Source organism: Grus americana, chromosome Z (assembly GCF_028858705.1).
Source record: "Grus americana isolate bGruAme1 chromosome Z, bGruAme1.mat, whole genome shotgun sequence".
Classification (NCBI taxonomy): domain Eukaryota; kingdom Metazoa; phylum Chordata; class Aves; order Gruiformes; family Gruidae; genus Grus; species Grus americana.
Window position 1 is genome coordinate 50,241,340 of NC_072891.1, and position 144,179 is coordinate 50,385,518.

At 41.1% G+C, this 144,179-nt stretch overlaps 2 protein-coding genes across 5 annotated transcripts; one reads left to right on the plus strand and one right to left on the minus strand.

The window, feature by feature from the left end:
* The first annotated feature begins 24,973 nt into the window (after positions 1-24,973).
* On the plus strand, positions 24,974-81,920 carry SYK (spleen associated tyrosine kinase). 2 transcript variants are annotated; one of them, XM_054810810.1, is made up of 14 exons: positions 24,974-25,189; positions 47,586-48,038; positions 49,500-49,660; positions 60,298-60,436; positions 61,869-61,950; positions 62,961-63,010; positions 66,702-66,770; positions 73,154-73,244; positions 73,933-74,110; positions 75,407-75,616; positions 76,057-76,246; positions 77,625-77,765; positions 78,003-78,115; positions 79,697-81,920. In XM_054810810.1, the coding sequence occupies exons 2-14, from the start codon at positions 47,625-47,627 to the stop codon at positions 79,767-79,769; spliced, it is 1,911 nt and encodes a 636-aa protein (XP_054666785.1). In that variant the 5' UTR covers positions 24,974-25,189; positions 47,586-47,624; the 3' UTR covers positions 79,770-81,920. The 2 variants fall into 2 exon arrangements, with proteins under 2 accessions (XP_054666785.1, XP_054666786.1); XM_054810811.1 differs by lacking the exon at positions 66,702-66,770.
* A 7,366-nt stretch (positions 81,921-89,286) lies between these two features.
* LOC129199683 (tubulin polymerization-promoting protein family member 2-like) lies at positions 89,287-134,554 on the minus strand. Of its 3 annotated transcripts, XM_054810558.1 has the most exons (7): positions 134,536-134,554; positions 100,630-100,713; positions 95,820-96,045; positions 93,524-93,614; positions 89,999-90,131; positions 89,685-89,838; positions 89,287-89,545 (listed from the first exon to the last, which is right to left on the minus strand). In XM_054810558.1, exons 4-7 carry the CDS (start codon positions 93,567-93,569, stop codon positions 89,363-89,365), a joined length of 516 nt encoding a protein of 171 aa, XP_054666533.1. In that variant the 5' UTR covers positions 93,570-93,614; positions 95,820-96,045; positions 100,630-100,713; positions 134,536-134,554; the 3' UTR covers positions 89,287-89,362. The 3 variants fall into 3 exon arrangements, with proteins under 3 accessions (XP_054666533.1, XP_054666534.1, XP_054666532.1); XM_054810559.1 differs by lacking the exon at positions 134,536-134,554 and having other exon boundaries at positions 89,999-90,175; XM_054810557.1 differs by lacking the exons at positions 93,524-93,614; positions 95,820-96,045; positions 100,630-100,713; positions 134,536-134,554 and adding an exon at positions 91,109-92,357 and having other exon boundaries at positions 89,999-90,175.
* Between the last annotated feature and the right edge of the window lie 9,625 nt (positions 134,555-144,179).

The window sequence follows — 144,179 nt, forward strand, 5'->3', positions numbered from 1 at the left end:
ACTGAAACAAAATGTTTCCCTTCAGATGTATTCAACATGAAATTGTAGTTCTTCACTGCAGTGCACAATGTATAGGGATTATCATCCAGGTTGTTAGAAACTCTCATTTTGTCCTATGTGTTAGCACTCAGATCAGACTATATCCCATATCATATGCCTAAAAACATGGATAAGAAAGGCTTTGCATTGTTGGACGTGTAGTTGAAGAAGAGAACCTAAAAAACAAGCAAGAACTGAATCCAAAATCATTGTGCTGGTACATCAACTGCAGGTTAATGTGGGCAATTAAATTTTTAAGAATTACTTAGAAGCCTGGTTTACCAAACATGATTTCTGCTGTTGTGCATACAACAAGTCTGTTAGCCTTATCAACAGAATACTGGTGCACTGGGACATTTCACAGAACCCAAGCTAATCTCACTGCACAGTATACCAGGAACCAGGATTTCTGGAGGGCAGGATACAGTGCCATCAAGGAATCCCTAGACACATACTTAGGCAGATCAAGCTGAGCTTTCCATGCTGTGTGTCATCAGCAGCATAGCCAAAAGCAGGAGGGGTGAGAAGAATATGTCAGAAGTCTCATAACAGGGAAGAGAAGAGGAAGGAGTAGAAAATTTAAAAATACTGATGAGCTCTACAGCACCAGGAAGAGTCTGCAGGCAGTGAGGTGTGAAGCACTGGCAGTTTTCTCTCTTGAGGCTTGCTTACGTCAAGATTACAAACTACCCGCCTCTCCTTTAATATTGTATTTTTCTAGAGCTAAGTGAGGAACTGAGCTCTGACACCACTTAACGGTGCGGATTGCAATATTCCTGGGAGCTTGGCATGTGAGCTGCCTCCCAGTGCACACACCTGGCCTGGCAGAATGGAGGAAAGGGACCAAATAATCTGCTACCTAACACTCATTCCACCACAGACGTATGCAGACAGCACCTTACTGAGATCCCTGACAATTCCTCTGACGCATCAGAGAAAATGCTTTTCCTGCAAGATGTCAAATGCAGTGACGAATTCTGTAACTATCCTGAAAATCAAAGCATTTGACATGACTTAAATGACATCAAACAGATACACAGGACAGAGAGGAAAAATCTGCCTCTGTGATGCTGCCCAGAAAAGTGCAGATGGAGGAAGAAAAGGGAGGGCTTTCAATGGACTCCTGTGCCTTTTAAGATGAGTGGGGACTTATTGATAACCAATATGACATCTTACTCCTACTAAAGCCTAATAAGGGCCTATCCTGCTACGTTTTGCTCAGTATTGAAATATGATGTGCTAGGAAATGCTGTTTATTTTAAAAGAATTACTTACTGTTTTCCAGACATTATTTTGTACATTATGAAGCTCTGAATGCAGCTCTCGATAGCCAATTAATTAACTTTTGACAAGCCTAGAGTGGTAAGACATGGATTAAGTAAATAGACTGTATTTGCACTGTTCATACTTGATAGCAATATTGATAACAAGTTATTTCAATACGCTGTAACTGGGTAAAAATGCTGCAGGTCATACATCTAAGTTTTTCCAAAGAAATATCAGTATGATGTCTCCTGCTTGAATACTAGCTTATGCTCACCCCCAAAGCAAATTATACAAAGGAACCAAACAAAATTACTTCACGCAGGTGCTTTCCCACTGACGGTGAGGAAGGATGGAGACTCCATGAAGCCCATTAAGTGGTACTTCAGGGATGATAGCACTGTAAAATGCTATGGTTATGTATGAAACTTACAGATTGTGGAAGTACCTTTCAAGCCAGCTGAAAAAAGAAATAACCCTTAGAACTGGTGAATTTTAAGTCCTCACTTCAGCTATTTTTCAGAATAGCAGCCACCACCGTATCTCCCTGAAGGGATGTTACATAAAAGACTGTGTCCTAATGGACACAGCAGAGCATGCTTTATACTCACAAAGGAGATAAATAGTTTATTAAGTACAGGTAACAGTGGACTAATACACGCTCTAAGAAACAACAGTTGTCTTGTATCTGTAAGAGCTGCCTTCTAGATGCCAGTTTGGATATTACCTTAATTTCTTAAAAATGTGAAGTGCTAGTTAAGACACTGCATCAAAAGCAGTGGTTCCCAAAATAAGTCATGATTGAGCTGTGGCATGTAACAATAGAAGGATGAATTGAACAAAAATAAACTTACAGAAGTGAGAATCCTCAAAAGATTTGTAAATTAGGAGGTGAAACTGGAAGTGAGGTCACATTTGGGAACTGATGATCAAGGATATTTTGACTCCTTAACTAGTTCTCCTTCATGGATAATATATACAAGTATTTACTACGATCTCACCGATATCTTACAGGAGCACTGTCCAATGCTGCTTTAGAGCTTACAGCTTACCTGGCACTCTGCTGATTATCTGAAATGGCCTTGGCTACCATGCTGTGTATGATGATACTCTGAATAGGAATCTTCCCCTGTAAACCAGAAACAGCAGTACTCAGTGTCGTGGTTTAACTCCAGCTGGCAGCTAAGCACCACACAGCCGCTTTCTCACTCCTCCCCCTCACCGGGATGGAGGAAGAGAATAGGAAGGGTAACAGTGAGAAAACATGTGGGTTGAGATAAAACCAGTTTAATAATTGAATAATAATAATAATTATAATTACAACAATGATGAAAAGGAAAATAACAAAGAGAGAGAAATAAAACCCAAGAAAGACAAGTGATGCAAATGAAAACAGTTGCTCACCACCAGCCAAACAATGCCCAGCCAGTCCTCCAGCAGTGGACCCCCCGCCAACCTCTCTCCTAGTTTTATTGCTAAGCATGACATCATATGTTATAGAATATCCCTTTGGTCAGTTGGGGTCAGCTGTCCCGGCTGTGTCCCCACCCAAATACTTGTGCACCCCCAGCACACTCACTGGTGGGGCGGTGGGAGAAGCAGAAAAGGCCTCAACTCTGTGTAAGCACTGCTCAGCAGTAACAAACACATCCCTGTGTTATCAACACTGTTTTCAGCACAAATCCACAATGCAGCCCCATACTACTAAGAAGAAAATTAACTCTATCCCAGCCAAAACCAGCACACTCAGTTAAGGCATCTCTGCAAAGATGTTTTGACTAAAGTTAACTCTAAATCCACAACATTTGCTTGCCACTGATGTACCTCTCCCTTCTCTTTATCAGTTCTTCTGTCTTTTGAGGTCAGTGGTAGTTCACTTACTGATGTTTAACAGTGGAGTTTTTTACACATTATTACTTGTTCTGATTAACAGGGTATTAAAATATACTGATATCTTTCTTTCCAAATATTTTGGAAGACAGTATTCTTGACTGATATTCCTATTCATGTTAAAAAATAAACAAATAAAAAAAAGGAGATAGACTAGAAGCTTATCGTGCTGATAACTGCAAAATCGTCAGTACCCACATTTGTTGTTGACACGCCTCCCAGCTCAGACATCAAGACAGATGCAGTGCCAGAATAAACCCTGTAAACCCCATCTGACTTTACACATCATTTGGATTGCAAAAAATGTAGCCTAAAGCAGAAGTTAGTCTTTTGATTTTAGACAATACAAACTAGTTTGGGTGTTGAAGAGATTAATAAGTTCCTTTTTAAAAAAAGAGGTTGCATGCTTGTCTTCACAACTATACCAATATTAAGAAAAATACATTGTACAATATTTAGTATCTGTGCTTAATTTTTAAATAAATTGATAGTGTAATAATTCTTAACTTTAACTAAATATATAAATGTCCATAGTCATTTATAAGAATGCATGTAGTCAACGGAACATGCAGATTTATTTAAGTATTGGTGAATGTTCCCACACCTCACTGAAAGAAATTCTAACATCTGTTAAGCTCAGTAATTCAAGTAAGCTGCAGTCTTGTCACAGTCCCTCTCTAACAGCAATTAAGGAGAAATATCTTGGTTATCCGAAAAAATAATTTCTGAGTTGTTAGGAACTTCATTTACTTTATCAGAGCAAATATTTACCTGCAGTATGTTATTCCCAGAACAAGAAAATAGTTTGCATCTTTTGTTCCTCTATTTTGGTCTCTCTTCTTAACCATTTACAGATAAAAATCTACGTAAATTAGGACATGATTTTAGAAACCTATAAAACAGAAACCCACATGTCAAAACGTATGTCCAGCAACTTTAGTTTGGTAGTCTTCCAACAGTGTGACCTATGGGTATAAGTTGCTAACCCTATAACTGAGATGGCTCCACATGTAAACACATTTAGACTTTCATTCAGCCAGTTGCAATGAAGAAGGAATCACAGCTCTCAGGTGGCATCCCACTCACATAACTTCAGCCATTCAGAAGTTAGACATCTAGATTAAGCTGTCTCCACAGTATAAAGAGAGAAAGTGAGATACGCAGAAGATGAGCTGTTCCACTTACATTAGACGGTTACCTTGCTATATAATTAATCATTTTTCAGCAATGCCTTTCTCCTTTGTTGGTTTCTAAATGACTGACCTATACTAACTATACATACCACTTAGATGATGAAAGATGTCTGAAATTAGATGGGATGACCCTCACTCTTTCTGTGCCTTGTGGATTAACATAGAGTCTTCATGCAGAGTATGAACTGTGTAGTGTAAATTTGCATCCTAACACATCACAAACTATTTTCCTCAAGTAGGCTACCTCCAAGCATTGCACACTCATTCTATCCCCTGGAATTATGTCCCTACAGATTCATCTTTTCACCCAAGCAAGATGGAGTCATGCATTACCTTAATTTAGGCACTTTGCAGGCAATAGAATTCACTCATGTACATAACAGATAATGTAAATATGTCAGGTGTGGGTGAAATTTGGGGAAACTAAATGCCTCATAAATTCATAACAAATGGGTCACCAGAGCATCACCATGCAATCTTTAACCCTGTTCAGCATCAAATTTTTGTCTTACACTGACTTACCAATGCTTCGTGTGAAATGAGGGGGTGTTTTCTGTATGACTGTCAATGGGCAGGTGTCACATCAGGCATCATTGGTGCCTCTAGAATGGCCAAGAAGCGAATGGTGTTAGGCAACAAAGTAATCCTCTTGTTCCTTTCTAAAGTAAGCAGGTTCGTATAGTCTCTTGAATGTACTATTGAAATTCTGTGTAGAATTCACATTTAAATCCATGTTGACCAAACAAGCCATGCATAAATTGTTATCTTTGGACTACTAAACTGCATAACTGGGCAGGAACCAATGCAAAAAATGTCAGTGATATCACAGTGATAAGGGAGACAAAAATTCCAGCAAAGGCTGTGCTAGCTTGCTGAGGAAGGCAAACCCTCAAGAGACAGTCTGAGTCCTAGAGCCAAAGAGCCACACAGTACAACTTGAAATTACCCTTGAAATCCTTTTCAGTGAATTTACCTGTGGATTCTCCCAGAATTACTTTAAACTGATTAGCTGGCCCTTAAGCCTCCTCTTTTTTCTCTATAGTTTTAAAAATACCCTAGTACAGTATTTTTTAATGAAAATTGACCATCAAAGTCCATTACCTGTAGCTTTGGCCTTTAATTTCTTTTTATATGAAACATCCTAATGAGTAAACTAAGGCAAAGTGAAAGCATTTGGTAATATTATGAATAATGCCAGACTATAGCTTAACTGTTGAGAAGCTGTACAAATACAGCTTCATCTTTCAAATCTCTTTTCTTTGCAGAGATTCAGCTAAGGACATCAGAACAACTGTTGCTGGAAAATATGATGGTTATAGAAGAAATCTGCAAAAAGTGACATGTTACCAGTGTACAGTGGTAGAGACCTTTCCAGCTTATTTTATGCAATTTATCGCTTCCTGAATAACAGTTACCAAAATATTATCTTGAGACTATTTTCTATGTTATACCTTGTTAGTGAAACAAGAATTTCATTTGGACTTCTGAACACAGGAGGACCAAAAACTGACCCTATGTGCAATCATGAATCAGCTAAGGATTGTGAACATTTGCCTATGGCTGGGGCTAGGAGTTCCCACGGTGCCACAAGCTGCCTGCTGGAAACACAAAGCAAACTAGCACGGACGTCTATTAATCTCAGATTCACCGTAGAAGTAAAATTCAATGCATTCTTTTGCACAGACTTGCAGAAAAATAGACCTGGAAGGAACAGTAAGAGGACTTCCATGTCAGGCTGCTTTTCCAACACAAGACTGAATGAGGTATATGCCTGAGACTTGTTTCTCAGAAGACGACTTCCAAAGACTGTGATTACACAACCTGCCCACACTATTTATTCCAGTTTCTGACTGCCCTCCTTACTAGAACAACTTCCCTCATTTCTATCCTGGGCATCTTTGGTTGCAGCTTAAGCATATTATTTCTTGTCCTAGTTACTTTTCAGAGACAGAGACAATAGATCATTTCTTTCCTTTTCCATAGCTCTTTTGTTACATGAAGGTCACCATCATGTCTTCTGTTCAGTCTTCTCTTCCTGATGTTAACAGCCCCACAGGGCAAGGTTCCTGGACCTCTCACCAGTCCTATGGACTAGACTGGATTGTCTCTGAATCTCTCTGCTCTAGACAGTTTCCTTACATGTTTCTGGAAATGCATGTGCTGCCCACAACTGAAAATAGCACTCCAACTACAGCTTTAGTAACGCTGCCTAGAGCAGGAGAATTTCATATGCCTTGTTGGCTGTCGTCCACCTCATGAATTCCAGTTTTATAGTATCAGGATATTGTTAATTCACATTGAGCTTGTTATAAAATGTGACCTCTCAATTGCTTTCAGAAGAACCGTTATCTCCAGCTGACTCTTCTTCCTCATTTGTGCCATTGATACTCTTTCCGACATGTAATTCCTTGTATTTTTTCCTCTTAAAATTTGGGTTAATTTTCCCGAACGTTTCCCCAATTTGTTCTCTATTTTGAATTCAAATACTGTTTTCCAACCTGCAATGCCTCTGAGTTTCATTTCACCTGCAATTTTATTAAACACACTTCGTATTCAAGCATAACTGGGTAAATACCTTGTGCGGAAAACTGACAATACCACAAGCTCCTTGTTCCACTTTGTCATTTAAGTAAAAGCCTGCATCTCTGTGTAACTACATACTCAACCACACCTCTCTCAGTGTATGAGGTGAGGACTGTAGAAGTTGTTCCACTGTTGTTAGGGAACTTTGGACCATCCTATGGCTTTGCTTTTTATGTTCTTTTTTGTCCACATTTTAAATATAAACCAGCAGCAGACAGAGATTTACTGTGGTGAATTGCACTGTTGTGTTCTACAGCGCTCTGCCTCACTGGCATTTTCAAGGCAATCTTTTCCTCACAGCAGAGCTTAGTTAAGGAATGTGTGGTGCAGTGAGAAGTTTGCTGTTACTGCCTGTTACTGTGACCAAGTAACACTTATGGTGAGGTCAGAACAACATTCGGGGAGTCCTCCTCATCACAGCAGCTGACTTTTCTTCGTTGATGTTTGCTTTTTCTAAACTAAAAAATATTTGCATAACTAAATATTACATACTGCCATCTCAGATTGATTGAAGTGTGGATTCAAAAAGTAATTTTAGATCCCCAGGTCTAATTAACCCACTATTTTTTGCATTCTACAGCTAAATCTAGCACTGTCATCCATTAAGAAAGAAGAGAGTGTGGATGGACACGGCAGTAGTTACTAGTACTGGACTGGCACTCCAGGGAAAAGATGTTTTTAACTGATTTAGGGAACAGGCCTAGTTTCAGCTTGGTAACACTATCCGAACACTGTGGCTCAGGTAAAACTCAACTCAATTACTTTTAGTGTCCACTGTACTTAGATCCCAGTGCCCATCATTCTCTGTTTTCCCCAAGACTACCAACTGGGCTACCAGTTAAATACCTTTGTGGAGGTAATGATTTTCATTATGCAGATATTTCTTTTTTTTTTTTTTTTCAAATAGACAAAGACTTCTATATAAACCACCAGTCACCAGCCATCCATTTCATGTTACTCATATTTACCTGATGCATACATTGCCTCTCTTCAGTTTGAGCTTCTGGGATGAAACAGTTCAGCTGATCACATGGTTCACAAGTTTTCTTGTAGACCCTTAAATTGACAAGGAGAGCTTTCAAGAACATTTCTAAAACAGGAAAGAACATTTGAATAAAAGCAAATCATATTAAACACTTAATTAGCTTTTCCACTTTCTCACTTTTTAGTCCTGAAATCATCTCTGAATATTTTTAGCCTTTGGGAAAAAGGAATATGAAAAACATATAAACAAACACCCCCCCCGCCAAACCAAGGCCAGTGCTGTAGATAGAGTTGTAGCACTATATAGAGCTGAGGTTCATGACCTTTTCAGAAGTCCCTGATGTCAGTTGCTTATAACTTCATCAGACCATGACCTCTAAGAATGATTTTTTGCACGCTCCATTGTATGCGTAAAATCGAATCTTGCGTAATTTCACATTTACATGTTACCAGAAACAGCCTGTCTTTTCCCCTCAAAATGCTAGAATAAAGATTTTTTTTTTGCCTATGTTAAAAAATATTTTAAGCCATTCACTGTACCTTTGTACAGCAAAAAAATGATTTGATATACGACATGGTGTATTTTGTGAGAAAGATATTTGTTTTCCTATCTTAGCCTGGCTAAGTTCCATATAACAGTTGCAAAGTTAGGCTCCCAAAACTTAAAAGTCAGGACTGAAGTCATGTGTGTAACCATAATATCCTCCACTCTGTGTGTGCTGCACAGTACACAATCGCTAATTGTATAAATACAAACTAATTTTCCACCAGGCCCCTGCTTCATTCAGTTCATACAGGGGTTGGCAGTTATTTAATAAGCGACTCACCAATATTTCATTTTCTTTTAATGCCCATCTACAATCAAAATGTGCAGTGCAGTAAGGTGTAATCCAGGCTGGCAGGGCAACAGCTGTCCTCCCAACCTCCCTGTGCAGGCACTCACAGCCACTCTCCCAGGACGGGGCGGGAGGAGGACAGGGAGATGGAAGGAAGGGCCTTCCTCTCTGAAAGTACGGAAAGGTAACACACGGAAAGGCACTCTCAGCTCTAGGGGAGAGTATCCACAGAGGAGGCTCAGTGCAGAATTACTGTCCTTTAACATCGACGTGTATTGCACTCCTTTCATAGGAAAGCCCTCATTCATCAAATAATGTCCAGTCCAGCTAAAAATAACACAGGAATCCCATCAGCAAAATTCATCTCCACCCAACATGATTCACTGCCAGAGCAAGTCTACCCTGTCTATGCCATGAGTCAAGGTTCCTGGAAAAGATGGCTTAGGGGCCATGTAATTAGTTTCAGAAGGCAGATGCAGTCTAGCAGGATGACTTAAAACTCTGCACATGACCTTAAATTCGAGCATTTCTTAACGCTGATTATTTAACTTTGTGACCTCAGTGGACTTCTATTGTTTATATATATATATATATATATATATATATAAATGAATACCAGATACGTTTTCTTGCATACTATTTCCTTAGGTAAAGTGTCTTGCCTTTTTTCTTTTTAGTTTTTATTTTCATCTTGTTTCTGTCCACACACCTCAACATTATTATATGTTGTGTTTGGTTCTAGACCCACCGGGCTGGGGATTTGCCTTATAAATCCCTTAAATGTCATACACCTCTGTGTTGTTATATAAATAATAAGTAGAAAAAATAAATCAGAAGCTTATTTTGTGCACTCACATAATGATGTTTTGCAGAACTTCTGAACGAGATGTTTATTCATTTGGTACAATAAAAAATAGGTCTGATGCTCTGACATAACATTTTTCTGTACTCTGTTGTATTCAATACAAAATACATTATTTTCCTTAGTTGGTTTAATGCAGCACGTGGTGCTACTAAGGAGATAGAAGTTCAGAAGTAATAACACTTGCAGGATGTATTCATGTAGTGCACAGTTGTTCAAAAACCCATGCTGTCCTTTCACTGACATTTACTCTACTGAAAAAGATTAAAGCCCTTTTATTCATCTTACAAGAGTTACAGATATGACAAATGAAAAATATGTATGTTGTGGCTGTATATATAGACAGAGAGCAGAAGCAAGAGGACAATGCTGGGAACTACAAATGTCCATGTACACGTGTGCGGATGTAGGAAGTCATAGAAGTAAAATAGCTGTCCCTAGAGGCATGGACTCTTATCTCTGCCTTAAAGCAACATAGAGATACAGATGAACTAGTTATGTTCAAAACAACGCTCATCACAGATTTCTAAGTGTTTAAATATGAATGAGCCAAGATGAGTTAATGTAAACTTAGAAAAAGATAATTACAACTATAAAAATGTTGTAAACTAAGGCACTTGCAGTTTTCAAAAATATTAATACAGGGTTAACAACAGCCTCAAAGTTGACTAAAATCTGTCATAAAAAATGCTGACTGCATGCAATTAAAATGACCAGTAAAGTCAGCTGTTTCTTTTAACACATTTTATGAAGAAACCTGGAAGTATCTTTGGGGTGTCCCGAATCCTGATGTCCCATTGTCTCTCCTTATCAGTTGCCTGGTATCTTCCTGAAGTACCCAACTAGTGGTCTCAGCAACCTGTGTGGCTCCTTAGCTCTACAGGCCAACTTGAACCATTTCTCTCAGTTTGCTCATTTTTCAAGCTTTAAAAGGTGCATGAATTAAGTTGAGGAAGCAATAGCCATTTGGCTGTAACTGCTGCAGCTCATGTAGAGAGAAGAATATTCATTAATATAAAATAAAGTGTTATTTTCAAAAAAAAAGTGAAGGAATAAGTAACCAAAATGTTCCTCTAGCTGGATTTCAAAAGGCCTGGAAGTGAGGTCAGTGACGAGTGGCGTCCCTCAGGGGTCAGTACTGGGACTGACGCTGTTTAACATCTTTGTCAGTGACATGGACAGTGGGATCGAGTGCACCCTCAGCAAGTTTGCCAACGACACCAAGCTGTGTGGTGTGGTCGACACGCTGGAAGGAAGGGATGCCATCCACAGGGACCTTGATAAGCTTGAGAGGTGGGCCCGTGCGAACCTCATGAAGTTCAACAAGGCCAAGTGCAAGGTCCTGCACATGGGTTGGCGCAATCCCAAGCACAGCTATAGGCTGGGTGAGGAATGGATTGAAAGCAGCCCTGAGGAGGAGGACTTGGGGGTATTGATTGATTGATGAGAAGCTCAACATGAGCCAGCAATGTGAGCTTGCAGCCCAGAAAGCCAACTGTGTCCTGGGCTGCATCAAAAGAAGTGTGGCCAGCAGGTCGAGGGAGGTGATCCTGCCCCTCTACTTGGCTCTTGTGAGACCCCACCTGGAGTACTGCGTCCAGCTCTGGGGGCCCCAGTACAGGAGAGACATGGAGTTGTTGGAGCGAGTCCAGAGGAGGGCCACAAAGTTGATCCCAACATAAGAAGGGCATGGAGCTGTTGGAGCCAGTTCACAAGAGGGCCATGAAGATAATCAGAGGGATGGAGCACCACTCCTATGAAGAGAGGCTGAGAGAGCTGAGGTTGTTCAGCCTGCAGAAGAGAAGGTTCCAAGGAGATCTTATCGCAGCCTTTCAATACCTAAGGGGGCCCACAAGAAATCTGGAGAGGGACTGTTTACAAGGGCATGGAGTGATAGAACAAGGGGTAATGGCCTCAAGCTGAAGGAGGGTAGATTTAGATTAGATATTAGGAAGAAATTCCTCACTGTGAAGATGGTGAAGCATTGAAACAGGTTGCCCAGAGAAGCTGTGGACGCCCCCTCCCTGGAAGCGTTTAAAGCCAGGTTGGGTGGGCCTTTGGGAACCTGGTCTAGTGGAGGGTGTCCCTGCCTATGCAGGCAGAGTGGAACTAGGTGATCTTTAAGGTTCCTTCCAACCCAAACCATTCTATGATTCTATGATTCTATGAATAAAGGTGCAGTCCCCAGTGAGAATTCAGTAGTACATCTCACAAATGCAACTGAAATACTGCCTCTTTAAACTAGAGTCCAAGGACAGCTGATACAGCATAAATATTTCTCTTACCTGTAGTCTGGCAATCACAATCTTCTTTATCCATCAGCATCTCTTTATGAACCTTTTCTTGTCTGGCTGCTGAGATTGATAAAAAGAGCAACCACCATAGAGCTGCTTTTAATTTCTTTGAAAAACTGCAGAATGGAAGAATAATTGAATACAATCTAGGGCAATGGTATCTGTTTATAGTGTTTTTTTAAAAAGCTGGTGGGATTCATTGATTTCTAGTTTCCATGGTCCATGTCTTCCACCCTTGCAACCACATCGTTTAGAGGTCAGACACAGACGTTGCTTTGGCAACCTGGGGTCTACACTGCTGTATATTTGCAAGAGATGAATCAGACCAGGGACTGGGGACCAAACATCAGCTCTCCAGGTGTTTCAGCAAGACTACAACACCCCAGCCCAGATCTGAGTGTTATTTGAGTATCTGGAGACACCGGAAGTCTTTTGAATGCATCTGCCTTCAAACTTTTTCTGTTACAAAGCTGACTCCAGTCTCAAAGTTTGGTTTCGCCCTTTATAACATGAAGATAATAACTATAGCATTCACACGTGGTCTTTCAAGATTTGCACTTGAAAAATGCTAAATACAAAAAAGTGTTTTTTGCTGAACACTCCATCAAAAATACCCCATCTTGCTACACAGGAGAGGCTGAAGAAACATGGTGCTTTTAAATAACTCCAGATTTCAAACTGTTTGATTTAGATTTTTTTTTTATGCCTGCTGTATCACACATCTAGAACTTAAAAAAAAAAAAAAGAAAAAAAAAGAAGAGACTAACAACAAAAGAACAAGCTTTCGATAACTAGCATATAGCATGCCTTAGTTCTTTACCACTCACATGCTATTAGAAGTGCTGTGGTTATGACACATCTGAAAGGACACTATTCATGTGTGGTTAAGGTTGCTGGACATACTTAAGTGCTTCTGCTTCCACCCCCAACGAGAGCTGCTTGCAGTACAGTGTCTGACTAAGACCCCCCAGTGTTCCTCTTTATATATTATTTTTTCTTTTTGATTCAGGTATCATGTCTACATTTTAAAAATAATCTAGATAAATGTTCCTTTTTCGTATATAGCTTGTTCATTCAGCTTCTCAGTGCAGCTTCTTAAGAGTTTTGTTTCACTATGAACACAGCTAGAAATAACATATGTTATAGGCATAAAGGATAATTTTGACAGCATTAACTAAGACGTCTACTAGACCCAGAAAAGTCATTGTTGTATAAAATCAATGTAAATAAGATCAAAATCAAGCTAACTTCTGCTTTCTGTTTTAAAGCTGAGATCCCCAGCAGTTTCAGTTCTCAAGAAGTTACGAATGTTTTTATATGTGCACTTGCATCACTTTTGACAGAAACTTGCTTGAAAAAAATTTTCCCATGTTCTTTCTGAAAGGAAGATAAAAGAGATCTTTCAGCTGTCCCATATTCATGATTCATTCCAAACATTTTAAAATTGTTTTTCCTTCTGGAGCATCAATTTTAACTTACATTGGATGTTGCTCCTGGGTTGTCCCCTGGAGCTCTAATGGTTTCATATGGTCATGTGCTGCCTCCATTCTTGCACAGACCAGCTGGACCTTATCTGTAGTGTCAGAGGAAAAAAAGCCCTATTATCATGCTGATTTAATTCTTTCTCATGGCTTTGCATAATTCTAAAGCCAACTCTGTTTTTAAAGGCATGTTTTAGTTCAAACTGATTTAGTTCAAGATGTCTTAAAGACATTTAAAATATGTGTGTGTTTGTATACGTGTACACATACAGAGAAAAACATGTTATTAGACCCTACCAAATTTGGGGGTTATTTTGTATCTATCTTACAGTATGGATTAAAGAAAAAGAAGAAAACCAGCCTAAAATTTCTTGGTTAGTAACCTCTGATTGTGAAATCTTTCTGCTTTTTGGCAGAAAATCTGTCTTCTCAATGACACACATTTTTATAGCTGTTAGAACAACAGTTTCTTTCTGGTTAAATCCTATTATATGTCCGAAATTAGAAATGAGTACCAGTATAAATGGCATATTCATCTGAACAGCCAGACTTCTGCTCCTCCTACAAACTGGGAGGCGTGTTAACACTCTCGCAATCCAATGAAAGAGGGATTCCCAAATCAATTTTACCACAGAAAAGGCAGTGATCTTCAAAGTATTTTTTTTTTATTTTAGTGTAGTTTTTATTTAGAGATAGGCTGTGGAAAAGTTAAGTCAGTGCTAAATCAAGTCTCAGAAAACAAAATAAGATGGAAAACTGAAAAGTGCTACTTGTGCAGCTTTAAGATATTCCTTGGGTTACATCATCTAAGGCATACTGCTTCACCGTGAAGGCCCCAGCTACCTTGCAGCAGCAAGCTAAAACTAAATTATACATGAGGAGTCTGATGTTAAAAGTGTTTATTCTGACTATAAAAGCAGGAAAGTAGGTTATGAGAACAATTGGTTAATATTTTGCATTACAAAAAATATCTTATAATATATTATAGCCTGATTAACTTACAGTGAATCCTGAGTTAGAGGTTCCCATGTTGTTTGGTTGGAAGAATATCCATGACTGGTATGCAAGGTCAGCTCAGATCTGACAGGTTAGTTCAGATGCACTGATGTGGAGATGAATCACACCTCTTCAAGGGCTAGCGCTAATCCAGAAATCGTATATCTGCTTTTTGTACATCAGTCAGGATCTGCGGCAATTATAAACTGGCTTCATGAAGAGACAGACTGGGTGTCTCCAGAATCTGTTCTCAGAAAGAGGAGTACTTCTTGCTACTGGGAACACTCTTTCTGCTTCCTCAGGAAGCAATGCGGGTCCAGCTTAGATTATTAGCTCTGAGCACTATGGATGACAGCTAATTCAGTTTCTAGAAGGGTTTAATAGATTAAGCATAAATGCACAGATGCAGACCGTGCCAGCACTGCATCTAAGCAAATACGAGGTCCTAGACCCGAGTGCAAAGATAGCGGATGGCTCTGTGGGAAACGGCTGACAAGTGTTACAGACAGAATAAAACTGCAGCTGGGTCCAAGCTGACTCTTGCAGTCTCTCTCTCGCGCTCTCTCACGTCTTGCTCCCCAGTCTCTGGGATTAGAGAAGGTCTTATTAACAAATACATGACAAGAAACACCCAACTAATAAAAGTCTCTCTGGAGCACGGAATTTGGGAGAAATACTGCAGAAAAGTCCCATAAGCTTGGCTTATACTGAATTAGCTTCACACTATTTGTAAGTATATATATAGATACGTAAATAATACTATTTAAGAACTTTGTAGTATTTACAGGTTATACTAAGTCCAACCATGATTCAGTTGAAAATAAAAAATTAGGAGTTTTGTGTGCCACTAGTAAGCTCACTCTGGGAATATTTTATTATATTTCCATTTCTACATACTTTTAAGGATCTGTAGTTTGTGTCCATTTGTCTCTATTCACAGATGTCCTAGGTTTAGCACAAATGTGGCTGCTTATATTATCCACATGAATATGTAACAGTCTTAGAATGAAATTTTAGATGCTTAAATACTAATGTGTACGGCCAGGAGGCATGACAGCTAATAATACCCCATGTCCCACCCAGTGCAGTCCCCCTTAATAGTATGTTTTCATTCAGTAATGCTCTGCTCTTATATTCCTAGGATGGCCGCAGAGGAGTGCCTATCTAGGCACCAATCACTACAGCATAGAAGAGGTGGAAAGGTGAATTACCCCATCTATTAACTGATCCCCCCAAGCAGGAGGAATCCCAAATGGAACAGGACCAAGAAAATGCGCTCTCCACGCTCTAGCACATCAGTACACAACCAACGATGAAAAAAAGGCTTCCGTAGATGGTATGACTTTATGCCAACGCAATCCTCAGCTCTGACATACTGGCTTCCAGCACTGCTCTTGTGTGCTGACTGAGACAGTCCAAGACAGCTCTCAGAAGGCTACAGGTCCAGCATTTTACAGACTGAAATGCTTCTGGAAATGGTATTGAAACAGAATCTTCCCACATAATTACTCAATTTTCTGACAGTTAAAAGGTGATTATGTATTCTCTATCTCTCCTTTTTTTTTTTTTTTGTTAATCTTTATGCTGGTTCTCATCCAAAGCAGAGTTTATCTATTCTTTTGATAATAAATTCTTCTTAAGGGTTTTGCTCAAGACTTCTTAAAAATCTGATTATCAGGTCCTTGTCACCCTCTGCCTTGGTTATTTTCTGCTGTATTATTAGGCAATTATTTTAAAGAACAATTTACATTTAAAAAAACCTTATTTTTTGTACTATCATAACTTGCTATTGTATATGCTTTTGCTTCTTTCAGTCATTGTTCTCAAACAATGCACCATTCTTTAATACTGGTTTAAACAGACACATCGCTTGTATAAAAACAAAAGCTAGAATTGATAATTAACGTGTGGTATATGAAGTCACAAGGACTGGACTGGTCCAAGCCTACATCTTCACTTTAACGTGACTACGCATTTTGTAAAGTCATCTAAGTTCAGAAAATATCTTTTCTCAGCTAATCTACAATCCTAGCCTGCATTGTCCCACATAAATTTAAAAATGTAGGTATCATACCTCCTCACACCGTGATCTTTCACATGTAATGAATACATCCTGAAACTACTCTTAATCACTAGTGAGCAAAACTATGAACAGTTTTAAAACAGACATACTTAATGAGTGTGATCCATTTTTTGTTTTAAGGTAAAAATAGAGGGGAAAGGTGAAAACTGTGGCTATTGCATGCAAAATTACGGCATTTAAATTGTTATAGCTGTATGAACATAAAATAATGCAGATATCATTACATTTAGTGTGAGTTGATAAAGAAAATACCTTGATGGCCCTGAATTTTCTAATTATTACTTTTAACTTCATATAGCAAAGAATACGGCTACTGACATTTCTAGTCAAAGCAGTAAATTAGTATATAATCAAAATAGTCATCATTTATAGATTCTCACAATGAGCAGGCAGGTCAATTAATTTGCTGCATATCTCCCCCAGTTTATCTGTGTAATTGTATTCAGTTTTCCCTAGGGATTGCCACTGCTGTTTTCCACTTAAATTCATCTATAAGTTAAATACTTACAGAAACAGAAATAGCTGGTGTTTACAGTGTATGAAATACTTTCAGGCTAGGTTCTTATGTAAAATAGGGGTCTTTGCTACTCCTTGGATAACAGAAAGAGGCCAAAGAATATTAGCTTATGGTCCTTACTTTTTGAAGCGTCTGATCCAGTTCAGTTCCTTTTTGACTGTAATACAGGACATTTGCTTTTGTGTCACAACACTGCTTTCAGGCTATTGGCTTTGGATTTTCTCTAAATGTTGTTTACCGCTATTGTGCTAACATTGAATCACTGCTTCAATGAAAATTAAAATGCAGATAATAAATAAATCCCAAATAGCATGTATTTTTGTTCAAACTGTGACTGAATTCAATGAACTGTGCAGAAATTTTATATTCCTTAGGCAAAATGAGTCACTTCTGCATTCTTCTCTTTGTATAGATGTAGAGTCCCATGTTACTGACAGTTATTGTTCTTATCATAGCAATTCTTGACTTATAGCTGTAGGTATGGTCAAGAATTTGAACCTCAAACTAGACTGTCTGTCTGTGGTGGTGTGTATGCTACGTATTTTAGAGAATTCAACATTCAATAAGACAACAAAACATCAGCTTAGCTTACAGCATCACCTACTATAGAAACAGAGATGGCATTTTAAAAATTGCTCAGCTTCAGCCTGTAATTAGCTTGAGAGTAAGTTGCAGTAGTACCCTTTGTGCTGGAGCAGAATTCCACCAGTGCAAACTACATCTGCAAAAGTACATCTGCAAATTCCACTACACCTGTTAGCCACAAATCAACCTAAAAATTCCCTCTGGAGAACGAAATAAGTAATAATGCTTCAGTATGGTAACTTAGCTGAAGAAAGGTCTATTTCAACATACCTACTTGTATTTTCTGTTAAACATCTACTCCCTGTAACAAAGAAGACGGATAGTGGGAAGGCAACAGAATAGACACTTCATAACTCCAAATTTCTGAAGTTTGGAGACACTTGGTTACATAATTACTTTTTATAAATTATATTGATCCTACAGTCAGTATAGTAAAGAAATTAGATTTGGGAATATTCATTTAAATCATTTAATCAACGATATCGTGATTCATAATAGGATAAAAAAATAGATTTGAAACAAACTAGTGGTGTGAATTTCACCATTACCAACAGCAATAATGTGTTAGGTCCTCTGAGTATAAGGGGTCATCCAAATTGCTTTCACTATGCAGAAAAAAGCTGGCAGATCATATGTGGTACCACCAGAGTAGCTGATGATTGTAACAGTGTCATGGTATGTAAGAAATTACTCATTTTTTTTTATATTGGGAGAAATTTGGACTTTGTCTACAGTAGAAGTTAAATCCAACTTCAGGGTTGAAGTTTAACAAGAGACACTGCATTTCATCCAGGCTTCATCTCCCTCCTCTTCTACTAGCATTGATTGGCATGGCACATGGTCATGTAGTCGCAAAGTCTCCCACCACAACAGCTCTACCCTGGCCTTAAGCAAAGTGTCGTGCTTCCTGAAAGCAGAGGTCTTTCAAATCGTATTGCAGTAACAAAAGCATTGAAATTCCCTCAGATGCTCCCCAAAAGTACGGAGAATTACAAAGTTAATTATTGTAATTATTATACAGCACAACTAATGGGAGGCTATGTACAAACTATTGGTTTCTACTGCATGTCTTCATATTGAGTGGGAAATTCCACATATTTATTGAATCTTTCCAGAAACCCCAGATACACTCTGATCAAATTTTGCCAGACAAAAAGAGGAATTATTTTACTTTACCAATTACTGGCCTCCTATAGAGGAGAAAAGCTTTAGAATGATAACATATTAAGCTGAAGGAGGGTCGATTTAGATTAGATGTTAGAAAGAAATTCTTTACTGTGAGAGTGGTGAGGCACTGGAACAGGTTGCCCAGAGAGGTTGTGGATGCCCCCTCCTTGGAAGTGTTCAAGGCCAGGTTGGATGGGGCTTTTGGCAACCTGGTCTAGTGGAGGGTGTCCCTGCCCACGGCAGGGGGGTTGGAACTAGATGATCTTTAAGGTCCCTTCCAACCCAAACCATTCTGTGATTCTATGATTCTATGTTAAGATATGATAATACATAACATTACATGTAACACATTAAATAATATATTCACTGTTGTGAGTCCCTTACCTAAAATCAGTATAGCAGAACTCCATAACACAATTATTTGTATTAAATCTCACATGAAATGAAATAAAAAATAAACTGTGAATGGCATAAAAATATTTACTTCCCTTACTGGATTTCCTCTCTACTGCTGTTATGGGCTGACCCAGACCAACAGCCAAGCACCCACACAGCCAATTGTTCAATTCCCCCTGCCCAGCAAAACTGAGGACAGAATAGTAAGATCAAAGGCAGGAAGAGTCATGTGTCAAGATAAAGACAGTTTAAAAGGTGAAGGAAAGGAAAAAAAAACAAACCCAAATCCCAGTGATGCATAGGTGGTCACTCACCACCTCCCACAAGCACAGTGCTGCCCAGCAAGCTAATGAGCAGTGGCCACCTTGGAAGACATCCCCAGCCCTCCAGCCTTCTTCATCTACCTCCAGTTTTGATTGCTGAGTCAGCTGGGGGCAGCTGTCCTGGCACTGTTCCTTCCCAACTTCTTGTCCACCTCTAGCTTACATGCTGGGGACAGGGGCAAAGTGGGAAACAGAGAAAGCCTCAACATTCTGCAAGCACTGTCCAGGAATAGACAAATTATTAGTGTGTTATAGAATCATAGAATGGTTTGGGTTGGAAGGGACCTCAGAGATCATCTAGTTCCAACCCCCCTGCTGCGGGCAGGGACACCCTCCACTAGAGCAGGTTGCCCAAAGCCTCATCCAACCTGGTCTTAAACACTTCCAGGGAGGGGGCATCCACAACCTCTCTGGGCAACCTGTTCCAGTACCTCACCACTCTCACAGTAAAGAATTTCTTTCTAACATCTAATCTAAATCGACCCTCCTTCAGCTTGAACCCATTACCCCTTGTCCTGTCACTACACTCCCTCATAAACGGTCCCTCACCATCTTTCCTGTAGGCCCCTTCAGGTACTGGAAGGCCGCAATTAGATCTCCCTGGAGCTGCCTTTTCTCCAGGCTGAACAATCCCAACTCTCTCAGCTTGTCCTCATAGGAGAGGTGCTCCAGCCCTCTGATCAACTTCGTGGCCCTTCTCTGGACTTGCTCCAACAACTCCATGTCTTGTACTGGGGCCCCCAGAGCTGGACGCAGTACTCCAGGTGGGGTCTCACAAGAGCAGAGTAGAGGGGCAGGATCACCTCCCTCGACCTGCTGGTCACACCTCTTTTGATGCAGCCCAGGACATGGTTGGCTTTCTGGGTTGCAAGTGCACATTGTTGGCTCATGTTGAGTTTTTCATCAATCAATACCCCCAAGTCCTTCACCTCAGGGCTGCTTTCAATCCATTCTCTGCCCAGCCTGTATTTTCGCTTGAGATTGCCCCAACCTATGTGCAGGACCTTGCATTTGGCCTTGTTGAACTTCATGTGGTTCACACGAGCCCACCTCTCCAGCCTGTCAAGGTCCCTCTGGATGGCATCCCTTCCCTCCAGCGTGTTGACCGCACCAGACAGCTTTGGTGTCATCAGCAAACTTGCTGAGGGTGCACTCGATCCCACTGTCCATGTCACTGACAAAGACGTTAAACAGCGTCAGTCCCAGTACGGACCCCTGAGGAACGCCACTCATCACTGTTCTCCACTCGGACATTGAGCCGTTGACCACAACTCTTTGAGTGAGACCATCCAGCCAATTCCTTATCCACCAAGTGGTCCATCCATCGAATCCATGTCTCTCCAACTTAGAGACAAGGATGTCATGCAGGACAGTGTCAAATGCCTTGCACAAGTCCAGGTAGATGATGTCTGCCGCTCTTCCTTTATCCACCAACGCTGTAACCCCATCATAGAAGGCCACCAAATCGGTCAGGGATGATTTGCCCTTTGTGAAGCCATGTTGGCTGTCACCAATCTCCTCCTGTAGTTCCCTGGGTCTTCCTTTTTACCCTTCTTAAAAATGGGGGTTATGTTTCCCCTTTTCCAGTCAGTGGGAACTTCGCCAGACTGCCAGGACTTCTCAAATATGATGGAGAGTGGCCTGGCCACTTCATCCTCCAGTTCCCTCAGGACCCATGGATGCATCTCATCAGGTCCCATGGACTTGTCCACCTTCAGGTTCCTTAGATATTCTCAAACCTGATCTTCTCCTACAGTGGGAGGTTCTGCATTCTCCCAGTCCCTACCTTTGCCTTCTGTGACCTGGGCAGTGTGGCTCAAGCATTTGCCAGTGAAGACTGAGGCAAAGAAGTCAGTGAGTACCTCAGCCTTCTCCATATCCTGGGTAATCAGGTTGCCTGTTTCATTCTGGAGGGGACCCACATTTTCCCTCGTCCTCCTTTTATCACTAACATACCTATAGAAGCTTTTCTTGTTGTCCTTGACATCCCTGGCCAGATTTAATTCCATCAGGGCTTTGGCTTTTCTAACCTGATTCCTGGCTGCTTGGACAGTTTCTCTGTATTCCTCTCAGGCTACCTGCCCTTGCTTCCACCCTCTGTAGGCTTCCTTTTTGTGTTTGACTTTGCCCAGGAGCTCCTTGTTCATCCAGGGGGGCCTCTTGGTGTTTTTGCTTGACTTCTTCTTTGTTGGGATGCATCGCTCCTGAGCTTGGAGGAGGTGACCCTTGAATATTAGCCAGCTGTCTTGGGCCCTTCTCCCTCCAGGACTCTGTCCCATGGTATTCTACCAAGCAGATCCCTGAAGAGCCTAAAGTCTGCTCTCCTGAAGTCCTGGATAGCGAGCTTGCTGTGCACCCTCCTCGCTGCCCTGAGGATCTTGAACTCCACCATTTTGTGGTCACTGCAGCCAAGGCTGCCCTTGAGCTTCACGTCCCCTACCAGGCTGTCCTTGTTGGTGAGAATAAGGTCCAGCATGGCACCTCTCGTGGGCTCCTCTATCACTTGGAGGAGGAAGTTGTCATCAGCACAATCCAGGACCTTCCTGGACTGCTTGTGCTCTGCTGTGTTGCCCCTCCAACAGATGTCAGGGTGGTTGAAGTCCCCCATAAGGACCAAGGCTTGTGAAAGTAAGGCTGCTCTTATCTGCCTATAGAGGGCCTCATCTGCTTGGTCTCCCTGGTCAAGTGGCCTGTAGCAGACCCCTACTACGATGTCCCCTGCCCCAGCACTCCCTTTAATTCTGATCCATAAGCTCTCAGTCATCTCCTCATCCATCCCCAGGTGGGGCTCCATGCACTCCAGCTGGTCATTGATGTAGAGGGCGACACCCCCTCCTCATCTGCCCTATCTGTCCTTCCTAAAGAGTCTGTACCCTTCCATCCCAACACTCCAGACATAGGAGCTGTCCCACCATGTCTCTGTAATGCCAATAAGGTCACAGCCTTGCAGGCGTGCACACGTCTCCAACTTCTCTTATGTATTCCCCATGCTTTGTGCATTCACGTAGAGGCATTTTAGTTGTGCCCCTGATGAGGCTGACTTACTGGCTGGAGTGGTGCAGTGGCTGGAATTCTTTTGATGCATTCTCCCAGTGTTTCCCTGTTGGTTCCCATTGTGTCTGGAGCCCCTGGCTTGTCTTGTCTAGGCTTCAAGCGTGCTGCAGTGCGTCCAGCACATCTCTGAGCAATAGGCCAAAGGCCCTCACCAGCATCGTGCCCCTCCAACCTGGGCACGTCGTCCCTCAACATGTCACTGGCAAGCCTGATGTTATCCCCCTCCCTCTTTGAGCCTAGTTTAAAGCTCTGTCAATGAGTCCCGCTAGTTCCTGGGCAAAGATCCTCTTTCCCCTTTGAGAGAGGTGAATCCCATCAGAGCTCATCAAGCCTGGTGCTCTGTAGGCCATCCCATTGTCAAAAAACCCAAAGTTGTAGCATTGACATCAGCCACAGGAGCCATGCGTTTATGGACTGTGTCCGCCTGTTCCTCCCAACGTTGATGCCCTCAACTGGAAGGAGGGAGGAAAATATTACCTGTGATCCAGAATCCTTCAGTGACAGTCCCAAGAGCCTGAAGTCCCTTTTGATTGCTTTTGTGTTACGTGACTCTGCTTCATCGCCACCCACATGGAGAAGCAGTAGTGGGTAATAGTCCAAGGGCCGTACCAGGCTGGGTAGTTTCCTAGTGTTGTCCTTAACACGGGCCCCAGGGAGATGGCAGACTTCTCTGACAGGAGAGTCTGCCCTGCCTATCAGACCCTCTGTACCCCTCAGACGGGAGTCACTTACGACTATAACCTGCTTTTTCTTCTTTATGGGGGTGGTCACGACATGAGGTGTGGGCCTTTCTGGCCTAGGCGCTACCTCTGGTGTAGCTTGACTATGATCCATATCCTCTTTTGAGTGGCCTTCCAGAGCCTCCTACATGTTGTACAGCGGTACATGGGAAGGCAAGGTGGGCGAGGAGAAGGCTCGCCTGCCACGCCGAGCGTCAACTTGCTTCCATTATCAATATTGTTTTAGTTAAAATCCAAGAACACAGCACCATATTGGCTGTTATGAAGAAAGTTAATTCCATCCCAGCCAGGTCCAGTAAAATTGCTCATGTATAATTAAAATCACACAATATTGATGATTTTTTTGCCAATTTAAGAAAAGACTTCTCCTTAAAAAACAATTCATAGTCCAATAATGATTTTCCTGCAGACTATGCTCTGTTCACATTTGGACGTTGATAGGAAAAGAACTGTACCATCAAAACACATCCAAGAATTAGATTTTCTATGTTCTTCTCTTTTTTCTGACATGTAGGCAATGCCAATAAGAAACACATGGCCACTACAGCAATTACGAAAAGTTTCACTGAAATGGACCACACCCAGAAACCTAACTGGTACGAAATATGAGAATTTTGTTCTTTGGCGGCTCTATTAACTATAAGGGGTCCATGGTCCATTTTGCAATGAGGAAAGAGAGCCAGTGTTTCGCCATTGAAAACAACGCCTGTATCCCGCGTCAGTGCTAACACTGATTTACTATGGGGAGGAAGGAAGTGGACTTTCCCTCCCACTAGCACTGCCCATCATGGGACACAATGCCGGGTCATGCAGTGCGGTCACAGCTGAAGGAGACCTGCCCACCCGAGCCTCAGCCCGGAGCCCTCGTGCCACTCATCAGCCCTGTATGACCCAGCAGAAGCAGTTCGTCCCTGGCAGTCCCTAGCAAAGGGTAGTTGCCACCTTTGGGCTGTGTGGGAATTCTGCAGCAGGAATTATTTCCCTGTCACACTGGGTGCTGAGGAGGCCTTGAAGGAGTTTCCTTCAGCTCAGTGTCTGGGCACACTGGAGTCACCTCCACACCTGGAGGTGGAACAGAAGTATTTTTGATTGAAATATGGGGAGGGGTTGAGTGAAATGTAACAGGAAGAGGAGACAGTGTGCTATTGTAGGCCCGTGTTGGTCCAAAAGGAAACCCTCTAAAAGCAATTTTATCACTGAAGTACACACGAGTACTGAAAGCCACAGAACTTCAATATTCACCAAAAGTGTGCATACTTCTTTTCTCCCTAAGAGAAACCCACATTCGGTACGCTTTGATCCTCTGTCCCAAGAGTGATGCTGAGCAGCAGTGTGTCCATCTTACAAAACCAGTCGCCTGCGAGGCGACGCCACTGCCACAGGGACCCAAGTCATAGCGCACGAAGCAGACCCACATGATGGGGTCCCGCGGACAGCCACACCACGCGGCATCAAGAGGCCCCACATAACAGGGTCCCGAGCAGCCCCATGCCCCGGGTTCCGAAGGAGACGGACGCTTCCTCGCCCCCGGGAGAAGCGACGCTGGAGGGGCCGGGCGGCTGCAGCGCTCCGTGCCCTGCCCTGCCGCACCGCCGGGTCCGGGCGCCCTCCTTCCAGGGCTGCCGCCCGAAAAAGGGGGCCGGGGGCACGGCGGCTGCGCCCGCTGAGTAGGAGGGAGTGCGCGCCGACACCCCGTTGAGGAAGTGGCCGCGGCTGCGAGAGAAAACGAGGAAGCGGCGGCACCCGCGGCGCTGAGCGCGGGTCCAGCCCCGCTCACGGCCGTACCTCGACCCGCCCGGCCCGGCCCGTCTCGGCGGAGCTGTCCGCTCGACGACTGCCTCCCTGCTGGCTGTCTCCCGGCGGCAGGAGGCGGCGGCGCGGAGCCGAACGACCCGCGGGAGCGGTGAGTAGGGGCGCTAAGCCGCCAGCATCGGCACTCCGCCGGCGGCTTCCCGCCGCCACCGCCCCTTCCCCGCGAACGCTGCGCCGGGCGGCGGCGGGGCCGGGGCCGGGGTTGGGGCCGGGGTCGGGGTCGGGGTCAGGGTCGGGTGGGGCGGGCGGCGCTGCTGCCGGCTCCCGCCGAGTCCGCGGGTGTCGGGGAGTGTGGGGGGACCAGCAAAAACAAGAGGCGGCCGGCCCCGCTGGGTCACTGGCAAGCCGGAGCGCTCAGCAGTTGACCAGAGGGAAGGGCGAAGTGGCGCTGGGGAGCGGGAGCGCCGTCAGGAGCAGTACCGAACCGGCGGCACTCGGGGCGGGGAGGGGGCGGCCGGCTGAAAACGCGCCAGCTTGAAAGCAAGCGTGAAGCCTTCCAGTATTACAGTATTTCTGAAAATAAATACCACTAGCCCAGCCTTTGAGGAACTTTAATACGAAAAAATTAGATTTAATTTTATCTTGATGCGTTTTTGTGGTGGTAGGTTTTAAACGAAGCAAAGTGCGCACAGAAGTAGGGCTTCTGTCGAATGGTGCATAATACGTCAAAGATTTGATGCCTGGCAAAATGCCTTTTAAAATGTGGCTCTTTCTTATCAAACTTCCCTATTTTGTTTCCAAGAAAACAACTGTAGTGTATTACTAAGCAGTGCTGAAAGCAGTTGAATACTACGAGCCTGATGCCAGTCATTGCTCCTCATTTCATGTGTTCTGCCAGCATTATTCAGTTTTCTTCTTTAGCACTGTACTGCATAAACTTTGTGTTGTAGTTGGCTAGATTAGTTTGAAATTATGTTATTTTGGACAAAAATAAGCAATACTTCTGTTAGGTGACACTGACTCCAGTAGAAGAGTGGCAGGTGGAGTCCCAGTCTGGCCACATTACATGATATATTGTAAAGTACTCCCATTTTAAACCAAAATTATTCCTTTTAAGGGAATTAACTGCTCATAATTGTTCTTTTAATGTTGTTTTGTGTTAGGCTTCTTTCATGTTTTTTTTATTCACAGAAGCTTAGATTCCCCGAGCCCTTGGGCTGAATCTGCAACCTAATCCATGGGCGCAGCCATCCGGTACAGAGCTAGTATCAGCATGCAAAGCTGCGTGTTTTTACAGGCTTGGAGGCCGTAAACTCTAGCGGCATAGAGTACATTGAGGCAGTCCACTTAGAGGAACTGTGACTTTTTTTTTTTTTTTTCATTCCTCTGTTAAACATTGAGCGATAAACAGACAAATAAGGAAGTTTGAGTGTTCTTTATATTCTAACAGTTATCCCGTGGGGGAGAAAGACTATAGTGTGGTGAAGACAAGATAATTTGAACTAAAGAGTTTGGAATCAGTTAGGATGCTTAAAAATGGATGAAATAGGTAAAAGTAAATAATTGCTTCAGTTTTCATATTCACGTAAAGTAACTGCAAAATTCGAAGAGAAATGTGGTTGAAGTGTTCTGGCTTTGTTTGTATTAGAAAATACTAATGCTGTCAAAGCAAAAGTGAACTGTGCAGCTCGCCCATTTGCACGGTATTATGATTCTGATAGAAGAGCAGAATTTGATCTGAAGTCGCAGGAAGACAAAAACTGAAATTTATTTTTAGAAGCAGCTAGCGGATTATGTTGAGAACAAAATAACACTTTAGAAGACTGATGGTAAAAATATAAGCTGGACTTAAACACCTTTGAAGATACTGATGACCAAAAAAAAAGATGTAGGGGCATTTCCTTTATCTCCCATCCTTTCTTTTGGATTTGTTATGCCAGAGGCATTGGAAGTGGGAGAATTCACTTGTGAAATCTATGTTGTGTTTAGAGGTCATGGTCTCACAATCATAATTATTATTTGCACATTACACTTCCTTTTTCATTCCTCATGCTTTTCCAATATTCAGTATTTAGCAGAAAGCAATGAGTCTGTTGTCATTGCTGGTTTGAATATCGTGACTGTAAGAAATTGTGTTTGCATCTGAATCCACTGAAGATACTAGATGGTGACATCCTTTTTCCAGCTTTATAGACTTTTGGAGATCTGTTGTGTGCAAATTAGACAGGCTGTGCCAGAACCTACTTTCAGTTGCATGTGTTTAGTTGCAGAATTAAACAGCTGAAAAAGGGAACTTGTCTATTTTTATATCATAATTACAAGGAATACAACACATCTTTGAATGTGAGTAGTAGTTACAGGTTCCAATGAGCTGTTTAAAATTACTTCTTTTTTACTTAACACATGCTTGAGTGAGTTACTCCACAGGGGCAAGACTAAAAGTTGAAGATGAACTTGCAGGTATTTGTGAGCATACTAAGGTTCAGTCTTAAGAATGAAAACTTCTCACCTTGCAAGCATATGCAGGATGAGCTTCTTAATTTCTAATTTAGAAAAAAAAATTAGCATTTTATTACAGGGAAACAGTTTTGTAATCCAATTTAACAGTAGTTTTGCTTGCATTTGACAAAGGAAGAAAATCTTGGAGGAGGAGGTGATGGTATCTCAGCCAGCATTTCTACAAATGGTCTTACAGAGAAACATTCCTAATATTTGCACCACGTTTACAGAGAAACATTATCAATTTCTGCATTTTAATTTAAGCCCTTTGATCACTCTTGTGAGAAAAAGAAGCCCTGGAGTTTGCAGGATCATTCCCTATTCTTGTATGCGGTAGAGGATAGTACAATACACAATTATTAATATCTATTTTGAGCAGAGTAAAAATAATTTGATCACAAAGTTATTGGTTAGTATTTGCATTTTTCTTCTTTCATTTAAAGTTTCAGCAGCAAGGTTATGTAGTTGATGTTGTTTAGCTTTTAAGTTCATGACATGGGGTAATGTGGAGGCATACAATTAAGCAGAAGAAAACCTTTTGCCACTGCCTTCTGCATTGCTTGTCAGGGTGATGGGGAAATATCAGCATTGCAAGTGCAAGAAGTGTGAGGGAGCCTGTATGCTCCTGCATCAAAAAAAAATATTCCAGGATTTGCTGTAGGAAAGGATAATTGATAAATATTCATAATATTTGACACAAAAATACCACCTGCCTCAAATAAATAAAATAAAATTTTGTAGTTTGTCTTTACATTCCAAATTCAAAATTAAGTCATAACTTCCTGTCCTTGTACATACAGTGACTAAATGGCCACTTCTTTAAATGTGATTGTTGTAAAAAGGAAGAAAGGGGAAAAATATTTTTGGGACTCTCAGGGATCGTAATGCTCTAAGGAGACTTCAGTATATGCAAAATGCTGCATGTCTTCCCTTTGTACCAGGGACCAGAGCAACCAATAAAAAATCAATACGTATTAGAACCTAAAATAACCAGTGTACAGGAGTATGATACAGATAGTTCGTGTGGTTCCGTTATCACTCAGTTTGTAACTAGGTGATGTTGGAATGTATTAGTTTGACCAGCTAGGACTACCCTGTCATTTCTCCATCTTTGTCCTAATTTGCTTTGGGACAATGTTCTTCAGAACAGATATGGGATGCCAGGTGTCTTGAATGAATAATATGTCCAACAGTATGTCCAACAACTTCTCTTCCTTTCAAAATGCAAAGAAGCAACACAAGGAATCTTTCAGCACTGACGCTTAGTAGAGGTAAGATGTGAGGTGCTAAAAGCTTTTGAAGAGAAGTAGGACTTGTGGCACTGTAGTGTGTAAACCCAGCAATGTAAATCCATGAGGCAACTCCTAGGCTGGGGATGGAGTTGAAATTGGCAGGAATCACAATTGTGGTTGGAGGTAGCTAGAGAAAACACAGGCAGGGAGTGTTGGAGAAGAATATGTACCAAGGAAGTGGGCATACAATTGCCTAAATATTTTAGCATCATCAAGTAAAAAAAAATAGAGCCTTTTTTTTTTTCAACACTTAAAAATCCTTGTCTTAAGGAACAGGTTCAGTAAAATGAGTAAAAGGATCAAATACATCAGCCACAGCCTACCCCTACCCTCTTGGATAGTATCTTATTTTTTTTCCCCTGTTTGGATAAAATAATGAAGTAAGTGAGAAAAGAAAAAGGAAAAACCCACAAAACTTTTGAGACCACAGCCTCTAGAAGCCAATGTACTGTCTCGGAGCTAAAGCCAGTGTAACTGAGACAATCTGTGGGATGCTGGAGCTAAAATGTTAAAATACATGCCACTACTGACTACTAGTGAGTGTGTACTTCTGCTTTTAAAAATTCTAGTGCCAATTTCAAAATTGGCTGTGCAAATTTCAGAATAATTAAGCTCAGTTTAAAATAATGTCCTAATGTTTTTAGAAACTAGTTTTCTTGATTTTTTGAAGTGTTGCCTGAAAAGTTGATTTCTTAATCAAGATTGGAAAACTGAAATTAGAAACCTGCTATAAAGACAATTTCATCACCCCCCCAAATATTTTAAAATATGGTACAAGAAAACTTTAACTGAAAAATTCTTTTCATCATTTTGTTTGGAGAGAAAAGGAAGCTAGTAAGTGCATTGAGCAGTTGTTTATGGATAAGGTCCTACTCTGGGAAACTCAGCCCAAATTTGATAACTTGAATCAAGAAAACAAGTCCATTCTGTGCAAAAAATAAAACTAAGATTTTAGCAAGGTGAAAATCTCCAATATCTGAAATATGGGGAATGCAAATAAAAGAAGCAGCATTAATGTAGTCATCTTTGACATAAAGTGTTAGATTTTACTGCTGCATTTCAAAGAATATATATGAATTCCACAGTATTTTGCTCAAAAGTTAGTAAAGCAAACAGGATGTTTAAGTAAGGATTATTTTTGTAAATCAGATAATGGGATTAGCTATCTTTTGAATCAGTGGACCATCGTGCAAGTTTCTGAGAATGATGACTTATTTAAAATTAGTATCAAGAGGAAGAGCATCGCTCTGAATAGTTCTGGTCATGCACACAGCAGGACACCATAGAATTGAAGTTGGCATCAAGGGAGGCTTTGAGTGACTGCCGTGTCCTCGGTTATCATGTGCTGTTGGTAAGAAATCTCATGCTGCCTCAGGTGAGCTGAACAGTCTTGGGATAAACACCACTCTGGTTTTACCAGTGGGCAGATCCAAAAGATGTTTGCTTTTTGGTTCCAATAAGTATCTTCATTTAACTTTTTTTAAACTAGTTGTTTAGTTGACACAGGCTGACATTTCCAAAGCTATTATGAGGGTATGAACTCCCCCTCTTTGTGCAGCTTTGTCTGTCTCTACTTAGATCCTGGTCTACAGGCTGCAAATGTAGATAATGATCTCAGTTTCTCAGCATGAATATTAGCAATCACGTATTGTTAAGTGATTGTGTGACAGTCTTCATCCAGTGGATGTAACAAAGATCTGGTCCACAGGTACTCTTATGCACTGAAGTGCAGGAAGAAGTCCACTGAGGGAAGAGTGAATTCAAACCCGCTGGAGCCTGCTTTCTGCAAAGAATGCAGAGCTGTGTTCACTTGGAAGCAGTGGTGTGTTGAGGGAGTGAAATGGAGTTGCCTCTGACTCCTGAGGTACAAGTTTCATTAAATGGAGGCAGCTTTTGGGTATCCTGGTGTAGCAACTATCTATAGCAACGATTACCACCGGACCATTTAGCGTTGTCACCATTGATGCTGTGCAGAGAACAGCACAACATAAGAAAAGAAGCCTGACTGTGACCTATTTTTTTCCAGCCTGGCAATTTGTCATGCAAGAGCTAGGGAAATACTGCCTGTTGGCCCAGAGCACGCTGAGGCCAGGTGCATCCTCTCTCTGCCCAGAGTGATAAACGGGCCTTGTCAAGAGTATTTCACTGGTCCAGGTGCCGCAAGTAGGTTTCCTCTGCGGGAGGGGAGAAGGAGGCTCGTGCCTCTCTCTGCGTAGCTGGTTTTGGCTGGGACAGTGTTAATATTCTTCATAGTGGCTGGGATGGGGCTGTGTTTTGGATTTGTGCTGAAAACGGTGTTTGCAATGCAGGGATGTTTCTGTTATTGCCGAGCAGTGCTTACACAGAGCCAAGGCATTTTCTGCTTCTCACACTACCCCACCAGCGAGTAGGCTGGGGGTGCACACGGAGTTGGGAGGGGACACAGCCAGGACAGCTGACCCCAAATGACCAAAGGGATATTCCGCACCATATGACGTCATGCTCAGCATATACAGCTGGGGGAAGAAGAAGGAAGGGGGTTTGGAGTGATGGCTTTTGTCTCCCCAAGTCACCGTTTCGTGTGATGGAGCCCTGCTTTCCTGGAGATGGCTGAACACCTGCCTGCCAGTGGGAAGTGGGGAAGGAATTCCTTCTCTTGCTTTGCTTGTGTGCGCAGCTTTTGCTACACCAGGGGGATGGTGAGCGAGCGGCTGCTGGCTGGGGTTAAACCACAACAGCAGTGTTTCTGGAACATTCTCACAGTTTATGTGAGAGGTGAGGTTACAGGTAATCCAAGTGGTAGTTTGCTGGCTAAAAGGGATTCCTGCCCGCTAAGGGACTGCCTGGTCCACTCTCTATAGCAATGAGAAGTAAGCTTTAGCAGTGCTGCTTGTTCTGAGGATACAGGGTGGTATGGGGACAGGATGCAGATTTAGTCTTTTCTGGACTGGTGATTTACTGATGCATTAATTGGCATGAGGAGCTCTTTTGCTATGCCGTCTGTCTTTCTGATGTACATGTTCTCACAAAAGCTAGTCAGGAAGAGCTGGCTCCATTGCTGGAGGATGCTATTTTTGGAGAGAAGCCTTCCTTTGATCTGGCTCCTAATTAGAAAACTATTACATAGTTTTTAAGAAACTGATCCTTAATGTTGGCAGTCTGGCTGTGTGAGTTAGTATCACATCTTCTTTTCAAAAAATAAAATTAAAAAAATGCTTGTCCTTTCTTCCGTACCTCTGTGGGTGTGAACTCTTTCTGAGTGTAATTACGAGCAAGAGATGAGACATTGTCAGGTACAGTGCCTCTATAGCAGAACATTAACCTTGCTGTATCCTCCTACTAGGAGCTTTTCAAAGAATAAAGTAACGTGGCACAGTTATTATAGACTGTAGAAAGTGGCACTGAGAAGTCTTGATCAGTTTTGTAGAAATTTGCCTATTCTAGGAGTATGAAAAGCAAGTTATTTTTGTTCCTGTAATAATTTCTCTACGTTATATAAAACAGGATATTGCAGACTGTTGCAGATGACAGATAACCTTGGTCTGAAAGAGGGACCTGCCTAATTTTGCCACTCTAACTCGCAATTAGACCAGTCCATTGAGGCATCCCTTCAGCAACAGGTTTTAGAGATCCTACAGATAGAGCAATACATTTCAGAGAAATGAATGAAGCATAATCGGATCCAAATACTCTTGATTTATTCTTCACTTAACAATACGTGATTGCTAATATTCATGCTGAGAAACTGAGATCATTATCTACATTTGCAGCCTGTAGACCAGGATCTAAGTAGAGACAGACAAAGCTGCACAAAGAGGGGGAGTTCATACCCTCATAATAGCTTTGGAAATGTCAGCCTGTGTCAACTAAACAACTAGTTTAAAAAAAGTTAAATGAAGATACTTATTGGAACCAAAAAGCAAACATCTTTTGGATCTGCCCACTGGTAAAACCAGAGTGGTGTTTATCCCAAATTTTTAATGAAACATGTGGCATTTTGTTTTAGTCCTGTGATGGCTTTCAAACTTTGAGAGCACGGTAATAATGTTCAATTTCTGCTAGTATACCTTTTATTTTCAAGATGGAGGTATCACTTTTCTTCCATCTTCTGTTTGATAGTAGTGTCTTCCTTCTAGAACTGATGATGCTTTAGTTCTGAGAGATGACTTGTGTACCAGAGATTTTGCTGAAAGTACCACAAGGAATTAAAAACAAAGTTAGGGATTGTGCATGTATCCACCCTTGGGGCCTGATCCTTCTGAATGAAGCCAGTCTTTCTCAGTTCTCAATAAAAATCCACAGTATCACCAGCTCTGTGCTTAGGGCTGCAGTTTTCTCTTTTTTGTGTGTTTGGAAATTGGGCAGAAATTCCAGCTTTTGTCTTCCTGGAAAATATTTGGTTCAATGTTGTTGTTGGTACAACATTCTGGTATATCTGCTTCTTCTGGCAACTTCTTTCTGAGTTGTGAAAAAAGAATTGACAGTAGTAAACCTTGAAAAAAAGATTTTGGAGTAATTTTTTGTGAAAGTTTACGATAGTTTGCTGTGTCTTGGTTTTACTGTGCTATCTTGTCCATAACAGTTTTGTTATGGCCCCCTCTGTAAAAAGTCTTCTGTAAATTAAGAATATATTCCACGTGGAAACAGGCTGTGCTGACATACTTAATGTCACTGTATCTTTGAACCCGAAAGTATCCAGGCCATTGGGTAGGAATTTCCATCTATTTTTAGTGCTTCTCCTTGCAAGTAGGCTGATAATATTTTTGTTTTGCTCTTCACATGTTTTCACTAACTTTTAAAGTTCATTTCACAGCTCGATATGTGCAGTCATTTTAGCCTCTGTGGTACACAGAGGAGTTTTACTTTTTGCTGTATTTCTGGAAAGGCACTAAATTTGAAACAAAACCAGAGAGGAACTTTATATATTGTGTAACTCAGTTCAGCAGTTCCTGAAGTATTCAGAGGTACTTCTGGGCTCCCTGAGAAGGACTTTTGTAACTGCACCCCAACCCAGACTTTTTTTTTTTTTTGTTAGCATTGTAAGAAAGAATTATCCCTGTACCCTTCCATAGTCACTGCAGAACCCACAGCTGCTGTTGGTAAAGGTCTGTCTGTGCCCAAAGAAGTTTGTTCACGCCTTGTCACAGTGGGAAAATGGGAGACTAGAGAAGGGTCTTCCTGGAGTATCTGGAATGCTTTCCTTTGGATGTTAGCTGATCCTCAATGGTTCCACTTTTTATATAGTGGTTTAATGGGTACCGATCACAGTAAAGTACTTTGCCTGAAAGGGAGCAGGCTTCCGTACAAATGATGCCGTCTGTTTTAAGGCAGAAATGATAGCTTTGACAAGAGACATCTTTAGCCAGAGGTAATGGTTGCATGTGTGACAGTGTAAGAGTTCCCTGGACAAGGAAGCAAGGGAATGACTGGTAGAACATGGCAAGGATGTGGAAGGAAGTGTTGATATTTTTGTGTTGGTGGGATTTTTTTCTTTTTCTAAAGAAAAAAAAACGAAACCAACCTTTTTTTTTTTCCTTTGCTGTTTTTCTTAAATGTACGTGAAAATCATAGCATTTCTACTGCCCAGGAAAGAATAAGTCTAATCCCTAAATGCCTGGCTTGCCTTTCCCCCCTGCCCCCAGTAGCACTCCGAGCTTTTTTAAAATTGAAAGCAGAAAAACCTTTTCAGAGGAAGACTATGACATGTGAAAAGGTTACCAAAGACAGGAGAGTCACAAAAGGAAGGTGTTGTGAAAGAGTGACAATAGATTCCTAGCATTAGTGAAGAATGGGTTTTCAATGATCAGTGCCCCTCCATGACCTCAGTACAGATGCTTATATAGGAAACCCCTGAATAACATGTGAACCCCATGGTGCTTTTTCTTAGCATCTGCTTGCATTATAATAGGGCATTAATAGTGTTGCCAAGTCAAGTAGTATTTCCTCAGGAAGTATTTCAATAACTAGAATGCCTGGAGTCATCTGATAATATCAGAATGTCAGATGCAATTTAGAATAAACAAAAGCATATTTGGCATGTTTGAGTGGAGATAAAAACATCTAACTGTCTTCAGTATAGATAAAAATCACTCTGGAAGGAAAATCCAAAGAAAAATATTTCTAAAATCACAATATTTTGAAGCTAATAATAATTTTAGGTGTGTTTGTGATTTTTTTCAGTTCTTTGGATGAATAACTCTTTGATACGAGAGGGGAGATAAATGGTATTTTCCCTAAACCTAGTAGATGAAGCACCAATGCCACCTGTTCAGCAGGCAGGTTTTTTTGTTCTCATGTGGCCAAAACGCTGCGGATTTACATGAACATGGGCAAATGTTTTCTCTTAAGCTGAGAAGGGTGCTAGCAAGGACACAAACTTTCAGAATCATGAGAACACACAAAACCTGCCACAGATTGGACAATGCCACACATCACTGATGGTGTAATTAGATCCAGGCTGTGAACTCCACAGCAGAAAAGTCTTCTGGGCCCAAAGCTACCATATTCTGTTATTTGTTCCCAGACAGACTTTAATTAAGTTACAGTTCTGTTAAAGAATACATCTCAATGTTTAAAAACCCTGGCAGGAACACTGTGGTTGTCCTAAAAGCACCACAAGAAATCAGAGATAACTGAAAGAAGGAAGAGGCTTCTTAAACGGAACTGCCACAAAGTTAAATATGGGACTTGACACCCAAGACAGGTATGTCTGATGAAAGTGCTAAGGAGAAAGACCCGTGTTGCAGGAATAGTAAAAGTGAAATTTGCTTAAAAACTAACAGATATGCTTTGGGTATCCATCAGCATTTCCCAGAAGTGTGTGTGGAACAACTGGAAAGCTTTTGGAGGTGAACAAAGGCATGTTTCAGAGTCTGAAGTGCAGGGAAAAAATAGTGCAGCATAATGCTTATATTGTCAGTAAAAGAATGCAGAGATCAGAGACAGGCATTTGATTGCATGAGGAAAACTTCTCATGGAGAAGTTGGAGAAAACGCATGGAGAAAACTGAGTTTTCTTCTGAAGGAGAAGGATCCCTGAGCATGAGTGATGGAAAGGTTGCTGTAGAGTATGAGGTGATTAGAGACGCAGTAGGCAGAGGCTGAAACCTAATGCCTTAGGCATCCATACGCAGCCAGGGCACTTCCCTGAGGAAGATCAGCATACTGGAAGAAACATTTTGGTGATCCCATGTATGTCACTTTTCCTTTCGAGACAGTACTACACACATCTCTTTCAGTATGATGAATGGGACATTGTTTGCAGATGTCACTGTCTACAAAAGTTGTAAAAATCGTCAGTGTTACCAGTTGAATTAAGTAAGATTTCAGATTTTTTTCAGTAGGTCAGAAAATTCACCCTAGTGTCCCAATCAAACTCTAGTTAGTTTGAATGACTTGAGAAAATGGTATTCTGCTTCATTTCCTTCCCTAATGACTTACTTTTAAACATTTACTGTGTTCTTCCTTTATTTCTGCATAATTTTCTCATAAAAATTCCTCTCCCAAGGCCTGGATAGAAATTAAATCTGCATGTTTATGCAGGAAGGTAAAGAAAACATTTAAAGGTAATTTGATGAAACAAATTAAGACGACCATTCAGCAGCCTAGACAGACTGGTGAAGAAATGAGAAAAGAACAATTGTTTAAATACATTTTATTTGTTAAAATACTATAAAAATGTAAATACCTGCTTTAAGAGTGAGGCAGTATCAATGGATTTGTAATGCCTATATGATAATTATGTCAGAATTTACGTCAGTTTGGAGTACACCATTAAGATTATACTAAACTCTGAAAGTACCAAAATACTTAATGTACTGTGTGAAGTCACCATCGAATGTGTATTTCTAATTCTACGCATGCTTAATTCCTTTCAGCTTTTAGGTATGTTACATAAGGTGGAATCACGGAAAAGAATCTTAGAATGAAAAATTGTAGTGCCATTCACAGAGGCACACATTTTGATTCCAAGAATCCCAATTAAACAAGAATTTTAGAAAAAAAATGCATATTCACATTGTTCTTATACTATTATTATTTTTTTCTATGTATGACCAGAGAACTGCTGAAGTTACAAGTTGGGTGCTTAAAATATCACCCTGTGCTAGAACAAATAATTTCAGTCAGTGTATTTCATCATTCTGCACTGTCTAGTGAGCCTTTCTTACGTCTTTTGCATACAAAAGATACTTGCTGTAAACTTTACTTCTTTACTTTGATACTTTGCTCACAGAACAGTACTTTGAAAAACAAGAGAAGGGAAAAAAATAACTGTTCAAATAAAGAGCTTATTTGGAACACTTTTTCACCACTATGTGGCTTTTGATCTTTTGTCCCACTTCAGTCCTTTTACTCATTAAATATTTGGACAAGTAAACTAATCAATCAGCTGTCCCTGAGTCTCCTTCCACATTACTGTTTGGTCTTTGTAGAAATATTTGTACTCCTATTTATAATTTTTTATGTTAGAGTGGAGATCAGCACCTCAGTAACACTATACCCACTGCTATGCAAACCTTTCAATAAAACAATTATTCTACCTTTATCCATGTCTAAATATAAGAGATGAAAGAGAAGCAAGCTAAGGGTAGCCGTATGGTCAGCACAGATTCTTTCTAATGCTTTCCGGGTAAGTTTTACTGCTCTGTTCTGTAAGAATGTTCTGCTTCCTTACATGCAAGAAATACGTGACATACGTCACTCTTGCGTTACATCTGAAGTATCCACTGTCTGCAACATTGATGAGGAAGCTACCTGAGGGGAAGTGGCTACCTAATTTTCCTATGTATTTGCATAATATTATTTTTCTTTCATGTAAGATAACCATGATATTTGCTTGCATTGTAGCTTCCTTAAAAGTCAAATTTAATGGCGTTGGGGAGAGTTGCACTTTAGACCTTTTACTGTTACGCTCAAGTGCATCTCTCAGGTAACCAGCTGCACTTCCTTCAGCCCTCTCAGGGGTAAAGCCTTGCGTTCAGCCTTTTTGGGGCTCAGTCTCCATCTTACAGCCTCACGTTTGTAACTGTGCTGGCTTGACAAGCTCAGCGTTATTTGTCCCCTGGAGGAATTTAGAGGAGGAGAAAAGTGTGAATACAAATACATTTTCTTCTACTCTATTACCGATCCTAGAGGGGGAAGGCGAGACTTTGAAAGTCCAACCAAAGAGAACAGCCATCTCAAACTCAGAAAGTCTTCCAGAATAGATAAGAAATTTTTAACCATTATCTAATGTTTTGTGGGTATATTTTGCTCCTTTCATGTCCATGGGACACTATGTCAGTCCATACATTTCCTAACATTGCTGCACACTCAATATTCTTCATATATTAGACATGGTAGAGAAACCTTGCCTGAAATCACAACATTAACCTGTTGTACAAAAGTAAATCTGAAACACTTATAAATAAACAACTTGTAAAATCTAAGAGATCATGAGGATCCTGCTGCTGTTCTTTCAGTGATAATTGAGAAATCTTGGCCATGTATTATAAACTTTTTATAACAGGCCTTTTTGTTTGAGCTTTGAACTTCTCCATTTTACATTCTGAAGAATAAAGAGATAGTCCCTATCACTGCCACTGCCATTTCATCTGAAGTGCAACCAGTGGACTTTTTTCCTCTTTCTGTTTTAGGGACTACAAACTGGTAAAACGGAACAACAATTTTAAATGAACCCATCACAGGAAGACATTAGGTGTAGTGCAGAAACATCTTTTTAAAAAAGTGAAGAAAATATTTGGTTTTCCTTGACCTTTAGCTAATATCTTGACTAAAAACTCATAGGATTATGAGAAATAAAAATCAGATGTGAGAGTTGTTCTGACTGATCTGTGAAATGCAGGATTTCTGTAGAAGCAACTTTTCATAAATTCAGACTACTGAATTTGTCCTATTGCAGGTAAAACTTTAAGTTGGAGTAGCAGGATGAGAACTGTCAGCAGCTGAAACCATGTAGTGCTTACCCAGCTAGAGTAGACTAATGTTGAGCATTGGCACTGGAAGTTTCTAGTATTCCCCCCCACCCCAATATTGCCTTGATATTTTTCATAATTTAATTACAAACTTTTAATTTATATTTTACAGGAGTAGCTTATGGTAATTTTATATATGGGATAACCTACAAAATGACGTATTTTCATTAAGGAAGTCACTGATGGGCCTTGCCTTTTTGTGTGAAGTGATAATCCTCAAGAAAGAACTTGAAGTTTTATCTATAGTTGTTGCTTGTTTAGCATTGTACATACATATTTGCTCTCTGTGGAAGGCTGTATGGTTTTGGTTTAACTTTTGTAGGAAGTGGAAGGATTACGTCACCTGCATATGAGCTGGCTCACGTTCATGGACTTTCTGATCTGTGTGAACTCAAACTGCAAATAAGTCTTTAACAAATACCAGTTAAATGGAGCAGGTTTTTAGTAGACGATATATCTCAAGATCATCATAAAACAAAAGCCTCTTACAGATTACTTTTAGGACAATAGAACATTTACCTGTACTCTGGGTCTTGTAAATAGCATGCAGCATGCTTAAGAGAGAGTTTTTGTCCTCTTGGGTAGCATCAGATTCCTAAAGCAGCCAGGTGAAGGGAGGAATCCATAGATGGCACTTAGGTTGTTCTCATTACGATGAGATGTGAAAACTCTAATTTAAGGCATAGGCAGCATGACCGAACACATGAACTGTTCTTTTTCTTTCACATTTTGGCCCAAGTGAGAAGCACATAGAACATGTTGATAGGCTTCTAGGAGCTGGGGTGACAGTACTTATATTTGTTTATTCTTGTCTTTTGGGAAGTAGAATGATAAGGTATGATAAGCAAAGTCAAAGAAACCAATCTTGCACCTGGAACAGCCCTTCTTACTGCTCTTTCATTCAATGTGTTGGTCAAAGTTTCTATCAGGAAAACTAATCCCCTTATAGAGGGGTCTTTTGTGCCAAAAGTGCATTATTGCCCACAGTGTTCATATCAGAATTATAAGAAGTCTTTATGATACCCTGAGCTCAGAGCATCCAGCACCTTAAAGAGGAGATGCATTTTAATATTTTGTTGTGACTGAAGTTTACTAAAGAATAATGACTTCTTGAACAAATTTCTGGGCAATTCTGGGATATCATATGCAGTTTGGTCCTGCAACTGTGCAAATTGCTGCAGCCAAGTCATTATCTGTGCTGGAGTGAAGTCACTTCACAAACTGGAGATTGTGGAGTGTATCACCCATGACTGCTGCTAACAGAGGTCATAGTGTCAATAAGAAAGCCAAGATGTCTAAATACAGATTTATCACAGACACCTACGTTTTATCACTCAAGATTCCACTGTATTTACAAAATGTTTTTTTCTGCCCATCTGTGCCATTGTCCTGCTGGAGGCCGAAGTCTACTTTGGCTTTTGTGGCATTTTTTATACTTCTGAGAATTCTGAATTTGATTTGAACTGCTAGATCACATTTCGATCACATTTCAACTATTTTTGCCTGGTTTTCTAAAGAAACTTGCTCATACAGTCACCATCCTGTCAGGTTGTCCTTGACAGCTTCTTACTTTTGGCCAAATTTCTCAGAGACAATCTCACAGATAGCCTGATCATTTGTGGGAATAAATAAACATCCCTAGGGGAGAACAAGCCAACACAGTACCTCCTTTGCACAAAAAGCATGAGCACAACATTTGCCTGTTGTCTAATCCTGCAAACAGTATGTGTTTCCCTGCTATCCAGTAGCTAATGGAGGGTACTTGAGTTGGTGCTTGTGAGAATTTTGGAAAATGAAGCAGATGCAAGTCAGTCTAATACAAGGAGCCTGGCTTCATTGCTTCAAGACTGCGGTGCATAAATTCATAGGAAACTAGGCCTTGTTCACAGAGCAATTTGCAGTTTCAAGCAGAGGTTTACATGTTGTTCATTAGTTGGAACTAAAGATGAAAAGGAAAAGAGGATTGAAAGGAAAAATAATTTTTCCTTTTTTGCAAGCTTGTAGGCAGTATCTGCTTCTAAAAAATGGGTCTGGCAGAGCAGTGACCTGATTCTTCTGATCAGTGAAGAATGGTTGAACCACTTGCCCAGTGTCTCTAACCCGATGTAGGCATGGTACTGAGTCACTCACTGTGCTTCCCCCATTTGCCAACAGGGCTGATACTTTTTCAGGATGAAGGAGTTTGTTTTTATGACAAAGAGTATGAAGAGGAGGACAGAACCTATCTATGTCTTTAAATAACTATACAGAATTCATTTCAATGGCTTCTACAGCAGCCAGTATCTTGGAATTTTAATCAAAACCTTTTTTAAAAATTTTTTTATTTCTATCCCTTTGTTATGTTTAAATACAACTTTCAAAAGAATAAAAGAAAACTAGGTAGCTCAATAAGAAGCAAACAGCCCTTAAAAGAAAGATCTTCAGCAGCAGTTAAATTTGTGTAGTGCTATACCTGTGTAAAACAGTGGCATTTCTGAGAGGCTTGTTTCAGTTAAGAGTAAATTTCTGACTCAAATCCACAGACTCTAATTGCATTAACAAAGCTAATTATTGAATCTAGACATAATATCCATCACTCATATACTAGAAAGGAACATACAAAGATTGAATTTGTCAAAACCAATACTTTTCCACTTGCAGAGTTGAATCTGACTGTTCAGGATAACAGATTACATAATGAGCTTTAAAGGAGAACGAAGAACTGTGTGTAGAACTGCAGCCAGTGGATCGTAAGAGAGTGCAGGCCAACACTATGTCATGTTAGCAGGTCAGACAGTTGAGAGTCACTCAAATTGAAGCTCCAGCAAGAAGTAACAAGGACCGGTTCCCGTCCTACAGTGCGAACGATGAGTGTGCAGGTGAGGAGTCTCCAGGAGCACGCTGTATCTCAGTTCTGACTGGACAGAGTCCAGCTTCAACGTTACTGCCGTCTATCTACAGGTGACCCCAAAGGTGTGGCTACACCTTTTGTAGTTGTACTTGAACTATTTTCAAATCTAATAGTTTGGTAACAGCAGCACTTCCAGAACAGCAGCATGAAGTTCAGCACTCTATTTTTTTGAGCATTTAGTCAGATTTCCAGGTCAACATTTAAACCCCAATGAATGTCCTGATGTGTCACCTTCTCTGCTTTCTATGTCTGAGATGAGTAGATCAGTTTAACTTGGTATGCCTATACATGCTCCCCCTTTGGAGAGTGGTTTGGAACATCTTTTAGAAAGAGTAGAAGAATGTTACTCAGAAGCCATTGGTCCTACTGCTGTGCATACTTATCACTTTCTGATTTGTGTGTGTGCTGTGACTTCTTAATCAATAGATACGAGGTTTTTCAACATTTATTTTAATGATCATAAACATGTTGAATTGTCAGCACTGGAAAAACGTGTCATTACAGATTACACAAAAAGCAGACCACCAAAGAGAACCTGTGTCTGGGCAACTCATCCTGTAGAGTGTATAGTAAATACTGAGACTAATCTGAGACTAAATGATAGTCTGAGGAGTAGCCTTATCTGAAACATATAAAAGTCAAAGTGAATTTTAATTTTAGTAGCTATTGCATCAGGATCTTTTGTAGCCAGGGAATGCAAGTTTTCCCCCTCCCTCTTTTATTTTATTAGCTCTTAACTTCATTCTAAAGTTCTTTATCCTTTTTAGACATGAAGGTCCTAACTTTTTTTTTTTCAAGTCTGAAACTAAAGGTATGAAGAAAAGGAACTTTGATTAAATACTTCCATGAAAATAAATTCCCACAGATAAAGAGTGTGTTGGCATTTTTCTGTTTGAATTTTGTTCACTACAACATTACTGAGGTGTTTTGAACAGGTACTGCAGTGCAGTACCATTCTTGGTATGAGAATTGTATGGGATTATTTTGGCCTTTTCTCCAAATCAGCTGTACAGTGCTGAGGAAGAGCCAGTGTGGATCATTCATCCATCCACGCATCCAATGTATCTGTGTCAGGCTAACCTCCCTACCAATATGTCAGTGGAAACCACCTGTAGACTCAGGATTAACATTTGGCAACTGTGCCCTCTGTGTCCCAGCTGCCACTGCTGTTGAGGACCACAAAGATTCACACTGAATAGAAACTATAGCAATTGTTCTTTTGTTTTAATTGTGGTGGGACATGATTTAAGCTCTTTCCTTACTGAAAACTTAGCAGCAAATCTGTTTTCTTCCACCCTTCCTGAAAGTGAAATTGAAGACTTGGAGCCTGCCTTCAAGGAGCACTTTGCCAGAGGTGGGATGATGTATGGTCATCTCCATCAGTATCTGTGGTGCAGAGTGGAGTGAAAAAGAATGACACGGTGATATGGGGGTGCCTGGGGGAAACAAATAATCAGGAATGAAGGAAGTGGGAACTAGAACATTCAAAGCCTCCATATTTGCATGGACTTTCAGTTTAATAGAATCATAGAATAATTCAGGCTGGAAAAGACCCTTAAGATCACTGAGTCCAACCATAAACCTAACACTACCAAGTCCACCATGAAACCATGTCCCTAAGCTCCATGTCTACGTGTCTTTTAAAAATACCTCCAGGGGTGGTGACTCAGCCACTTCACGGGGCAGCCTGTTGCAGTGCTTGATAACCCTTTTGGTGAAGACTTTTTTCCTAATATCCAACCTAAACCTCCCCGGCACAACTTGAGGCCATTTCCTCTCGTCCTATCACACTTGGGAAGAGACTGACACTGGCCCTGCCTGGGGTGACTGGCTTGTGCTGCTGTCCCTTGCAGCAGAGCTGCTCTCCCCCACGGCTTCCTCGGCGCACAATGCCATGTCCTGCCAAGAGAGACGTGCAAAGTGCTGGAGCTTGTCTGGCACTAGGAGTGAAAAGCCAAGGAAGCCCCAGAAGGCTGTGGGAGATGGAAGGCAAAGGCCTCCCGAGGGCTCTCCTTGCAGGCTGGAAAGCAGCAGCTGCAGCCCTGGTGCAGGGCAGAGAGATGTGGGGCCACACTGGGATGTGCCCCTGCCTCTGCACCCCCTTGGAGGTGGGCTGGAGGGAGGGAGGGATGGAGAGCAGGAGGGGAAGCCCCGATCTCCTCTGTACCTCCCCACTGCTCAAGCTGGGTTGGGTGAGATGCCTGGGGTGGCTCTGGCGAGCTGTTGGGGGGCCCTGGGAGAAGAACTGGTACACCCAAGACCCTTAAGCTCCCGTGCTCTTCCCCAAACACCACCAGGTTAGCACAGGGTGCCTGCAGGAGGTGGTCAGGGAAGATGGAGGAAGTCAAGGGGATCTTCACCGCTGCCTTCATTCCTTGCACCGACGGTCCCAGGATGGGCTTTGATGGGCTCCATAGCACCGCGCAGTTGGGCAATGGGGAGAGGAGTGCTGGAAGGGGATGCCTTTGCACAGCACCCAGACCTGCTCTTCTCTCCCATGCCAAAGCCGGTAGAGCAAGCCTAAGATCCTGCTGGAGTCTGCACAGCTTGTGTGTATGCCTGCAGGAGCCCTGGACAAAATGTACCAGCACAGACTGTGGCTGCTGAGAAGCAGCAAGGTCAGGGGCTGTCACAGCTATTCCCCAGCAACATTGCAGGGATGTCAGGGGCTGCCCCCGACAGCTGCCCAGCCAGGAAGGCAGACGCCCCAAAGGGGGAAAGCCTGCTGTACAGGATGGTTCCCCTTGTTGAGCTTCATTAATCCTCAGCCCAATTCTTCAGCTTTTTCAGATCCCTTTGAATGGCATCACAACCCTATGGTGTTTCAGTCACTACCCCCTATTTTGTATTATCTGTGAACTTGCTGAGGGTGCACTCTCCCCATTGTCCACCTACCTAATGAAGATCTTAAACAGTATTGGCTCCAGTACTGATCCTGGGTTACAACACTATTAACTGGCCTACAACTGAACCTTGTACTGTTGATTACAATCCTCTGGCCCTGCATTATGCTACTGAAATAACACATTCTGTTTAAGGCAAGCTGTCTTTGTCTTCATCTGGTGCAGTCAAAATTGTCATTTTGCACAGTATTTTCTGCAGAATCAATGTTGGTGGTCACTTACTGAGGACTACCTTCTTCTGTCTCTTCAGTTACAGCGTGCTTTTGCAATTAATAAGCTAAAGAAATATTAGTAGATCATTAGGGTTAAGAATACGAATTCTCAGAACTGAGACATTTAAATGGGAAAGTAGAGGGAAATTTTGTCAACGAAAATGCCAGAAAGATTAACTTGAGCATACGATGTGATCTTAAACCAGTAACCTCTGGTTGCAAACCACAAGAGTAATAAATAACATGCTGCACACAGCTCTGTTTTGTAGCGCTGCAGTAGCTCTGCAGCTTTGATGTCTCGCTTCTTTGGGAAGGTGGGAGAAGACCAGAAGATCTGCACAACATGTGGTTTGTCCTGACTGTGTCCTGTCTAGTTTTCTGTACTGTGTGAGCCTTGTTCATTTGACTTTTGTGTTTCTTCTGCCTCCCCCCCCAGCCCCTTCACATATTCACAGAGCAGCACAGGTATCTCTCTACTGTTTCTTGACCCAGGCACAAGAGACAGCAGATCAGCTATGGTCCACTCATGGGCCATACCTACACTGAGCAGCAGGCACACCACAGTTCTGCCTGCTGCAGAGCTGCCAGGAAAGGTGTCAGCCTGAAGCACTGTGTGCCAAAAGGTCCCACATTAAGACACCCATTCCTCAGTTGCAGCTTTGCACTATGCACTCTCCCTTCTTACATGGTCTTTCATATGAAAAGTCCTGTCCACCTGTGCTCGTGTAACTCAGTTGCAAACCGAGAGGTTTATTAACCCTGTTCACATACATCCTGAATTATTTAATGCTGATTCCACAGACTGCTGCATGGCTTACCTAAAACTGTGCCCTTTGTTTAACTCTGAAGGGCACATTGTTTTTACTGCTATATCCTGCACAGCAATAGAAACAGGAACTGAACTGCTGATTCTTTTGTCTGTTTCTAGCCAAGGTAATAGAAGTGGGAAAGAGAGCTGCAATAACCTGAATGAAACAGATAACGGTATTTTGTAGGTTAATGTTCATGGGTTTCATATTCAGTATATATATTTTACTTAGTATATATACATTGGAAAAAAAGAATACAAGGTTTGCAGTGATCTTGTAAATAGAAAGAAGCAACAGTGTTTTTCCTTTGATATACTTGCAATGTTGCCTGGTTTGCCTAAAATCTGCATAATACACTACCGATAACAGAGGCTGTCACCTATTTTGTATATTTGAGAGTATTTCAATATCAAGTTGTCACAACTGAACTTAAAAGATAAAGAAGTAAAAATTTTGGCAATGAAGTTGTGAGATATTTCCTAAGGAAAAGTTTAATCTGACACACGCAGATACCACAATGATAAGCACGTGCTGCTAGTTTTATTCAGCATTTCATGTGTTCTCTGAAAGTAATTTTTCAGATCGTGAAGTCATTTTACAGATGTGCAGGCAATAATACTTAGTGAGATTTTTCTTTTCTTTCTAGACTGAAAGAAGATGTCCAACTGTTCCTAGATGGAACAGTTATTCTTATGCCCCATAAACTGTAGATGTAACAGTCTGGCCAGTCCTGATTAAACAGTGATTGGATTGGGGAAGTGTTTGGAGGAAAAAATATGAAAACCTCGTAATGTTGCAGGAAACAACTAATGACTCAACTGGTAAACTCGTGATTACATAAATAATTGCAGTTGTGGACCTCTTGGTATGACAAAAAAGAGCTTTCAAATATTCTTGCAAGAATACAAGTCTCATTGGTGTCAATAAATTCACTTCCTATCCACTTAAATGTTATTAGCAGGTAGCTGGGTTATTCTTCCCAGTATCCATTAGCTAGTTATTTAAATGTGACTAGTATGAATAATAAACCAAATTCAGCATTTGGGTTCTGATGTCTCCTCTTCAGTAACTTCAAAGAGACAAAAGTAATTCCAGCACAATATTTAGTTGTCCAGGCAGTGTAAATCTGCCATGGGGTTTAATGAAAATAAATTTCTCTGCTGACAATGTAGGTTCAAGGCTGGGATAACTCAGAGAAGACAGGACACAAGAAGAGCAGTATTCCTGTAGCTAGAGTTCTACAGAGTTCTTATGCATTTTTTTTTTTAAAATATAATGTATTAATATATGTAATAGTATAATCTCTTATATATATGAGATTATTTTTATTGTTAAATTGTTAAAGAATAAAAGAATGGAAGCTGTTTATGTTATATTCACTGTTATTCTTCAAAGATGCTGAACTTGATTCTCTTCTGTGTTTTTGTTAGTAGTGTGCCTTCACATTATTTCAATATAAGCTGTTTGAAATGAAAACTGTTCAAAAAAATACAATTTTTTTTTTATACCATTTTAAAAAATTTGATAAATCTCTGTGGAGAAGAATGTTAACTATTTTAATATAAGGTTTTTTTCCATACTCAGTCCACATACTGGTATAAGCTACTCTTAGAAACAAAATTATAATAGCACAAAACTGCAATGAAAAACTGTTCTCACTGAATCTTTCTTACCTAGTTATTTCCTTTTATTGGGAAACACCTCAAGGCTAGTACAAAAGGATGGATAGAAGCATTCAGGCAAGTGAAAATGTCAGGACCTCTATATGGCTAGGCAAAGGAACAAAGAGGGAAAGAGTTAAAGGAAACTTGTGCACTTATAGGAAACTTCTATATTACTATATAACAGGGAAAAACTTTCTATTGGGATTTAGAAAGAGAACTTCTAACAAGATAAAAATGTGGTCTTCATCACAAAATCTTTTAAAAAATGTTACTGGTTCATCCTCTTTTTTCCAACTGATACTCATGTCTCTGTCTTTGCTTTTCAGATACAGAATACTAAGTTTGCACCTTGGAATAGAAAAAGCATGGCTTCCAGCATAGCAAACCCTGCTAACCATTTGCCATACTTCTTTGGCAATATTACACGTGAAGAAGCCGAGGAGTATCTAATGCAAGGAGGAGTCAGTGATGGACTATACTTGCTCCGTCAAAGCCGGAATTACCTGGGGGGCTTTGCCTTATCCTTGGCTCATGGAAGGAAGGTTCATCATTATTCAATTGAGAAGGAGCTGAGTGGCTCATATGCTATTGCAGGAGGCAAGTCACATGCCAGTCCTGCTGAACTTATTAACTACCACTCAGAGGAAGCTGATGGCCTTATCTGTCTGCTGAGAAAACCTCTCAACCGACCACCAGGAGTTGAACCCAAAACAGGACCCTTTGAAGATTTAAAAGAGAACCTCATCAGAGAGTATGTCAAACAAACTTGGAATTTGCAGGTAAATCCAGGCTAATTTTGCCATAAAGTGGTCTTTGAGTTAGGAGTTCTTACAGTTCTTGTTTCCAGCTGTTGCAGCTCCTGTGTAGTATTTTTTTCATAATGGAATCATAGCTGTTAGAGTTTTGAACAGTTTTCAGCAGTGGAGGTTTTTTCCCCCTAATACATGCAGTAACTTGGCTATAAGTGTAGTTTTCCTGAAATTTTTACAAAACTTGGACTTTTATGATGTCTTGGGCTAGCATAGCCTTATCTACCACTGCACTAACCTGTGTCATCAGATTTCCACATGCACCAAAAGTTAATAGATATGATGAACAAGATGCAGAAAGGGTTTGTTTGATTGCTTTTGATTCTAAATTTTTATGTATTGATGTGCAGGGACGCATGGCGACATGGTGACTTGTTTTCCATCCTCCCCTCTTAGCTGGGCTTGTTTCTGTGATGCTTATTTGATTATGTCCAAAACAGAACTTGGTTTCTTAACTGCAGAGCATTACCTATACATCTTTGGTACTGCACGTGTCAAGCAGGAATGTTCCATGCTGAGGAAGACAGGATTTTTTCCTTAGTCTGACTGTAAAGAAGCCAATCTTAACATGGCAATGCTAGTGTAGGAGGCTGCAACAGGAGTATTATTTCACCTTGGGATGCCATGAGTTGCCATTATGAACTCATGGAGTTACGCTAGGTTTTTCATCTCTTTTGGTAGTAACAAGTAACCCTATGTGTTCTGCTCTGTAAAATATGTGGAGCAATGCCCACACTGGAAAAGCATGAAACTCATACTATATTTACTAGAAGTGCTGAGGCTTACGTTTTTTTCTGATGAGTCTGAGCCCAATCTGGAAGGAAGTTGATGAACTCAAGTTGAAAACTGATGAAACTAGGGGTTTTGCCCTCAGATTCTGGGCCAAATTTAGAAGTGATAGATTGTGGATGGGTTTAGAAGTGTCTAGGTTACACCTAAAATATTAGCATAGTTCACTCTAAAATTGGGACTGTCCTGTCTGCTTTTGGGAAATTTGCATTGATACCTTCAACATAGACATGCTGCAACAATGCAAAGCGTGTTCAGCTTATTTCACTAACCTGCCATAGGATATGTAATATGGAGGTATGTTATGACATCTCAGAGTGACACAAAGTATATTTAGCTATGTCTCATTGGCATAAAAATATGTCGTAATTTTCAGTTGAGATACTGACATATTAAGGGCTTAATTTACTCATTATTTTTCCTTCAGAGGTAAAATAAGAATCCCAGCTTTGTGATGTTTAGATTACCATACGTTAATTTCTGTTTTAATACCTTTATAGCAATCAGATCTTTTCTTCACCTACAACAAATATGTGCAGATTTTGGATGTCCCGAAAGCAATCCAGTATTGGGAGTCTACCTGTCCTGTTTTTATTTTAGAAGGCAGGTTGACTGTCCCTCTCTGTTTTTACCACCCTCTAGGGGCATGCTCTTGAACAAGCTATCATTAGTCAAAAGCCTCAGCTGGAGAAGTTGATTGCCACTACAGCTCATGAGAAGATGCCGTGGTTCCATGGGAGGATCTCTCGGGAAGAGTCAGAACACCGTATCCTCACTGGGTCAAGAAACAATGGAAAATTTCTGTGAGTGCTTTTTTCTGTGGTATTGCTGTTTGCCACCAGTGTTACTACACAGTTCCCTTGAATGAATCTCAAATGAGAGTGTGTCCTAAAAGGTGGCTCATTCACAGTGAGAGAGCCCAGTCCAGCATGATCTACATGACGTAATCCTTCTTGTACTAAGTGTCTCCAAGATTAGGTTTCCACTTAACTAAAGATGGCAAACTATGGCAAAAGTGTGGGTCATTGTTTTTTAATAAAATACTAGGTTTAATTCTAAAGGGACTATCAGAGAAACTCAGTACCAAGAAAAATTCACTGAGCTTTGTTTTATAACTGATAAGCAGTACTAAGTGACTGTGGTAGGTTAACCTTGGCTCATCAAGCTGCTGTCACACAACTCCTGCTCAGCAGAACAGGGGGAGAAAACAGGATGGGAAAGCTCGTGAGACAAGGTGAAGACAGGGAGATCGTGTACTGCTAACCCTCATGGGCAAAACAGACTCCACTTGGGGAAAAGTAATTGAATTTATTGTCAGTTAAAATTGAGCTGGACAGTAAGAAACAAAGACAAACACATAAAAAATCAACTTCCCCTCACACCTCCATACCCCTGATTTTCACAGGCTCAACTTCACTCCTTCACTCCCAAGTCCTCTCCCCACCAAGCAGCGTGGGGGAGGATGGGTGCGGGATAGAGGCTGCGGTGAGTCCATAGTGACTTCTCTCTTCTGCTCCTTCATCCTCACACTGTCCCCTGCTGCAACATGGGCTCTCCAGAGGAAATATCGTTCAAGAAATACCCACCTGCTTGGAGGGCTGCAGGGGACTCTCTGCTCAGGTGCCTGGAGCACCTGCTCCCTGCCTCCTCCTCTGCCCTTGGTGTTTCCCTTGCTGTTTCCATCTGTCCTGGTTTCAGCTGAGAGGGTTAATTTTCCTCATAGTAGCTAGTAAGGGGATATGTTTTGGATTTGTGCTGGAAGCAGCGTTGGTAATATAGAGATGTTTTTGTTCTATGGACCTATTGCTGAGCAGTGCTTACACAGAGCCAAGGCCTTTTCTGCTTCTCGCACCGCCCAGCCAGCGGGATGGCTGGGGGTGCACAAGGACTTGTGAGGGGACACAGCCGGGGCAGCTGACCCAAACTGACCAAAGGGATATTCCATACCATGTGACGTCATGCTCAGTTTATAAGGAGCTTGGGGGAAGAGGAAGAGGCGGGGCGGCAGCATTCGGAGTGATGGCACTTGTCTTCCCAAGTCACTGTTACATGTGATGGAGCCCTGCTTTCCTGGAGATGGCTGAACACCTGCCTGCCCATGGGAAGTGGGGAATGAATTCCTTGCTTTGCTTTGCTTGTGCGCATGGCTTTTGCTTTACCTATGAAACTGTCTTATCTCAACCCACGAGTTTTCTCACTTTAACTTTTCCAGTTCTCTCCCCCATCCTGATGGGGGGGAGTGAGCGAGTGGCTACATGGTGCTCAGCTGCCGGCTGGGGCAAAACCACGACACTGTTTTATGCTTGCTTTTTTATTCTCTCCACCACCACCTACCAGGCATTTTTCTGCCCTTTCTTAAGGATGTTTTCACGGAGGTGCCACATACGCAACTGAGGTGCTTGGTGGTGCCCTGCAAGGGTGTCCACTGGGGCCAGCTGGAACCAGCCGTGGCTGGCCCAGAGCAGCCCCTGGCCTCCTCACAGGGACCCTGCAGCCCCCCTGCCAAAGCCTGGCCACCTGCACCCAATACACTGACTTACCAAAGTGGTAAAAGACCAAACAAACCACCTATGTTAACAACTTTTGGGATCCATAACTGGCAGTTTTCCCGGGGACAGTGACGGTGCTTTGTTTTGCAGTTAAGCAACAGAAGGAATTTTACCTTTTACCGTGGTAACGCCATTTTGTGTCTGCCGCTGTCTGCATTTACTCCACCTCATGATCTTTTGTTTTCTGAGTACAAATGTGTCATTTAGGATGGTGACTAAGAGCCATAATCTTGTGATGATTACAGCCAGTCAAAATCTTCTAACAAAAAAGTTTTTCTTTTGGAAAATCCTCATTTGAAAAAAATCAATGTTTTCACTGAGCCATTTTTTGTCCTCCCACTCCCCAAATGGTAGCATTTATGTAATGATAGAAAATGAATCTTAAAGGTCATTGCCAAGGAAGGACCACTTAGAACTGTACAATTCCTGAGAGAAATTTCATCGCCTATCTAAGTAGTCTCCTTCAGCACTCAATTATCTTTGACTTTTTTAAAGCTCGTCCAGAGTAAAACCCCAGGAGTGAGCGTGGGATGGATATGCTTCTTCAGTACCAACTCTTTCACTTTACTGATTGCCATAATTCACTAATTGCTAATCTAGATGCAACCTTCATATGTTTCCATGTTTCAATCTTAATTGTCAGGAACTGGTAACTCTCTAAATCTTTATTTCCAGTAGAGTTAATTCCTATCAAGTCTTACTAATGAATACTTTGTACTGACATCTCATTTCTTTCTTCTTTTTGGTCGCTTTCTTCGTTCATGGTCATTGTCACCTAAGTCGCTATGCGTCTTCGCGTTGTCAGCCTAGTACTCCTTGTTTCTTGGGATCTCATCTAGGAGGTCATTTACCTGGTTGCTTTTGTTGCTATTTGTAACAAAAAAGTCATAAATTTGTTACAAATTTTGTGACATTTGTAGCAAAAAATTGTTACAAAAGTTTGTGGAGCCAAAGACTCCCTTACCAAAGATTTACCTTTTAGGAATGCTGCTTTTCACAGGAGAAGTTTCATTGATTTGATGAACATAGTCGCTGTCATAGATTACCAGCACAGCATTACCATACCACCTCTCCTTTTTGTTGCCCTGTGACTTTGGTAGGGTTTTTTTTCCTGCTTTTTAGATGTAGGGGCAGGTGGATATGTAATCTGAAATAAAGCAGCAACCCTTTCTTTTAAAGACCTGTCTTTTAAAAAACCCCACAACTTTCTATATTAACATCTTACCAAATCAATGTTAGATCAATTGAGTCATGCTGTTGATCATGTATTAAAGCTTGCAGCTTTTCCAGTTTACCTTTTGCACATACTGGTTTCTATGTGGGTCACAGTGCTCCTCTTTAGGGTAAAAAAAAGGAAGCTAATTTTTCTTCAAAGAAATGAATCCCTTAGCTAACATTTCTTAACAAAAGGGATGGGTTTTGGAGTGAGTGTAATTTTTTAGCAGCCTTAACATTTTCAGTCTCTATTATAGACCCTGGTCTCTTTTTAATCTTCTACAAGCATTTGTACAGCTTTAAATAGAAATACTTCCCCAGCATTTTCCTGTTTCCCTTAGAGATGGCCTAGGAGGCGTTTCTGGTGCTGTTTGCAGTGACATGCTCAATGAGCTGTGATGGAGCAGTCAGACGTCCTGTGGGACTGGTTATGTCAGTGGGTGCCTGTCTTATATAGTTCTGCTGGAACTCAGGGGGCTGTTTTCACATCAGGTAGATAGAGGGGAAAATGCTAACTTTAAGGCTCTGTTTAAGCCTTGAGAAGTGCCACTGAAGCTTAAATAATATAAAAATATAACTGATAGTATGTTGAGCTTGCGTTCCTGTTATTAAAGACAACACCGTTTACTTCTGCATCTGTAGGGTGCCTTCCAGTGCATTAATTGTTCTTGCATGGACTGCTTATCTGACAGGGTTAGAGCTCAGTAACCACTTAGCTGCCATTGACTCATGCTCCCAAGGAAGAAGCAGGGTGAGATCTTCATCTGCCCCATAATTCAGCAGCCAGAGCAGCAAGAGAAATACCGTGTCGTTCATTTGTGTCAGAAACTGGTTATTTTTCCTGCCAGAGCCCTTCTAGCTCTCAGGTTGGTAGATCTAGAGGCTCATAGCAAATAACAAAAGAACTGTCTAATTCAGAGGGGTTTTCTGGTTTCTGCAGTGGTTTGCCTAACATGGGCTTGCTCAGCAGGTGTTGAGAAATAAACCACTCATTTGTTAGCTAACTGAAACAGCAGCAGCAAAATCGTTGCATGCTGGAAAGGCGCATAGTTTTACATTTCAGGCATGGGCATCACATACATTTTCCTTACCCAGCAGCAGCACATGTCAGAATCTTCTGTACATCTGTGGACTGAAGACTGTGAATTTATGCTTGTGAATGTGGTTGCTCAGGGACTGTTTTTCTCACATTGGTCAAGACAGTCAAGCCTGGTAGCTGACTGCAAGGTAAAACTTAGAAACATTCAATGTCTAAGATAAGTTCGCTTGTTGAGATAAGAATTGGAGCCTGGGAACAAAGAGGGAGGCTAGCTTTTCAATGAGAAGAGGTACTCTGAAGCTATCCAACAAGTCCACAAGCAGGTGCTGGTATATGACAAAAATCGTCTTGTGTATTTTGTAAAAAATAATAAATTTTAGAGGGCTAGAATATTTCTGTATATTCTTTCACAAGAGTTTCTAGAACTTCATTCCTCCAGAGATCTACTAACTGTTTGACCTACCTGACTTGAAACAAAATCCAGTACAGCAGTCTCTGTGAGAACACGCCTAATGCCTAGATCTCTTTAGCACTGCTTTGCAGCACTACAAGATTATTAAATCTAGGTTTGGGGGTTTTTTATATAATAAATACGGAAATAGTTGCAAAGCTTCCTGATTGCAGTTCAAAATGTCACAAATAGCATAATAAATCTAACACTGAAACTCATCCAAGCTGCTGGAAAAGTTCTGAGCTAACTGTGGGTGTTTTACCAGGGAATTTTCAAAGGCCTTTTTAAAGCTTTTGTGATGACTGAAAAGTCAGTGAAATAAGTATAGATAAGTATAGGGTGCTACAGAGTTTGTTTTCAAAGCCAAATATAGAAACAATATCATGAAATGATGTGAAATAGGAAGCAGTGCCCGTCTCTTCTGGGATGAACACTCATGAAAGATTGCTACTCTAGCCACAAAATTTGGAGAAAAAACTATAGCAGCAGAATGGAAGAAAAATATGATATCTCTAAAATGATCTGAAGAGCAACTGAAAACTTGATTTAAGTCTCAAGCCCCTGTTATCTTCATTAACACTGCTTTTCATGCTGCATAGGCCTCTGGTTCTTACCAGACTTCTGTTAAGCATCAGGTTTTCATTAGACTTTGCCTATTGGGGGCATAATTGTAGCATACGGTGATCAGTATTGTCCAGATGATCATAAATAATATTATTCATATTATTAACAATGTTATTGATATTGCAATAATATTTGTATTTATAATATAATAACATTATTTATAATATTGTTAATATTATTTTTGTGAGGGCATGCATGTGTGGACCTATTAAAAAATAAATGAAAAATTTGCTAACAGTGACAGACTAGCAGTATAATAAATGTTAGTTTTCTCTGCAGTTTCACATAGGAAAGAACTCTGGTAAGTGTGTGGTAGCACTTGGCACATCTTGGTCTATTATCGGTAGCAATCACTTCAGTTACATGAACTTGTGATCTTGTATATGTGTTAAGAATCAGAAATTCTGAAATTGAAGGGAGACAAGCAATATTCAGAAATACAGTTAAACTTAAAAAACCAACATGAAGGAAGCTGTGAGTGAAGGCATTGCATAATTAGCAGTTTAGTCTCTATGAACCTTTTATATGGGTTCATAGCCATATGTAGATTACATAAAATGTGAACAGTTGTGTAAAAGAAAAGTAAAAAATAATTCTAGTATCATAAGAATGATGCCTTGAATACATAACAAGTTATACTAAAGAGGACAAAACTAGTTTAGACTGTTAGAATGACTCACAGCACTACTCATCATGGCATCTCATGACCTCTAGAGACTAAACTGTCTCTTATATGTCACAATAGTTAGCACCATTATATGTCACTAGTAGCACCATTTCAAAATAACAAATTTTGAAGTGCAGTTGTCCATAAGAGTTTTCTTGTCTTTTGTCTGACCAAAAATCTGTGCTTCTGATCCATGGAGCAGTCTATCGTATTGTCTTCCCCTAGGGAATTTACCACTACTGGAGTCCATACTGAGCTAGGTGATTTATCTGACCTTGTAGAGTATTCTTTAAAGAATCCATATTTAATCCATAAATGGAACTGGACATTGTCGATATCAGACAAGGTGAGAACAATCTTACTAAACATGACATTAATTCAGAGATATTAATTGATGATGAAGTTCCTTTTCAAAATGCCAAGCAGTTAGTAGGCTTAGATGACCGTAAAAATTTTCCAAGATGATAGATGATAAAATACAGACAATGAATCATATTTCTGGTGGTGCTCTATTCCTTTCCACAACAGGCTGGATGATGCCCACAGCACTTTGGGAGAGTTGTTTACTGATCTTCAGTTAGGTACATGGTGGGGTGCCACTTGGAGGTCCCTGCAGCAGGACTGTGGCTTCTCAAGACTAGCTCTATGCTGTATGCTTCAGCAAGCAGCAGAGTTGGTCAGAGGTGTGAAGAAAAGATGTGATCCCTGACTGAGATAGCTTTACTGAGAAGATCCCCCGTTGCAGGTGCAGTTTTACAGCAAAGCTAGTTTTAGATTTTTGGTGGAACATAGTGTATTTTGCTGACAGGGCAATGCCAGCATAATAGACTACAGTGATACAATCCCTCTCGCAAAGGTGTTTTGTCACTGTGCATGCACCTCAATACCCTTATCAGGAGGTAAGTTTTAGGTTCCATTGGAGATAGCAGTAGTGTGTAGATGAGCTAGCTCCTGAATTCTGTAGTGTGCTGACTTTTCTGAAACAGCTTTGAATGTGTTACTAAACAGGGGAGAAGAAATTATGTAAATGAAGACTGCAGTCAATCCATTTCTTCCTTTGTATGATCCTGTTACGGATGGCACCATGTTCATTCCTTTTTGCCCTCAAACTTGAAACGTGTGCAGTGAGCTGCAGATTTTTGAGGTGATAATGAATAGCCATGTTGTTAATAACATTACAAGAGAGACGGTCATAGGGGCAGACAAGTAAGGAGTTGCTGGATCTTGATGAGCAGTGGGGAATGTCAGTATCTTTGGCATCAAGGAAGTTGTTATCACTGAGGAAGCAAATCAAGGCCAAGAACAAACTTTAACATGCCCTTGGATTCAGGAGTGAGAATAATTTCACACCATTCCTAAAGCAAGCATTTTACTAGTTTATTTCCTTCATTATTCTCCACTGTAGAATGCTGTGACTTCTTTTTTTCTACACAGTCAATGAGGCATGTTTTAATAGCAATTTATTTGGTTTTTTTACCCTCAGGGATTTTTTCCTTTAGAAATAAAGGGATCATTTGGCTTTTCGCTTGGAAGCAGAAAAAATTGGGACATTGTTCTTTTTGTTTCCAAGCAAAAATGCAGACATTACCAAAGGAAAGAGTGCATAGCTGTTTACAGTCTGTAGTGATACTCACAACAGTTATTGGTTGCTATTTGGGTTACAGTCACAAAAACATAAGAAATACTCAAGCATAGATTGCATGAAAATTAAAATCAATAACTAAACCTTCTTTGCATTGCATCATGTAACAATTTGAGTTTCTCAGTTCCTTCTAAAATTGCTGGTTTAAAATGTGTGTAATAGAAAATATAGCTACCTTGATGTTTCTCTAATATATCTATGAATTGCTCTCAGAGAAGTTGTTCATGTTTCTGATGAATCTCAGTGGGTGAAAGGACAATATTGTTTATTTACAGGTGTTTATTATCTTTATGTTTTTCTTCTGTAGATCTGTAATTCTTTACAATAGCATGAAATGGAAGACCAAGTGATATTTCACTGCTGGCTTCCTTCCTTGCCAAAATGGTTTTTAAAAAGACAGCTTTTTTAAATGAAGTTTTTTTGTTATCATTTTGTATTGAAGAATAGTAAATACTGTGTATAATTTTAGAGTATATTAAAGCAGATATTGCAGTTGGAATTTTGGAATTTTTTCTCAACATTCTCAAAATTAATACTTTTCATAGAAGGAAAGTTCCATATATGGGGAGAGCCCCCAAATCTGATGTCATGACCCTGAGTAGTACAGGCAGTGCCATCAAGAAGATGTGAAAACTTTGATTTCCACTTCAGGAGGTTTCAGTTTACGACCTTTCAGTTTGAGCAGCCTTTTTCTTTTGATTCCATTTTTTGCTGTAACTGTAAGGTACTGGATACTGTGTACCCAGCTGGCATTCTGGAGGCTTAGCCTAACCTAGACAGCCATTATCGCAGTCTACAAAACCAAAATGAAATAGTGAAATGTAGCCTGTGACTATCCTTGTCACCAGAGGCAGTAAAAGTTTTTGGTTTCGTCTGTGATGGTAAGCTCTGTGAGGGTGCTTTTTGGACCAGTAAGGGATGTGGTTGACAAAACTGAGACTTAGGCCATTATTTGGCTCTCACTTCAATGCTCTTGATACTTCTGCTCTTCAGACATGTTTTGGAAAGGAGCAGTACCTCCTGTTGTGTTTTGTAGGGATCCAAATTGATTGGCTACAGTTAAAAAAACCCACTTGAACCATAACCCCAAAAGAATGAGGCTCCCTCTGGACCCTGATCAATCATAAGTGTTAGAATGGAGATTTTTTGCATGAGTGGTGATAGAGCTTGTCTTGACAGAAGTTGCCATGACTGTGAACTGCAGATGTCTTCAGAGTTACATAGCTGTTGGGTTGGGGGAAGGAGGAGCACAGAAATGCAACAACAGCCTTACATACCTGAACTCTGCCTAAATCCTGCACTGGAAACTGATGGGGCTGTTTGGATCTGTGCCATGGTCCTTAGGAATCAGGACTCTCTTCTCCCATTTGATGCCCATGGTCTCAAGAAATGTTTATGATGCCTCTTGTCATAGTAACAACTCTTGCAAATGAGAATCAGTTTCAGTAGAGCTAATTGTATTGGAGCCACCATTTCCTCAAGTGAAGCATGAAGGACATTTCTAACTGGGAAACAATCCATTTGCATTTTTATAGTCTTACATGTGCTATATTCTGAATTGAAGTCTGAATACAATGAAATGCCATTCATTTGTGTTTTAGAAACAATGCCCTCTATTCTGAAAATATTTTTCCAAGCATTATTTGCTAAGAGCAAGTCACAGGAAGACAAGTAAAAGTCATTCTTCATTTTAGCAGAGCCTGTTGCTCTCCACTGGTCAGTCAGCACAGGAAATCAGCATACTGAGAAAATACCTGCATGTCATAAAAAAACCACAATGTGTTTCAAGTTGCTTTAGAGACACTAGGCAAATTACTTTGGTTTCAGAAAAAAAACTGACCCTACTTCCCTTTTCCTTTAGCCACTGTCCTGTTCACATCTTAGGCAACAAGAATCACTCTGCTTGAAAAAATAGTTGCATGAGTAGTTCAGATAAAGCACAGTTTTAGTTCAGCCTTGTGTGAGTCAGCTGACAAGCAGAATTTCATGCTTGCCTCTGGGATGTGATAGCAAGTTCTGGTGTTGCACCAGTGAAGGTTCCCAACACCATAGTGAGCATATCATTCTATATTTATTTTCAGGAGTTTTGAAGAATTCAAGGGAGAGTGAGTAGATTTCAGTGCACACTGGAACAAGAAATGTTTCAGTGTTGCTCAAAACTTACGAAAAACCCATTATTCCAGAAAATTCTAATCTAGCTCTATTGCTGTCTCACTGTCAGCAGCAAGTGAACGCAGGCAACTCAAACTAAAATAAAAAGCCTACTCTCTAAACCCAGAAATGCTATGCCAGCTATGATGGAGCTAGTAGCAAATTCCTATTTCCATCCAGTCACCAGAAGAGGCTGGTCTTGGTGTGAGCTAGCCTTGAGTACACATGAAACAGCTCTGCAACACTTTACAGGCATCTCAGATGTTGCTTGCAGATGTCCTGGAAGAAGATCACCTGGCTACCTATGAATTCTAGACAATGTTTTTATTCTGTGATGTTTCCCTGGTGAAGTTTAGAACAGATCTATATCCCAATACCATGTGAAATTTCATGTGAATTTTATGTGAAATCTGCAACAAAACATTAATATCTTTACAGAAATTGTAAGAATTGATGATTACAGAAATGTATGATTTACTTCAAGCTCCCAGCGAAACAACAAGCTGTTTCAGTACACAAAGATTTTCCCTTTATTTGTATTTCACATTATATTCTTTTAGTATTTTATCTTCTGCACTTACTGTCATCTATTTATTTCAAAATAAAAGATATAAGCAAGAAATCTTGCTCTAATGAAGGCACTTATCTGTTCTTTTTAATTTTAGGTGAGCTGTGGAGGAGATGGAAGTGTAACTGTTTGTATATGTTGGATCCTGGCCTCAAACTTTCATGGGCTTTGTAGGCCTGCAGTGCACAAGCCTTCAAATGCTTCCTTGCTCAGAGAGCACTTTGTGCACTGCACAGTGTTTTGTAGCTGCCTAGCAAAGAGCTCCACATCGTGGATTTTCTGTTGTCATCTGTTGCCTTTTGAGGGGGGGAAAAAAAGAAAAAAGCAAAGGAACTTTAGGGAATTCTATCTAAAAACAAGTGGCACTAAGAAATAAATGAAAGACTTAACAAAATGTCTTCAGAAGTTGCAGTGCTGGTTTTGCTTTGCTTTTAATTCAAAAGCTTAAAGAAAAGGATGATTTAAAAAAGAATTTCAACCTAAAGACTCATTCCTAGTAAAGAGGAACCCTGAAAATCTCTCTTATTCCTACAGTATCCGAGAAAGGGACAGCAATGGTTCCTATGCCCTGTGTCTGCTGAATGATGGAAAAGTACTGCATTACCGTATTGACAGAGATAAGACAGGAAAGCTCTCCATACCGGATGGAAAAAGATTTGACACCCTCTGGCAGGTCTGTTAAATTTGAATCACTTGGATATCTGTCATCATGTTTCCATATAACTGACTAAGGCAGCTTGGTTTACTTTGCTGTGCATCAACAGTCTTTAAGCTAAACAGCAACATCCTTTGGCAAGTTATTTGTCGTATGTTGCCAACTTTATGTGGTTTCTATACATGAAGAAAATATATGTTAATGTAGAAAGCTATGTAAGTGTAGAGAGTTTAATCATTTTTAAATGTGATATTGCAGCTAGGCTGAGTTCAAATTTGCTGTAATTATTATTCAGTTAGCTGAACATTCTCTAAAATGGAAGACCGTTTGCATTTGCAAATGACCATATTCAATAATAGCTATGCTAGGTATAGTCTTTGCTAATGTCCTTTATGACAGCAATAAACAGGATTCTGGGAAGCCCAAAGGGGATGGTTTGGGATGCTGTACACATACTGCATTCTTTAGCTTTGAAATTCTTTACCTTCAAGGCTGAAAAAGCATTGTTTGCTGAGGGTTACCACCAAAATATGTCTGAAACCTGGTAAAGATTAAGCAATTAAGGAATGTATAGTTGCTTATGCCATAGTTGATCATAAAACTGAATATTGGAGAAATGACTGCATAAATTGAAAATGCTATGGGAATTGAAACACCTGCAGAAATCTCTTATGTCTTCTTGCTTGAAATTCTACTAAAATGAGTAAAACAAGTCACAAATCTATAATATAAGTCTTTGGTTGCATATGTAAATTCTTAGCCTTTCCTAGTAAATGTTCTGCATATTTCTTTCCTGGAGTCACTGGAAATTTAAAAGCAGCTATGCTATCTTACAAGATTTTTTTTAATATGTCTGTCTCACTCACAGACCCCCTCCTTTCTAATCAATGCACCAAAGCATAAATAGCGGTAACAAACCTGTAATAAAATGGCATGGAGAAGACAATCCAGGAACACAAATGGCCACAATTATTACTGCTATACATTTATTAACTGCTTACATCCCATTGCAACTTTGAGGTCCAAATAAAGCATTGCATATTAGGACATTTCCTGCACTGTAGTTATAACCATCTTGGAAAAAAAAATCTTGAAAAGAGGGGGAGAACTGAGTGGTAGAAAAATAAGTGATTTGCTAAGAGTTACGAAGCTGGTTAGTAGCAGAACCAAGTGTAGAATGCTGAGTCATACAAATCCAGTTCCTGGATCACGTTCCAGATTCATCCACAGGGTTACTTCAGAAACATGCATCCCTGCTAAAGAGAAGTAAAGATGAGGTAAGAACATGTGCAGATCTGCTGTATGCCCAGTTCATTTGCTGTAATATATACCAATTATTGTACATATACACAATTTTAAAGACACAGTTTATTTAATTATACCTCCCTTACATTTTCATATCTTTTTTTCTCCTTCTCTCTTTTTTTCCCCCCCCCTCTTATTCTGGTAGTTAGTTGAGCATTACTCATACAAACCAGACGGATTATTAAGGGTTCTTACCATTCCTTGTCCACAACTTGGCTCAGAAAATGGTGAGTTATTCCTATTATTTTGATATGTGTGAGTAGCTGTGCTAATGATGATAAAGATGTGTGTATTTTTTCCACATTCAATGTAGGTTAGGTGAGTGCAGATTACAGTAGATTAAAGTTGGATAAAGAAATTTTAAATGTTAAATTTCCAACTTTTCAAATGAGTTATGGTCTTCCAGACCATGCAGGATGGAGGCAGATCCTGTAGCTTAAGGGAGGCTACCAACTCCAGTTACTGCTGCCTCTAAATTCATGTCAGATCCAAAACGTGCTTTGCTGCTGGAAGTGGCAGTGTGTGTTACCTGGCCCACACACACTAACAAGGTAGTCGTCCCAGCACTCCCCCAACGGTGCTTACTCCAAGCTGAGGCCAGCATGTCAGCCATGCTGCTGTAGGCATTCAGGTTGGGTGCACACCCAATGGGTGAATTCCTAGTAGATGAGGAGTTACTTCCCATGTTGGGGAGGGCAGGGCAGAACAAGGGATTGGCTGCACCTGATGCTGAAAATGAGGGTCAGAGAGGCATTCCTTGATGATTTGGGAGGTGTGTGGAGAAGGGACAGTGGGGAGTTTTGTGAGGTATGCTTTTTGGCCTGTTTCTTCTGTAATGTCATGCTAAATACCGATAAGAACCTGTCTTCCCTCTTGCCCTGACTGCCAGGGGAAAAAAGATGCTTCTGCCTATTCCTTGTCTAACTAATGCTATTCTAGAAGTGGTGTTCTCAGACCTTCTTCTGTCATGCTGGCTGAATACTAGTGCCATGGTGAGAGGGTATGCCCGTACTTTTTCCCCTCCTTTGAATCATTTGGGCACTGCACGTACTTTTGTCTCTATGGCAGCAAGTACCAGAGTCTGCTGCACATTAGAGACAAAGGCAAAGAAGATGGTCCCCGGGAGAAACACTGTAATGTGATTTAAAAACTAGATGGTTCCCTATGTAAAATTTTGTATTCTTACAGTACTTTTGTCACCTTGCTCAGTATCCTTCTACATTTGATTCCTTTTCAGATAATGTTGTTTTTAACACTCGTCCTCCTCTTCCTGGAACCCCTTCTAAGGTAAGAGTGATAGAGCAGTAGCATTCATCTGAGAAGGCTTACAGTCACATACTCTAGGAATCCTAACGTTTGGATATTATTGCAGCAGTGAATTTGTTTTTCTAGGGATATAAGCAGTAAGTTGAAAAGAATAAGCTTAACATATTCTAGCATGGTTAATACTTTCATCAGTGTTTTGCTTGAGCTATTAATCATTTAATTTTGTGAACTTCTTTTATACATATAATGTACGTGAAAATCAGTATTTTTCATATGCAAAATGCCTCATTGATGGTCATGTTCTATAGAGTCTATATCAACACTAGGAGGAGAGATACTGCTTTGTTTACATTGTCCATTTTGAGAATCTGCTGACTGAAGCAGAAATGGAGATTCAACTTATTTTCATATTTAGTGTGAGCAGTTAAAATCAGACCTTGTACAAGGGTTTGACTCCTTGTGCAGTGAAATTAGGGGAAGTTCCTTCATCAACTCCATGAAGAGTGAGCAAGCGTATCTGTGGTTATAATTGCCTAAGTTCTTAGAGTCCATTGATTAGAGGAGCCACATGCGGTGTGATACATAACACCATCTTATTCAGCTGTAGATGATCTCATCTGAAATAGAGAGTTTAATTTAGTTGTTTCACCACTCCCTGGAGAGCCTAATCATCTGTGTCATTATCTTAATGCATTCCCACATTACAGAAAAAAAATATTTTTGTGCAAATAGGCAATTACATTTATTTCAGTACTGTTGAGTCCCTGTGGGCCCATGAACAACCGTTCTCATACGACCACTTTCTGAAACTCAGGTGCCCTTTTAAATCATTGGAAATTATGTAACCAAAATCAGTGCCTTTTTTTTTTTTTAAATGTCCCAAGGTTTGGATCTGTGCCATTTACAAGGACAACCATGAAGTTTAAGCACATGAGACCACATGTGTATCGTCTGGTATACACACAGTTATAGTGGTGGAGCAAGCACATTCGGTGTGGGAATATTATGTAGGTTTTAGATTATCCATAGAAAATGTTGCGGTTTAAGTGTGAATGAAAGTAAATTCAAGAAATCTTACTTTACTTATTTAACTGATCAAAGAAGTAGTAACAAAAAAAAAGTGTATCTGACTAAGCTGACTGATGTTTAGGACTGTGCAATGCAAGTAAATGGGCCAATCTCTTCTCTTTTCATTGGTGCATGCAGTAATACTGCCCCAGTTTTTCATGATGCTTTATAGGTGAATGACTCAGTCATGGTAATGGGGTATGATTAATCTTGCCTAACATTAGTGAACTCAAATGAAGAGCAAATTACAAAGGCCCACTTTTGAGGAATTCTGAAGCGAGAGAGAGACACATATGCATCTGCATGTCAGTTCAGCCTAAAAGTGGTGCAATGGCTTTCCACCAATATGTGCCTGTCTTTCCACTCAAAAGGAGCCTAGGTGGTTAGTCAAGACTAAATGCCTTGCTTTTAGGTAGCCATAGTTAGGTGAGATTAATTCCACCCTGGAACATGACTTGTGAGAAAAGATTGATTAGAATAAAGAAGCAAAAGAGAGAGAGTAGAGGAACAGAACATGATTAACAGCTGAAGAATGAGAGGAATGGCCCATTCTGAGGGACAATCTAATACTGGTGTTCCCATCCAGACCAATTTTTCAATGATTTTTTTTTTATTTTTATATATATTAATGCCTGAAATACACTGGTGAGATTCCAAAACCTTAGTAGAGAGCATGCCCAAATCTGTAGTTGCTTTGAAGCTAAGAGAGTATATGACCACTGTAGAAAGATCTGCTGGATGATATGCAAAGCAGGCTGTCCAAATAATTCAACTGCAAACTATTTGTGTATAAGGGCTTGGAGTAAAATTCACAACATCTGGCAAGGGATTTTTGAGTATTTGCTAATGCTCCACGAACACACTTAGAGTAACAAAACATTACTGTTGCCTGTCCCCTTTTCTGTAATCTGGACATCTTTTTAGTGATAGTAATATACTTCCTCTGCAAAAGGAAGGACTTTCTGCTGAAAGTCTGTGTTGGAAATAATTACTCCATGCAGAATATGGAGGCTTACTCCTTCTTACTTCTCTCAGCACGTGTATGGACTAGGCCTTTTCTTTCCTTTCACGAGAGGCTCTGTAACTGGATTTAAGGTGATTTTGATCCCCTTTGACTTTGTAAATTACTTTTTTCTCCCTGCACATCATCCCAATATGTATTTACACCTGCAGAGGAGCTTTTGATGTGAGCCTAAAATCAGTTGTTGACATTACAGTGAAGCTGCCAACTTCTGGCCACTTCCGAAATTCTCCATGTAACCTTTTTCAGTATTGTATTTATTTAGCCACCATTTATCAGCTAGTAATAGTAGACCTAAACCTTGTAAGTACAGCCTAACTTTAGACTAGTATTGTTGCTGTCATTGATTAAGTACTCCTCTTAGCCTGCATTTGTATGTCTAATACAAACATTTGAGTTAAGCAGTGTTACCATCAAGGCAATACAGGTGGATGCGTGGTCAAATGCTGGGAGCTACTCTTGTCGGTAAAGTATCATGAACCATGCTCACCATGTGTAAAAGAGCCCTTAAACTCTTAGAGAACTTATCTGTTGCAAAACTATGGCTAATAAGTGCTTCAGGTTTCATTTATTCCCAATATAGAAGGAGAGTTTTGTGAGGTAACAGAAAATAATGGATTCAGTAAGCTTTTTCAATATGCAGTAACTGAATTTTTATGTATCACAGCTATGATGATTGTCAAGCATCAAAAAAGTTTCTGTTCTTCCAGCAGGAATAGGGACTGCATGGCTATCCTTGGTGTTTTGAAACAAAAGATTTGTTTTTTATGTGAAATCAAATATTTTTTTTAAAAAAGAAAGCTAGGAAAAATACCAATTCTATCCATTAGAAAAGCTATCTTTTCAGAAAAAAAAAATTCCAAATGGGTTTTTAAAAGTTCAAAACATCTGTCTCTAAGTTAGTTCAAAGGCTGTTTAACGTTGCTGAGAATGTGTCTCAGTTTATTATTTCAACCTCAGCATCAGCCTAAATGCTTGGTCAATAAGTACTGCATTGCAGTTTTAATTAGGCAGGTATGATCTCTCAGTGACCTCTAGAAATATTAATTAGTCACATTAAATTAATGTTTTATTGTAAAAAATATTTACATTTCATTTTAAAGTATCTTTATGCAGAACATAAGTGCACATGTAAAATCTAAAGCCTGTTCATTTTTGTTTGGAATTAATATCAGTTTGTGTGCTTTTTGCTTCAGTAGCAACATTGTTTGTTGTAAGACCAAGGTGTGCTTCAAATCTTGCTTAATATCTTAGTCATACTTCAAGACATAAAGTTATCAACTGATTTACATTGCTAAATATGTTGGAGGGGGTTAAGATTCAATAACAGAATCAGAACAACTGTACTGTGTAAAAGATCTGGGTAAAGGACAATGCGCTTGAATTTAAAAACTGCCTTAAGGTATATCTTCCAGATGGTTTGAGAGTTATATAGTTGAAAGAAAATTTACTGCTAAGATTTCCTTTATTACATTTGTTTGATGCATTATATGTGTACTTGCAGGCACACAAAACAGAAAGGTTGGGAGTGTTATGTTCTTGTATGCTACGTCTGTTTTGTAAAATACCTTAAGCTATTTTCCTGACACATTTACTGTTCCTCTTTGACCTTGTGGTTTCTAGAGTTGGGCAGGAGGTGGAATTATCTCAAGACTCAAATCGTACACCTTTCCAAAGGCTGGCAGCAAAAAGGTGCCTCATATAGTCTTTTTAGGTTTTTGACTGATTTAAAAGGACTTACACTTGACTAATTTCACTCTTTTTTCCCCCTCTTTTGGCCTGCTGTTACTAAATGTGTGTCTTGCCTACTAACAGATTGTGAAGGTTTTGTAAACTTTCTGCTTCTTTCCTAATCATCTGCATAATTACGGCCTTGATTTTATAACTAAAGCAATGGTTCTGAAGTTTTAAAAATTGAGGGACTATTTTTAAGTAATTTCTCACATCCCAAAATATTAGTGCAGATCTCAATATGTCTACAAATATAATGTGATAGAATCTTTTTCAAAAACAGTCACTTATAGCAGAACAAAATGATATTTCTCCTCTGAACTATCATTCCTACTCAGAAAATTGGCTTGTTTACACAATGCTATTACTGAGCACATTTAGGGAACAATTTGTTAATAATAGCCACAAAATACATTCTTACAGAACCTGTGTGCACAAATCTTGTTATGCATTGACGTTAATTGCATTTGGGCAAGGGTAAGATGCCACAAGACCAAGCAGAATGGGAAAGGTGATGTCTGTGAGTCAAGGGTAATCTAGCCCTGTACTAATCAAAATGCTGTTGCATGGCCAGAAAATTGTGCTGTCCAGTAATCGATGTAGTTGTGAAGCATGTAGTTATCAGCTTTGTTTGCATGTTGAGAATAACATGTGTCCCTGTTCCACCCATGAGTCTCTTTCTGTTTATTTATTTATTTACGGTTACTCTTCAACAAAAATGAGCAGGCATAAAAAGCCCATGCTGCTGTTCAGAGTGAAAAACTGTTTGACATATACTATATTTGATAATCCTGGTAAATAACAATTATTCTTTTTTTATAACTTCAGTTCACTTTTATACTGAAGTACCAATAGCTGTTGTCATCTGTATACCCTTACAGGACTCACATCTCATTTTTAATGTGCTGACATATTGTACAAATACATATACAGTGTCAGCATGTGTTCTAAAGCCATCCGAAAAAATTGCCATACACATTAGACAAGAGAAATATTTTGGTTTTGTTCAGAAAAATGAACATGGGGTCTGAATTCTCTAGACATGACTTTGGTGACTCAGCTGTCTCTTCACCTGGTAAAACCTGTTCACCTGTGCTTCTCTCTGGTTGCTTTCTGCAGTCAAATACCTATTTCTTGACTTCTGGGGAACATGCACAGAGTACAGACTGAAGCATATTGGCAGACCAATCATTTCAGAAAATAATTTCAGAAATCTGATATAATCACAATTTATGTATATAACCCTGAATACTCAAACCCACAAATTTCATCATACTTCCAAATTTTAGATTCTAAATAAAAGTCCTGCGCTGAACATTTCCAAGATTTACTATCCATTAACCCCAACATGCAGAGCTGAGTTTAGACCTGGTTAATTAGGCAGTTACTTCTTTTAAGTCAAAAACTTTCAGACAGTAAAATGGAAAATTTACCCTGTTATATTTATTCAGTCTTGGAAATTATGAGGGTTTTTAAATTTCACAAACTGGCTATTTATATAATTTTAGCATTCAAATCAAAATTTTTCAAGCTGTTTTACTGACTAATGTGAAATTGGCAATTTAGATGACAATTTAAATGAACTTGTGCCACCTAGTGGCGACTAAGATGTCTGAGCCAAAGCTTATTGAGTATTTGGCTAATAAGGTCTTTATCATGTAGTATTTTGCTATTCAGTTTGGTTTAGCAAAATAAGACGACTCTGTAGTCCTACATATACATTTGCAGTTTTTCAAATCAGAATTATTAACCTGAAAAGAAATCGCACTTGCTGTACTGATTGCCTTCATTAGTATATTCTTTAATATAAAATGATAATCTTTACTATGAAAATCAGATTTAGAGTAGTTAGAGCCATTTCATTCATATTTTAAAGCAAACAGTAAGTGGGTCATGTTCTCATTGCATCGACTAAATACTGTGAAACCTGCTTAGGGGTTATCCTACTAAGGCCTTACACATGCATAGAAAGTGGTATTCCTTTTGCGAGAACTCTATCTTTGAGTCAATGCAAACTCTCTGCCTCCTGCTTTCTTTTCATTGTGGATGTGGCTATATTACTATAAAAGTGCTATTCTAGTATAGCCAATCCCTTATAAAGGGAAGAATGGCACATTTAGATTAGCTTAAATATGGGTACCTAAGAAGTTTAACTAACGAAAACCCAGCTGAAGAAAAAAAAACCAACACGTTGATGTGAAAACAGGACAAGCTCACAACAGCTTTCTAGCATGAGGGCATAAAATGACAGAGTGCCCCATAGTTTACAAGTGTATGTACAAGGTGTCACATGGTACGTACCATTTTTGAAAGGCTCCTCTAGTCGATTCTGTTCTTGTATTCCTTTTCACTGGATAAGGAAATCTGTGGTCATTTTGCCCATTGTCTGCTTCTTGTAAGAGTACAAGGAGTAATCTCCTACCCTATACCTTGGTTGTATTAAGACAAAGGTCCCTTTGCCAGAAAATGATCTGCAGTACTAAACTTGCTGGTTTTAACGTGTAGGGCAGAAAGGACTCTGAATTTAAATGAGTTAAATAAAAAGGAAATTTTATTGTACTATTACCCAGACCACTGTACATGCAATGATACATACCTCTTGCACCATTTCTAGTCAGTCTCGCTTGACTTCGAGAGGAAAATTCCAACCTTCCTGCTAGGAAGTCCTATTCAAAAGCGTGCAGGGTGCTACATGCCACGAATACATAACTGGCAGAACTAAAGAAAAATGTTTGAGGTTTTTCTGAGTGCTGCGTAATATTCTGAAGTTATTAATATGAGCTGAAAAGGTGTCTGTGAAACATCGAACTGCAGTTCAACCAGAAATATTAATGAAAAAGCCATTGTTAAGCTGTTTAATCAAAGTGCAACAATGGGGAATATCATTCCACACATACATATATATTAGTTAACTAAGCTAACACTAGTGATATGTAAGACATTATCACTCATCTTTAACATTAGCAGCTCGTTGAGAAAGACAACCCGCTTTGTTAGATTTGGTGTCACTGTGTCATTTCCAATTTACAGCTGCAGAGTTTTATTCACAATCACAGGAGTGATGCACTTTTTTTTTTTTAATGCAGTTCCTAACAATAGCATCCAATCCTTTCTGATTCTTTTATTTTGTTCTTTAATTGCAAAAAGCATAAACATGTCTATACATCCCATTTGAGGACTCAGCTATGTCATGGCCAGATCTATATTTTTACCAGCTGTTCTGCACTGGTGAATGGATTCTGGAGATGTATGAATTTGGTGTACATGAATTCTGTTTGGCCAGTCCAAAGTATGTGAGTTCATACGCTGACACCTAGGTTCAGGGCTATGTAACCACCTCTCTAGTCTGCAACTAATACTAATCACATAACATCTTATGCCCTCCAAGTTTTTTAAAATTTGTGGGGTTATCAAATACTGGCTGAGTACTTCTTAAGTGTTTCTGCCCTGTTTTTCAGCAACAATCGGATGAAGCTTACTTATCAGACCTATACAATTGGTAATTTCCATCATTATGATTCAGACTGCAGGTTTATATTGCCATCAGCAAAGCATCACTTTTTGAAACAATGAGTTCAAGTCCATTTGAAATCCTGAGCTTATCTTTTTCAAAGGCTTTTCCCAAAGTGCTTGTATCTCATTTATTGTAAGCTTGGGTTATGATGAGGAAAAGTGGTACACAGTCTTCTTACTCATCTAAAAACAAGAAAGATCTGCTGAAGTTGCACCCTTCTGCGGGCTGAATTTGTAGTCATCCTTATGTAACAGCAGCTACACAAAATCTATCCAGCGCTTGACTGTGGAAAGAAAGAAAGAAAGAAAACGGAGCTGCCCTGCTTCATGGGTTAGCATAGGTTCAGGTGTTCCCATTGCACTGTTTGGTGCACAGTCGAGGTACTCCCCACAGTGAAGAGAGGACAATTGATAGCCCTATCAAAGCTTTCAAAAAACAAAGGAATCCCAGAGTGATGCAGTCTCTTCTAGATGTCATTTTCTGAACACTTTGCATTTATATCAGACAGATTATTTTAAGGATAAAGAAAGCAAAAGTTATCCTTTGAAACTGTGATTCTATCACTCCGAAGTATTTCAGAACTTTCCTTCCAGTATCCTGGAAACTGCCACTGAAGACTTAGCAGCATCTCAGTCCCTTTCTTAGCTAGTCATCATATTTTATCCTTTTTTTCCCCACTCTACTTTTGGACTCCTTGGGCAAGAAGTGTTAACCAGAGGCTTCCATGAAATCCATGAAATGTGGCAATTTGCACCTGCTTCTTTTGTATTTGTATGTGCCTAGCAACAGGTATTAATGCCAGTCCATATTGCTTTGTATGCACTCAGTTAATTGATTCCAATTACCTTTTGGAATGTAAAATGATCTCCCTTTTAAAGTACAAGTATAGTTAACATAGGAAGCAAGAATACATCCAGGAAGCTCTCCAGTGGAACTATGATCACTTCTTAGTAGTGAGATAAAAAACTTGAGGTATTCTTGATGTGTTCTGAAAGCAATATAGGATATATGAAATGCACAAACTAAAATCACTGTGGTCTCAGTAAGTATAATTTCATCTGATTTGGCTTTGCTTTGCAAAAGATGATTAATATTTTTGACTGAACATAAGCATTTCCCTATACATCCTGACGTAGTGTAGGGAAAGACTGTCCTAAGTGTTCACAGTGAAACGGCCAGCCCATCACTTCAGAGGTTTAGGATTGACTTCCAATCTTAGTGGGTTTTTGGGGATTAGTGAATGGCCTGTGCATGAAATAGTGATACAGGTCTTGGAAATACAGTTCTTAACTTGCAGGTCTGGCAAGGTGTACCAGGCTAGAAAAACAAAACTAGAGCTGAGAATCTTGTTTTATACCATTCATTTGCCTCCTTGTTCTTCTTCCTGATCTATCTCAGAACCGTCTCAGGCTCTTGCAGCTTGCCTTGACAGCAAATGTCCTTTCAACACTGTTCCACAAGACTGAGCGATTCAAGTCAGAAACATTACCCTTACCATCCCTGATGCCACCATGCTTATCCCACTAGGCCGGAATCTTGCCAGGTGTTGGCCTTCTACTTGGGGTTTGCTGTAAAATCTATGTAGTGAAACCTTTTCTGCTTTATCCAACTCGGCAGATCACTTCATTATGATTTAAAGGTCTGTACCACCCAGGTCAGGTGTTTTCCCTACAAAATGCAGTTTCCAAGTGATAAAATTTCTGTTGCACCAAATAATTCACTCCTGGACATTTCTCAATCTCTGTTTCTCTTTACTTGAAAACCTCAGCTGTTTCAGGCAGGAACTTATGCCACTGAAAGTTCCAGTTTCTAAAAAGAAAAATTATATACTCATTTGCAAAATAGCCCTATCCAGTGTTTTGCAAGTACAATATACCTTTGTTTCCTATTCAAGCTGAAGAAACTTGGTTTTGTGTTTGAATTTTTGGTTTTAAAACACTCTCTTAGGAGGGTGAAGTCCCTCATGAGTAGAGTAAAATTTCTACACTGAGAAAGACAAGGGACTAAACTGCAGAAATAAGATTTGTAATTCCCTGATCCTGACAGTTTACAGATGGAAGAGAGCAGATTATAAGTTTCTTTCATCTATACTTTATTGTGGCAGACTCATCCTTCAGCCAAGGAACTCCAGAACACACCGTTTCTGCTGTGGTGGTTTGTGTGCTCCATAGTATTCCTCTGACAAAGAATAAAGGCAGAGTGATTGTGTTTGAAACAGGTGTTCAAATACAGTAAGAATTAGATAGTTTTCTCCCTCCTCAGAGCAGACTGGCCTAGTATCTGGTCCATGATGTTTGTCCATGATGTTACACAAGCCTATTAAAATAACTACTTTTTACCCCAGTTACCCACCCCAAGTGGAGTCACTCTATCGCATCTACAAGAGAAACAAGGAAGTATTTTTTGGTTTCATTTGTGCTAGGAATTTCTCTACGGCCTAGATATGGAGAGAGATAACTTGGAGAGGGAGGAGGGACAGATTAGAAAGAAGTCCTTATGACTTGTTACAAGGTAGATTTGAAAAGAGCATGTAAATTTAATATCTGCAGAATAAGATTTGTGCATGACCCATTTCAGTTAATTCTCTCAAATCAAATGCTCTGAAGTATTTGCAATAACTTTTTACGCTTTAGCAGTGTATGTTTCATTTGGCCTGCATATTTACTCAAGCAATAACCTCCAGAATGAAATAAACTTTGGATCCCTTTCTTACTTTCTGATTCTCACCTATGTGTCTCTTGCAATCATTATGCCATAATCCTCAGGGGAAAAAATGCTTTTAACTTACCTATTCATTGCTAAATGTAAAAACTCTATTTGTGTGATACAGTTTCAGCCAACTTTTGGCCACCCACCTGATGAAGCACCTTTTAATCCTTACGTGATGCAAAGGAAGAGAGGTCTTACAGGAGCAGAAACAGGTAGGCAGAGTAATTTATGTCATTAATACGATTTCCTTCTTTATGCCAGAGATCTCTCCTCAACCCATATTTCCTTTTTTCTTGCATATATTTCACACCATGTTGTGTATTGGTATAGCTACTATCATAGCTCAAGCCTGGTAGCTGAAACTGCCAGATGTGACCATGTGTAATAAAAGTCATTTAGCAGAAATCCCTCTTTCCATGTTGAACTGGAAGATTATTACTTCCTTGACTCTAAAAGCTGCATCCTTGCACTTCATCAAAAGACTTGTGCCCTGTTGCATTCAGAGTGCCAAACTGGTGCTCAGGCTTTCTGTAAAATGCAATTAAAGATGGGTGCCTAAGAATGAACTACATATAAGGCAGCATTCTGAGTGAAGAAGTGTCTGAGGTAATTAATGGGAAGTACTAAGGAGAAGGGCCAGTCTTTAACCCTCCTGCTGTCAAGGAACCTCCTGGTTTCACATTACACGGATGCTCAAGAGTTAGACCACATCACCAGGTGGAGGTCGCTATCTTTTCGAGTGATCTAAAGTGCCTGTAGCTGGACTCTGTGTGGTTTCCTTACAATGCCCTCATAAGTCAAACACACTGATGATCCTGAACATAGAAAGGGTGAATACAGTAGCTGTGGCAGCAAAAATGTCTCATATAATGTTTAATTTTTTCATTGATTGAACTGCAGGTGATCAGAGAGAGGCGTTACCCATGGATACTGAGGTCTATGAAAGTCCATATGCTGATCCAGATGAAATGAAACCAAAAAATGTCACTCTTGACAGGAAATTGTTAACCTTGGAGGAAGGAGAACTTGGATCTGGCAACTTTGGTACTGTAAAGAAAGGGTTCTATAAGATGAAAAAGTAAGTGTTTCCTTCTGTTTTCATGGAGTCTAATATGTAACACCTCTAGCCTTTATTTTTCAGAGCAGCAGTAATCTTTGCGTGTCATTTGGGGTGACAGACCGTACCTATATAATCTGAGCTAACATTCATTGGTTTTGTACACTCTCTTTGTGCATACACTCATACACTCATTTTCTATACACTCATTTTCTTTTCCTCTGTTAGCAGACACCTCTTTGCCTGCAGCATAGTCACCTCCCAGCCATTATTTTTGTCTGTGAAGTGAGGAAGCACCCCTTATGACTATTTTCTTTCCTATCAGGGATAGTAGAGTGGGAAGTCCACTGCCTTCCTCCGTAGTTTGTATGGGCAGTCATGCTACTCAGTATTTCCCATCTGCACAACCTCACTTTGAGAAATGGAATGCCATGGACAACTTACCTGTAGCAAAGAGATTTTCACCTAAAATAAGTATGATAAATACCTGTTTTATGAAGCTGGAACGTTGATTTTCAAGAAGACAGAACATGTTGTGACCTCTTTTATCATGTAATTGGAATAGGAATGGACCCTGTTTATACTGGCAAAAGTGGGAGCACCTGACTTTTCATGCATTTTCATAGTAAAATGTTATCAGTATGTTGTTTAAGTGCATGTGCTGAGTATGTATACACTTTCACCACTTGAATCTGGGGGCATGTCTTTAACCAAGGTTTTCAGAGCCAGGAAGGATTTTTCCTTTTCCAGTACAGTCTGAGGGGATTTGAAGGGCTCTGATCCCAGCTTGTGTATTTGCCAATCTCATTTCACACTTGAGGTCTGTCGGTCTTATCATTCACTCTTTCACTTAGTCGTATAAGCTGAAGGTTGCAGGAGTAGGCTTAGTTTCTTAGGATTTCAGAGCGCTGCCATGGGGCCTGGCGATGCTGCATGTTCTAGTCTCACCCTCAAAACATCTCAGTGCTTATAAAGGCCTTTATAGCTTTTCTGGTAAGAAAAGCTTTATGGCGTTCTTGCCAGAATGGGCAGGAAAATTTTGTCCAGTACATTTGTTTTCAGGCTTGTTAAGACATTTGTATGACTATTTATAATTTTCTCAGGTTCTTTCCATTCACTGTCTTTTGCTTAGCTGTCTTCTAAGCATTTGATAGAGGTGATGTTCCTGTTACAGTCAGTTTTTTTTCGCCTCTGAATGTCACTTCTGTCTTTTGTCACAGTTTGTACTATGCGTACGGAAACATCAAGTAAAGATCGTGTGCATTTGCACATGGATTTTTCAGCAACTAATCCCAGAATTGGATTCTTCTTTTGTAGGGGTGCCAAGCCAGTGGCTGTAAAAATTCTTAAGAATGAGAGTAATGATCCAGCTGTAAAGGATGAATTACTGAGAGAAGCAAATGTAATGCAGCAACTGGATAACCCATATATTGTCCGAATGATAGGGATATGTGAAGCTGAGGCCTGGATGTTAGTAATGGAAATGGCTGAACTTGGGCCATTGAACAAATTTTTGCAAAAAAATAGGTATGTAACCTTTCATTCCATTTCGTAGAATTTATCCAAAGGGGAAAAAAAGATACAGGTATTTTTTTTTTTTTCCAAGGGCAATTTTAAATTGGCATGTTGTTAATGTAATAATTAATAATTGTAATTACTCTTCAGTGGGACATGATTATCTTGTACATGTCTCCTAACTGTCAAATATTTCTGGTAAAATAGTGCATTTTGAATAAATGAAAGAATTTTCACATGTCCTTCAGTTGCTCATTTATTGATAGGATCACACATCATCTTGTTCAGGACATTCTTATGCTGCCTGTTCTAATTAAAGCTTAGCTAAACATAAGTGGATTAGGTTCCTAGTATGATGTGGGGAAGTTCATAGTAAAGATTTCTATTTGAACTCAATGAAAAGTCATGAAAATGAACTCCTGACCTCTTAAAAATTCAATTATGATTTTCAGACATGTCACGGAGAAGAATATAACAGAGCTGGTACATCAGGTTTCCATGGGGATGAAATACCTGGAGGAGAATAACTTTGTTCATAGGGATCTGGCTGCAAGGAACGTGCTATTAGTCACCCAACATTATGCCAAAATTAGTGACTTTGGACTTTCTAAAGCTCTTAGTGCTGATGAAAATTATTACAAGGTAAGGTTTGCACAAGACATGAAAGCTCTATAGTAGCCTAGCTTAATAAGGTTATTTTCAGCTGAAGTGCAGTTGGTTTTAAAAGTTGAAAATGAGAAATAATATACATCAGCCACTATTTTTTAGCCTGATAGTAGGTCACTGATTTTCAAAATGTGTGATCAACATTAAGAGATGTGTAGCGAGGAAAAAGCTAGTCTCTTCCTTTATTTTGCTTACTTCTTTCATTTACTTTTGGTAAGCTTGTCATTAGCAGGTTGAAATTTGTGATGGAAATGAGATACCTCATTATATAAAAGGGGGAAAATGTCTTCGTTGTAGATATGAACCTTTGGGCACTTACGGTTTTCACCATGTCTAAGGAAAATTTAGGCTAGCATACTGTATTATTGACTAACAGAACTGAATTTGGGGACTTTGTGAAAGAATACCATTGGTAAATAATCATTTGATCTAAGCAGAATTTGTTTAGATTGGTTTTAAATTCATTGGATCTCTGTACAGCTAAAGGGAGTTAAACAACTGCTGCTTTTAATAAGGTAAAAACATCTGTGGGAGACAAAGGCTCTAATCATGTCTTCATCTTTTTTCTGATATATTGCTCTTGCAGTTCAAATTATTTCTTCCTTCTGCCTATTCCCTTTCATCAGCTGTTTAAAACTAATAAGCCAGACCATGAAACGCTGCAGAGGAGGAGCAAGCACATACTAATTTCTGATGACATTCCTATGGGAATAATAGCTGCTGCCAGAAAAGGCAGTAACACCTTAAATCGCTGCCACTAGCCTAGCTAGAGCTGGTCATCAGAGTTTTGAGAACTGGTATCAAAGGCCCATTCCCTTTACAACTGCACACTAGATCTTTCACTAGATCTAGCACTGTGCTGGGATAGCTTGACACTTGCATTGTCGCAACACAGTGTTATGGCATAATTTAATCAAACTGCAGTTTGCCACAAGGCAGTCGCTGTGCTTTGAAACGGAGCATCAACTTCAAGTGATAATGAGATTCACTGTAGCTGGCTGTGTATCTCTTAGCCTCTATGGAGAGCCTAGATGAAAAATCTTACTTGTAAAGAGCAACTCAAAATTAAATGCCACTAAAAGCATGACTCCGGGTAATTTTGCTAAGCTTTGTTTTACCATAGATTTCATTTCAGTGCATTATTTTGAAAGTGGAAGGTCAGGAACAATTTTGTAATACTTCTGAAGAAGCTGCATCCCATTCTGTCTAATGCCAACTGCATTAGAAATGTTATGATACTTAGTACAAATGTGTGCAGATCTAAGTTAACATGGCTTGTATGAATTCTGATGTGGTTTACTACTTACCTCTGTCTCTAGCCTGGTTTTTTACTTTCTGTTATGACTTATTTTAGGCACAAAGTCATGGAAAATGGCCAGTCAAGTGGTATGCTCCAGAATGCATGAATTTCTACAAATTTTCTAGCAAAAGCGATGTCTGGAGCTTTGGGGTTTTAATGTGGGAAGCTTTCTCTTATGGGCAAAAACCATATAAGGTGAGTAGTTCTATCTGGCAATTTTTTTTCTGTAAAAATTCAGAGACAATTTGAACCAATGGCTTTTGCTACCTAAAAAGGGTTATTGCAGGTCAAAGCATTCCTCAGTGCCCCATCTGTTACAACAAATGAGTCAAAGGATAGCCCAAAAATCAACTCCAGACCTCTATTTGTTTTATAGTAGCATATGTGCTGTAATCATTTGCGACTCAGACTGTTCTGGTCACCGTGTTCCAGGGAATGAAAGGTGGTGAAGTTGCACAGATGATTGAGAGAGGCGAACGAATGGAACGTCCTGAAGTCTGTCCAACAGAAGTCTATGATCTAATGAAATTGTGTTGGACATACAAGTGAGTGTGATGTGATGCTCTCTTTCTTAATTTACTAGTTAATAGCCAGAAAGAGGGGTGGGGAGGGAAGGGTATTTCAAAATACATCGTTTCAGCTGGTGTTTAGCTTACAGACAACCTCCAAACTAAAGAGCCAGTTGCACTTAAAAGTAACAATTATTTGAGTTACTGAGTGTACTACAAGAAACTGATTTTGCACAGCTGATTTTGCTCTGGAACAGTTATGTACAAAAAATAGGGTATCATAAAAAACAAATAATTCCACGAAAAGGCCAGTCAGATGTATATTGAAAAGAAAGTTTGAAATTAAGCAAATAATTTTGGTTCATTTTGGATTGTATCTGGTTTAATTTTCATTTCCAGGACTTTTTCTTTACTGAAATGTCAAAGTCATATTGCCAAATCATTCATTCCATTCCTCAATAAGTAATTGTTTTGACCTATTTTTCTCTTCTCTCATTTCTGAATGTGCTCAGATTGGATCTGACATTGACTTCCTATTAGCGAGGGGCAAAACATCTTTTCAGATCATACCTGCTATGTCAGAAACATTTTCTCTGGTCGATAACAATTCAGAAATTAGAATTATGAAATACAGAGAAGAAGAAAAAGGAAGCCTACCTGATATTCTTTTTTAATTAGTATATTGCAAAAATGTATTAAAAATGTTTTGTGATTTATCATTTTCACCTATTTTGTTAAAGTTACTTTTAGCTGCAGGAAGGTCTCCATAAAGCCCCAAAGTCTACTGTCATGTCACTTATTCTTCCAGTGCACCACCTGGAGAATATGTGTGTCCAGCAAAGGTCTCTGGGTTCCATTTAAGGTGCTGTGGTACTTCAGTTTTGCTTCTTTATTAGTTTTATTACACCTAGTACTCTAGAAGGAATGTGGAGCCATAAAATAATTTCTGCCTTTTGGTTAGACTCAAAGGATGCTGTAACGGTTCTAGAGTGAAAGGGATCATTTTTTGTGATGATTAATAAGCATATCAAAAAGCATGCTGCTTTTTATTTGATTTATTTGATTTATTTAATATTGGAAAGAAAAAAAAATAAAAAGAAGGCTCAAGTCAGGCAGTGTAACTATCTCATTATGTTATGGTAATGGCTTGTTGTTGGTTTGTATTCTCCCAAATCAATGAAGAGTTGCAGATATAGAGGAAAGAAAGCCAGTACAGCCATATAGTGTATGCGTAGGCTCCTCTCAGTGGTGCTAAGCCACTCTGTATGACTGTAGTACCCATTATAACACAGATATTGCGCTGTGAATATTATTTTCTCTAGGTTATTACTGAAGTAAATGAAGTAGAAAATGAAATGGTGCTGATTTACCATTTCTTTCTTGTAGTACCTTCACCAGCCACAAAGAAGCAGGCATGATAGTAAATCCACTGACTGGATGGTCTGTAGTGACATTTGCCACTTGGTACTCATTTTGTAGCATTATTTTCGTAGCCTTAAAATATTGTGAGCAGCTTTAAATGAGCTGTCACTGAGGAAGAGTCCTAAACATTACAAGGCCCATGCACCTTTACAGGTTTCTCCTTCCTATGCAGTGATACTTGTCGTCTTTCCACAGTGTTGATGACCGACCAGGATTTGTTGCGGTCGAGCTGAGATTACGTAACTACTACTACGACATTTCCCACTAAGAGCACGAAGAACAGCAGCTTTCCTGCCTCCAGCCAGCACCCTCTGAGAAGCAGTTCAGTTTCCAAAACCAAGTGACTTTGATATTTGTACTGCTGCTTTCACCCTGCAAAGCTCAGAGCTAAGCCCTGTGTCTGTAGGGTTGCCTTTTCTTGCCTTCTACACCTTCCAGCCCCAAAATAGAGTGTTGAAAATGGAGAGGCCCCAGAGCGAGTAGCAAGGACATCAGAGCAGATGCTCATACTTTTGCTACATTCCATTTCATTTTATTTACAGCTTTATTCACATTACTTTTTTTGGTCATGTAAAACCTATGTAATGTCTTTCACCCCTCTTCCTCTCTTGTATTTGAATGGGGATTGGAATTTAGATTATTGGTATGAATGTTCTTAGCCCTCAGATGCATTAAGAGTTGTTCCAGCCTTCCCCCTCCCCAAGGAAGAATAGCATAAACATTTCTCACGGTGAAGGAAATTCACTGTGAAAGTGTGTCAGTCGCTTTGAATGACAGCATGTTTGATTTTTACCTCAAAGTCCCTTTAAAACCAAATCACATTCTTCTCAGTAGCAATGGGAGATGTGAACTTCCAACATCAGCATCTCCTTTAAACGTGACCAACTTGTGTCGTTCCTCTTCTCAAGTAGAAACACAGCTGTCCCTCAGGGATTTATTTTTTCCTGATGAAACCTGGGAACTCAGGGGCTTGCTCTCGTCTTGCAACAAAACGTATGAGCACCTAACACAATGGTTCTGGGTTTTAAGAGAAACTCTGTCACTGCATTCCTGAAAAGATAGCTGTACAGTGAAAGGTGATGGAGCAGCACCTTTCTTTCTCTGTGCTGTTTCAGCCTTCTCCAGAGATATCTTTTCCATCTGTCTCTTGGGGTATACCACAGCTCCTTGTGTTGTATTTTGAGCAGCAATCATTTCTATCTTTTTTTCAAACCTTTCTTGAAAAGCATTTGTGAAAATTCACCACACCTTACCGCCTCTAAAGCTAAATTTCACCCCTAGCTCAAATATTTTAAAACAGGCATATGGACGTCAAGTTTACTTTTGTCCACTCCTAAATGTTAGTATTTGTCCTGTTATTAATCCCTGTGAGCATCTCAGGAAAAGGTGTTTATCTTACCACTCTTGTAATGTACCATGCATCTCCATTAATGTGCAAGTATAGCCATGGTAATAACAAATAATGTAATTGTTTCTGATTCTATTTTTACCCTTATGTTTTGTTTGTCCAATCTCATTTTAAATATTATAGATATCAAAATTTCTGTCGCTTATTCCTCACAAGCAGCTACTTTGCTGGCATTTACATATATCTCAGGAGTCTACATACATTGCATCTACTAGATGCACAGATTTTAGAAGAATATATAGAATAAGATTTAGAGTTAGATATATTTATTGCATATGGCTGGTTAGAACATACGCATTTAATTGTTGTGTGAACAGGGTATTTTTAGAGATGCAGTGATATTTTTTTCTCGAGCAAAGAAACTGTGTGGGCAATTACAGTGAGAAAGTGTGAAATAATTTTCATAAAAGAGATGACTATAAACAAATATAGGAGTTACTGTATTTTTTTTCTTTTTACTAAATTTATGGTCTATTTTTCAAAAAATACCTGGTGATTTTTGGTAGTTTAAAGCATATGCTACTGAAAGATACTGAGTGCAATAGACCATGTTTCAAATGTGACCAAATTTGACTTATATTGAAGATGATTTATTTTTTGTTTTTAAGAAACATTTTTCTACAAAAACAGCTTGTGTGGAACTTAGCTATAGTTATATGTAAGTGTTTTGTTGCTTTAATCCTGTTGCAGAGAAATCGTTAGCTCTACATGTGCAATTAGTACATTCATGGGGATATTAGTTATAACCAAATTGCACAAATCTCTACTAGCCAGTGAGTGACAGTACTCAGTTTCTCTGAGATAGATATATATATCTATATATGTATCTCTTTAAAAGTGTTATCTGATACAACAAAACCAGAGGAATATTTCTTCCCCTCTCTTCTGAGTGAATGACACTTTCTGATGTTACTTGATTGTTTTTAACTTCACTATTATGTAATAAAAGTTTACAATGAGAATATAAAGTATGGCAAAATAAATGGATTAGGTTTTAAAATTGAAATTAAAGACACTGTTTTACAAAATATGTTGTTTTAACAAGAATCCTTTAATATTTAAGTGCTTTCTAAAAAATGCTGATGCTGTGCAGAGTGTGTATATTCACTGAATTACTGTGATTGTTGTGGAAGGTTGAGATTTCCCCTAATGAGACTGAAAGGTAGCTGACATGACAGATAAGCCCACTGAAGCCTGGGCTGCTTTTGGAGTGATTCAGAACTAGCAGGAAAATCTCCCAAAATATGCATGTTGTTATTAGACCTGAGCCTTTCCAAGATACTGTTTTTCAACAATACTGTGCTGGATCTGGAGGGTTAGAGGTTTCAGGAGCCAGTGCAGCATATGAGCTGTCCAAGGATTTCTGCATTACCGATGTCAGCTATGCCGGATTTAAGTAATGTTGTACCATGTGGAACCTCCCTCAAAGGTGCAGGTAACTGTTCTAGGTCTTCTGAAATAACACCGGAGATTTTAGGCTTTCATTTAGCTTTTGCTGCAAGCTCAAGTCCTCAGGAAAGCAAAGGCTGGATGGGACTGAATGTGAATCTGAATAATAAGCAACAAAGACCAAAAAGTAGACAACTCTTCCATCAGGTACTTACCTTTTGGGGGGATCAGTCAGTGGCTGACTCACAGCGTACTGCTGTGGCTGTTTTCCATGTGCACCATCAACTGATATGATGAGGTTTTTCTCTTTTGGTTGTCTGGATTTGGTCATCTTTATTTTTAGATTGACTCGTTTCAGAAATGCTATTTGGCAGCGTAGCCCCACGGGTAATTGTCACAGCAGAGTGAAGGGGTAGCAAACTGCACCATGGAGAAAGGGAGGCTGGTGTGAGTGACTCAGAGAAGAAGGAGCAGCTGAGAACATGTTAAATGGGTTTTTCAGTGAAAGAAAACATTATAGCTTTGGTTAGGGCTCAAATCTACAAAATGATGGAGTTTCTTCAGAGCATGTTTTCCCCTAAAGACCCACACAAAGCTTCTTAAAAACCCTGGCGCTATCTCTACCTGCTTCCAACAGTATGAAGAAAGGGGACTTTTAATCAGACAACGAAAAATACCCGTCATTTTCACACCCAAAACCATCAGAGTCAGAGCTGCAGGTTTTAAAAAGAGCGCATCTGAGCCCGGCCGGTGCCGGGCAGCTCTATGGCCCGGCCTGCCGGGAGGTGGCGATACCTGAACGGTGTGAGAGTGATGCACCGGCCCTGGACCCTGCCTTCCGCCGCGGCTGCTGCCGTGCGGAGGAGCTCGGCCGTCCGTTTGCTGCCTGCCGTGAAGCAAAGTTTCGTGTGAGGATGAATCGTCAATGATTTATACCGTGAACGGTTAGCTGTGGATGATTAATGAAGACTTCTGAGACTCTGCGTCCCCTTTTAAGCGATGCCAGCAGCGGGGGATTGCAGTCGGAAAGATACGGAATATGTCCCTCACGTGCATAGAAGGGAGTGAGGGCGGCATCTGGGTCGAATAGGACAGGGGAACATTAAGTCAGCAATTGTAATTACCGGCCCGAAGTTTAGTGAAGACAGAAAGCCTGTAAGTCATGCACAAAAAGAAGGAAAAAAAGACGGGGGAGGGGGGCGGGGGGTGGAAGTACCGATTCTTGACAGTGAAGAAAAACAGCAATGAAGAAAAACAACGTTGGACTTAAAGTGATCCCAGGCTCAGATGGAAAAGAGGCACTTCAAGAGTCAGTGTCACCATTCCCCAGCAGCATGCCCCAGTGCTACACACCATGGTGTGACACAAGGCAGTGGCACAACTACATTTGGACCCCAGCTCTCCCTGCCAGGGCAGCTTGCGGGGCCGGTAGTAGTAGGGAATGGTTGTAGGGCTGATAGGCAGGACTCAACAGCCAAATGCCTCCTGCTGTAACTACAGGCAGCTGGGAGCTGAGATGCACACACCTTTACTGGGGCAGCCAGTAACCTGTGAAGGTTTGCGGCTGGAAAAGGAGGGGAGGAATAAGGGTGGGGCGCGCAGCAACTATCAGAAAGAAAAGTGCATAGGGAAAGAAATTGTCTCCTGTTTGACTAATAGTGCTGGAAAAAAGAAACAAGCCTATCACATACATGTCTTCCTTCAGGCTTGCATTACACCGTGGATTCCTGAGGAACAACAATCAGACAGATGTAGCGTAAACCCAACTGAAAACAACTACCTCCAACTACCTAGAGCTCTCTGAAGCCAGGGTAATACTGTGCATCAATCTCCAAATGGATATTTTTTCTTTTCTGTCGTATAGTGTTAATTGAGGTGAATACCTACTGGGTTTCTTGGCATATAATTAACTCCGTACTGAGTATAACCACTGCTTCCTTGAGGCAGTGGAGATGTGCACATTTCTTGATAACCTGAGAAGCAGAGAAAACAAGAGGCAGCTGGGGAAAGCATTATGCTGCTCTCCATTAAAATTCATAACTTTGAATGTAAATAGCACCTGAATGACCAGTCGAGTAGAAACATGCACAGATCATTAACTCCCCACAATCTGTCTACCATCGCAAATGCCTTAAATTGTCAAGGTAAGAGCCTGTTAGGTCCCAGCCTTGCTTGACTGTAACAAAATGCTGGTGGAGGAGTCCCACTGCCACGCGGGTGCAGCTGCAGCTGCCCTCCTGGCATGCCCCGTGCGACAGCGGGTCGGTAAGCTGAGTGCCGGGCTCCCTGTGCCTCTGTCATGTTACGAATGCAACCTACAACAACAAAAACAACTTTGCAAAGAAGGGGCTCAATACCACAGAAAATAGTGTGTGAACCATCAGCCCACGCTGCAGTGCAAGTGCTACTTTGCATGGATACTCACTTGTCTGTCCTGCCACGTTGCCACCAGCCAGTGGCAGCGTTGACACCAACAGACATTCTTTCTTCTTCCTGCTTTGTTAAAGTGAGATTGTGTTGGTTTCAGCAAGAGTGCCAAGACTGTAACTGCATGCCTGAGCAGTGGCCTTTTCTCTGTCTCCTGCACAGTTTGAGGATTTTGCTTTAAAAACATTACATACATGTGCACACCCGCGCATGTAGTTTCGTCATTCTTTCCTACCCGCATTCAATAATGCCCTGTCCTACTGTCTCAGTTCTTACTACACAGCCACTGTAGCTGTATCTTCAGATCTTGTTCTGATTTGTGTGCAGATTTCATCAATGTTATCAAAGGATTTCTATCTGACTGGTGTATGGGGTCCCACACCTCCAGTACCCTGAAGCAATGACCAGCTGGGGAAGAATTGTTATGTTGATCTGGGGTCATATTTCTAGAAAACAGATAGCAAGGAAGGATGGAGGGAAATGGCTGGGTGGTTGGGGCAGGGATACATCAAGAAATGCACCAGAGAAACAAGCTTACTGAGCTTACCAAAGGGCAGGACTTAGGGGTATTTTTTCCACTGTACTTTGGAGCAGCTGTAAATTGACTGTTCGGCTTGGTTTGATGTTTCTTTTTCCAACAGAGGTGTAATTTGGAGCCAATGGTTCCTTGTTTTTCCACGGTAATGACGCGTTATCCATAGCTGGGTATAAACACCTAGATTGCCAATGTTACTGTGTTTCAGCAAGATTTCTTCTGCTGCCAGTAAATCCCCCAAACTGGGCAGTTTATATATGTGCAGCTGCATTTCTCTTCTAGCAGCTTCCATGGGCCTCATTCTTCTGACAACTATGCAAACACTTGCTTAAATTACAACAGGCGCGCCAGTAGCCAGCTCTCTCCCCATGCCCTCATGCTCCCTCTGGTACAGAGAAGTGATGCACAATAAACTTCAGTCACCACCAAGAGAAAGGCTTCTAACTTCTTTTCTCTGAGCATGGCTGATTTTCTAGATAATATGGCCTCTTTAAGAGAGCAAATACAAAATGGTACAGATATTTAGTATCAGGTGGTGGTGGTGTAACTAACTGGACCCCACACGCACCTTGTACTGAGGAGCTGCCTCAATTTTTGCAGGCTCCCAATGCACTAGAGCATAAACCTTTTTTTTTCTTTTTCTTTTGCAAATGTATTGTTGATTCTGTCTTTGATATATACATGTCTTTGGCTATTTTAAAATCTTATATCTACTGGTATTACAGCTTCCCCAGGGGCATGCAGTAATCAGGTACTATTTTTAAACTCTTCAGTCAACCATGACTTCCTTTTTATCTGTCCACTCTGTAGCTGCCATAGGGAGTGAGTATGGCATTCCTCATCTTTTTGTGGTTTCTACTTATAAGGAATAGCCAGGACAAGTAGCGATTCTTGTTGGTGCTGGAGTACTACATAAGTTAGATTACAGGATGAAGTACAGATTGAATCATGTCTCAGAAATTCACCCTCCAGTGTCACATTGTACATGAGTTAATGCAAACCAGAACTAACAATACACAAGCATGAGTACAAAGCTCTCAGTTTGTTCCCAAATCTCCCACAGCTTTTTCCATGTCAGCTATATATATATATAAAAAAAACCCCAAACAACCCAATAATGCGACGCATTCCTGTGTTTGTTTGCAGAACTGTATGCGAGCAATTTCTTCAGTCATTTAATTACAAGGCAGCTGAGGCCTGCACAAAGAAATACACTCAAGGTTTGCTTGGTTATTGAGGGCAGTCCTTCTCTTCCTTTCTCCCAAAATAAAAAGGTCCCAAGGTGTTTGAAGTGCAGGTAGCGGGAATGGAGACGTCAGATGCCACACCTGGGCACTGATACAGCTGTGAGACTGCCGGTACCTACATCTTTTGCTTGAAAACTGCGTTATGTGGTGGTAGTACGTTGCTGGGCCCATGAAGCCAGTACGCCTTTCTGCTTGGCCACCAAGCGTCAGCAGGGCCCTGCTGATTACTACCCATCATGCGTTAATAAGTGTTCGGGGTGAGGGGGTGTGGAAAATACTGGGAGAACCTCAAAACCATATATTTGATTACACTGTAACGCACAGCGGCTATGCTCCCCACGTAGTTCAATGTTGTGGGGAAGAAATCAATCAGCCCTTCATCCTGGGAAGACCAGGGGACTATGACTTACACACCAAAGCACAGAAAACAGTTAGAGCTGTGTCCAGGTCCGGGGCACCATCATACAGTCCTGCAGCCTCTCAGACATGTTTTTGCAGGAGCATCTTGAGCAACAGGGTGAGTAGAGCCACTTCAGGAACTAATAAGAGAAAGTGCCAGGAATAGCAATCATAGCTCTGAAATATTAATATTTGTTGCAATTACTTGCTGACAGTATTTAAATAAGGAAAGCTATGCCACCAAAAGCAGAGCTATGTGAGAATGTTCTGTCATTGTTTCATTGAGTGCATTAGCTTTTTTTTGTACAACATCCTGTTATCTCTTAATTTACAGTTACTTTGCTTAAATTGTTGTACAGGACATGATGTACTAAGACAGCACTGCTGAGCACAACCACCTTCAGTATGTGTTTTATAAAGATCTGAGTTATACAAAAAAATAAAAAGCAGGAACAAGGCATATTTTTTTAACATACGTTCCAGTGCTATTCTTTCCATTTTACAATATCCCATTCCTACTGTCTTGGGCAAAGAAGCCGTCTTGAGTCTGAATTTCACAGTCTATTTTATTGCCAATTAACATAAACTTTAAATTATCAATTCTGGTATTGAGAAATAAAGACAAGCAATTAATCAAACTCTTAGGGGAAATACATCAGCTAGCCCCAGACACCTCTCCTGGCCTCTTCATGGTCTCTCATTCCCTCGGTGCCTTCACGGAGGCCATGGACAGCACAGGAGATTGGGATCAGCTACTGTGGTGCCTCTTCTTTTGCTGGTCCTTGTTTCTCACTGCACTGCTCTGGCGTGTTGTGGTCTTCACCAGCCGTGGTCCCTCTAGAGTCACACCTCCTCCAGCGTCTTCTGTGTGCCTGCCCCGGCTTAGGGGGTTTCTTTTCTCCAGCACTTGCTGGTGGCAACTCTTTGCTCCAGTTGTGCTTAGGCTGTCGGCCAGTACAGGGCGGTCTGTGACCTCCTCCTCCCAGATCAGCCCTGCAGTCCCAAGCTACCAAGCCCCTGCCAGTTATGCCCAGTGCACCTGTTCACTTTTCTGTGGGAATTTCTGCCTGTTGCGGTTTAACCTGGCAGGCAGCTAAAACAACCACACAGCTTTTTGCTCATTCCCCCCCTGCAGTGTGATGGGGGAGAGACTTGAAAAAAGTAAAACTTGTGGGTTGAGATAAATAGAGATTAACAGGAGAGAAAAGGAAGATTATGATAATAATAATAATAATAATAATAATAATAATAATAATAATAAGAAGAAGAAGAAGAAGAAGAAGAAGAAGAAGATACAGAACAAGTGATGCACAGCACAATTGCTTACCGCTGCTGACTGATGCCCACCTAGTTCCCAAGCCATGGCCCACCCCGGCCAAGTTGCCCAAGCTTATATACTGAGCATGACGTCATATGATATGAAATATCCCTTTGGCTAGTTTGGGTCAGCTGTCCTGGCTGTGTCCCCTCCCAATGTCTTGCGTATCTCCTGCAGAAGTCTCTTGCCTCCTCACTGGCAGGACCTGGGAAGCTGAAAAGTCCTTAATTATAAACACTGCCTAGCAACAACTAAAACATCAGTGTGTTATCAATATTATTTTCATACCAAATCCAAAACACAGCACTATATCAGCTGCTAGGGAGAAAGAGAGAGGAGGTGGGGAAAGGATTTGGGTGCTGGCAGAGACTGCAAGTAGTCTCCCAAGTACAGAGGGCCTGCTGTGCTCCACACAGGCCTTCCCTGCTTCCTGATCCCCCCACCACAGCTCTTCATTTGCTTTCCATGGGCTCACAAACTCTTTCCTAGCTGCCAGAGTCCTGAAGCCTGGCGAAATAGTAATGAGTGCCCATGCCAAGTGCAAAGAATGGGTGAGAAGGTTTAACCTGGGGGAAGGAGAAAGCAAAAAGCAGGAACTGGTACCCCTTCCCTCTCCACAGTGTTGTAGACATTGCAACCTGTCCCCTGTAAGAGGGCTCTTCAAGGTGTGGTCGGGCACCACTGGTGGGCTGTCTGCCACCAGAAGCCATCCTCTCAAATGTAAGCCTGCATAGCTATGCAAAAAACATGCACACACTGCTCCCCAAGCCAAAAATCACAGCAAAAAGTATAGTGTGTTGGGAGGGGAGCATAAAAATAGAGTGACAATTCAGAGACTACCCTACTGTTCACTTGATTGGAAATGCAAAGCAGTGTGATGGCAGTGGATTAGCTGGCCTGTAGAATTGCTGCCAGGTGGCTAGCTTGTGCTTGGATTTAACCCCACCACATAGCAGTCAAAGCGTGGTCAGATGGGGAACCTGCACCAGTCTTTGGACTCATCCAGTGCCCACCCCACGCATTCCCACCCTGTCAGACAGGGTGTACGGACACAGAAGGCTGGTTGCATGAGATGTTTATTTGCTGCTCCTCCCATGTTACAGGGGAAAAGTCCTTGTTTCCTTAAGCAGTTTCAGTCCTAGTGCGTTTGGTCGTACGTGCCAGCTCCCTTGTAGGCTCCAACATAGCCCCTGTTGTCTGTCAGATCCTGGCGGCCAGCAAGACCTTTCCCTTTGCCACTCTCATCAAAACGCTCTTTGTGGCTGCCGGTGTATTTGCTAGTGTCCGTCAGCCTCTCGACCCCACCAACTTTGGTGGCTTTCTGCAAGAAAGGAGGCAAGCAAGAGGCAGTCAGAATTAGAAAACAGCTCACAAACAAGCTCTTCCCTACATGCAAGGACAGCACACGTCTTTACAGCAGGGATGAATGGTCCCATGGCAGCTCAAGGTGGCATACTCACTGTGGCGCCCACGCTGCCGGGCTCCTTCCCCTCGATGAGGCCATACATAGCCTGCAGCGCTTCCTCCGGTGATTTGCCCTTGAAGCGCTTGCCGCAGAGCTCCTTCATGGCCTGCTGGAACTCAGCAAAGGTGATGGTGCGGGCACCCTTGGTCCTATGGCAAGGGCAGACCAAGAGGAAAGTTACCTCTCCACTGGGTGGCAGTGGGATGGGAAACCCCCAGGGCTGACCCTAGCAAAGGAGCCTGCATGCCTCCTGCCGTTCCTTCCTCCTGCCCGGCTGTGCTGCCCACTGTGCCTCCCTGCGACACTCACTTGACTTTGTTGAATACGATGTCAACGTCAGTGCTGGTCACGGCTTTCCCATCCATCACCCCACACTCTTTGCACATCTTGGAGAAGTTTTTCCCCGTCATCTCATTGCCACTGGCAGATGTGTCACCATACACTGCAAATTTACGGAAAGCATTTTCTACCTCCGACATCTTGCTGCTACGGAGACAATAAGTTGTTAGGGAAGAAGCTGAGGACCATCTTCAGCTGCTGGACACACATGTCCCACACATCTCATCTCCAGCATAGCAATGGGCACCACCCACAGGTATCTCTCCACCATGGACAACCATGACGACCACACAGGTATTTACACAGAACCCTTGGGATGCAGGCAGGATTGGGGGAGGGATGGGTTGGGACATGAGGCAAGGCAAAGGAGAGGTGGAGGTGGGGCTCTGAGGGTGAATTAATGACTGCTGCATGTGAAGGAATGAGGCAGCCAAAGCTTCTGAACCTTTTTGAAATACAAGTTTCAGTTAGACTGTCTCAATAACAAATGCTTGCATTTGTAAGCTGATTTATGCTTTGCCTCTTATTTGATGATAAAGAGTCCAGATTTGTCTTCCAGGCTCCAGATAAGTGCCTAAATCTCACAGAACTTCTTGCAAGTAGTCACCAAAGAGTTGTCCCCATCTTTCCCACCACACGTCATCCCCTGAACTGCTCCCTGAATTAGGTTGTCCTCCCAACACCAGTAAATTTTCCACTACTGTCAACTTAGACCACTGTGACCAGGTATCAGGGATCTCTGAGAACACAGAAGCTATTGCTCAGATTGTAAATCAGTCCACCATGACCTGAGCAGGCGATTTCTGCTGCTTGTGAGACACCTTCGAACCCTTTTGAAATACCCAGCCCGTCCTACAGCCTTGTGCTTCACCCAGGTGCTCTGGGTCTCAAGGTTTTTTGTGGGCTGCCATTTAACATAACTCTTGTGTGGGTCTGCATGTCTCTAGATCAAAAATCAGTCAGGCTTGTACCAGGGAGGCTGTGTGCTGCGAGCACGAAGGGGGCAGTGGGGGGGCTCTGAGTGTCCTTGCCCTCTCAGGACCCTTCCCTCCCTCCCTGGGAGGTGTGGACCCATCTCACCTGCATGAGCTGGCAGTGATGGTGATGCTGCTGGCACTTTCCCTGCTGTCCCAGAGGCAGTGGGCACTCAGAATCACTCCTCGCTGGCCAATTGTTACCTCAGCACCCATGTATGTCATAGTCCTTTGAAGGCTCACCACAGGGCAGGGGGTGGGGGGTGGGGGTGGGAGGAGGGGGGACAACCCTGTGCCACCAGAGACATGGTGGTCCAAACCCCTTGGGGGGGTTATTGGACCTTCAGCCCACTGTGAGACAAAAAACCAAATACTGCATACTTTTCAGCTAGCATAAGCATCACACACTGGAAACGTCATCTGTACTGGGATATTTACTCCAAAGGGAAAGGGTGTTTATCCCTATAATCAATAAAATGCAGCCAGTCCTTGCTCCTCCTTCCTCGAGGAGCTGCTCTGCTGCCAGCGTGCTCGTGACCTGGCTAGGGGATGTGCCCGCACGCTTTTGGGGGGTCACCAGGAAATCAATAACTCCAAAAAGCAGGGTGGGGTTAGAAGGGGGAGAGACATAACACACATCACCTGTGGAAAAACTTTGAGAAACAGAGTTTTGCCTTCATAAGCTAATAAAGTAGCTGGAAACAGGATCTGGGAAGTTCAGGCCATCAGTAAGGCTCAGCTTGCACCCCAGCAGTTGTACCATGTTTGTAGGATCACTGTGATAGTGCACTGTTAAAAAAAGCATTTCATCTTTGTGGCCCATGTAAGACTAAATTAATGTGCTTTCATTGGTTGATTTATTTATTTTCCTTAAGCTGTGCTTAGCAACGTGGAATCACGTATAAATACACCTTATTTCAGAAATATTTTGTTCTCACCACTAATTAACAGGCATGTACTTTGCAGTCTTGCTGTTGATCACAGCAAGCCCATGGCAGCAGGGTGAGCTTGGCCAAGCTCTATCCATTCCAGGAGGAAAACCTTGCAGATATTCCTGCATGCTCACTACCTCTGCACTTCTGCATGGCCTTTGGTCTTCCTGTTGCACTGACCGTAATTCTTCACCAATTACGTTGCCACCCAGAGAAACTCGTTTGCCCCTTGGCGTGTCTTGCACGAAGGGCGATGGCCAGCTCTCGGCCTTGACAGGCTTCTGTGGGAGGGTGGTCCAGGCAAGGGTGAAATCACAGGAATGATGATGTGCAGGGCAGATGTACATGTTGTTGTTGCTGGGGATTTTTCTCATTTTGGAAAGGTGTCTGTTTTCTGTTGCAGAGTGTATTTTTGGAACTGAACTTCCCCCCCCCCGCCCTTTTAGTTATAGCATATGACTTTTTAAAAATTGAAAAAAAACCCCAAAATGGTTAGTCTCATCCAACCCCTGTCTGACCCTAAGGACAAAGCCCCTTTTCCATCTGTGCACCTCACGGGTAGAGTGAGCATGCAAGAAGCTCACCAGAGGTCACCGACGTTTAACGAAAAAGAGAACTATGTTATTTCAATCCTTCACACACACACACACACACACGTATGGTCAGGGATTCTTATTAGCTAACATGTCTTATTAAGAAAAAGGCAAATGGCCAGATCGCTGTTCTTCTGAAACTTCCTGCCTTCTCTATACTCAGATTTCTCTAGGAGATCTCTGTTCCTGTTGTCATCTGCAAATTTTATTAACAGCAATTTTTCCTATATTTTCAGCTCCCCAGTAAAACATGAAAAGGCATTGGGCCTACCACCACAAGCTGCAGATTCCCCCCACAGCCACCTCTATGGAAAAGCATCTCCTGTAATCTGTCAGTTTGCTGTCGCTGAATTCATTTAACCTGGAGGACAGGGCTTTAAAGAGCCACTGTTTAGAGTGATAGCACGTAACTGACAGATCACACAGCAAAATTGTTTTAATATGTTCCAGACATATTGCTGCAGTGACGTTAATGCAGAGATTAATCTGAATCACTGTGCCTATGGTCTTCGCTCTTCAATTCTCTCATGGCTACATGCCAAATTTTGTCTGCTTTCAACTGCAAGGCTTTCAACAACATCAGGACAAAGGAGTACACAATTTGGTCCCAAGTAACTAGTTAAGTATTTGGAGCTGTTGCCAGCCTTTTATGAGCTTGGTTTAAAATTACATTTAGGGAGGTTTGAAGCATCTTAGATATGACAGACGCTGAAGAAATAGAGGAGGATCGTCAGAAAAAAAAAAAAAGAAGAAAAAAAAAGAAAAAAGCAATATTCTACTGAATATAAGTAAAATATATAAACAGACATGCACACACACTATTCCCTGGTTCCTGAAGCAAATGCACCATTAACAAGAAATTCTCAAATTATGAAAGGATAAGCTAAGTTTCTTAAATCTTAAATATTCATTTGTTGGGAAGTGATTTATTCTGTATCAGTAAAATGCCTAGCTGTAAAACAGAGACCAAATTCAGTGTGCTGTTTGAATACTTACATAAATCTGCAGGAAAGTTGGAAGACAGCTTTGATACCATCTTCATAGAATCAGCGTTATTTATTTAAGGAAAAACAGTATTTCGAAGAGACTAAAAGGATAAAAAAAGAAGTTAGGGCATCTGTAATACCGAAGCAATCCAAGCTAGCTCTGCAGAATAGCAGAAATACAGGAGAAAAGATTAATGTCTGAAACTCTTTTGTAGACAAGAAGAATATTAACTTCTGCTGTTATGAATAAATGAATTCTAAATTATTCTTTCACTGCTAGATTTTATGAACTATTACCATAATCACATAAACCTCCTTTTTCACATAAAGCTATGTATAGCATACGACTTCCCTTTCAGTGCCATGATCAGAGAAACCATTTGAATGAAGACATTAAAGCAGTGAGATTCCAATTACCGTATGAAACACTCTAAATCTGTCAAAACGAGCTGCTCAGATTACTGCTAGACCCAGAAAAGCCCAAACGATGGAGGATGAAGGTGAATTGAAGCTCAGATGTGGAGCTGTACCCAATCCACGAGCCCCCACATTTGTCCCAGAGCATGTCCTTTTTCAGCCAAATTGTCCCTTTCCTGGTCTCGGAGTAGATGAAGAACAAAGTTTGATTTAAAATAAGAGTCAAGTAGGAGAATGGAATGCATAGCACAAGTTTGAAAGGCAGTGACTTTAGCTGTCTTGCTGAATGAATGTAATCTGTCTGATGCAGATGTATGGGGATAGAGGAGAAAAGACAGCAATTTGTTGGTGCCTGGCCTTAAAAGAGAAGTTTTACAGAATAGCTGAAAGAACAAGAATCTTGCAGTGAGAAACTTGAAGCTACTTGTCAGAAATTAAAGCTAAATAGACCAGACATGCAGCTGTTCTGTGTAAAAATATTTTATGGGATTTCTTTTCTATATCTTCAGTTCTTCAGTGCAGCTTTTATTTATGTCAGGCACGCACACACACATATACAATCAGGAAACCTTTTATGGACATGTAGATCAAACTGTTGTTCAAAGGAGTAAGTTAGGACAAGTTTAATAATCCTGCGCTGAAGTAACCTTCTGTATGCCTCAGTCTAGCCCATGTGAGCTCAAGGGACTCGCCCTTTACTTGAAAACCAACATGTGGAAAACTGTATTTCTGCATTGTCCTGGGGTCTCTGGTGAGATCCCACAGTGAGCCCACAGAAATAAACCACAAAATTATCCACCCTTACCCCTGGCCTTACTGAGCATATCCCTCTAGTAAAAATGGATGATTACCAAAAACCAGATTCCCTCTCTATGGAAATCACCTGCCTCTCATTTCAGAGGCTGAGCACAGCAAGAGCTGATGATTTCTTTTTTTAACCTGTGGTCAGTCTGAATCTACATCTGTCCAGGAAATACATGCTTTAGAGGGACACCCATGGGCCAGTCCTCTTCATGGGAACTTGTCTACAGTGGGTGACGCTTTCTGGTCGTTGCAATGGGAGATGCCCGCTCCTGTCTGAGCCAGGCTCCCCGCAGGGCAGACTGCGCTGGTGCAGGAGGAGCCGGTATCTCCCCCAGCAGAGACGGGGCGGATGATGGAGGACAGGCACCGAAGCCCACAGCACTGATGCCCAGGAACCACGTGGGAAAATGCCTGCTGCACAGACAGCTGGGGCAGGGTGCCCCCATGGCTGCTGACCCCCGCCTCCCTTGGCTGCCCCGGATGCGACGCTCTGCAGTTCCTGTGGCCACTTTGGCCACAGCAAGGCTGAGGAGGAGGTAAACTGAGCCCAAAAGCTGGGCTGCGTTACAGGAATATTGGCAGAATAACTATCCTCTCTCAAATTAATTCACCTAGAACAAATATGTGTACCTCTTGGCCAGAAGTCCTGCTTTCTTATTACACTGGGGTTTCTTGGCATACGTGAGAGCTGACTATGGCCGTGGGATTGCATGAAAATGCTGGAGTACTAAGCAGGTGTCCCACTTCGCCGAACCTCTCCCAAGACTTTTAAAAAAAAAATCCCAGCTAAATGCTTTTACAACACTCTGGCTAACTCATTAGGAAATACGGCATTTAATAATTGCATTATTAAAAGTGATTACTAACATATTAAAAAAGGTAATTTTCATAAAGATTGAAAAGGTCATATTCATATATATATATATCATTTCTATATGATAATGTGAGTCATATTCATTGCCAGTGTAACATCTACTGATTCCACTGAAGCTATATTAGGAACTAATTTTGATCCTGAAGTCTGTTTTCCTATTCTATATTAGCTACATTATATTATCTCCCTCCACAGGCAAAATTGCATTTACCTCAAACTTGATTTGATGCAATTATCTAGGAATAAATGATCTTGTTTTGGCTTGTTTCAACAAGTTGAGCCATTTGCACACTGTTCCAACAACATTGTTCAGCCTGCAGAAGTCTCTTGGTAGTTCTTCAACTCTGATCTAGAAGTTTGTCTGAAGAGGTACAGATCCTTACTGTACAAACACAGTTTTTGCTGCTTATTTTTCTTCCAAAACATGTCAAAGCATTCTGTAGGGGTGGAGGTACAAGAAATATTAAGTTAAAGCATTTTTTTTAGGGCTAAAATATTTTCATACAAAAAGCAAGTGTACCATATGCTTTTTTTTAAAAAAAAAGTCAGATCACATTTTAGATGCTTGTGAGAAACATACATCTAGATATCTGTTGTAACTTAAGCTCCTTAAATTGCTTTGATACTTAGATCCTTATAGAAAGGTATTTGCAAGCCATCCGTTGTGTGCTGTCATTCAGACCAACAGAAAACTCAGATGCTGGCATGCATCAAGTACAAATAGGACAAGCAGACTGCCTCATCCTTATCGCTTAGCACCTTTATGAACAAATTCAGTGACCTTCTTGAGATATTCTCATTTATACCATAGCTGATGGTGGTCTGTCATTTTGCTACGATAGCTCAAGTCGTCTGTTCTTTTCTGACCAGCTGCACAGGCCTGTTTCAACCAAAGAATTCTATTACAAGCTTTTAAAAGTGAGTTTCAAGCAGAAGAAGAAGAAAATATTAATAACTACTTACCAGAATTATTTTTGTGCCTTATTTTATGAAGGTCATAGCTTAACTAATATTTAAAAGCACATACTTGACCTTATGTGCTGAGATACTAAGCAATTCAATGGCCAATTTCACAAACTGCAGTCTTAGCACTGGCCTTGCACTATACTTTTAGCTTCTATTATATGTTGCCTTCCATAAAAGTAAATAAATTGCTCACACAACATAGTCCAGCTACAAGCACTGAGCACAACCTGCCCTAAACAACTCAAGAAGATTTACATTATGTTTTAGAACTTCCTGTGTGATTGCTTAATTTTTCTGCATACTGTTTAGTAAATAAAGTTGTTGTGTTAACAGCAGGCTGTAAAGTCCCAAAGCAGATGTAAGGATGGTCTAGAACACCAGATTTTAAAGCTACAGACTTGTTCCTGTTCTGATCTATGAATGAATGAATGAAAAAAATAAAATAGGGATTATGTTTTTATCACTACTAAGGAAATTGACAGCCTATTTCAAAACACGCTGCAGCTTTCGGAGGAAGAGGGTGTCTTTTCTTCACCGTCAGGCCATAGTTCAGACTTCAAACATCTTGGTGAAGGCAAAGTGCAAAGACAGGGAGCAGGGCACCCTTCCCTTTAAACATGTCCACAGGGAAGCGCTGTGTTGGCTAACATGGACTTACACACTTCTGTGGCCTTTTTGAGTGGCTAGTGTTGGCAAGAAGAGAGTTTCAGTTTTGACTGAACTAACACCTTCCAGGCTTGTCAAGAGCAGGGATGAATTTCATGGACGTGTCAGATACGGCCCTGCGCTCTGTTCCGGGGCAGAGGGTGCACCTTAAAGAGCATTGTATGGAGCCGAGAAACCAACCAGGCCTTCTCATTTTTCTGGTTATGGTCTGAAAAGGTGTTCCCAAAACCTGCACTGTCTAGTGCCAACTCAGGCATCCAGCAAATCTAGAAATGGCAAAAGAAAGGTAGTGTCTATCTACAGCCTTCTGCACGCACTTGATTGAATCCTCCCGCTCTTGCTTGCTAAATATGTCAGTGGCCAGTTCTTGGGAGATGGGCTTTTTGCTGCATGTTTACAGCATCTTGAAAATGCTGATCAGTTTCAAGTTAGGACCTTTAGGTACTTCTGCAATAAAACTGATCAATAGTACTGATATCCTAGCAGTCAGGGACTCACCTAGCTAGACCAGGACCTGGCACTGGCCGTCTGTACCACTCTAACCTGGATGGAGGCTGGGGAGAAGATTTATTTAGTATGAGATATTGCTGCTCCATGGCACAGAGAAATCCCACTCCACCTGGCATCTTGGATTTTCACATCAGTGCTGGGTGCTGACACGGTCCTGTGATGAAAACAGGTTTCTGTTTTCCAGTGCTTCCTGTGCTTCCGTGCTCTTGCAGCAGGCTGAGAAATGACAGCCCCGCACTCTGTCCTCATAGTGTGAGATGGTGAAACTCACCACCATGAGACGCTTTATGTAACAGAAATATAAAGAAGTTCAAAAAGCAATTAGGAAAGCCCAGGGAGGGAAGGTCCTTAAAAGGGCCACTGAAGATAGAGAGGCAACAACCTCCAGCATGGCAAGTCTCTGAGCCTGACTGGTAGACAGGAACTTTCATACTGGAGGATGCTCTAGGAGCATGTGCTTGTTCTAGTTTAAGCACACACTAGAGACAGGACATGTGAGTGGATGAACTTTTCTTCCAACCCTATATGACAGTCAATTTAGTTTTCTTGCTTTCCAGACCTAGGGAGACATTAACCTGTTATATTTTCTCCCAGTTGTCATTCTTCCACTTTTGGCCTACAGTGCTTCTCCTAGAAAATGGGAAAAATCTGCTGTGGTTGGAGATTCTTCTAAAACAAATAAGCAAACAGCCAGCGCACCACAAAATACTCTTTCTTTTAGGCTGGGAAGGTTGTAAAAGCCATGCACTGCTGCAGGTGGGAGTCAGAGCAGCTCACACTTGCAACTACACTGAAGAGGATTACCAGAGCCCTGGACACCAGAAACTGAGAGAGGACAGCTCATGAACAGCAGGAGAGTGCAACTGCTCATTTTCCATGGTTTTACAGCTTGCAAAATAACTTACATTTGACTTAAGCAACAGTGACATTTTCCAGCCTGCGTCAGAAGAGCTGACACCTGTTTGGCACACTCTGCATTACTCAAGCGGTACAAGTCAATGGAGGCAAGGACTTGGGTCAGCACGTGTGGCTGCAACATGTTTGAACTTCCCAAGGGGGATTAACTTAGTTCAACTCTGCCTGCAGGTCAGGCAGCACAGGCTTTCTCACGTGCAATGACCCAGGAGAAGTATTGAGGTTGCTGGGCTGCGCTGCCGTCACTTCGCTGATGACAGCACCAGCTTATTGCTCCTCTGGGCGCGGTGCCTGGCCCACTTTCACGGCTCAGATTGACAGTACGCATCCCATAAAACCAGGAGGAAGGACAAGGAGGGCAGAGACAGTTTTCAGACAGGTCTGAAACCCACTGAACTAAACAGAAGGCGTCTTCTGGCTAAGAATATTTTGTTCTCAAAAGAAGCATTGTTGCATGATTTCACTGACCGATCCACATGGGACTATTTTGTGGAATTGGTATAATTTGTGGCATGATTTTTATGGTATGATTTTCTGAAAAATACATGCATGCAGCAGTCAGTAGCGGTTACCAGCTTTAAATTCTGCAACAGCATATCTCTGCTCCTGGCAAGGCTGGGAAAGGCCATGGGTGGGAAGCGCACGACACTGGGAAGGGAAAGCAGCGTTAAGAAGACCAACAGCAGTCTCGACACTGATGACACTCCTGAGTGTGCGGGCTCCTCACCATCTCGTGTTGTGCAATGCAAAACATGCTGCTTCCTTCATGTTTAGCACTCTGCTTCCTTCACGCTTCTTCTCTGGGGCCAGATCCCCAGCAGGTGTAAACCGGCTTCGTGGCGCCACGGTCACCGGTCTCTGCCGGTTGACACCAGCTGAGGGTTTGGCTGTAGGTCCTTATTTTCCTGAAGGCACAGCAAGACTCCTGAAATGTGTCAGAAGCCTTAAGCCCTGCTGTGTTCCCTTTCCCATCCCTCCTGGCAGCAAACCTAGGTGCCAGCAGCTGGTTAGGAAAACGCACGTCGGTTTGTAAAAGCACGACTGTAAAAGTGAAGGGAAAACTCCCCCATATCTCTTCCCTTTGTTGCTCTTGCACAGAGGCACCTCGCTGCCCCATGAAGGGAGAAGGCTCGCTGGACACAAGCCACAGCCCCAGCGGGATGTTTCCACCCGCCCAGCGAAGCGGAACAGTCCCATCGCTGTCAGGCCAGAGCCAACGCACAATATTTTACGCAACTATTTTTGTGGTGGGATCGAATGGCTTGGTATCTGGGACATCTGCCGGAAGCAAGACACCCTTTGTGGGAGTCTACACAACTCAGCTGGCCTCACGCTGCCGGTTGCTGAAGCCACAGCCTGGGACTGCTTTTCAGGTCTGGTTAAGGGCAGAAAAAAAACCAACAAAAAAAAAAAAAACCCAGCTTGCTTCAAACTGATACCAATCATGCTCGGTGTTACCATGTTAGGTGCGCCTTGTGCAAAAACCAAGAACCTGTGACATCCCCCTGCACGCCTCCCCGCTTCCCCAAATCCTATTTTTGAGTGAGGAGCCAGAGCAAACGCATGGTTGTGGCAGAACCTCACCACCTGCCACCTCTAATTATAGAGGAGTCCTGGTCCTGGTCTGTATTAGCAGAACCTCCCCCCCGCTCCGTGCCACACACACAGTCAAGCTCACTCTCTGCAAATACAACCGTTCAACCGCCAATTTCAGGCACTGGTTCCTTCATGGCAACAAGATATAAATATAGACCTTGATGGCCCCAAAGTCTTTTCATGTTAACCCTTATATTATTTCCATAGCTGATTCTTAAAGTTAATTTTGTGATATGAAATCCAATACTTAGGGCCATCTGCTGTCTTAAACCCAGGTACCCATATGTTAAAGCAGTATCCAGCAGCATCAATGGGTGCTCCAGGCACAAGGGTGGGTGATTAAGTAGTAGAAGATTTTTTAGACTGACCAACTCAACCTTTGCCAAGAGAAGAAATCCTTGTCACGGTCTAATCACTCTTCTGCTCGCAGCAAAGTCACTTGTCACTTGTGCCTGCAGTGAGATAAAACACACAGATGTTTTGTATTCAGAGGTAACGCTGTTCGAGGCTGTGAGAAGGTAGCATGGGGTCAAGATTTATAACTCCTCCTGAGGCCTTTTTGCTTTATCTGTGGCAAATATTCAAAACAAAGTCAGAGGACTACCTCGTAAGAGCCGAGCACCCAGCCCTGGCCTGTAGGCTTACTCACCCATGGGCATATTCCCATACAGGTATGTATATACCCATTAAAGAGAGAATAACCCTCAAATTCTACTCTGGAGGTTTTGTAAAATTCTTCAGGAAAAGGCATCCTAATGTTTCCATGCAAAACATTTTTTTTTTTTGGAGAACAGGTCTCACCTTTTTAATGTCACAGGGGAACACAGCAATCCCTTTGGCTTCAGGACTCAACAGAAGCTTGGCTTCAAGCAACATGATTGAAGGGCAGAGTCAAATGTGTGGTATACCTACCAAGGAAAGTACTCTTCCATCTTTTCCCTTGCTCATCTGCTGAGTGAGGATTTGCGTAGTCTGCAAATCAGCCAGGCTGAGGGATGAAGACCACCCAGATGATCCTATGGTTCACACCCTCCCTATGATCCAACACATATACTTTGTGGCTGAGGAGATGGCTCACTCAACTCTGAGTGGCCTCTGAGGACCTTCACCTCAAGTGCACCACGTCTTTCTTTGGCAGAACAGTAGCATGAGATTGGTTTGTTCTTTGCTGAACTCCAAATCCAAAACTGCATTCTTTGTTCTGAACTATGGTTTACCGAAGTGTGGTTTAACAAGGTCATATGCTATTTCAGATATGTAACAAACAAAATGTATTTGGAAAATCAAAGAAGATGAAAAACAGCTTATTACACTCAAATACCCAACAATTATATGCAAGTCCTCCATAATATGCAGTTAAGAAAATAGGAGATGGCAGACAGAAACCTCAAGGAAGCATAAATCGCAGGGAAAGGAAAGAGGAGGATCGCAGGAACCTGGAAGAGACTTCAAGAGGCCATCCACTCTTTTTCTTAGGGCAAGATCACAATCTCTGTCATTTCCCACAAATGCTTCTCTTATCTTAGACAAGAAAAACATCAAACTAGTACACACACTAGTAATGGGCATTCCACAGCCTCTCCAGGCAATCTGTCTCAGCACTTCACTATCTCTGCTTGTAATGCCTTGCCTAAATCTTTCTTCCCTTTCTTTGAGTCTGTTTCTTCATGTCATATCCACCAGGGACAAGAAAATGAGTAGGAACCAATTTAGAGAAATTACACTGTGTTTTGAAGAAGGGATGGCAAATGGTTTTTCTTTACAATTTCATCATAAGTTGTTCTGCCTTACAACTATGGATTTTTTCTTCTTTTCTTTTTTTTCTTTTAGGGCCAAATTCATTTCCATGCACACACTGCTGGCAAAATGATCTGCTGCAGAAAACCCACAAGTAACAGTAAATACCTGCAAAGATGCAGAGATGGGGTCTTCAGTCCTGACACCTAGAAAGGTAGGAGCAGATTTGATATTCTTACCTGTAAGAATATACACCGAAGTTTTTAGATGTATTCTGATTTGGCCAGATAGTTCCTCTCAGGCAATAGGAGTTTTACCACTGATGTAATCTGAGAGCTTTTAATAATTGGTAAGACACAGTGTCTGTCTGAGTGCAGGCTGTAGCATCATTGTATTGCTTTGCCAGAAAGAAACCAGTTCCTACGCAGCACGCAGTTTGCAAAAGTAATGTTTTTGAGAGTAGTGTCCTATTCCCATGGAAGGACATTAGTCAGTGTGGATGGCCACATCCAGCTTGTCCCACATTACCCACACAAACACGCATTTGCAGAAGCCAAAGGGCAGATCTGCCGCAGGGAATGAGCTGTCATAGCTTCAGTGACTTCCGCTGGGTAGCAGTGATTTCCATAAATTAAGAACCTTGTCCTCAAACATCTACATGTTTGGTTTCCTTCTGTTTTTACAGAAATATTCTCCACTGGCTACACATTAAAGGGAAAGTCAACCGTCCATATGCAGGCTGATCTCAGCTCCTTTTGGATGTGTTCATGAATGTATTATGGTTGTGAAATCAGGCCTTCAGCTCAGCATGATTATAAACACTTCTCTACTTGCTAGTAGGTACGGAACAGCCAGATTTTTAAAAACTGATTGGAGAAAAATATGCTTTACAATTGTGTTAGTTCTGCATTGAAAAGAATGTATTTAAGATGCCATTACTGCAATTTATGTGGGACAGTTATTACAAGTAAATATTCAGTGTGCTATAAGTTTTGCCACAGAAATGGGTTTGATAGCATAGTGGGCAAAACCTTTTCAGACATTAATACTTATATTGCATATCCAACAAATGGTAATAATGCTTATAAAAAGGTTTGACATTTGTCTTTTATTTGTCTACTCACAAGATTTAAACTATGGCATAAAGATAAGACTGCAAGCTGGTCTAATCATGGGGAAGAAAAAAACCCAGTCATACCCAGACATAAACTCATTTCAATGCCTTAAATGAAAATAAGTCAGGTAAACTGTTTTAAGCCTTTTCTGAAAAGACAAATAGCTTTTTCTTCTGCATTGAGAGAGCAAACAAAAATACTTCTGTCAGCAAGGCAATAAAAAGCAGAATTTCAGCATCAGAATTTTCAGATTTTGGTGAGAAAGGGCATGGAAACTCCAGGTGGACGCAGTCTGTGTGCAAACCTGCATTTTGTAGATCAACAGTCTATCTGTCAGAAACATTCAGGCTGATGCTACAAGGCACAGAGCAGCTGGGCACTCTGCTTTCCAAAGCCTCCCGGCAGAAATTGTCTCACACCACCTAACTCTACTAATGGTGTGCAAGTTCAATGGGGCAGGATGCATTCTGCTACAAACTCCTGATCTATAAAAACACAGAAGCATATGTACAACTTTCCATTCATGATCAGATCGTGTGCAGTGCCAGCTCTGTTCTCTTACACAACCCATCTTGAGTTTGAGTTTTGCAAGAATTGACTTTTCATCTTTTGATTTTGTAAATGCAACACATCCACCACCTGCATCATGCAATATTTTCCCTGGACTGAAAGGGGAAAAAACCAGAGACGTAATAGGCCATTTTTCAGAATAGTATGTATCTTCCTTTCTCTTCTCCATGACTTAATGCTATTAATTTCCAAAAGAATAGGGGCACATATCCAACATCCCACAGCCCTGAGAGACTTTCCTAAGCAAACTGCTTCACTTTATTGTTCTTCAGCATCTCTGCATAGCTGGAGCAGAACGTGGCCTCGAGTCTCTTACTCATCTCCCATCTCTGTGTGTGATCGTAGGCATTCCTCATCAGCGTTGAAAGGTACTGTCAGCACAGCTGTGATTTCTTTTTCATTCCCTGCCTGACACGCTTACAATGGCAAAAGCTCTAGAGGCAAGATCCATTTGGCAAAAAGGTTGTAATACCAACACAGCCAAAAGGAACTACTTTACACAAAAATTTCCCCTGTTCTTTTAACAGAGGTCCTTTGGAAATCTGTGCTAGCAAACCCTCTCCAGTGTGGGCAAGATCTCATCTTCATTTTTCCTTCCTTTCATTACAGGGCCCCTGTATGACCATGTGAGGCAGCTAGAAGCTCACATACAACCTCACAGTCACATGGGGAGTCCCAGACCTTCTGCCCACCGCCCTGCTGTGTGCCCCAGAGGCGTGGAGGCTCTGCTCTCCCCCCCTGTGCTACCAGAACCCAGACCAGGCTTGGCGGCTCGGGGGAGGAACGCCCCAAATGCCTCAGTGGGACTTGCCAGCATTGGCAAATCCCTGGGAAGCTCTGCCAGCCTCCTAGTCACTCTTAGCAACAGGCTGTAGCAAGCCAGATGTAATAGTATATTTATTATGTCAACATGCAAGGTTTAATACATGTGTTATAAGGAAGGAGGTACGATAAAATAAAAGGCATGTATTTAGCTCAAGAGGGCTTCTCTGCTACATTCAGCCAGTAGTTCCAAATCCAGACTAACCTTTGGGACAATTACCACAGCTCTGAGCAATACGAAAGATAAAGACTTTATATTGCTCTTTTCCTTGGTGGTTTTACATGCCTGTACATGCATCCCTAAGATTTTCTGTAACCCTCAGCTCCAATAACCGATTCAACCAGGATGTCAGCTTGTATCTATCTGCTTTACTAATGAAATCCCATCCATCACCAACTCAGCAGCTGGTGGGAAAATGGCTTTTGAGATACATCTTCACAAAGGGCAGGTGTAGAGGGATGGCTGAAAGCCACATTAACTTTGAATTTATGTAAGCCTGTGTGAATAATATCTTTGACAATAACTATTTATTTATAAACCCATAGAGAGAATAAAGAATGCATTCCATTAGTACTATGCAGTAGAGTTTAAACATAGAGCAAGCAAGTAATCTTTGACAAATAGTATCCTTGTGAAGGTGATCTCCAGACATAATTTTCTTAGTGGAAATGGAGAACAACCAGTAAGTCTCCTTCCATGGCAACATCCTCTTTTACTCCCTGAAATTGCTAGGATTTCCTCCCAAGAAACCAAAACAAGGCACATTCTGCCCCGTGGATATTCTGTGCTGTTCTCTCCTCCCAGGTCTTTGTCATTACTCTTACTCAAAAGTCAGCAAAATGCACTATTGCCATGTAACCATAAATTTGACTGGTCTGGTATCAAATTACCCATAATTTGCTATTGGGGTTACATTTTCCAGATGTAATCAGGACTCTCTTCTAAAGTAATGATATTAATTAGATTCACCAATAATGTGAGAAGTTTCCTAATTAACCTCCTCCATAGCACGACAAAACACCTTTCTCGTTCTGTCCCGTTAACTCCTGCCCAATAGGGCTTCAGCAGCATCCTCAGCTGGTACACCCAGGGAGAGACATCAAGCACCTTATTATAATTAGTATTTTATGACACTTAAATTGGAGATCTCTGACTAATGGCACTAACTGCCGTGAGCTAAATGTTATGAAGAGCTAGAGGAAAGCTAAATTTTGGCCCAGGGAATATTGTTTACTTCTGCTGAGCAGCAGGGAGAAGGGGAGGCCTTGCTTATCAGGAAGAGAAATCAGAAAAGCAGCCATCTAATTTCTTGTCATTTGTCAATTTACAAAACACACTTGGATGCTGATCCTTTGTATAAGTCAGAAACAAACAACAAATGTGCAAGACAGTGTAGGAAAAAACAGCTAACGGTGCCCTAGCGCTGGATACAGGTGGCTTGTGCCACCATCTCTCCCTGTCCGTCAGGCTCACTCCCAAGTGAATCACCACCTGGTTTTGATCCAGCCTCTGGTTTGGAAATCCTTACTTCAAGGAGGAGGGGCCCAGAATGGGGAGCACAGGCATATCCCCCCTGCTGTGAAGCTGTTTCATGATGTGAGGGAACCGCCAGGCTCTGTCTCTTGGTTTGATAGACGGGAGAGGTTAAGAGTCTGGTGGATGCCCAAGTGTGGCTGCTACACAGCTGCTCCAGGTACATCTACCATGCCAACTGCATCTAGTCATTGGCACCCAGGCATATGAATTCATGTTTACATCCTCACACTTCGCATTACAGGAAAATCTGTTGTTACTTTTGTCCTCACTGGTCTTTGCATTCAGCCAGCTGTCACTATGGGATATATGATTCCTTCAAAGCCCCTTGCAGAAGACCTTGCCTGCCTCAGGTCCTATATGGAAAGCCCTATACGTCCTACCAGATGCCAGGTACCAACTCTCCTTGGATTGTGTCAGTTTGCATGTAAGCAAAACCAGGCCTCAACACCATATCCCCGCCAGGCTAAACTTGCCCAAGCTTAAAGCATCTCCAACCTTTAAGCAGGGGCAGCTCATGGAGCCTTTTATCTAACAGATGCACAAGTCCCCACATTAATATGAGAATGAAGGCAGGGACCTTGCTCTGCCACAGCTATCACCCAAAAGATTTCTATGCCATGAGTCATTAGCAACGTAGCTGTAATCCTAACTCTGAAATAAACTCATCTTCTGAATTATTGTGAGAGGGTTTCCCACACACACACCTTACCTGTAAGGCCAAAGTAAGCTAGCTTTTAAGAAATACTGTTAGTACTTCACTATAAACAGAGGCACAACTTTTCAAGCAAGTAATGGCAGTTTGCCCTGGGCTAAATAAAAAAATAATGTTACTTGCCTAGTGAACAGCCTGGAAAGAACGAATGTCTTACATGTAAAGATGAAAAAATATTGTGTAAGAAGCAGCTGTTCATTCAAACCCTCATAAAGTTTAATGATATTGTGTAGGGTGTGGCTGCTAATGTAAACTGTAAATAATTCATTGGAAGTAATTTATGGGAAGCAACTTTCCAAAGGTCTTGTGTGTTTTTCTCCCCCAGTCAGTCACACTTAAACAATAACAGCTGTGCAGAGGCTTGGGGGTTATTGGGCTGAGTAAGTTAGGCCCAGCAAGAGCAATACTCCTGATCTGAACTAGTTTTAAGGATGGGGTTATTGGTGCATTGCAATGTACGACACCTTTTCGTGTCAGTAAGTAATTTTGATTTTTAATTTTTTTCCCCTTCCCCTTTGCTTTGGAGAAAAGTGCTGGAAGTCCTGCCAATTTCTGCAGCGCCTTGGCCAGCTGCTCCACACACATACATGCAGCAGTGATATCCTCCATCCATCCACCTGTTCTCAGTGGCAAAGCCAAGCTCCGGCCCCGTCGGCGGCATGGCTGGCCCCAAGGATGCACTGCGGTCAGTGTGCGGTTGCTCCAGTTTAGAATTCCTCCTCACTATTATTTACAAATACCTTTTTCTCTCTCAAATCTTCCGTTTGTGGCTATACTTGCCCTCCATCACCAACACGAGAAACTGTGTGCCGGTTTTAGTTCTCCTTCCTGCCGTGGTATTTGTAACTGACGGCAATTAACGCCTCTCTGGAGCACGCTTTATTCATATTCCTGTAACTGTAAATATCACCCAGCATGCACGCAGGGCAGCTCTCGCCTCCTCGTTGCCTTTGGGCCTGTTAGGGTTTGCATTTTGTGGTCAGAACAGAAACAGAAGGTGGGATTAGTTGTCAGTGCTACAATGGTTAGCCTAAAGCTTTCCTGTGGTCACCATTAAAGCCCCATTCCTAAAACTGGAGGTTTTAACAGGAAAAAGAGGTATATTTCTAACAGAAGTGGATATTTAAACTTCCTCTCCTCTCTGAAGCAATATGGCTTTAAGATCTACCTTTTCCCTCCCCTCCTTTTTTAACCAACAGAAGTAATATATAGCAGAAGTCAGCATACCTGGATTATTTATCTCTGACACCGCCTTTGCCTTGTGGGGAGACACCTCATTTTTCCTTGGTGCCTCGGTCTCCCCGTAACGGCTGTTCAGTTTTCTCAAAGACTTTCATGGGAAAGCCCCCTCTGCGTGTTGAAGGCTACTGTAAAGCCCCTCCGGTCGCGTTCACTGGAGAGTGAGCTAAGCGGGCTCATCTTGCAGACAGTGCTGTTGATCTGCCTTGACCTTAGTGACCCTCCTCCATCTTCGGTCCTAAGCCTGAGCCCTTTTCCTTTTACAGGAGGCCTCATTTCATATGCAGGCTTTATTTCTCAAGTGTTGTCATGACCAAAGTCTCAAGCATACCAAGGAAAATAATGACATTTTGAAAGCAAAAATACTGATTTTCCCCTCCCCATTTTAAGCTTCCTGCCTGCAAATAATGCACAGGTTTGTTTTTTTTTTCCTTTCCAAAAATAGCAGATGGATATTTCACCCATTTTCAGCCTGGTGAAACTCCACACACACACACCCCACACACACACACCCCAAAAGCCCCTTTTCACTCTGACCTAAGGTCCACCAACCAGACCTACAATTTTGGCAGGGCTGTACCAGATCTTCCCTAAAGGTTAAGCTGCATATCCCACCTGCCTCTGAGCTGCCTTGTTTACAGGGTGCAAGTCTCTCTGCAGTGCCCTCATTCCTCCCCTGCTACGTCCTCCTGCTCCACTGGTCTCCATCCCTGCCTCTGCCTGGAAAGCGGCTGCTCAGAGCCCGCAGGCTGGGGGTGCAGCCAGGTTACCCCCCCAGCTGCCCAGGCTGTGCCAGCACCTCTGCAGCAGGAGTGCAGGGGGCAGCTTGGGGCAGGGGGGGTAACCTCATTTAGTCGACAAGTGTGGTCACTCAGGAGCTGCAGACAGTGGAATAAGAAAAAAAAAAAAAAAAATTATATGTCTACTGAAAGTAACATAAGGAGGAGCCTGGCTGGAGGATTAGGTAGGGAGAGGCAGGATGGGAATGGCCAGGAAGAAACAGAGGGAACCTGCAGAGAGGCAGGAGAGTAAGGACTTTTCCATTCACTGTTATGGGCATCCTCAATGCTTTTTTGTCTATGTCTTTATTTCTAAAGCTAGAATTGTGAGAGGAATAGTAATAGTCTATTCCTGTTGGTTTACATGTAACTGTTTAAACTTTATCATTAATGTATGCAGGAAATATGTAAAAACAAGGTGGAGGTATATGTACATAGTCTCGTGTGATGAGACTCAAACCATCAGCTTGTCCTCAAAATTTAAATATTTTTTGGTATATCAACATGGCTGAGCTATGTCACAGACTGAATATTTCTACTGGAGGAAAATTTAATCCTTTTAATTAGTTAGGGGGCATATTGAGAGAGCTTCAACTACAAATTTCTGGCATCTCAGCTTGTATGAGATCTTTATTCACTCCCAAGCCCAGAAAAAGCAATAATAATTTGAACTTGTATTACCCTGCTATATTATAATACTTAACATACTATGTGTGGTGCTGATATTGCTGAAAGAAAATAACTAGTGTGAGCCTAGTTGTTGCACTCCATACAGGCACCCTTTCTATGCTTTTCAGCAGTTTTAAGACTGTGACTCAGCTTACCTAAGTACTAATGAAGTTCAGTGCAGACTGGATTACATATTGCCTACAGGTTTGAAAGCATAAAGTGAATTGCACTCAGAGAAGGAGTACTGAATCCACAGTGAGGAGAGGATGAAAATGAAGAGCTGGAGAAGGAGGGACGCTTACAGCCTTCAGACACAGAGGAGTTTGCAAGGAGAAATGAATGCTCTCCATATGCCTGCCCGGAAAGCTGCCGGCTGTCCTGCAGCAAGAGGTTGATGTGAGGATGGGAAGCAGCAGGCAAGTCCAGAGAATGGGTCTAGAACTGGACATCTGTCACAGTGCATGACTCACTAACCACCAGCAACACTGGCCTCACCAGGGTCAGGCAACACATACGAGAAGCAGTACCAAGCATTGCCCTTCTCCTGTTTCCTTCACAGATAGCTCTGTTCCTCCCTGCGCCAGTACGAGGTTGCTTCTTTGCCAGCATGGCTATCTCCCGAAACGCTGGCACTTACTGGGGCAGGAAGCTCAGTGAAGAATAGCAAGAGCTAACGCCAGCACACCACAGGGCTGGGGAGGCAGCAGAAATCAGAGCACCAGCAAAGAAAAAAGGCTGGGAGGTACAGCATTTACAAAGAAAAAAACCAGTCTAATTACAAGTGTAGACAAGGGACTAATTGCAAAAGCTAAACAATTAGACATGTATAAATTAATACTTAATTCACACCACTAGTGATAGTGATTAGCAATGCCTGTAAGAACTAAAGATTTAGAAATAGACTCTTGTTCACATAGAGAAATATCTTTCTGCATGGGGAGCCCAATTAATTATTACCAATGCAATTGGCTCAGTAGTTCAGATTTGACCCCAGTGGCCAAGGACTAACAGTCATTGCTATCTAGGATGTATGTCAGTTGCAGTCAGTCATCCACCAAACTGTTGCAATGAGCTCAAAGTCTCTAGCAGACCCAGAAACAAAAGAAAAAGAGGGTGCTTTTTTTTACACAAATGCAGAAATCCAGCTTCCACTTCAGGATGCCTGTGAGACGCCCTGGGGGTGTGACCCTTACTGTGTGTGCCCTGCACGGAGCCCAGTGGGGCTCCCTTGCCAGGTGACCATGCAGTGGAGAAGGAGCTGGATGTGAGATTTGAGTAACTGCCTGCTTGGCCACCAGCTGAACCCTTGTTATCAATGGCCAAGCAAAACTCCTAGCTCTGTGAGCTGCCTTTGACTATAGCACGGTTTCCAACCAGGGGCAATACAGCAGCTACGAAGCATGAATGCAGTCCAGGGCTGCCTCTACTCACAGCCTTGCACTGCCCTTTTTCTTGCACTTACATGACCAATAGCAGCAGTGCATAGAAACGTGCCTAGAGTGCACGTGGAGACGCTGGCACTCCCTAGTTTGATTGTCTATGCTGCTTAAAAGAAACAAACACACACAAACACATTCACAAAATTCTTATTTTTCCCAAATACTGTATTCAAATTAAATATTCATCTCTCTTAAAAAAGCAATTAAATTTTACTGTCTAGTAATTTGCAAATCTAAACAGCAAATGTAGAAAAATAATTAGCATAGTAAGAAATCAGTTATTTCTCTGATAAGCTCATAAACCCTTTTAATTAAAATCACAATATTTTTAATTGCTAAAGGGAATATTTTGTTTATAATAGCAAACAGTTCTAAGTTTTAATTTAAGTTCCAATCTAATATTGTGATAATTGAGAAATGGCCTCCAGGGGGCAACAGTATCCACCAAACAAAATAATGTGCATCTCAACTCTACCAAAGGATTTTCTTCCATGAAAATGTATCTTCTTGGGACACAGGTAAGGTAAGTTAGCCTATATGAACTCTGACAAATCTCCTGTGAGCGCACATCAAGGGAGACAATTGCCATTCATTTAAACCCACAGTTATTTAAAAAGTTATTATTAACCAAGGTACAAGACTAAACTTCCAGTAACGGTATGCATGCAAACTGAAATATAATTTCTAAGCAACCGTATAAAAAAAAAGTGATTTCCTTTTTAAGCTTTCAGACATGCTATTTTGAAAACATCTGAAATACCTTGGAACTGTCTTATTGCATCACTTTCCCGGTCAACAGCAACCTAATGATGTGTAAAAAGTCAGGGGTTGACAAACCTCATGGCCTGATAGAGGTCAGGCTGACACCACGCCGTGTTCCCTGGTCCAGCCAGTAGCGAGGCTGAGCGTAGGTATATGTCCACACAGCCAAGCACACACAGAGGCACGCTCAGCCCTCATGCAAACGCAAGCACTATCAACAGCCTCTTCCTGTTCCCTCACCGGCTGGTCAGGATGATGGTCTGTTAGTGGGAAGTGCATCCAAATATATGGACTGTATGGACCCACCCAGCAGCTGGCTGCCAGAGCAGCCCAGGGGAGATGGGGCAGGGGCTTGGGGGTTGTTGGGGCTCCCTACCCTTCCAGCAGCATGCTGGGCTCCTCTGTCAGGCCGAGGGGCTGCACATAATCACATAATTAGTCACATAACCTAACAACGAGCACACCCAAGTCATACATGATGGATGGTAAGAAGCACGTGCCTCAGTGCTAGGCCATTAGCATTCATCAGCCAGAAGAAAGCTTTTACAGAAACCATTGTGTTTCTGCCCTGGTTGCCTTTGAAACTGCCATCCCCTGGGGACAGTGATCACAAGGTGTTACCACCAGACAGCTACTTACTGGTAGCTGCCTGATAGAGTAACTTTCTCAAATATTGTCGTCCCTGCTTTAGGTAATCATCATCAGCGAAATTCACCTTTGCTACTGTAGAAAAAAAGCTATTCATTATTTATTGTGCCATTACGTTTAACAACCCAGTCAAGATCCTGTTGCCTAACTTTCTGGGAAAGGAATTATCCCAGAGAGCCTATAGTCCAAAACTACAAGGACACACATGGGACTGAAGGAGAGGAAAGATAATGAATTATACAAGTGTGGTCACTATAAATTGATTCCATTTATACATGTAAATGCAGGTACTTGCCTTGTGAAGGAGTGTGAGATATGAAGTTAGTAGCTGAAAAACCCCCACATCTAAAGGAAGAAGAATATGGTCGTATTTCCAGATGCTGTTTCTTAAAAATTAAAGGAAAAGATAATTAAAGCAGAAGACAATTGAAGGTAGGAGGAAATCACAGCAGTTGAGAACTTGATATTCAAGGAGACAGAAGTCCCTCCTTCTGGACAGTGTCCCCAAAGATCTGGACTGAGGTAGATGGAAAGAGAAGAGTCAGAGTGCAGAAATGTGGTCAGATATTGTCACTCGTCTTTTTGTTTTCAAAGATATTTGAGTGACGTTGAGATCCAAAAGGGTCAGTTGCTCCTTTGTGTAATAAAGAGTGTAATGTTGTCCACTTGGCAATCTCTTGTTTCTGTTTGACTTTTTGATGTCTACGTGGCAGTTGGAGTATAACCTTAAATTAAACTTTGTCGTATTTAACTTGGTAGTCTTATCCTGGATTTGAGATCCCAGTGGAATGCTTTCCTTCATTTTGATCATAAAGAAGGAACTATATTTTGAAACACATTTTAGCTTCCATTCATCATGTTGCTTTTGTAGTTTACCATGTCCAGGCTTGACTAAGTGTTGATCAATCATCCATTGAGCACATGACTCAGATAGCATAAAGCACAATGAAAGCTGTGTTTCTCTGACTGCAGAAGATTTTAATAGAAGGAAACTGCTCTTTAAAGAATGCCAACTTTTTTCACCCTACAGTCAAAGGGAGGTCCAATCAGCCTTAGAATAAAAAGAAGTCAAAATAACTATCTTCCTACATGTGATCCAGTATTTCAGAATCCATTCCAAATGCCTTTAACTGAAATTCTTCAAAAGAAGTTGGTTTATGCATCAATTAGCATGGTGTTAGTAAAGTTGTCATCAACCAAATAAACATCATACGTAATTTTTGGTTGTTGCTATTACTTAAAAATGGAAAAATTTTAATTGTTGGAAGAGGGAAACTCTGTGTCACACAATTATTTAAAATTATTTTTACATTTTTATGTAATTCTGTGTAATAAAAAATATATACTACATGGTTTTGTAAAAAAAACCCAAAAGATTTGACAATGACAAAGACGTTTAAAGGTATAATTACATTAAGAAGAACATGGGAGAATAGAGTCACGATATCAACCTATTCCTGTGTTACTTAATTAAGTAAAAACTAAAGTAACCATAGTTTGTTCTAGGACCAAAAACATACTGGCCATTTCATTTTCAGAGGCATCCATGGCTTTCTACTCCGTTAAATTGTGCCCAATGATCTGCTTTTTGGTTCATGTACTTGTTCGTAGGTAATGTTTCTTGCAGCAAGTTGTGATGAGTGCCAGATCTCATATTACAAAAAAAAAAAAAAAAAAGGGGGGGGGGCTTACTTGGGCATCAGCTATTAATGGATGTATCATTTCTGACCTTTTGTAGCCAGATATTAAGATATATTAAAATAGCCCTTTATACCCTGGATGAGAAAACCCACATTGTTAAAAGTATAAGAAACAAAGGAAAACCAGACCATCAATAAAACCAAACCTAAACAGCCAGCTAACCAGCTAAGCTGAGTAGAAACACAAAGAAATGCTGGTAGGTAACAAAGAAAACCAAACACCTGTTTGGTGTGTGCATTAAGGAAGACCGTATCTGGGACCAGCTACAGCTGTGAGGTTGTTGTCTTATACCTATTTAATAGCTGGAAAGTGGAAGCTGAGAACATCTTTTGCTACGGATAACTGATTGGGAGTGTGGGACCACCTTGCAGGGCATGTCTGCACGTATCACACACATCAGTTGTCATGACAGCATGAACTCTCCTTGCATGAAAGTAGACCATTACTGTGGGTTTTCCACCTGATGGTCACCAATGCAACATGTCCAATCAACTGTGCAACTTGCTTAAGTGATTCTCCACCTAGGTGATTAAAGTGGAAACTTTACTGGAAGTTCAGGCCCTGTACAAAGCTTTTCCTCAGGAGAGCCTACCCATTCGTGTTTATTAATTATACTGCGTCCCAAAGTCTCATTTCCTTATTATTTCCTTATTTAGTAAACTAGTATTGTTTGCTAATAGCAGAATAGCTATCTGATCATTTCCTTTTGGAAATTATTAGTCTGGGTTTGTGGGTGTGTCCTTTTTTTCATAAAATCTGCAAGCATCTGAAATCGTTTCTTAGCAACACTTTTCAGTTTGCCATTTCCTTCTATTCAGTTCCCCAAAGAGTGCTTCTAAAGCTGTAGTAAGTTTGGCCATTTCAGAGAAGAAGCTGTTATACTTCCTGTTGTATGAATGGTGAGATTGTGCCCAGATAAAACAGCCTGATAGGAATATTCTCCAGTATATTAAAAACTGTCCTTGAAACAATAAAATACTTTTAAACTGAGATAATAGGTGAATTACTGGCAAGAATACTGATAACTCTGTCTATTGTGCTTGGCAAGGGCACAAGAGGAAAAGGACAGCTACTTCCTTATTGTTCTGTGTAGAAGGTTAATTTTGTCTAAACCAGGCTTAGACATTTATCGGAGTCTACAAAGGTACTTCTCACCTTCCTCATATGCTTCTAGCACCTTGCCTTACCTGCCCACACACAGAGGGCAGCTTAGTTATCTATCACACTGCACAGTGGTGCTTAGAAAGCCCTACATGTTGGTAGATACCAAATCAATACCATGTATTTTACATGTTGTGAGACCAAATGGTTTGAGCGTTGCCCGCTTTGGATACTGTAGGTCCCACAAAATATATCTCACCTGTACAAAAAATAGAAGTCCTTCCAAATAGCTAAAGGCCACTACATTGACTCCTGTTTCTGTACCTTCCAGTTCTACCCTTCATCGTTCAAAGAAGAGTTACACACTGTTTCAAAAGTGAGGTTTTTCACAGCATGCTCAGACAGTGGTAAACCTGACTCTTTTAAGTTAATTTATAGCGAAATAGTAAAACAGAGCAGAACAGAGAGTTCTACAACAGAAAATGTGTGCCAGCAGAAATCTGTTCACCCATTAACCCCTGTGGAAAGGCCCTGAGACGTACAATGGGCTGCTCATTAAACAGAGAGAGGCTGCTGCTTACTCACTGCCCAGAGTCCATGCCAGGTATGGTGCTCCCTTTTGTTCACAAGCACTCCTCCGAGTTTGATAGGTGCCACGTACCATGGCACTGATCAGTTTATCTATATATAAATATATTCCAGTAAAAAAATGTCAAAATTCTGCATGCAGGCTTCAGCATATTTTGCGACCTAAAATAGTTCTGTCAACTCCCAATACGTACATTTCCAGACCCTGCAATGAACAGTCTCTTTGGCTAGGCACTTCTTCTAGTCTACTCCCCAGCTGCTGTTTCACCAGTACAAAAGGCACTTCACATTGCTGAGGAGAGGTAACAAGTTTGCCATCCACCACAGGAAGAAATCTCCTTCGTACTCTTTGTGTAGCTGCTTTAGACATGGTCTCTGGCTGCAGTGTGGAAATTCAGGCAATGAACTCCAGCATGACAAGAAGTAGTTATTATTGTGTGCAACAAAAATGGCTTTTTGGCACCTCTGTTTTACCCCAGCTTCCAGCATAGAGAAACACAACTGGAGTTTTGGCACACTTGGGCATCTGTTGATTGAAGCATCTGAATTTCAGCAAGTTGTAAGACTAAAGATATATTAATATAAATCCTCCTTCTTTAATCACACTCACGTCTATGAACTGAAAATCTGAAGGTCCATCAGAACTTTTTAGTCTACAAAGAAGCCAAGATGAAACCATCTTGGAGGGCATTTGGTAACGCTTACCTTGTTTTGTTGGTTGAAACTCTGCTGTTCGTACACACCCAACCTCGGCCTTGCCCTCACTGCATCTATTGATAAGGTTGGCATTGACATCAATGTGGCAGAAGGAGGGCCAAAATGGAGTTGTTAATTACCAGACCTGTGTCTTATGCCACCTGTTAGGAACTCCTGTGACACCTACCAGCCCTGCTAAAGGAAGATTGGGTGTGTCATACCATCATCTGACATAATGCAGCACAGCCACAGACAGCGCAGTGTCAACATTGAGCAGCACCACTCACTCAAATGAAACATCAAAAGAACAGATAGACAAACTGCATGGATAATCAGGGTTATAACTGTATTTCTGCCCCTACCACAGACATTTCACCTTTACCAGATCTCCAGAGATAGCTGTTGCACTTCAATGAGATGTTAATTATAACTCATCTCGCTTGAACAGAATTTGCTGTCTCTCTGATGTCCCTCAAAGTTAGGAAACTTTGTGGTGTGATGTTGTGTTTTTCCCACTGAAAACCTGGGCTTTCGTATACAGCAGGAGGACACTTGGTGGCACTCATTCAACATCATTTTTACTTCCCATACCACAGATTCTGTAGGTTTACCTAAACATGTGAAAAATTCCTCTTAATAAGATTATCCCATGAACTTTGTCACTAGACCAACTCCTGCAGTCATTACTCAGTTTTAACTATATCATTAATGAAGTAAAAAATAATTTGTTTTGTGTAAAAGGAAACTAAAGATCAATTTATGATAGTAAACTGATCACTACATTCGAGCTTAGATGCTTTTGCATACCAAGTATTTTGCAAAATCTTCACTTTTCTTCTTGGATGGGTACCTAAAATTTACTCCCTGTGTAACATGCAAATTCTTTGTCTCTGCACATTACTGTTCACTGTAATTTGCATACCACTTTTTGAAAACAAACAAACAAACAAAAAGAAAGAAATAAACCCTGACTGAACCATCTGGTAACCAAGACAGCTACTGAGAAAGAGACAACTGCAAAGGAGGTAGCGAGTTGCACTTGGCTATACCCAGCAGTCTAATTTGTACTTCTGGGTGACTGCCATCTGCAACCCAATATTAATACTGTGTTTTGAGAAAGACACATGGGAAGCAGCAGCACCCTAACCCACTTAGATGAACTAATATCTGTAACCCCTCAATAAAATCCTTCTTTTCCAGGAATTACCCCAGTATCTCATGGACAATACCCTAAAGTCCTGCCAAGGACCATGGCCTTATTGCTGATACCTGGCAGTTATTCCTGTCAAAGCTGCTGAAAGATCTGACAATCAGTAGAGGATTTGTTTATTACCCCTAACAGCAGGGCGCTATTACATTAGCTAAGGATAATCCAACGCCGTTAGATAGCCCAAAGCTTGACTGAAGGTGCCTCCTTTGTGGGAGGGAGAAGATCAAGCCCAGATGTCCCTGCAACTCTCCACTTACCGCACTCAAAATAAAACTTCTGCGAAACGCAGGTTACAAATAGGTCAGTAGCTAGCAGCCGCCAACACATCCTCAGTGGGAAATGTCTTAACGCAATGGAGCACAGCCAAGCGCACAAGACAGTCTGTCCTCTCAAAGCACAGAAGCACCTGCCTTCCTCTAGGACAGAAACAGGGCCCATCCCCACCATCCTTCAACAGCTCCATGGCCAAAAGAGTGATCCACAGCTGTTTCTCCAGAGTCACCGTGCCCACAGAGCTTGATTGCTCCATGGACGCCCATTGGCCCTGAACCTACAAAATCTGTGCTCCCAGGAAACTCCTTTCCTAGCAGTTTTGCTTTTGTTCCAGGTTTTACCAGCTGCATCAGGGAAGCTTTAACTTCTTTGGACAAAGTGCTTATTTCATTATCTGCGTGTACTTGCATGCACTTTGTTTGTATACTCAGTGGTGTTTATATACTTCAGAAAATGCTTTGCTAACAAGTTCTGTACACTTTTCCAATAATCCAATAATCTTTATTAAAACCCAGCATGTACTTTTCAAACCAAGCAAAGATGATTGTACTCTAAAAGGTGTGCTCCCAGCCCAAATTTTTAATTTCAGAACATTTTACTTCTGGTCTGTTTAAGAAGGGCTTTAGGTTTTAAAATGATAGAGTATTATCTTCCCCCTTTCCAAACTTCTATGCAACCAAAGGGCTACAAAGCATCTGCATGTGCTCTTCACACCAGTATTCAGTGTAGGCTGCGCCGGACGCGGTTTGTCACAATAATCGCACAATAATCGCACACCCTTTCCCAGACAAAGCGCCGGAGCATGAGTCGCGAAGGGCAGAGCCTTTCCAAATCGCTTTGATGACCTGTCCCCTTGCAGGAAGGTGGGGCTGCATCGTACAGAAATGCCATCAGCAACATTTCTGCGCATACTGGGAATTTTAGTTACGTCATATTTTTATTATGGATATTATTTGCTTTGTTAAAGATTAATTACCGGGAGATAATGGCCGGGTCGGACACCAATCCCGGGGAAGCTTAGGGCAATGACCAAATAAATAAAAAGGGTGCTTCAGATCAAGGCAACCGGCTGGTACTGGGCCATAAACTCTCCAATAGATGGTGCTGTGGGGACGGGTTGGTTTACGGCCCAGCCCGACCAGCCAGCGCCCCGCTCCGCGGCCGCCGCCTTCCCCCTGCGCCTCTGCCTGCGCGGGCGCGCAGCGGGCGCCCACCTCGGGGCGAGCAGCGCAAGATGCTGCTGCTGCTGCTGCTGCTGCTGCTCTCCCAAGGGTTAAAAGTCTTTGAGCCCCGGAGCTTGGGAGGGGTCCGGGCAGTATGGGGAGAAATGCAAAAAAAGTAGGTCAGCTGCGCCCAGCGGCGTATCGGGACGGGACGGGGCGGGCAGCGGGGTCGGGGGGGGCTCTCCCTCGCCGGAGGTTGCAGGCGCTTAGACCCCCGACTCCGGGCGTCTGCTGACAATTTGCTCTCAGCCATTAGCAGGTACTCTCATCGTATTTACAATCCGATAGATCTCCCGCTCGATACACGTTTGTATTTTCGTAAATAACGCGGACACATTCAAGGAATTTCGGAGGGGAAGGGGAGGAGGGGAAGGCGCTTAAAATTAAAAGTGAAGCATAATTTGAAACTCTACCTACACCACAGTTTTTATAATCAGCTTGTGACATGCTTGGCACCAGACACTGTTTATGTCCGCAATTAATGGAGTTAATACTAGGTTAGTAAGTGTGGCAGTCAGCCACGTGCGTCGCCTGGCACATGGGTGCCTTCTCATAACTGGAGAGCGACACTTTGCTCTTCTGTGCGCACGGGCAGGCCAGTTTGAACACATGTGGAACCAGATTAACTGGGGCATCACTCCGATGCAGCACTCAGCATTGCCAGTGTATTCTTTCGATCAAAATGCTATAAAAAGGGGAGAAGGAATTAGGATAAAAACAGGAGTGGGAGACGATGAAGAAACACGGGAGTGCAAGGCTCTTTCCAAATGAAGACACCCTGCTGCAGCAAGTTTCATAGCCTGCCTGAACAAGACCCAGCATCAGGGAGCCCCTAACTGGGCCTCTATAACCAGTTTGGTCAGTTCTTGTTTTTCCTAACCCTCCATGCAGTTGGACATTTCAGCGTGCATTACCCACCTGCGGCTGCTGCTCAGCGTCTGTTGTCCCCACCTAATAAGGGACAGTGGCAATGCTGTTCTCAACAGAAGGTGGTCCACCTCAAGAGGACTGCGTTGTATGCTCACCAAGCATAAGCGTGCAAGCTCAAGTAACTCACGGATGTTTTAAAAAAAAAAAAAGCTTTCTTAAGACAGAGACACCATGTTGCAATGGGAAGATGGGCATCTCACGAGCTGGTTGCAAAACCTTATTTGCACTTTTGGGGCAGGAGGTGAATTTTGAAACTGCATTTTTACAAAGTTCAAAAGCTCTAGCAAGACTTCTGCAGGCAAGTTCAAGGCTTCCTTGGGAAATCAAGCATCCTCAAGCATTGTGCTAGGTCTAGGCATATGCCTATGTATCTGCTCACTAATGCGCCAGGCACGCTGGTGTCATAACATGTCCTGTTTTTCTTCTGTGGCCACTTACAACTTCAGTGAGAGCAGAATAAAAGTGTAAATCAGTCATTCATTAAGTAACATCACTATCATCTATCACATGTTTGTTCACTTATCCTTTCCCCAAGGTGAAGAGCATTTGTTTGGGGTTTTTACACGCCCCTAAACATTTATGCCAGAAATGTCAAGGTCAAAGAAAGGTGCTCTTCACTTGCAGTAGGAGCTGGTGAAATCTGAGATAAGCTCTCAGAGGAAAGGAAGCCTACTTCACAGTCCTGGCTTGGCCATCGAAAACAAAAGCCTTCTGCACAGATACACATCATCCTTCATCTGGAAGGCTACCTCGTGCCAGAAGAACATCCCTGTCAATCCTCATCCTTTAACCCAATTCTTCAGATAGTCTGAGATGATCTGTCATATCAATTCCTGCTTCCCTTGGCATGGTTACATTAGAGGCAACCTCCATATCTCATTTCTGTTCAAGCCCAGTCCACAAAATACTAGAGAAGTAGATTCTTCAATAATATTTTAATCAAAATTATTAGTATTCTCTTACTTTGCACTGACCAAATGGGAAAACTGGGTTTGGTCTTTTTAATTAAGTTACAAATTCATTAAAGGGAATTAAGACTTCATAGGGTACAAAAGACCACATGTGTCTGCTGTTAACTTTTCTTGACATTTCTTTCTTTAGTTGTATGCTGGGTCACCCATTGCTGCTTTTCACCTGCTGTAAGCTATAAACAAGAGGGTAGCAAATACATTGCAACATATGCTTGAAAGGGTGTTATTCTTTCCTGTTTTGAAATTTTAGAAGTAACTTAAATCCACAAGCCTCCAAAATACACAAAAACAAAATAAGTGGCTTTTTACCAAAAAAAAAAGGAAATCAATCACTCATCTCCACTGAGAACGGAGCCTTCAGCTGAGGCTGTTTTCATTTTGACATGCTTAAATACCACAGAATTAATACTGCATACAGATGACAAAAGGGTCACACACCAGCAATTAAAAAAAAAAATCATCTAGCAATTGAAAAATGCAAGTGTATGGAAAAGGATTGTGGCCAAACAATGCAAGGATTATGAGGAAATAAACCTCTACTCTTGTTAAAGGGAAATGGCATCCTACCCAGGGTGCAGTCAGGGAGTATATTAGAGTGACATTTTATCTCCTAAATAATAAAGAAGGGGGATTAGGTGCAGTTCCTGTTCATTGTGAGTAAAGCTGCCCACCTTCTTTCCATCATCACAAACTCGTATTTAGGAAGGCAGGATAGTGTAGAAGGACAGACCCCACCTCTTCCTGCTGTTTTGCTCCTTGCTATACTATTCAGCAAGGGAGATTTCCCTCTGTTTAAAATGTCTTTTCTAACCATTTGCCCATTGAGGAGAATCAGAGTGTTTCAGCATTGTGCTTGGCCTCACCGTCCCTGATTCCTTGGGGCAGGGATGGGCTGACCAAAGCCAATGGAGATACACATTATTTGGCAGGTTTATAAGTAGTTTTCCTTGGACTCGCTGCTATCCATTATATAATATTTTAAGACTTTAAAGATTATGCACAAAGGAAATGCACAAAGCCGAGAATGGACATGGAATACATATGCTTTTATCATTCAAATCATCGAGTGTCAATTATCATCACTACACTAATAAGGTCAGTCAGCCATGCTCTTCTACCTGCAGCTGGAGGGCACTGATTGTAGATGTAGTTCACTTGGATGACTCCTTGTGGGAAGAAACATGTGGGAAGCCCTGGTTTCAATATGGTGGTGAAGATTATGGAAATCATTACAATCAACTGACAGAAATGTTATTTTAATTTATAATGAAACCTAAGAGTAAATTTCATGCATTTATGTGTTCATAGGGAGCATTTCTCTCTGCTCAGATGGATGCAGCATGCTTCATTTCTTAGCAGTGTGTTCAGTAAGAATCAATGAATAGGAGAGTGAGCTGAAGGACACCTAGGTAATCGTCAGTGGTGAAATGTGGAAGGCAAACAATGCCACCACTTGCAGCCAGATTACCAGAGTCGTGGCATGCCTCAGAGCAAGCACAGCCTGTGGAGGTCAGTGAAGAGTCAAACCATATCTGAGCAGAAGAAAGAGGGAGAAAGGGGAATTTTAGTCCCTTTCTACTTCTTCACCCTCTGTTTCCTCAGATAAGCAGGAGTTATGAGAGCTAAGCATTGTTATAAGATAGTCTTTGACCCACAGTATAGAATGATTGCCCTGTTAGCTACAGTTGTGTTAACTGGATTCTGCTACACATCGTGGGGGGTAGAGCTGACTAAAATGTATGCCTGTAATCATTTGTTGACTAACACAATCTTTTATGGCCAACTTATGCACGTTCCACTGCAAATGCTTTTGATAACACTGTTATAAAGACTTGTGAATGTCAGTGTAGGAGGGCAAAATATTTTGAGCTCCTCAGCTTCACTTTATAAATATTTTTGGAAGCCACCAATGTGAAATGCTTCATTCACATTCAGTACAGAAAAAAATAATGGCTTTTTCTAAAACAAAGACACATCTGTCAGTGCAGTAGAGTATATGAATTTACGCAATCTACAGCACAGAAAAAGTACTTTCTCAAACAAATTAAGTCAAAGTAGGCAGAGAAAGAACAGCATGAAGCTCTCTATGCAATGTCAACAATAATTAACAGAGCACTTTATAGTCTGCCAGTGCTTCCCGTGAGTAAGGTACTCTCAGACATTTGGTATGAACAGGCTGCCCTCCTGTTCCTCTGCTCCTGGAACCCAAAGCTGCAAGTATTAGCTTTTAGCAGCTAGCCTATGATTAACTTTTTAAATGTTGTATGCCACCCAACACTTCCCCTTAGAAGGACAGAGGGCAAAGGGCAAGAAGACACTGTGGCAACTGCTGCAGAGATTCATGGGCTTTGCCGTGCCATACTGGGAAATTTGGGGGATTTTCTTCTTTCTCAGGTGCATCAAAATGAAAAAACCAGCACATTGCACCACACACAGAGCCTGTTAATCTCTTTATTCCCAAGTTTCCTTGTTGATAACTTAGGAAAAGGCAGCTTCCCTGTTTCCCTCACAGATGCATGCAACATTTGGAAGTTTTCTTCAACTCCTACTGATTCTCCGGGGATGCAGACTGCAGACATTTTGCAGCAGGGAATCTATTCTCTTATGCTGCCCATTTACAAAATGCAGAACTGATGTGAGCCTACTTTTGCCACAGCATTATATTGCTCTCGTACTTCTGATTTAATCATGTTGCCTTTGCATGTACTTACAGATTAAACTTCAAGTATTGCCACAGAATGGGTCACTCCTGCCATCTTTCTCTCTTTACAGATGGCAGAACTACAGCCTTGTCTAGAGTAAAGGGATTTCCACAAGTTTTTTCCTTCTAGACTGATTGTGACTGATTTCTTCCACATATAAGAGTGCTCACATGGTTGTCAGGGAGACAACTGTTGGCACAACTTTGCCCTGGTATTTGGAGGGCTTGGCCAGCCGATTGCTTTTCAGCGGATTGTGCATTCGTGCAGATGCAGCACGCTGGCAGACTGACAGACCTGACTTTTTCATTTGCCAGTTCAAGCTCATAAGCATGCACTACCTCCAAACTACAGCCGCGAGAGACGGCCAGCATACCTCAGCTAGTGTTACTTGAACCAGTTTGAGCAGCAGCACAGTAAAAACCTGGTGACCAATAGTCAAGTGCAGCCAATGTGAAACACAGGACTTATTTGGGAGGTTGTCTTGAACTGTGTATATTGCTGCTGGTAGCTCAGCTGGTTGTTTAAACTAATCCAGGCCAAGATAAAATGCTGTAATATGCTTCTCTGATGCCGGCATCCTTCGTACAGTACAGCCCTGAGCCCGGAAATTCCCATCAGCCTACAGTCTGTGCCATTGCCTGCATCTCCTCTGCAGACCTCAGTACTTTCTTCCTTCCCCTCCTGCAAGCTGTGACCAAACCTAAATCAAATCCAGCCCTCACATCCCCTGATTTGGTGTAAAGGTTGAAAACAAGGATAATGAACTTTGCACCAGCTGAGGCTAATTAGCGTGCAGGCAGTCATTTATGATTAAGCCATGCAAAACATTTGCTAGTAGTGCAAGAGCTGAATCCTATAGTACACAGCGAAGGCCCAAGGCACAGAGAAGTTAAGTGACTTGCCCAGTTTGACACAGCAATTCAGTGACAGAGGTAGAAAAAGGCTGCTCAGTTCTCTCTCTCAAAACAGGTCTAATCTCTAGATCATACTTTGATCTCCCTTTAGCAGCAGAAAATAAAACCCCCTCTGTTCATGTTATAAGTCATTACAGAAATTACTTTCAAGTTACAGACTCACCATTATCACATCACTGCAAGATCAAACAAAAAAGAGGGCAGTAGGAGAGGAAAAGAAGGGTTACTTTGTGTCATTTACTTCTACTGTCTGCTCAACAAAGCCAAAGAGGAAAAACATATTTTTTTTTAGACAGATGCTTTTTGCAACACATCAAACACTTCTCATGGGCGTATGTCAGAGACATTTTACTACAAAGGCTTTGTCCTTTGCATTCACGACAGCCCGGATGTTTATCAGGATTTTCCATTCCCTAAATTCAAGATTAAATTGGGATCTGCGTTAAGATAGCAGCACAAGTACATCAACAAAGTCCCAAAATACAAATTCATTAGTGAAAAGAAAGCATTAAATCAACATGTTCCTATGCTAAGGCTGCGGTGGGGGGATTTTCTGTCATCTCAAAAGTAATGTCTGCAGAAGGAAGCAGCCTATTTTTCAATGTGCTGGCTTTGGAGGAAGCCAATATGAGGAAACAATTGCCTTTCTTAATGGATTTTACTGCTAGTAAATGATTAAGTCTTCCATGCAAAGCATGTGGCCCCGATATGACGAAGACAATATCGTACTATTTGCTACGTAACATCACATGCATATAGTGTCCTCTCCGCATGCCCGCAGCAACGCTCCCATTTGTTTATTCATAAGTGCAGTTTGTAATTCTCTAAATTATCAAGCACAACAAAGAACATTACACGCAGAGACAGACTACATTTAACATTGCTACATACTCTTCCACTCTCAAGCCAACACTCAACAGCATCTTGCATTTCCCCCCGCCCTCTGTCCCCGAAATACTATGGGGCCTTCCAAAAGCTCTTCTCTCCTTCCTGGGCGAGGTGTTTTCCTTTCTAGGAACAAAGCAGGTCCCTGGCTGTTATGCTAAGACAGTACTCCCAGCCTCTCTGCATGCATCAGGGGACAGCAGAGGACGGCACGTGCCACCCCATCAGGCTGATCTGCTCCACTCCCTGGGAATGGCCAGGCCTGAAGGTTTTCCAGTCTCCAAAACCCATCAGCAACAGTAGAAGCACCGAACACCTGTCCCGAAAGTGAACACCTCCACTCTTTTCACTTAGGGTGACACTGAGCTCCCACAAGATATTCTATCCCCTGAGACCACTGCAGATTGAGATGCTTCACTAGAGAGGAAATTTCATTGTGGGCCAGAAGAAGGACAGCATGCTCCTCGTACACTTACATAGGAAAAAGACTGTAAAAGAGCAGGTGGGAATTTCACCTGTTTTCACATCACTCTTTAGCTGGGTCTCAGCCTCTTCCATAGAAGGAATTAAAATAAGACAGATGTGTCAGCAGCAGCATCAACCCAAGGCTGATACTGACCAGAGATATATTAATATATGAAGATGGAACAAGATGAGGGTGAGTCAACAGGAGATGTTAGTCTTCTATGCAGTATCCTAAAATTTGGCTCTCTACTACAGGAAATTACACTAATATTGAATCACTGTTCTGTACACATCATCATTCTGTACAGAAGTTTTCTATGATGAGGAAGTCATTGTTAAGTTTTACAATTTTATGATACACTTTTATTTCAAAACATGTCCCAGAGCATCCAGCTGACTCCATGCAGGAAAGTATTTGAAGTTCATGTGACTTCTATTTTCTCTAGTAAAAACTCTGACCAAGACTCTCCAGGAATACACGAAGCAACCCTTCCATATTCTACCTGGAAAAGGTAAAATATTTTGAGACTGTTCTCTAAAAAAACATTACAGAAAAGAAGACAAAAAGAATTGGAAAGGATTAGTGGAACACTCATAAAATGGAGCTTTATCTCATGACAAATGCACTAAGATTGCCTGGAATTTTTCTGAGATATTTTTAATTTTTCCACATAATTTGTTTGTTAGTGGACATATTTTCAGAAGGAATATTCTCATTTGAAAATGCTTACATTATGATTACGATGGCTAAGCTTGCTCTGCCTTGAAAACTTCAAAAAAAGTTTTCTTAAATTACGGTAAAAAAAGTCCCCAAGATTTTAGAGGCTGAGGGGGAACTAATGCAAACTCATCTGTAGCAAAACATGTTTAAAATTTATTTTTCTTAACAGCTATTAAATATTAAAAGTGTAGTACAGGAGATATGCTGATAATAGAAAATCCTCCCTTTTTGCAAATAGGAAGAGTAATGAGGCATTATTGCACAAGGGGAAAAAGAAGATAAGCATTTCACCCTGAATATTCTCCCCCTTGGACAATAGGGCCTTTGGCAAACTGTAATGTTACCCAGGTCTTTAAATAGTGACGTTTCCAAACAAAAGGTTGTGAAAAAATATTTGAAGAAAATATGTTTATAATTAACGATGAAGCTTGGAAGAAGCCCAACAATGAAAGCAATTCTTGTTTTCTAATCTGGAGAACAAGCTTTCTATAAACACTTGCAGTGAAGGAGATTACCACAGTAATGAAGCAAAGCAATGAAGTGAAACAGGGTACACATACTATACTTGAAAAGGTTTCAGAGTTTCAGCTATTCTCAGCCAAGACGCAAGCTATCTAGCACAGATAGATTTGGGATGTAACGTCAGTGGAAGTCTGTGGAGGCAGCCTCGCTATTACATCAATACAGCTCCATGCTCCCAAAACGATCCTGCTGCCTTCCACAACTGCTCCTGGGTGGAAACATTTCTGCGATCTTTCCAGTATCCCGTAAGTCAGCACTGCATTGAGCAAGGTAGCTGAATTGCAGTTGTTCTTTTTAGTGTGTGCTGGTTTTACACATTCACTGCTAGCTCTCTGATTGAGGCTTTAGCCTAGCTATGGGGGGGAAAAAATATGATGGTTTGGGTTTTGCAAAAGCCAAACCAAAGTTGTTTCAGTTCCAGGTCCCATTTTTTTCTGAACCCTGAAAGTTAAAGCCTGGGTGGTTTGGATAAGTGCTTCTAATTCTAGCATACCCCTATTTAAAATAAGAGGGAGGTTTTGTTTTTAAAAAGCTAAAACTAGGATGGTCTGGAACGAAGTCTCTGAAGACATTCAGGGAGGATTCAGATAAACAATTCCATTCCTTCTCCCACCCCTTATATCTCTCATGAATTTTTATCCTATCCCTTCCTTGCTTTCTATCTCTCAGATATTGTTTGCTTCCCCTGAATTTCCAATGGAGCTTGAAATTAGATTTCTCTTACTTCCTTGTTCACAAACAAAGCTCTGAACCACACATCTTGGCGTAAGTTAACTCCCAGATTGACTCACTGAGTTACCTTCCACCTCTGTACCTGAATTGGTTGAAACCGTGCAACAGAAATTGCCATGTATGCCTTTTCCCATCTCACACCATCATTATTTGATTTTTTTTTTAAGGAAAATTCCTATTTTAGTTGGACAGAAATAGAATCATCTAATTGTAATGGTTTTAGTCTCAATTTATGACAGCAGAAATTGGCCCACAGTGTGACTCAGGATAAAAACAGTATTCATTGTCACAATTTATAACTTCATCAAGAGTTAACTTGGGAACTGCAAGCTGGCAGCAATAATTCGTACATTGCTGCAAACTGTGTTTTCATCATTTCTGTTGATACTGGCAAAACACTTGTTTTGGCTTTCTGCATGTTGCAGTCATTAGTATAATATAGTATAGCCACTCAGATATATTTAGGGGAAGGTCATTTTTATTCAACTGATTATCTACTGGGAAGTTAAATAAACAAGCAAGTTAAAGACATCAGCAATCCCACTCCTTGATCCATGCCAAAGTGAATTCTAAAAGCTGGTCAGTTGAATTAGAGGAAAAGTCAAGCAGTGATTATGTCAGTTGGAGGAAAGAGGACATTACATTTCCTTTTACTTGAGTATTACCTGGAACGCTACTACTTGGTAGTGGCTAAATACTTCCATAAAGCTGGAGGTGTTCAAAGACAAGCTAGAACATATTTGGTAACTATGGCATTAGCAAAATTACTCATCCTGTTCATAACAATGAAAATTTCCAACTGAGATTTCACTGAGCAGAAAGTACAGAATCAGACTATTTATTTGCAGCTGTTTAGAATGTCTTTCCAAGACATGAAAGGACACTGTCCTTGAAAATTCTGTTGGGGGGGAAGTAAATGTCCATGTTTTTCATTTTGTAAGTTTGTAACCGTAAAAGTTACAAAACAAGTCACTTTTGAGAAGTACTCATCTTTTACGCTCATTAGATTGCAACCCAACGATGACTGAACATGATATTTAAACAGTAGTGTTTTTGCCAATGAGTTACATGATCAACACGAACTGCTAATGTTTTCTATTCTAAACCTTCTCAAAATGTCAAGTGTTCTTGTCAGCTGAGTGGAAGTGGCATAAAAGTAACTTTTGAAGTTGCTGTTGATGAGATACCCTTGGGGAACTTAGTATATATACTGAAATCATATTCACAATATGCTCTAATCTCCCCTGCTGCAAAAGGATTAGACTCTTAACTCTCATTTCCATTAATGGCAATGTAGCACAGCCTGGGTCTTCCTTCCAAAAAAGACACTGGGCATTCTTAAATAACACAAGTCTTATTTCCTGAATTTTCTCAAGCTGCAAGAAAATAAAAACATAAAATAAACTAAGGAAATTGCTTTTGAAAACATAGGCTTGGTAACTAACTCTGTTACAATGATCATAATCGGAGCGCTGTGAATTTTTTTTCTCTTTTTTTTTTTTTTTTCACACAGCAGATCACCAAAACAGCAAAGAAATTCATAGTTGTCTGAGTCACACTGGCCATAGCAGACTCACTTTCTTCAGTGCCAGTTTCTTCTGTGAGTTAAAACAGAAAAAGTAAGAAAGACAGTGCATTACCTGAGGTCCTTGCCAAGGATGTAGAGGACCTGGGTTCATTCCCTGCTCAGCCATGGTTATCACATGTGATCATGGACAAGTCGTACGGAGATTTTTCCAATAGTGTTCTGAGGCAAAACTTCAGCGTGCCTGCCCTGAGGTCTCGCAGCCTTGCTCCCAGGCCTCCAGAGCTCTGTTGGCATTTGCTGGGCATAGCTGCCCCTCACTGATTTTACCCTACTGCCCCAGGGAGGACCATGAGCTTCCAGGCTTTTGCCCAAAACCAGTGCTGATGGTGGCTCTTAGACTATTTACAGCAAAAGCCATGAACTGGTTTGCTTCTGAAGTTTCAAGGAAGTGAGATCACCCCGACACTGTATTTCCAGCACCGTGGGTCTTACCTGTTGATGCATATCAAGATAAGGTATTTTTTGGAGTCTCTTTCCAGACTAACGAACACATTTTTTTACGGAAAGTATCTTCCAAAAGTCTAGTTAGACGGGTAGATCTTTATGGACTACTGCGTGCTTGTGAACAAAGTTTGGTACTTTAATCACACAATATCTTTTCCTCAGAAAGTGCCAAAAAAAATGTCCCAAGGTCTCTGTGCACTCGTTGAAAGGCAAAATTGGTATTTTACGCTGTTCTTCCATGCACAAATGTCTGATTTTAGAAACAAATAATAGTATTTTGGGCAGGGAAAAATTCATTTTTCAGATTTAGCACTGTCAATCCAGAGTAACCACAGTGGCATGTAATTTGGCACAAAGCATAAGTGTTCATGAAGATGAGTTTTTATACCTGGCACTTCATGGATAAAGTGCAAATAAGCATAAAAATCAGAAAACAGGATAGAATTTGGTATGTATTTTATTATATCTGATTTTGTATCCACAATTTTTTCACTTGACCTGTAGCAAACATTAGTTAGGATATTGGTTCCATTAGATAAATATTTCAGAATTTGAGTGCTTTCAAATTGCTAACTGCTCATTTGTGATCATTTAGCAACACTCAGTGCTAATGTCTCTGTAACAAGTAATTCATGTCTAAACCGGTTTTCACACTGCTGAAAAGTAAAAGTTCAAGGATGCTGGAAAAACAAGTAGGCCTCCAAAAACATTTCAGGGTCATTTCACATGTTTCATCACATCTGCTCTCTTAAGTATGTTACGCATTACTGGATTTAAAAGCCTGTCTTCACGCAGGTAGTATCATACCTGACAGCACTGTAGCTTCATTTGCATTGCGTTCACAAACATAGCAAGTGTGTTGAAAAACACACGGGGATACTCAGCAACTACGTTAACTCACATCCAGCATGTGGGTGAAGTACAGGTAGAAGAGTACAGCTGCCACATCCGGGTCAATGAGATGCATCTGGGTTCCCAGCCCATCCTTGCCTCAGCTGGCTTCCTCTGTAAACCAAGCAACTGGGCCGGCTGGCGATGCTGCTTAGCAGCTCACTTTCACTCCTAGTGTTAGCCCTAACTACTTAATACAGTCTTGACAGTCGTAATGCCTGGCATTTTGCAATAGCGACTCACTGGCCACGTAATATGAAATTAATCTTCAGAATATCACGTAAGGTAGGAGCGTTCTTCATTGGTAACAAGGATCACAAAACCCTCAATGAAGTACAGAGCAGTAAACACAGCAAAAAACCATCCCACCAGTATGAAATTTTAACTGAAACGTCAGAAGCCAGGGGATTGACTAGAAGCTAGAGACTCCTAATGATTGCACAAAATAATAACAACTTTAATGCTTGTAATTTTCAGGTGATTTATTTAATCTTCACACACACCCACAACAGAGGAAGGCAAAACAATTCTGTTTGTGCTGCATGGGGACTATGAGGCAGCAAGAATACAGGATCTGCCCAGGGCCAGCACGAGGAGTCTGGAATGCCTGGCTGCCAGCCCCATTCTCAAAATATATCGCTCCGTTCTAGAGGCAGCAGCTGTTTGTTTGTTCTCTGACACTTATAGAACATGTAAGATTATTTCCATTGAAGATAATAATCTGTCCAGTCCAGTGGGAACAAAATTGTGTCATAAATGTTTAAGCTGGTCCGGTTTCACTGAAGAGTCCTGGTAAGCTCATGTACTTACACAACACTGTAATTATCAAGTTCAATTTGGGAAGCTGACTGGCTCACTGGGAAGGCTGGGGCAATAGCACAAGAGCTGTGGGCTCAGCTCTTTGTTCTGCCACAAGAGTGGCCAATCTTCTGGCCGGGGCAATTCCTGTAGCCTGAAACAGAGCCGAGGGTTGTACACACACTGTGAATTCTCCCGTGCCATCACTAGAGGTGTGTACCTCATGCAAGGGAAAGGCAAGCATTTCCCCAGCCCATGGCTGATGCATGTGCCAGAGACATGTCAAAGCACAAGGTCTTGGGAGTAAAGGCTTCCTCTGGGGTGTATGGACATCCCTCTGCATTTCAGCTGTGCGATGGGCTTGACCACCCCCTGAGAAAGGGGACATTGTGGAGTCCCAGGGAAAGTGGCAAAGAAGGGGGCGTGGACAGGAGGAATTGTCCCAGCAAGCAGGATCCAGATTTGAAGCCCCCAGTAGGATGTCCTTGTTATGCTCTGGTCTTTTTATGAGACTTCGGGCAAAACATAAGCATTTAAATTTTTCTACAACAAGGCTACTGAAAAGAATTATTTTTGTTTTTTAACTGGGATATTCACCAAAATGTGATCGTCTGCTGTAGCAGAACAGCAATGAAGCTGGTGGGCAGTATCCTGTGCAAGAAAGACCCTCAGTGCTTCTGACTTCCAGCAAGTTCCTACACACGCAGGACACAGGAGCCAGGAGACACTGACATTTTTGTATCAAGAACAGTAGCATTTAAATGATCACCATTATTTCTATTGAATAAATTTGTTCTTATTACTGGGAGGTTTTCTGAGCAGAGGTAGGCAGAGTGAAAACAGACATCAATCTGACTGCTTATTACAAATGTTTTCTTTCTCCTGCCTTTTGTACCAGATCTGGCCCTTTCTACATGTCCATAGGGCACAACGAAATGCCTATACTGAGGTAGTATTAGCAATCTTGAGTTGCAGGCTGGCCACTTTGGACACCCTTACTGTCACTGAAGAAATACAGGTACCATGAAAGGATAATCAAGCCCACCTAAGAATCCGCAGGTGTGTTAAACAGCTAACACTGGGTCATGTAATAACCTACAATTAGCATGTAAAGCCCACGGCATCTGCACATTGACAACATGCTTTAATCTAGAAATAAAGTAGGCTACAATGAGTACTATAGCTAATCGTATATTTAACAGAAGTGAAACTATAGAAAAGAAGCTATACAAACATATTGATTTCAGCTGTGCCTCCCTGACAAGTCTGTATAGATTTTGTTATTTATGGCCCATTTTTCCAAAAAGAACCTAAGGCTTACAAATGTAGAAATCCCTGGTTGTATGAAATGGATGATTGTGCATCAAAATGAGGGATTTGCATGTTTAACTGCCCATATTTGTATCCTTCTACCCAGTTTGCATAGGCAAAGGTGAAGAGTGTTATATTTATCAGTGCATAAATGAAAGGAGGAGAGATAAATGACCTGGTTTGCAGAGGTGCTGAGCACATGCAGTTCCCATTTATTTCAACTGGAGTGTGAAAAACAGGCCCTAAGTGACTGGCCCAAGCTCACACAATGCATGATTGTCAGTGCCAGGAAGAAAACCCAGAAATCCTTCCAGTCTAATCCTCCCAGTCTAAATCCTCCCCAGTCTAAACACTAGATGCAGGCTCTCCCAGAAAAAAAAAAAAAAATTTAAAAAAAAATTAAAAAGCTGTACAATAGCCTGACCACTCTCTTATTCCTACCTTAGCTTGCTAAGAGAATAAAAAAAAAATGGGACATAAAAAACTCCTGCATAATCTTTAATGACTAGCAAATAATGCCAAGTAGGGCAAGTAAATATGTGTGAAGCACTGCTCACACACCCAGCAACTTGCATGTGTGTCACAGATGGTTTTTGTGAAGAGCCAAAAAGAGAAAGAGAGAAGGGAAAAGGAAAACAAGTTACGGTCCAGATAAAGAGTAAGATAGAAAGAGAGACCAAGACATTTTCTAATATTAAAAAAAAAAAATCCCTTAAAAATGCTACAAAAACTAATGATAAAAAAAACATAGAACCATTCCCTCTCCTTGATAACGTGTAGGCTAATCTCTACATAAATAGAAATAACAGCCCTTTGAAATGGCAATGATTTGCTTGGAAAACATTCATTAAAAACGTCCTGCAATTATTGACTCTATCATTATTTCTTGGCAGCAGCTGAGTCTCACTGCATCTTGTGTTGTTTTTCCAATGAAAAGCAAAGCATTGTTTGGGGGGGGGGGGGGGAGATGAAAAAAACATACAAGGACATTGTATTTGAAATATGTGCTTGGTGACATGGAGCTGATTGCCCAAAGGAATCAGGATACATATATTTGTGTTATTGTACACGTGAGTAGCTTGAATCATATACTGCTCGCTCTCTTTGTTTGGATTATGCAGCTTGGCTGGGCAGCCATCCAAAAGATTCACATTAAATTCTAGCTATATTCAGCACAAAAGTCATCTAGCATCAGAGGATCAAAGTTACATCAACCAACAAGCACTAAGGAATTGATAAGCCACTAAAATTAGGTCATCTCCTAGCAGCTGCTTTTGATGGATGAAGTAGAATTTAGCCTCAGGTTTTCTATTTAAAGATCTGTTACAGCATCTTTTCCTGCAGCTACAATGAGAACACAACAAAGTATAATGCTTCTGATTAAATGTTTAATCATTACTCTTTACCCTTCTGATTGTTTCTGCTATGGCACAGATTTACTGCACACACTATTTGCAGCTTTCCTAGCCCTCTTTAAGCTGACATTAAAATAGTCAAGATTTTGAATCCCTTAGTTGTAAAACCTAAGAGATGATTTTTAAAAAACAGGGATAAAAATCTTGCAAAGTTGTTTACTTACCACACTTAGAGAGAGGGAGACTGTCACTTACTGGAACTGAAAATGAATCTATGCAATTATCCCACTACGGTGTCCACTGGAAGAATCACTGCATCACTAGGAACTGTATGAATACGAAAGTACATATCCATGCGTAAATACATGTGGGGCTAAAGAATTTTTTTATGTAGTTATGATTTTATTTGCAGCTACTTTTTGGGAAATTATCTAATCTAACACATACTTTTAAAGGTACTTGCTGTTGCACTAGGCTGTCTTTGGTCATTAGTGACTAGCATTATGATCGCCAGACAGAGTGCAATATAAGCGCTATCAAGACATGCTTGTGGTATCAGGATAATACAAATGGTGTCATCGCTAGCAGCTTTAGAAGAGAGCTCAAAATGAAATAATCAAAAAACCTGTATTAGTTTCATATGCATAGAATCTGCCCTTGACCTGCTCAGAATATGCCCAAGGTCTGCTGGCTGCAGCCGGTGTACAACACTGTTGTGTCATCATCTGCGTAAATGAAACTAACACAGGACTTTGTTGTCAGGGTTCTCAGTATGATATCTCTCATGTCTGCTAAAATCGCTAAAATCTAATTGAAATAATCTTGAGAAACACGTGAGGGGAAAAGAAAGAACATCTGCCCGATGGAAAAGATTAGGTCAACAGATATCTGCCTTTTCAAGTCAAAAAGTGATGAGGGAGAAAGACTGAAAAATACAGTACATGACAATGTCACATAAGACACATAACTAACTTTCTACAAGTGATGGACACGTATATGCCGCTCTATAGCAGTCACACTCTGTGCTTCCTTCTGCCAGCCTACTAAGTGGGCTGTTGCTGGGTAAGTTTTGTACAGGGTGGAAACTCCCTGTGTGTTTCTGTTCCAAATTTGGTGTGCCCAGTCTTTATTACGTGAGAAAGCAGCATTATGCACTGTAGTTCAAAGTCTAGATCTAGCTTTTTCCAGCTATGTACCTCTTTTCCAATTAAAAATGTAAAATGGGGGGGGGGGGAGGGGGAAAGAGTACGTAGTACGTCTGGAGTAGACAGCACATCTGAAACTTTTTCTTTTCAAGGAAGAAACTTTATGAGCAGAATGTAAATTAGTTAATTTATCAGTGGTGCTTAGTACTGCAGTCTGCTTGGATCTCAAGCTAATCAGCTTTCTCTTTTGCTCAGGGCCTCAGAGAAAAAGCCAGCCAGGGAGCCAGCTTGTAGGTGCCTATCTGGCTCACGGAGAAGGACATCTGGCGAGATGGGGATGCTTTGATGCCACATAAATTTCTGACAAACTCAGCTGAAGGCTGTCTGTCATAACATCTGCTGTCTTACTGTGCTGTGATCGTGCTTTTTTCCTATGCATTGAGCATATCTGATATTACACCATGTAAATCTTGGGATTTCAGTTTTGACTGGCCTAACAAGAAGTGCTCTAGCTGCTCTCCTGGGCTCATCTTAGCATGAACATCCTTTCATTTGTTCATTTGTTTACTAACCGAATTACCTCATCATCTCCTAATAACTCTGTGCTCAAGGCAAAACGGGCCAAAGACGCCAGAACATAACAAAAGTTTGCTTACTTTGTGACACGGCATCTCTACATCAATCTAAGGAAATAAACACAACGCCCTCTATTGTTAAACAAAATACAACAGAAAAGAAGAATAATATTTGCAGGAGAAAATTATATGTATTATCCTGGTCACTTTTTCTGGCAGTGGCTGTGATTTAAAGTTAAACCTGTTACAGAATATTTTCTTCTTTACCGTGATGCTTATTCTTGACAGTGACGAACACTCACAAATGAGAGTGGGAGTTTAGTGTACGTATTATACTCAGTCTGATACTAATCTCAACACAATGAAACATTCCTTAATCCATGACCATAAACAAAACCTTGATTGTTCAAGAACTGATCTGAGGCACTTTTAAAAAAATCCAATTGGCCAATCTATCATTTGACAATTTGAAGAATTATTTTTTCCTGCTTTTTCTTTGCAAAATTTTTAGTTTCAGAAATTTCTTTTTTTCTCCTCTTTTTTTTCTATGGTCATTTGATGCAACAAGTTGTGTGATGATCAGAGTTTTGGGGTAATCTAAAGAAGGAAGAATATCTGCCCTTCTCTTTTGTGCTGCTACCAGCTTTATCAAGTGTCCTCAAAAAGTTAAATGGGGAAAGAAATTAAACACCAAAAAAAAAAAAATCATATATAAAAAAGAATTCAGTGCAGTCGTTTCTCCTTTTTTTCCAGTTAGTGATTAAAAGGGGGAAAGGAAATAACCTTTCCCCTTTCCTCCCCATATTTAGGACATTTGTTTGGCATACATACAATTTCTAGTTTTGATAAAATGCTGTGACTGTAAATATGATGGTTCTCATTGTTATATTGTTAACTTGTATTTTGTTACTAAATAAAGTGAGGAATAATTGGAAACAGATCAAATAACATTTTTACGAGCTCTAGTCCTATTCACCAGGTACGAAAGCACTAGTAGTTGTATATCATCTCGCTTGCCCACACATGGTTGCTATGCATTATGTTCCAAAACACAAACACACAAACCTACTGACAAGAGTCACTAAGAAGAGGAAAATTGCGGTTAGTTGTCTTCTTAGATCAGAGGACCTGCTTCTTTTAGGTCTCCTTGACTATGTCAGGAGAGTTGCAGCGTCCTATCCATATCTTCTTGGAAGGGCAATGTGTCCTATTTCCACTTAAAGGTTGAGGGTTTGGCAAGGAATGTTCTGATCTTCTAAGAATGAACAGATGTTGTGCAAGATCTCATTACAGAGATCCCTGCTTGCTAGCCTAAAAGTCTTCACCAGAGAATCACTGTTTCTTGGGTATGCTTATGAACTGAGAGGAGCTTGTTACTTACGCAGCGTGCAGTACACTGTCCAGATATAAAAATCAGCTACAAGAGGGGAAAAGTGTTTACAGAAGAAAGGGTCATTATGCACCGCCAAATTTTGATGGATCACTAAACTAAGCAAGCCATAGCAAAGATTAACGTAGGCTGACAGTACGAGGTTTGGTTTGTGGTCATGTGCTCTGAGGAATCAGCTGTGCCAGCTGTCTTTCAGAAAGTGCTGTCGTTGTTTTCCATACCCATGAACAGCACTGGAGAAGAAAACTGTGAAAAGAATAATAAGACTCACAAAATCAAGCCCTTGAACATGAGCAAATTAAGCAGCAGGATTAAGGTTTTCCACTGCCTCTTAATTGAGTGCCCCCCCTGCTCCCCAAGCTCAGTTCCTGTGGCCGCGTTCAGTTACACATCTCATACCCACAGGCGGGTACATAATATAAAATGTGGTCAGACATTCTTCTACTGGAGCCTTGCCTTATTCCAGTGAATGGGCAGTTACTCGATATTTATGTTTATCCTACTCATTCAGCATGGGATCTCAGGTGTCATTTGCTGTATGTCTTTCAAACACTATAAGCAAAAGAGAATTTTCTTTTTCTTGGGCTTTTATCTGGCTTTTGCATTGTAATATGTTCATATTGTTTTCTCTTTGTTTGTTGGGTTTTTTTAAATAAACCTGAATACAATTCCTAAAAGTAAGAAGTCATTATTACCATTTTTAGATGTACAAGAAGCTGTGTTTCAGTGAGAATAAAGTAAATTTTTTCCACAATGTAAGCTAATTCGGGGGGCCAGTTTGAGATGCCAACTACAATTCTCAGTACTTGATAGCACTCTGTATTTGCTCAATATGGTTCTCACAGCCATCAGTTTCTGCTGTGAGGCTTTAGCATTTCTGCAAATCAGATCAACACCTCTAAACATGGCTATTCCTAAATCAAGAACCTGCTGTGCTTCCCCACCCATCCAGGATCCTTCTCTCTCACCCTTTCAGTGACTGTACCGCACCAAAGCTGCCATCTTCCTCCTCCTACTGGGGCAGTAAGATTTGTATTGCGGGAAGGACAGCATCTCTACTTCTGGGTCTAGTTTTGAGCTCCAGATAACTGCTGAGGGCAGCAATTTCAGGGGAAATTTGCAACTAAAAGTGTCTCCTTCGCATTTTGTGTATGTGCATGCATGTGTGTGTAGCAGAGGTGACTGAAGTAGAAAACTACCATTTTCCCTTGCCTTTACCTAGTATCTTGTCTATAACCCTCTCATCCTGTCTCCTTTTGTATCCTGCAACTTGTTGCTGAAGGTATAGAGCCCATCCTGGTGTGCTCTGACCTCTTTAACTTTTCCCCCCACCTCTTCCACAGAGGTTTGGGTTGAGGTTGCCCGGCTAGGGCCAAGACCCATAATTGTGAGTGGTTTAGAAAGGTATAGTGAGACTAATGTGAATGAAACCAAGAAAAAAAAAAGTGTTCACTGAATAAAAAGGAAAAAATTATCACTGTCAAGAATTTATTAAAATCTGGACCAGACACAGAAGTGCAATGGTGGAAGATCCACATTTGCAACTCAAGCGGACAAACCATCCATTCTGCGTGTGCTCCCAGAGGATCATTTGTACACATCTTACCAGACCTTTTCCAGCTAAGATTTCTAGGATTGAAGCTTACTCTTGTAATGCTGCCAGCAGCCTGTATATGCTTTGCCTAGCTGCAGTGGTCAAGAAAGGTACATTCACAGCTACATCAAGGCCTTTCCCACTTACTCGCAATAGAAGTAATGAGTATACGAAATATTTTACATCCCTTTTCCTTGCAATATATAGCAATTATTCTGTCATTCATCAAATGTACACAAATTCCTTTTCATATGTAAATACACCATTTGCTTCACAGCTCTAGCCAAACAGTTGTGCAGTTCTTTGTCAAGAACATAATATATTTAATCATGGAGTGCCTTGTTTCCATTGTATCGAACAGGTGTTGTTTAATGGCACAGCCATTGTAACATTATATTCATTTATTAATGTGAGTGTAACGAACATATTGTAGAGACATGAATGCACTGGCCGCATGGTTAGGGTTCGTGGTTTCTTATGATGTGGTATGTGTAGGAGAGTGGCATAGATTCAGACTGCAGAGAAGCAGGAGTTCATTATAGCAAGTCCAAGTGATGTGGCTGGTTTTGGCCCTTGTTCACTTTTGAAAAGCAGAGAATACATGAAAGACTTCATTGAAAATGTGCAAGTTATTCAGTGTGGTTAATTCTACGTTGGCTTCACTCCCACCTTCTTTCAAGACTGTGTATGTGACCGTGCTTTCTGAAACAACAAAACCAATCTGCAATAGATTCATGTTGCTTTTGATTACACACGCAATCCCTAGTATCCTATTTCATGAAGTGACCAGTCTTCAAACATGACGGAGGAAGTCGGTAGGTAAGCACCTAAAACTATGAAACAATGCTTGCCTGATTAGTGTAGCTAGGGAAGGTCTGACCCTTCATTTACTCACTTTTACACGCACTGCCACATTTTTAACAGTTACTGCTCCAAGTGTTCCCTACCTAGAACTGCAGCTCATCCAGCTGGTGAGGTAGCTACAGTTGCATTGGCAAATCAGGTAAGTGGAACGACTTAAGCACCCAATTTTTCTTATTGTGTGAAATCACCCATTTAGCATCAGCCCTCAGGGGGCCAGAATTCACAAATGCAGGTAAATGCCTGCAGTGCCCATTTGCTTTATGGAACTCAAGTGCCTGCTTCAGTTCATTTGGACACGTCTAATCTTTTTTTTTTTTTTTCCCAAACGCTTTATGCTAACTGTGATGCCCTACATCATCATTATGCAGTGCATTAGAAGTGTTTTTTTCCCCCTCCCCTCCCCTTTGGAAACAATGCCTTTAAATTTTATCGTATATACTTAAATGATTGCATTAGAGAAAAGATTAATAAACACAACTAAATGTTCACCACTGTACTGTATATGACATACCCTTCTGTTATACGGCATATCATAGCTTTTGTATTGTCTGGCAATTAAATAATCTTAATCTTGTTAATCTCTATTTCATTTCCATCCATAATGCTAACTGGCCCTTTCACAGCACTTTCTATCAGTCAAGCACAAGCACTTTCCTAGTAAAGCAAATTACAGCATCCCATTAATGATTTTCATTGCTGCTTTCTGGACTCCATCAGTTCTCAATGTTTTACTTTTAGTGGAGGGCCAAGAACAGAATGAGGTAGCTAGGAAATAAAACAAAGTGTTAGTATTATTAAAACATTTTCTGTACTCTTCTCTTGACTCTTCTTCAAATTTTTACAAGAGATTGAGCAAATGCCCTCATGAAGTTGCCCAGCTTTTCTTCTTGCTTATACTGAAAAACATATTGGCCTCATTTTCTTCTCACTAACACCAGCTGTGCAATCTTCCAGCTCCAGTTTCAGCTGAATTACTTCACAGTTACAACTGAGTAAAGAAGAGGAGAAACTGATTCATTATCTGCTTTCCAGTTTTCTCCCATGGGGCTTGGGATCAAGGCAAGGAGCATTCAATTCCAGCAGGAGGGGGAATCACTTCTGCGTTCATTCTTGGTCACAACTTGGGCAGAGCGCAAAGGCCTCGTACACGACGATCCCTCAGCCCTGCAAGCTCAGCCTGGAGAACTGTGCTTTGACTTGCCATGGCTGTAGAGGACAGGCGAAAAATGTGGATGCTAACTTGGGCCACTTCACTGATTCACCATCTCCTGTTAGGTCAACTACAACCATTTACTCTCAAACCAGGCTCTATTCTACACCCCAAACCTCTTACTTGTATTCTTTTAACTCAGGAAACAGGATCAGTCTTCTTGTCCCTCTTATTTCACTCTCTCTTCCTTGGAGATCTGATTTCTTCTGTGAAAACTGGTTTTACTCAGCTGCCTCCCAAACCTACTGCAGGTTAGAGAGAGAGCAGGGCACTCATCATCCAAGGACACCCTGATTCGTTTCGTGCTGTAATAGTCACATCTGGCACAGATGCTCATACAGCGTTAGAGGTTCCCATCTCGGCCGAGGCCTGTCTGCACACCATACAAGCACATCCTGAAATACAGCCTCTTCCCAAAGCTATTTGTCTGTCTAAGAAGCAGGACTGACAATGGATTCGTTTTGAGTGGGGGCAGGGGCAATTTGCCTACTGTCACAAAACAAGACTGAGAAAACCGGGAGCAAAAGCATCTTTTGGCTTCCCAACACAATACTGTGTCTGACAAGCCACGTCAGGCTGTTTTACTTAGCTAGTTTTAACTGAATTTATCATTAACCAGAATGAATTTTATAACCAGACGGGAACAGTAGCCAGCAGCCAGCTGTGGCAGACCACACACCCTTCCTAGCAGCCCGGCAGCTGCTCCTCCCTTGGAGGACCAAGACCACAGCTCTGAGGACCAGAAGATCAATGACACAGGTTGCATTATCACCTCTTCTCTTTGCTGATACCTCAGCTTCGTCACCAGACACCTCAGGACAGGTTTTGAAGTATGCCTGTCATGTAAAACAGATTAAAAAAATTACCCTTTCTGGGGTGAAACTGACAGCACGGCCAGGTTTACCTACAGGATCGCTCTGCAACCTGGATTTCAAAAGGAGAGACACCAGGGATGCCTAAATCTATGCATGGCCCTGAGTGGACTTTGCTCAGACATCTTTGCTACACAGACTTGAACACTAGAATATGACAGCTTTATACCTGAACTTGAGCTGGAGTGGGTAAAAGTAGTTCTCCCATGGTAAAGATAGTGTAAAACTTTTGACAGAATCTAAACTAGCTGTCCTGTGAAATACAAATATAAGGCATAGCAGGAGGCCTTTTTATTACATGCTAGTTAGAGACACATATGAGACATCACACTCAATATTTATTTTTTACAGATTGCCCTTCCACCCACATCAGGAGATCACACCATTATCTGCAGCAAGACCTTTTCTTACTTGATGGAAAAATATTCTGATGTTGGCCATGAGAAACACTATTTCACTACATATGGAAATGAAAAAAGTATTCTTGAATGAACAAAAAGAAATCCCTGATCAATACAAAAAGGTAAAAATATTCTGTTCACAGCTCTGTGTCTGTCAATGATACTAGCCAACTTACCCTGAATTCTCAGCAATGTAGCTAAGAGCAAACTTTGGCCAGTAACTATGGTGCATTTTATCTTACTGTAAACAGAATTGCTAACATGCAAACTGATACCACATCACAGCTGCATGAAAATAGCAGAGCAGCTAGGTAGGAAAGACAGGTGATAGGAGGTTTTTCCAGAAATAATTCCCCCTAAACAATAGAGGTTCTCTGTGCAAAAGCTTTCTAATGGGAAGGTCAATATCTTTCAACTATTATTTTAATAACACCATTCTTCATTAATAGAATAAACCTATTAATACTTCTCTGCATCACTTAAGTGATAATAAAGGCAATTCACCATTTTAAGAAGAAAGCTTCTGTCTCCAAATTCCTGTTTTTCACATAGGAAAATTTTAACTTTCTTTTTTCAAAGATTTATGAGACTAAAGAAAGCTCAAGCATCTCTGTAGTGAAACTAGAGCCTAATACAGCTGAGGAAGATGCAGTGATCTCTGACAGTATAATTACCTCTTTCTAAATATTTGACTGTGCCTGAAGTGACGGGACATATATGGGTACAGCACAGCTGTTGTACAGTCTCAGGCAAAGTGCAAGGGAGAGTTAAGTCATATGGGTGCTAAAATGATGTCACTAAACATAGCTATCATTAAATTATTTTTAAAGTTTTAACACGGAAACATGATCATACTAGTCAACAGTTACTGGACAGACCAGCTGGGAGGATCCACTAGCAGCATAATTCAGGACATAGACATTCAACACATTGCATATGAACCTTAAAATAAGCAGAAAGAGGGGCAGGATTCCAGAATTATTTTTAAAAACAATTTCATAACAACCCTCTCTACCATACCAGCTACTAAGTGCTCCAGGACACTCCCTGATAACTGCTGTGGTCTTGCTATCATGATCTCATCTTGAATTCTCATTATATAATGAGCTAAAGAAAAAAAAATGTCTTGTCATCAGGGTGGAAAAAACCTTATATTCTAGACAGAAAGAGCACTCACAATTTATAGACATTAGCTGATGTGTTTTCCTCTATCAACTTCCTAAAAAACTACTTGCTAGGAAAACCATGGGTTTTACTCTTTCTGCTTATTTTGTTTGCCTGTTGACAGCTGCCAGACAGCACACAGGCTAGAACGGGCTAGAATGGAGCAAACAGCACAGCAAGATTTTCTACAGCTGCACCAATACCTGGCACGTTCAGCAAGGAAACACGGAGCAGAGGGTGCGCTGTGCCAACACGTAGGATGAGCACTGGTAAGTGACAGGACTCCAGAAACAGGACTCCAGAGCAGAAGTGCTTGTTTGCAACATCTACCATTACCTGGAGCTACTATGATGTTTTATTGTGAGAAGAGTAGTTAAGAAATAAAGCTTTTTTTTTTTTTTTCCCCCTCCAGTGATACTAATCAGGTTTTGTTTACCCGTCTTCACTCTACAGAATTCCAGCTAATGAGCTATTATGTTCCTCAAGTTATGCAACACTCCCATAAGATCTTTCAGATTACAAATGGATTTTTTTCCAGGCATCATATTGCCATGTGGCCCCAAATTATCAACTGACCTGCATTAATCCAGAACTTCTGAAAAGTCATTATGCAACATAGCAACAGAGCTACAGGAGCAGAGGTTAGTCATTAC

Bases quoted from the DNA above. Each gene is read 5' to 3' on its own strand.
- SYK (XM_054810810.1), top strand. From the start codon at position 47,625: ATGGCTTCCAGCATAGCAAACCCTGCTAACCATTTGCCATACTTCTTT. The intron at 77,766-78,002 runs GTGAGTAGTTCT...ACCGTGTTCCAG, and splicing joins ATGGGCAAAAACCATATAAG to GGAATGAAAGGTGGTGAAGT. The intron at 78,116-79,696 runs GTGAGTGTGATG...GTCTTTCCACAG, and splicing joins AAATTGTGTTGGACATACAA to TGTTGATGACCGACCAGGAT.
- LOC129199683 (XM_054810557.1), bottom strand. From the start codon at position 91,227: ATGACATACATGGGTGCTGAGGTAACAATTGGCCAGCGAGGAGTGATT. The intron at 89,839-89,998 runs GTGAGTGTCGCA...CCCTTGCCATAG, and splicing joins ATCGTATTCAACAAAGTCAA to GACCAAGGGTGCCCGCACCA. The intron at 89,546-89,684 runs GTGAGTATGCCA...CCTTTCTTGCAG, and splicing joins CCGGCAGCGTGGGCGCCACA to AAAGCCACCAAAGTTGGTGG.